At 40.0% G+C, this 144,179-nt stretch overlaps 4 protein-coding genes across 17 annotated transcripts in view; 1 reads left to right on the plus strand and 3 right to left on the minus strand.

The window, feature by feature from the left end:
- Positions 1-22,669, plus strand: part of gbf1 (golgi brefeldin A resistant guanine nucleotide exchange factor 1) — a 126,096-nt gene extending 103,427 nt beyond the window's left edge. For 6 of the 11 annotated variants that reach the window (XM_031906082.1, XM_031906080.1, XM_012966852.3 and 3 more), the window contains 9 exons: positions 2,022-2,274; positions 8,351-8,556; positions 14,079-14,229; positions 14,854-14,984; positions 15,770-15,871; positions 16,230-16,343; positions 16,849-17,026; positions 19,931-20,026; positions 21,096-22,669. In XM_031906082.1, the coding sequence (XP_031761942.1) occupies positions 2,022-2,274; positions 8,351-8,556; positions 14,079-14,229; positions 14,854-14,984; positions 15,770-15,871; positions 16,230-16,343; positions 16,849-17,026; positions 19,931-20,026; positions 21,096-21,373 (1,509 nt within the window). In that variant the 3' untranslated portion in view covers positions 21,374-22,669. The remainder of the gene's footprint in view (positions 1-2,021; positions 2,275-8,350; positions 8,557-14,078; positions 14,230-14,853; positions 14,985-15,769; positions 15,872-16,229; positions 16,344-16,848; positions 17,027-19,930; positions 20,027-21,095) is intronic. The other 5 variants (XM_031906083.1, XM_018095871.2, XM_031906085.1 and 2 more) reach the window with 3 other exon arrangements.
- A 27,970-nt stretch (positions 22,670-50,639) lies between these two features.
- elovl3 (ELOVL fatty acid elongase 3) lies at positions 50,640-64,197 on the minus strand. Its single transcript, XM_002935763.5, has 4 exons — positions 63,993-64,197; positions 59,621-59,752; positions 54,745-54,896; positions 50,640-51,262 (listed from the first exon to the last, which is right to left on the minus strand). The coding sequence occupies exons 1-4, from the start codon at positions 64,097-64,099 to the stop codon at positions 50,841-50,843; spliced, it is 813 nt and encodes a 270-aa protein (XP_002935809.1). The 5' UTR covers positions 64,100-64,197; the 3' UTR covers positions 50,640-50,840.
- Positions 64,198-75,186: 10,989 nt separating this feature from the next.
- On the minus strand, positions 75,187-99,877 carry nolc1 (nucleolar and coiled-body phosphoprotein 1). 3 transcript variants are annotated; one of them, NM_001039730.1, is given in 17 exon segments: positions 75,192-75,717; positions 76,872-76,961; positions 78,642-78,763; positions 79,769-80,500; positions 80,879-81,019; positions 81,552-81,716; positions 81,941-82,126; positions 82,889-83,029; positions 84,610-84,693; positions 86,400-86,531; positions 86,821-86,971; positions 88,034-88,119; positions 88,293-88,440; positions 88,738-88,862; positions 89,085-89,209; positions 92,616-92,671; positions 99,414-99,548. In NM_001039730.1, coding segments are annotated over 17 exon segments (2,754 nt in total). In that variant the 5' UTR covers positions 99,525-99,548; the 3' UTR covers positions 75,192-75,558.
- A 17,434-nt stretch (positions 99,878-117,311) lies between these two features.
- myoz1 (myozenin 1) lies at positions 117,312-138,506 on the minus strand. 2 transcript variants are annotated; one of them, XM_012966388.3, is made up of 6 exons: positions 138,312-138,506; positions 132,739-132,795; positions 128,246-128,436; positions 119,205-119,469; positions 118,653-118,830; positions 117,312-118,115 (listed from the first exon to the last, which is right to left on the minus strand). In XM_012966388.3, exons 2-6 carry the CDS (start codon positions 132,749-132,751, stop codon positions 117,884-117,886), a joined length of 879 nt encoding a protein of 292 aa, XP_012821842.1. In that variant the 5' UTR covers positions 132,752-132,795; positions 138,312-138,506; the 3' UTR covers positions 117,312-117,883.
- Positions 138,507-144,179: the final 5,673 nt, after the last annotated feature.

A 144,179-nucleotide genomic window follows, 5' to 3' on the forward strand; every position in this document is an offset into this window, starting at 1 on the left:
TACCAGAGGCAGTTCTCAGTTTTGTCTATGGCAGAGTATTTTCTGGTGTTTTGTAGCCATGACAAGTAGCTGCTACTAAGTAGCTCTGTGTGTCTGTTTTCACCATTAAAAGAATTAAAAATTCCACATTGTCCAGTGATTTGCAGTTGCTTGTCTGATGAGTCTTTTCTTAAGGTGGCCATACACGCACCGATATTATCGTACGAAACCTCGTTTCGTACAATAATCGGTGCGTGTATGGCATGTCGGCGAGTCGACCGATATCGCAGGAAGCTGCTGATATCGGACGACTCGCCAATCGGACCAGTTTGAAAATTTTGATCGGGCGCCATAGAAGGCGCCTGACCAAAATTCTCCCTTCAGAGCTGAATCGGCAGAAGGAGGTAGAAATCCTATTGTTTCTACCTCCTTACCTGCCGATTCAGCCCTGAATGGTGTGTGGCGGATCTTACGATGTTTCGTGCGACCGATGGTCGTACGAAACATCGTCAGATCGCCACGTGTATGGCCACCTTTAATCTCTTTTCAGCTATAACCATTCAGATTTTCACCATGTTAGGTCAATTAAGGGTGAGGTTTTTTTCCGTGCACAAGTGGGCTTCAGCTCTGCCTACCCCTAGCTCTGGCCAGCAATGCAATGTGCTCCCCACTTGTAACAATCACGTATTGCAACACCCCCGCCACTCTTCAGCCCCCATTCTTTCCGCTCCTCACCTCGCTGCAGGGGGGAAGCGGGGACGATCCAGGATGGGGCATGTGCCTTGGACACACATCGTGTTTGGCCCAGCCATGACCTCAATACATCCTAGAAGGCAGTACATAGGGAAAACCAAACCTCTACTTGCCCTGACATGCTGAAGAAATGAATGGGAGAGTTACTGGGAGAATGTGCCTTTAGTGGTCTTATTGAGATAAACTAAAAGAACAATTTTATGTAAGGACTTAAATGCATATGAGACAACGTCATATGAAACACACTTTATGCTTAAACTGCTTTAAACAGCTACTTGAAAATTATCTAGTTGTAGCTGATATTGAGTATGTAAATCAGTGGTTAGAGTGAAGCTAATTCTTTGTGTGACTTAGAAACTGATGCTTTTGACATCTTTTATGCATCTGATGACCTACAGAATAAAAGAATTTGCTTTGTCATAAATCTTGTGGTTTTTCCTTGACTTGTGTAAAGTTAGTAAAAGTGCAGTACTGAGAGATGCTTACTTACTGCTACACATTTTTATGAAACAAAGAAATGAGTACATTGTCTAAATTGCTTGCAAATTGGCTATTACAGAGAGATTTAATAGTATACATGTCAAGTCTTGCTTGATCCTCAAGTTTATAAATTATATAAATCCCATAACATCAAGCAGTCATTTCTTTCAATCTGTTAAACAGGTCAGAACTTGCCAAAGGGTTTTGTTGGCCCAGATATGGTTTTAGTGTTTTTCCCTTTATAACCCGTAACTTTTGATGTTTTATGATTATGAATAAGTGCAGAAAAACAAAATATGTCAAGCATTTAAATATTCCAATAAAGATTTTTCCTTTTTAATCAATAATAAGGGTTGATGGTCTGGCAAGACGCACACCTGCAAGCTTTTAAATGCTCTGTCTAACCCACGCTGTAGTGTTGACCAGCAGCTATTTTTTTCAGCACTCAGAGGAACCTATACTCAATAATGATAAACAATATACAGTCCTTATTGGACACACAACTGTTATTTGCACATACTTGTGAATGCCTTTAAATACATTTTTAAATGTATTTATAAACAAAATATTTTTGCTCCCACTCATTTTGGGATAAGTTTTGGTCCTCTCAAACCTATCATCCCTAGATAACTGCTTCTGGTATGGCAGTACATAGACCAATTACTGTACAATACATCAAACTTGAAAATGTGTAACAAGTGCTTCAGTGGATTTATAGTGCTGCTCGGTGTCTTGCTTGCGTAAGATCTTGAAGCAGCCATTCTAATTACCATATCCTTATTTTAAGTCTTGTTTTTTTTTCTACACAGGTTGGAAAGGAAGATGTTGACTCTTCTAAAGTTGCTACAGTTATTAACAAACCTGTTGCTAATGCCCCAGTGAATCAATACAGCCTAACCATTGGTTTGGATTTTGGCCCTCACGATACCAAATCTCTCATGAAGAGCGTGGAGTCCCTTTCTTTTATTGTTCGAGATGCTGCACATGTCACACCAGAAAACTTTGAACTCTGTGTTAAAACAATCCGTGTCTTTGTAGAGGCAAGTCTAAATGGAGGTGTGTGTAAGTGATTTTTGTATTTCTTTTTCTTTAACAGAAAGCAAAAATGTTTTGCATTGTTAGTCACACTTGCAAAAGATTTAAAATGTGCATCTTTAATATGGGCAAACAATATATAACCCCAAGGGGCACATTCATTAAAGTACGACAGGTCTGATTACAAAAAATTTGTATTTTTTCTAAAGTTTACAACTTTTCTGCAATATTTTCGTTAATTTGCGCGGCTTTTTCATACTCTGCGACAATTTGTGCAACAAAATCATATTTGTCGCAACGAGTACGAAAGTTTCGGATTCATTCAAGCTTCGGTATTGTGACTTTCCTTGGGCCAGGTTGGAGCTGCAGAGTGCCATTGAGCCCTATGGGAGACATTCCTTGGGCCAGGTTGGAGCTGCAGAGTGCCATTGAGCCCTATGGGAGACATTCCTTGGGCCAGGTTGGAGCTGCAGAGTGCCATTGAGCCCTATGGGAGACTTTCCTTGGGCCAGGTTGGAGCTGCAGAGTGCCATTGAGTCCTATGGGAGACATTCCTTGGGCCAGGTTGGAGCTGCAGAGTGCCATTGAGCCCTATGGGAGACTTTCCTTGGGCCAGGTTGGAGCTACAGAGTGCCATTGAGCCCTATGGGAGACTTTCCTTGGGCCGGGTTGGAGCTGCAGAGTGCCATTGAGCCCTATGGGAGACTTTCCTTGGGCCAGGTTGGAGCTGCAGAGTGCCATTGAGCCCTATGGGAGACTTTCCTTGGGCCGGGTTGGAGCTGCAGAGTGCCATTGAGCCCTATGGGAGACTTTCCTTGGGACAGGTTGGAGCTGCAGAGTGCCATTGAGCCCTATGGGAGACATTCCTTGGGCCGGGTTGGAGCTGCAGAGTGCCATTGAGCCCTATGGGAGACTTTCCTTGGACCGGGTTGGAGCTGCAGAGTGCCATTGAGCCCTATGGGAGACTTTCCTTGGGCCAGGTTGGAGCTGCAGAGTGCCATTGAGCCCTATGGGAGACTTTCCTTGGGCCGGGTTGGAGCTGCAGAGTGCCATTGAGCCCTATGGGAGACTTTCCTTGGGCCAGGTTGGAGCTGCAGAGTGCCATTGAGTCCTATGGGAGGCTTCCAAAATCAAGCACTGAAGGATCAAAGTTAGAAAGGTTTTTGCGCCATTTACGATAATTCGTATAGGAAAATTTCGTAACTTTTGGATCATACCATGATATTTTCGTTCAAGCACGACGAGACTTTTTGCAAAATTAACGCACACCAGAAATTTTCGTATTTAATGCAAATTTTCGCAAATCGTACTTGTAATCCATACTTTGATGAATCTGGCCCTAGGTCTTACTTTATAAAAGGATACTTATCCCAAAATGTAATTTTTAATATTACACTTGGTTTGGCAGATTTTCAAAGATTTTCTTTCTCCTGAAGTTTATTTTGAACCTTTTGTTAATATGTCTTGCATTGTTCTTAACAGTACATAGTAAATCTGATGACAGAACCTTTTCTGTGTGATGGAGAGAAATGTAATGACTCTTTTCTTCCCTTCAGCTTAACATTTTTTTATGGGCAATGTTTCTTACAACATAAAAATATTACAATGATTGATAAATGTATTAACTGCGTTAGATTCCAGAAAAATTTGATATAATGTCACAAAAATATTTAAACTTTGCCTGAACACCAGACTTGATGTCTCAGGCTATGTTAAGCAGCATTACCATAACTCCACTAAGGGGGGAATTCACAAAAGTAAGTGCACATTAAAGTGTCTGTTGCCAAATTGTAACATTGTTGTAATTCACAAAAGGTATGTTATAGTTTAATGGATTTGTTGTAATGGCGCAAAATTTTTAAAATTGGTAAACAATTGCCGTTATTGCACTGTGAAAACGTTGTTTTAAGCCAAATTAACCTATTGACCTTTTTTCCCCAACATTTTCCTTATGGCGGAGAAATTTTATCTGTAAAAATTATCGAAAAAATCATACATATGACACAAATAGCCACACCCACTTTTAACAACAGCTTTTCAAAATTGTTTGTAGAGGTGGAAAAGGTTGGAAGATTGGTCTGTTAATGAGTCAGTGCAAATACAGTGTTTTTATACAACATTTTTACATTTTCCTTTGTTGTGAATTCCCCTCTGTCATTTAAGAGGACAATTAAATAATAAAGGATTTTAAAAAGTTTTTAATAGGTACAGGTGCCACTTAATTTAACTTTAAATATTCAAGTTTTCCTTAAATTAGAAACAAGAAACCTGTAGGTAGGTAACCAAAGCAAGCATTTTCCAGGCTGACCTCCGATCTCAGTATACAAGCACACTTCTTTTTTAACAAACAAACAAAGATGAACACATTTATTATACACCCATGGATGGATAACCATAACCCTTTAATGCAGGGCAGTTTGGGGCCCTAACTGCCAATATCTAAAGAACAATCTCCACAATGTATTACAACACAAATGAGCACAGGTGCCCTCAGTGCATAGATATAAGTGGCCAATTGTTTACTACATACAGTCCCAGATTGAGAGTGACAGTTCAGCAGTGATGAAGACTGAAAGTTCCTTAAACCATTTACACAAGCAATTCTGTGCACCTGATATTTGCAGTATTGGCCAATTTGACATTTTTATTTCATTTACATTTGCTTCGAACGTTCAGCTTTTTAATGGGAGGTTTTAGAGCATTTTCTGTATGTTGCTTCTGCTTTGTGCCTCTGCAAGAAATACCTAGCAAAATGTTGCTCACTGCTTGTTATTCTTAGGGTATTCCATATTTTCAGATGTTTTAATACCTACTTATCTATTTGATGCCCCTTTCCTGGATAGTAAGCATATGCTAGCATTTTAAGTTAACAGTAGCCTATATTAAAAACAACTTGACTGCTGTTTTACTCCATTAGTAGTATACAAATAACTTTTAAATGAAGTCTAACATACCTTAAGCTGGTCGTACATACAGTGGTGTGAAAAACTATTTGCCTCTTCCTGATTTCTTATTCTTTTGCATGTTTGTCACACTTAAATGTTTCTGCTCATCAAAAACCGACTATTAGTCAAAGATAACATAATTGAACATAATTGAATGCAGTTTTTAAATGAAGGATTACGTTATTAAGGGAGAAAAAAAACTCCAAATCTACATGGCCCTGTGTGAAAAAGTGATTGCCCCCCTTGTTAAAAAATAACTTAACTGTGGTTTATCACACCTGAGTTCAATTTCTGTAGTCACCCCCAGGCCTGATTACTGCCACACCTGTTTCAATCAAGAAATCACTTAGATAGGAGCTACCTGACACAGAGAAGTAGACAAAAAGCACCTCAAAAGCTAGACATCATGCCAAGATCCAAAGAAATTGAGGAACAAATGAGAACAAAAGTAATTGAGATCTATCAGTCTGGTAAAGGTTATAAAGCCTTTTCTAAAGCTTTGGGACTCCAGCGAACCACAGTGAGAGCCATTATCCACAAATGGCAAAAACATGGAACAGTGGTGAACCTTCCCAGGAGTGGCCGGCCGACCAAAATTACCCCAAGAGCGCAGAGACAACTCATCCGAGAGGCCACAAAAGACCCCAGGACAACATCTAAAGAACTGCAGGCCTCACTTGCCTCAATTAAGGTCAGTGTTCACGACTCCACCATAAGAAAGAGACTGGGCAAAAACGGCCTGCATGGCAGATTTCCAAGGCGCAAACCACTTTTAAGCAAAAAGAACATTAAGGCTCGTCTCAATTTTGCTAAAAAACATCTCAATGATTGCCAAGACTTTTGGGAAAATACCTTGTGGACCGACGAGACAAAAGTTGAACTTTTTGGAAGGTGCGTGTCCCATTACATCTGGCGTAAAAGTAACACAGCATTTCAGAAAAAGAACATCATACCAACAGTAAAATATGGTGGTGGTAGTGTGATGGTCTGGGGTTGTTTTGCTGCTTCAGGACCTGGAAGGCTTGCTGTGATAGATGGAACCATGAATTCTACTGTCTACCAAAAAATCCTGAAGGAGAATGTCCGGCCATCTGTTCGTCAACTCAAGCTGAAGCGATCTTGGGTGCTGCAGCAGGACAATGACCCAAAACACACCAGCAAATCCACCTCTGAATGGCTGAAGAAAAACAAAATGAAGACTTTGAAGTGGCCTAGTCAAAGTCCTGACCTGAATCCTATTGAGATGTTGTGGCATGACCTTAAAAAGGCGGTTCATGCTAGAAAACCCTCAAATAAAGCTGAATTACAACAATTCTGCAAAGATGAGTGGGCCAAAATTCCTCCAGAGCGCTGTAAAAGACTCGTTGCAAGTTATCGCAAACGCTTGATTGCAGTTATTGCTGCTAAGGGTGGCCCAACCAGTTATTAGGTTCAGGGGGCAATTACTTTTTCACACAGGGCCATGTAGGTTTGGATTTTTTTTCTCCCTAAATAATAAAAACCCTCATTTAAAAACTGCATTTTGTGTTTACTTGTGTTATCTTTGACTAATAGTTAAATGTGTTTGATGATCAGAAACATTTTGTGTGACAAACATGCAAAAGAATAAGAAATCAGGAAGGGGGCAAATAGTTTTTCACACCACTGTAGCTTGTATAGCCTTCAGCCTCTCTTTAACAGCTTATTAACCCATGCATGGGGCCAAAACAACAGGTTGCCCAACTAATCTTTTTGTCTAAGACACTGAATTGGTCTCCCTGGAAAATTCTGTGGGGTGAGTTCTGCACAGGCAGTGGACAGTTTGGTGTCCATATGATCCAAATGAAGGCCCAAGGTGAAATGATCAAATTGGCTCATCACCTAAGGTGGCCATACATGGGCAGATTTAAGCTGCCAATTCAAGCCCTTTAAACCAATTCGCTACCTTATCTACCCCAACGGGCCTCCCTGAGCGATATCTGGACAACAATTGGCCAGGTCAATCAGGCAGGTTTTATTTTTACGTCCGATTGGGAACCGCATCAGCTTATTGAATCGGCCCTCACTCCAACAGCTCCAATACCAATTGTTGTAAGCAGATTATAACATGTATGGCGACCTTTAGACCTCTGCATGTATGGCTAGCTTTGGGATTGTAAATAGCACACCATTGTGATCTGATCCATTAATGCCATTAAAGTAGAAGGAAAGGCTAGTAAAGAGTTAATCTCAAGCTGCAGGCATACCTTCAGATGTCTCAATAGTGCCCTTAAGTCTCCCCATATTTCACCTGTTCAGAAGATCTGAAGCCAAACATGAAGAAAAAATGCTGAGCTGTGTAAAGAAAGTTCCCATAATGCCACACTCCTGCACAGACACGCAGACCAAGTGAACATGCTCAGTTAGTTAGACTATGGGGCTGATTTACTTACCCACGAACGGGTCGAATGGAGTCCGATTGCGTTTTTTTCGTAATGATCGGTATTTTGCGATTTTTTCGTATGTTTTGCGATTTTTTCGGATTCTTTACGAATTTTTCGTTACCAATACGATTTTTGCGTAAAAACGCGAGTTTTCGTATCCATTACGAAAGTTGCGTAAAAAGATGCGCATTTTTCGTAGCGTTAAAACTTACGTGAAAAATGCGCAACTTTTCGCGTAAGTTTTAACGCTACGAAAAATGCGCATCTTTTTACGCAACTTTCGTAATGGATACGAAAAACTCGCGTTTTTACGCAAAAATCGTATTGGTAACGAAAAATTCGTAAAGAATCCGAAAAAATCGCAAAACATACGAAAAAGTCGCAAAATGTTCGTTTTCAAGTCGGAACTTTTCAAATTCGGGTCGGATTCGTGGGTTAGTAAATCAGCCCCTATGAGTCAGCTTCCTGCTGATTGGCTCAGATCCATATTCCTAAGGGGGGGAGTGAGTTCTTAGCATTCTTGAGGGAGGGGGGAGCAGGAAAGAGCAGAGAACAGAAAGCTGTATGTCTGTGGCACAGGAATTACAGACACAAGAAATCTTTTTTTCAGAGAAGTCAGTGCAGCATTTTTGTGAGTGCTTATGGCTGTATTTACATAGACCTTTCTGATAAAACTTACTTAGTATTTACCTTTCCTTCTCCTTTAACAACATTAAAGGAGAAATCTACTAAAGCATTTATCTCATATTATGACAGGGTACAAATCTCAGGAGAAAAGGGTAAAGAACCACAAATATGACAGTAAATCCAACCGCTTCAAAAAGAAAACCAAGGAAAAAGAAAATTCTGTCCGCCGTACACGGGCTTCAAATCAGCGACAATACCGATCTCACAGTGATGATGAGGAAGATGAAAGTGTACCAGCCAGCTATCACACTGTGTCATTACAGGTTAGTCATGATGTAAGTATAGCAGGCCTTTCCTCCTCCTCCTTATTTTCTCATCTGTACTAAAACTCTGGTTTGTGCCAATGATTTCATTTAAGCTAATTGTGTTTCAGCTCTGGTGATTGGAAAGTGCTTTGCCATGGAGATTGCATTATTTTACATTATGTACCCTACATTTTGACTTTGCCAGTATTTTTGAGGCCTGTGGAAGTTTGCATAGGGATGCTAAATTCAACCCTGATAGTTCATTTTTTTAGAGCTTTCAGAGCTTTTTCAATTTCAAAGATACCAAACTATCAAAATTTGAAATTTAGTATGAAGGGCGTTAGTTCATTTTTTTTTTTGTTCCTACTTTACCTTTAAACCTAGCATATGTGTTCTTGGTTACTCAAATTGTTATAATCATGGAACAGTCTGAATAATTTGTGTCCATCCACTGAGTCATTGTGAGTAACTCACTAGTTATTTCCCAAACACTATATAACCATTTGTGATACACCTTCCATAGCTTACACATTTATATGAGTGAAACTCTAACCTCTTTTAACAATTAATTGTTTAATAATAATAAAAGCAGTGATGATCATTCTGTGTTAGGAAGACATAAATGCAATTGCTGCAAATGTGCATAAAGCAATCTAAATGGCAAATTGAGTTTTTATACCTAATAAAACCACCACACCTGTCTTGTGTCTGGCCTAAATATAGTACCACTTTATTCCTCTGGCCACTATTCTCTTAGGCTAATGCCACACTATGTGTATGGCGTATATTTTTAGCAAGCCGAAAAATTATTGCCGAAAATATGCGCCGTTCGCTCCTACCTGTGCCTGCACCCGAATGAATGGAATACGCCCGGGTGCAGGCACATTTAGCCGTTATCCGCATAAAAACGCAAGACTTTGCATTCTCTCTCGTGTTTTTATACGAATTTCGGCTACATGTGCCTGCGACTGAGCGTATCTTATTCATTCGGGTGCAGGCACTGGTAGGAGTATATGGCTGGTATTTTTTGGCAAGCGTTTTCGGCTTGCCAGAAATATACACATAGGGGCTGATTTACTAATCCACGAATCCGAATCCCGAATGGGAAAAAATTGGATTGGAAACGAACATTTTGCGACTTTTTCGTATTTTTTGCGGTTTTTTTCGTCGCCGTCGCAACTTTTTCGTAGCCGTTACGACTTGCGCGAATTGTTGCAACTTTTTCGTAGCCGTTACGACTTGCGCGAATTGTTGCAACTTTTTCGTAGCCGTTACGACTTGTGCGAATTGTCGCGACGTTTTCGTATTGAGCGCTAGTAAACAGCGATTTTTTCGCAAAGGCTACGAAAAAGTCGTGACAATTCGCGCAAGTCATAACGGCTACGAAACAGTTGCGACAATTTACGAAAAAGTCGCGACGGCGATGAAAAAATCGCAAAATACCAATCATTACGAAAAAAACGCATTTGGACGCTTTCGATCTGTTCGTGGATTAGTAAATCGGCCCCATAGTGTAGCATTAGCCTTAGTATTATCAGTATGGCAAAGCTGCCAGGTGAATTTCGGGGTGCACCCATATTGTGAGGTGGTGGCTCTTAAAAATGTTTTTTTCTGTTTTGTTTTTTGGCAACATTCTTGGCTTTTTTTTTAACTGATTGATGATGGTGGGGATTTATTTTTCTTCAAATTGTTTCTCATTTCTGTTTTCTGGGAATGAGTCCCTTTTTTCTGAACTTACCAATTCTGCTCTGTCATCCTTTAATGGAGGAGGTCATGGCCTGTGGTATAGATTTGGTTGCTAGGTATGGCTAGGTCTTGATTTTCAAGTTTTGAATCCCTACATACTGCAAATATTTTGATTCCGTAATAGGCGAGTTAATGCCTGCATTGCTGCCAACATAGTCACATTCAGTTAGTGCTGAATCTGATGTATTTCCTTTCCAGTACAGATATGGGACCTGTTATCCAGAATGCTTGAGGTCTGGGGTTCTTTCTGTAATTTTCTGTAATTTGGATCATTTTACCTTAAATCTACTAAAATCATCATTTAAACATTAAATAAACCCAATAGTAAAGTTTTGCCTCCAATAAGTATTAATTATATCTTAGATAAGATCAAATACCCGGTACTGTTTTATTACAGAGAAAAAGAAAAATTGAATTAGTTAATTAAAATGGACTCTACGGGAGATGGCCTTCCTGTAACTCTGAACTTTCTGGATAACGGGTTTCCAGATAACAGATCCCTAACCTGTACTTTATAACTTCTTTTTACAGTCATTGAGTTGTTAGTGAGGCAATTTATATCTTAATTTTATGTACGTATGTTTGGCAGTGATGCTGGCAGATACACTGAAAGATGGAACTCCATAGACAGTTATAGTTTTCAACCCAAATTAAGTGTATAACTATATTACACTAATTTTGTACAAAACTCTTTATAGTGCTAGTAGTACAGGCAGGTCCAGACATTGCAATGAATAAAAAACATATACAGAGCTCCCTACCCAATAAAATTTATAATCTTCTTTTGTAACCCCCGAGATGCCATTCAAACCTACTGACTACAAGATATTGCATTATCTGACCAACCATAAAACTATGTTACAAAGAACACAAATTCAGGGTAGGATTTATTATTCAGTAAAACAGAAGCTCAAGACTAGACAGACTGGGACACCCTGTTTTTGTTAAATTTCAGTTCTGTATTATTCATACAGCACAAAATCACAAATTCCCACCAGAAATACATTTGCTTTGACCAAATCATAGAAAAAGAGCTGCTCCTTTAAGCACTTTCTTACAGGGTTCCTTCAATCTCTGTATATAAAATTGGAAACAGGTTCCTTTTGAAGAGTCAGTCTTCCAAGACTCCCATGTATATACGTATACCTAACAGTTATGCAGTCTGTTATCTGCAATGGTGGGAATGTGAGGCTTTCCAGAAAAGGCTAGGCTGTGCATTATAGGTTTCCCTTTAAAGGGGAACTCCACTCAAACACAACTTAAGCCTTTTGAAAAGTAAACAGAATTAAAAGCAACTTTGCAGTACAAATCAATTAAAAATATGCCGCCTTTTAATTATTTTTTGAATGTAATACTATGGTTTGGAACAGTTACCTAAGACTAGTCCCCTGTTCTGCTGATCTTGCTGACTATTTTAAGGCTCAAACTGTAACAGTAGTCGACTGTCCTTAGCCTGCCTTCGGCCTGCATCCTCAAAATCCCACAATTTCCTGCATACATGATGTCAGTAAGCAAAGGAACATTGCAGTGCAATGCTTTGTAAGTTATGTAGTTCCTGAATGCTGTCTTTAAACATTTGATCATTGTTTTAGACCCTCCTCCACTTCCAGGATTTCTAATGATGCAAAAAAAAAAAAAAAAAAAGAACTGTTTTGCTGCTGGATTTCAGCATATAAAATGATAGGTGATAGGTATATTATCCATAAACCAGCACTTGCACTTTCTTTATAATCACTGGAGATGTTAATACATTGTTGTCAAGAGAAAATTATTCAATCAAGGCAAACACTATGGTAGTCTCCACTGATACATATTTTAATAAAGTTTTGCACAGCCATGGAGACAAAAAAATTTTAAGGCACAATTCACTTTGTACCACAGCATCAAAAGTCCAATTTGCAGTACTGTTTGTACTTGCCCCGGGGTTGTGTTTTTCTCCTGTAAAATGATGTTGTCAACAGAATTGCTATTTAAAATACCATAATTATGTCAACAGCATTTTACTTGTGATTGAAAGCTTAACGGACCACATACATGCAATCAACTGGCTCTGTTTACAATTCAGACCAGACCACAAGAGTAAAAGACAGCATACTAAACAGTGGTCTGACAGCACCATATCAAAGTCCCTCTTCTAAAACCTAATTATTACTTTACCAAATCCCACCAACAAAAATACCTTGGCATCATTGTGCTATGTGGTGAAAACACATCCCCTTTACCATATTATCCCTTTACAGAAGAGTAATTGTTGTCTGAAAGTTGTCTGTGAGTAACTATAACTAATTAATTTCACAATCCCCATCATTCAAATTTATCCACAATTCATTTAAAGTACGTACTTTACATTTAATGTTTCAAGAGTAAAAATTAATTGAATATACTCCATTCACTTATGTACTGTAATAATTCATTACTTGTTTTTGGTGTATGTATTGTAGATATATTTGAATATTAGGGGATTGTAAAAGGAACTGTTTATTTACTCTGTGTAGCCTGTTATGTATAGACCCATGTATTATTATTAACATTTATTTATAAAGCGCCAACATATTCCGCATTGATGTGCAACACATTGGACATACAGAGTAATATATAAAGCAATCAATAACCAATACAAGAGTTGAAGAGAGCCCTGCCCAAAAGAGCTTACAGATGCTTCTGTAAAGCGATAGCCCAGTTATTCTCAGTTGTTTTTATGGGTGGGATTTGGTTAATTAATTTAAATGTTTTTAAGACGATCCTAAATAACGTGCTACTGTACAACGTGCATTAGCATACTGTTATACCGACTAATACCTGGTATTGCCTCCACAAGCTACAGGCTTAAGGCTGGTGCTTCCAGACAAGATTTTGAATACAATGTGATTTGTTGAGCATACATTTAGTACATTTGGATGCAAAGGGCTCAGGGTACTGAGCACACAAACACCCCTATAGGTTTGGTCAAGCTTGACTTAAGTTGTTAAAAAAAAAAAAAATAATGTATTGGTATAGTTCACACAGTCGCATAAAACTACTAATTAATTGTGTCAGTGTTATTGATAACTTCTGTTTGTCGTGATTTGCAGGACCACTTAGTCAGGTTCAGGTACCTACACACTATTGTATATTGTATGTATATATAATATACGTGATATTTAATGCCTTTTCTGAAACACAGGGTAATGGTCTTATAGCTGAGGTTTGGGGTTATCACCTACCGAGGTATTGTCTTTAAGCTTTCATATGATGGACTCTTATTGTGGATATCCTTTTTATATTAGTTTTCATATTTTCACAGCAAGCCAATTTTGAATCAATGAGGGCTGATCAATCCAAGTTACAATTTGCCTTGTTATGCCATGTGTTGGTGACCCATCTAGAAATGTATTATCTTATGGCTTTTAAATTTCTACATGTTAAGTTACACAATGTTTTTAATGTAACCACATGATGGCAGTGGTGCAGCAAGTATATAAAAGAGCTGCTAGTATTGAACATATTGCACATATAATTAAGGGTGTTAGTACCTGTAACATGTTAGGTATTGAGGCTCTGATTTGTTGGTCTTATGTTTCTACACTCCCTGACCCTCCTAAAAGCATCTTTTTCATTGGTTCTGGTTAGTGCAGCAGTATAAATGGCGACTAACATCCTTGTTTAACAAGTTTCCAGTAGTGTCCATTCAGAATAAAATCATTGAAAAACTATTTTTATATGTGTTGTTGTGATATTATATTCCCAAAGATCTCTCATACTGATAGTATACATTTTTTGTCTGTTGCCTCAAAGTTCTGCAGCTCATGGGTGTCCTTTTCTTTTAGCTTTTGGACCTAATGCACACACTTCACACAAGAGCTGCCACCATATACAGTTCTTGGGCAGAGGAACAGCGCAACCTAGAGACAGCTGCTGAGAAAATTACAGCCGATTCTAAGACACTGTGGTCAAACTGTTGGTGTCCTTTACTGCAAGGTGAGGGAAACATTCCATTTTAGCAGTAATAGCAGTAGCGATAAAAATTCAGATTAAAATGTAAGAATTCCTAAAGGGTTATTTCTAACTCCCTCACATCAGATGTATTCAGCAAAGGCCTCAGAAGACTGTTGCAAGTCCTCTTCCTCTTTTCATAATTGTAACTCAAACCAAATACAAAGCAAAGCAGAGTTCCTGATACCCTGTCCTTAAGTGTGTCATCTTAGCTCGCAATCGTCACCCTGCAGAACCTCAGCCACACTAGGGTTAGTTATTGAATTATAACTAATTAATAAATGGTTAATAACAAATGTATAACAAGAATAGTGTATAAAGGGAGGTTAGAACTTCCAGATCGTATTAATTAATTACAGATTTATTTTCTCCAATAAACTACACTGTGTAGACGAAACTTGAACAATGGATCTGGCCCTTAACCTTGTCTATAATGCATAGCATGAACCTTTAAATGTATCTCTTATTTTCAATTATCCAGCAGTCTTTATATGGCACTTTGGCTAGTAACTCATAGGAACTGGCCATGGGCACCAGGAACTCAGGGAGTGATTTGAGTTCCTTATTTCTTCCTCCTAACTGTATGCATGTTTTCAACATTTTTCTCAGGTATTGCTTGGCTCTGCTGTGATGCTCGGCGCCAGGTCAGAATGCAGGCTCTCACCTACCTGCAAAGGGCACTTTTAGTCCATGACTTACAGGCTCTTGATGCACTTGAATGGGAATCATGCTTTAATAAGGTCAGGCAATATAAAATACAAATTTAAATATAGAGATTTTATGAATACTGCTTTTTTTTTTTATTCTGTCTTTCAAGTTTAGTAAATGGGGAAACATTATACGTTTGAAATTAATTCAGTCTTTAAAATTATTTGCTGTACTCACACTGAGCTGTATAAATGTTGGTTTACGTCTGACAGTTCAAAAGTAACAGGCATTATGAATCTTATAATACTAATATGCTTGGAGCATAATTACTTTCTTGGAAAATATAATGAAGTGTAGTGGAGCTCAGGCTGCATTGAGTAGCAGCAGAATGTCTCCTTTTTTTACCCCCCCCCTTTTTCTGCCATTTAATAATTTATTATCCTTCAGTGCCTGTTTTTCCCTGTGACTGTAGTGGGCACTGGCAGGCATGGAATTGGCCTGTCAGAGCGCACATGTAGCAAATTTCTGCACAGAAAGACTTTCTTTACAGAAATCCACTGTATGCCCAATTAGCATCAAGGTTACATGAAGCAGCTTTATTCACAATCCTGGTAAGATGCCATGGTTCCCGCCTTGCCCTGTGACTGAAATGGCACTGGGTTTCATTCATATTTTGCAAAATCCTGACAGTTTACAAATGTGTTTTTTTTTTTTGTTTTTTTTTTGCTTTTTCCATTCAATATATTGTACATAATCTGCAAGGATAAATATTTAATACCTTTATGAATTCTTCATGTATTCCTATACAAATTTAAATTTCAGTCTGTTCCATTAATTCATGTTATGTTGTAATATTACTTTGTATCTCTCTATACAGGTGCTATTTCCATTGCTGACCAAACTATTGGAAAATATTAGTCCAGCTGATGTTGGCGGGATGGAGGAGACCAGAATGAGAGGCTCCACTCTGCTCTCAAAGGTATCTTTGTTTAAAATTCTCAAAGGAGTTAGGGGTTTAATAAACCAAACAGGTTTCATGGATGGTTTTAGGGACAATGTTTATGGTCTTGTCAATGTTCTATGGATTAGGGCTCACCAACAGTGGGCAAATTATTCATATTGTGTGATGTATTTTTACCAGCTCACATGATTTGCAAAATTTAGTGAAAAGTTCTTCTTCAGGGATCATAAATCTATTTCTCTCCTTTCTGCAATTCTATATCCCAGTAAATGAGAAATAAGTGCAGCATTTTCAGCTGCCTTGTTGCATTTCTGTATAATGCAGTATTCTAACTATTTTATATTGCCATTATTATTATGTTTATTTCTTCCTATAGGTATTTCTACAGCATCTGTCTCCTCTTCTTTCTCTGTCGACATTTGCTGCCTTGTGGCTTACTATTCTTGATTTCATGGACAAGTACATGCATGCTGGCTCCAGTGACTTACTGGTATGGATTTCATGTGTATTTTTGTGTGTGTGTTTTTTCCACAAAAAAAAATTTAAGCATATCAAATACATCGGCCCAGTTTGGTTATAGCGTACCTTTCTGCTTTATTTAACCCTCAGTCTGGGAGTTTAAAAAGGGCAGCTTTAGCACAGTCCTGTTTCTTTAAGAGATGAGTTCAGTGGGGTTATGTATTTTATAGCTATTTGTAGACCTTGGAATCCTGGTAAATGATGCTGCATTGACAGTTACCTGCTGACAGCTAATCACAGCACTTCCTAGTCCCACACTGATCTTGGATTATGAAATAGGGAATGTTTTATAACCCCTAGGAAAAAAGTAATTGGAGTTTAGAAACAGATGGTGGGGGATCATGGTTATGGTACTTTGTATCATTACTATTGACTGTTGTTTTTTAAAAAAAAAATTCTTTGTGTACTTTAATATTTCTTAATAAAAGTAATATCCCGCTAATTATTTTTCTATACTTTTCTTGTCTCTGTTCTAGCCTGAGGCAATTCCAGAGTCACTGAAAAATATGCTTCTCGTAATGGACACTGCCGGAATATTCCACAGTGCAGACTCGCGGACGGGCTACTCTGATTTATGGGAGATCACGTGGGAAAGGATAGATTGCTTTTTACCTCGTCTAAGGGAAGAACTGTTTAAACAAACTGTGATACAAGGTAGGCCCAATCTATAATTTTGCTGAGATTGTATTACAGTATAATTATGTACCGACTGTGTCTTCCGTTATCTCTAATCTTAAAGGAAAATTCAATGAGGAGTCAATATGTTATCAGCATCAGGCTACCATCTAACTTATTTTTCCCAGGTGTCCCTATTCAGATTTAGACTCCCAGGTGTGCAGTCTCAGTGTGAGCCTGGGATGCCTGGGAAAGGTAAGTTAGATGGTAGCCTGATGCTGATAACATATTGACACCCCTCAGTGAACTGGGGTTTCCGGCAGTTCAATATGAGAGGTTACTGAATGTATTAAGGGACTTCATGATATCCTGCTTTTTAACGGCCAACCAAAGGCAATGTACCTAGATATCCCTCTATAAAGGAGAAGGAAAGCCATTTTAGTATTTTACTGCCAATAGATTTGCCACATTAGTGCCACCTAGAACAATATATTTATTCTGCAGAAAGCATTGCCATACCTGCCTTTTTAAGTTGCTTCCGGTTATAGCTGAGATCACACATTCCTAAGGGAGGGGGGAGGGAGTTCTTAGCATTCTGGTGGGAGGGGGGAGCAGGAGAGAGGAGAGAACTGCACAGACTCTGGCCCGTGGAATTAAGGATGTTTCTGAGAGAGGAAGTCAGACAGTGGAACATCATGTTTACAAAAAAGAGACAAGAAATCCTGTGTTTCTTTTGATAGAGTACTCAGGGCAGCATTACTCTAAGTGCTTATGGCTGTGTTTACATAGACCTTTTTGATAAAGCTTATTAGTTTTTACCTTCCCTTCTCCTTTAAGGAATATCTTACTAAGTAAGATTCCCTACTTTCAGACTAGTTAGCCCTCTTCTATGTATATGGTTTTATCTAGTAGAATTAAGTCTAAAACAACTGGACTTTTATGAGTTTTTCTTGAAAACGTTTCACCACTCATCCAAGTGGCTTCTTCAGTTCAAATGACTGGTAGGGAATTCCCCGGTATTTAAACTCTTGATGGTAGTAGAGATGGTACTACCATCAAGAGTTTAAATACCGGGGAATTCCCTACCAGTCATTTGAACTGAAGAAGCCACTTGGATGAGTGGTGAAACGTTTTCAAGAAAAACTCATAAAAGTCCAGTTGTTTTAGACTTAATTCTACTAGATACTGTATATCATGACCTGGATGAATGAGAATCTTCATAGATACAGTGGTGTGAAAAACTATTTGCCCCCTTCCTGATTTCTTATTCTTTTGCATGTTTGTCACACAAAATGTTTCTGATCATCAAACACATTTAACTATTAGTCAAAGATAACACAAGTAAACACAAAATGCAGTTTTTAAATGAGGGTTTTTATTATTTAGGGAGAAAAAAAATCCAAACCTACATGGCCCTGTGTGAAAAAGTAATTGCCCCCTGAACCTAATAACTGGTTGGGCCACCCTTAGCAGCAATAACTGCAATCAAGCGTTTGCGATAACTTGCAACGAGTCTTTTACAGCGCTCTGGAGGAATTTTGGCCCACTCATCTTTGCAGAATTGATGTAATTCAGCTTTATTTGAGGGTTTTCTAGCATGAACCGCCTTTTTAAGGTCATGCCACAACATCTCAATAGGATTCAGGTCAGGACTTTGACTAGGCCACTCCAAAGTCTTCATTTTGTTTTTCATCAGCCATTCAGAGGTGGATTTGCTGGTGTGTTTTGGGTCATTGTCCTGCTGCAGCACCCAAGATCGCTTAAGCTTGAGTTGACGAACAGATGGCCGGACAGTCTCCTTCAGGATTTTTTGGTAGACAGTAGAATTCATGGTTCCATCTATCACAGCAAGCCTTCCAGGTCCTGAAGCAGCAAAACAACCCCAGACCATCACACTACCACCACCATATTTTACTGTTGGTATGATGTTCTTTTTCTGAAATGCTGTGTTACTTTTACGCCAGATGTAATGGGACACGCACCTTCCAAAAAGTTCAACTTTTGTCTCGTCGGTCCACAAGGTATTTTCCCAAAAGTCTTGGCAATCATTGAGATGTTTTTTAGCAAAATTGAGAAGAGCCATAATGTTCTTTTTGCTTAAAAGTGGTTTGCACCTTGGAAATCTGCCATGCAGGCCGTTTTTGCCCAGTCTCTTTCTTATGGTGGAGTCGTGAACACTGACCTTAATTGAGGCAAGTGAGGCCTGCAGTTCTTTAGATGTTGTCCTGGGGTCTTTTGTGGCCTCTCGGATGAGTTGTCTCTGCGCTCTTGGGGTAATTTTGGTCGGCCGGCCACTCCTGGGAAGGTTCACCACTGTTCCATGTTTTTGCCATTTGTGGATAATGGCTCTCACTGTGGTTCGCTGGAGTCCCAAAGCTTTAGAAATGGCTTTATAACCTTTACCAGACTGATAGATCTCAATTACTTTTGTTCTCATTTGTTCCTGAATTTCTTTGGATCTTGGCATGATGTCTAGCTTTTGAGGTGCTTTTGGTCTACTTCTCTGTGTCAGGTATCTCCTATTTAAGTGATTTCTTGATTGAAACAGGTGTGGCAGTAATCAGGCCTGGGGGTGACTACAGAAATTGAACTCAATTGTGATAAACCACAGTTAAATTATTTTATAACAAGGGGGGCAATCACTTTTTCACACAGGGCCATGTAGATTTGGAGTTTTTTTTCTCCCTTAATAACGTAAACCTTCATTTAAAAACTGAATTTTGTGTTCAATTATGTTATCTTTGACTAATAGTTAATGGTTTTTGATGAGCAGAAACATTTAAGTGTGACAAACATGCAAAAGAATAAGAAATCAGGAAGGGGGCAAATAGTTTTTCACACCACTGTATATGGTTTTATCATCTTTCATTTCTACTTCTATAAACTTTGTTAAACATATAGCATTTAGCATGTTTGTAAGTAAAGATTTTGCTGTTTATCTAGATCCACCCAATATAGTTACAACAGAAACTCCTGTTGAGCCAAGACCTCCCCCTCAATCAACTCAGTCAGAGAGACCAGCGGAGCAGGGACCTTGTGGTAAGTTTTTCAGGTGCCATAATCCAGTGCTATTATGATTAGGACAGTGGCTCCCAAACTGTGGATGGGACTTTCCTAGATATTCTGAAAGCCCTTTTGCAGGGGTCAGTTAGAGCAATATTTGTGCTGAGGATTTATTATTGTCCTAGATATTCTTAAATCTATTACTGACCCATCAATGTTTTGGCTCTGCATATATTGGGCCTCCATTTGATGACTTGTTTAATTTTACAGAGTATTATTTATTTATGTGGACACAAAATGGAACAAAACTTATCAGGGGCCTTTTGGAAGTGGTTAATGGCAAAAAGTAGTCATCGGTCAACAACATCCATATATATATATATTTTTTTATTTTATATTATAAATATGTAACTTGAGCAATACAAAGTATCTCAGCTAGTAGTATTTATTTTACATTTACCTGTGCTTCAAGTAGCATACTTATAGTTTTGTTACAACCACTCTCAATCAGTGTCAATTAAATCACCCCCTCTTTACTCTTCGCAACTTTCCATAGACCGATGGGACACACTGTGTCTGAAACACAGGTAGTGGTGGTAGGCAGACCTGCACTAAGAAATGTACAATGAAAAAAGCACAAATCTACTTCCAATACAAAAAAGCCATGCATTTATTTCATGAGGTACAACATGACACCAATTGACACCCTGCACAATGTTTTGGGGAGGTGTGTAACCCAATGCCATTGGTGTCATGCTGAACCACATGAAATAAACACATGACTTTTTTTGTATTCACTCACACCCCACACTTCTTTTCCCTGCATTAAGAAATGGTCTGGCAAGCAAGTTACACAGTAGCCCACCAAGGGATTGATTGGGAACAGAGCATGGCAATGGAGCATTGAGGTTGGACTTTTAACCATACAAGCTTGTTTGATAATACAGTGGAGTGCCTTGTTTGATAGCAAGTTATTTCCAGGTCCAACCATAAAGCTCACAGTGTTGGCTTGACACAAATTGGCTTTACATTCTATTTTTCCTATATTTTCCTGTTTTTAACCATGCCAACCAAAAAGTCATCACTTTTATTTTTCTCCCTACAGACTCAGAGACTCAAAGTTTAGCAATCTCATCTGCTCCAGTAGTTGGATCAAGTTCTTCCTGCACCCCAGTTAGAGTCAGCCCTGTAACAGATATACCTCCACCTATAACTCAGTCTCCAGTCATCCTGCATCCTCTGACCTCCCCGCTGCAGGTGGGAGTGCCACCCATGTCGCTGCCAATCATCCTCAACCCTGCATTAATTGAAGCTACCTCTCCAGTTCCGCTCTTGTCCACTCCCCGACCTGCTGATGTATCATCTGTCTCAGAGGTCAACTAACATCTAATGTTGGACCTTGGTGAACTTGCAATGGTGCTGGTTAACTAGCTACCATTTTATTTAAATATTATAATTATATAAATATACAGCCGCAAACAGAAAAACAGATGCTGGGATAACGTCTGGAAGAAGCAAGACTGTTTTGCAGTCCTCTTTTCATTTGTATCTTGGTGAAATATGGAATTATATCATAACCCCAAGCTCTATTTTCATTTAATAAAATTTTAGTCTCTGGATTCAGCAAGTGAATTCTAGAGCCATTTGCTTTAGTTTTGATGTGACATTCCTTTGCTAAATCTGATCAGCATGCATGGAATAAGTGCTGCTGTAGATTTGCACATTTGGAGAGGAGCTGTTCTTATCGATGTCCTTAGTTTGACTGTCGCTTTTAATCATACCTGTACCCTTTGCATGTCTGCAGTATTTCACTCCTGTTCCTTCCTCCTACCTAGCCAATTAATTCAACATAAAGGGAATGAAGGTGCTAGTTTGGTTTTTTTTTTGTTTTTTTTTATGCCCAAGTCACCTTCACCAGGTAAAAAAAAAATTGCTTTTGTAAACGTGTATTACTGATAAGTTATATTACTACTGCATACAAAACCCAGGGTATGAAAATAGTCTAGACCCGTTTCTTGGACTCTACTTGTGAAATGAAGCAGCAGGTTCAGAGCAGCGGCAATGGTAATTCATGACTGCAAATTAACTTCACTTTATAACCAAGTGGTAGATGGCAAAAAGACAGCGATATTACTGTGTAAAGACAAAAACTGTCTATTTTTAAATCTCATATTTTATTTTTATGTAAATAAATGAAATGTGTTTTAGCCCCATGCAATAAGTTATAATGTTTTCCTTGCCCAGCCTCCATCGCATTTATGTTTCATGCACATTTGCCTGCAAAGGGACAAATGGTGTCCCCCTGGTACCGTACTATCCCATTATATTCTTATATTCAATTATAAAGTGGAATGTGCTGTTGATAACTCTCCCAGGTATATGGGTCAGTAAATAGGCAGTACGCTGGCCCATTTTACATCCAAGTTTAGCCCAATTTATGTTTCACTACAGCTGCTTTTTCTTCTTTCCCTTTAGCACAGTTTGTAACCCACCTGCCCATTTTTCCATTTCCATATTTCTGTCTGTTCTATGGCTGCTGAGATTTACAAAGAAACGCTATAATTGTACTGTTTGCACAAGCTCTGTAAAGCAGGACATTAGCAACTACAAATAATGTATATAGCAGATACCAGAGGAAAATGTTCTTTTTATGGTGTAATAAAGTTCGTGTAAATTCAATTTGTTCTTTCGCTGTCATACTCATTTACTAAGTTGTGATTGAAAGGGAGATTGAAGTGTGATTGAAAGTTGTGATTGAAGTGCATCCTATACCTTAATACACTGTAATATATTTATTACATATATAATGTATAATACATAGCATTTAATGAAATAATGTGGCCCTACTGTAAAGTAGGATATCAGAAGTTGGCCTGCAGCCATGTGACCATATCTTTATATATGTCATATCACCACTCTTACATAATAAAACATAAAAAGGTTATGTACATGTATAAAATATCTTTCCCATTTGGAAGATCCTTTCACCCAAATGCTTGGAATACTACATATTCCACCTGCTGGTGGTCCACACACAATACTACACACAAATACTACAAAACCTTGGCCATCCACTGCCCTTGGCAGGGCAGCCAGATGCCAAATGTAACCTTCCTATCCTAAGATTTGAAGCAGAATAATGATTGACATTTTTAAATATGTAGATCTATTAGTCAAGCAGAGATTTATTGCCCTTTGTACAACTGTATCAGTGTTTTTCGTTCCCACAGAATGTAAAATTCATGCTCTCTGAATAAAAACTTTGAAGTAATACAGAACATGGATTCTATGTATGATCTTGGTATAAGGGTTACACACACACACACTCTCTCTCTCCTCTCTCTCTCTCTCTCTCTCTCTCTCTCTCTCCCCCCCCCTCTCCCCCCCCTCCCCCACTGGGATTTTGACCAACAACCTAACTATATGCAAAAACTCGTGTATGGGATCTATGAACTAGAATGCTAGGGACTTGGGGTTTTCTGGATAAGGCATCTTTCCATAATTTGAATCTCCTACCTTAAGTCTGCTAAAGATAATTAAAACATTAAATAGGACCCATTAGGATTGTTTTTCACCCAATATGGATTCATGCAGTTTAGTTACCATCAAATACAAGCTACTGTTTTATTGTTAAAGAGAAAAGGGAAATCATTAAAAAGATTGTTTGCTAAAAGTGGTTTGTATGGGAGATGCACTTCCTGTAATTGGTTCCTAATGACACAGTGATAAGATGTAAAGCTGCAAATTGCAAGCTTTGAGGTGATTTTTCAGAAATTATGTTGAGCGGTTGCCACTGTATAAATCAAGATCTATATCAAAGTACAAAACTTTCCTCCTATATCCCATAAGAATCTTATACACCTTTATACAAGCACACCAGCTGTTTCTATGATCTATTTTCATCCTGCCATAGATGCCAATTTCTTTCTGTTTTCTGCGTAGATACATACAAAATGAACTAAGCAAATCAATCCATAAATATATCTGGCTATAATCACTTTAACAGTTACACAATAAATAAAATCCTCCTCAATCATCTGGAACAATCAGTTCATCAAATAGTCTGCAGAAACAATAACAATGGGGAAATTATCTTCAGATAAAGGTAAAAATTAATACTTCCTATATGTGAACTGAGAGGGAAAAATAAACGTCAAATTGATGGTGATGGCACAAAAGCAGATGAGGGAATAACTATACCCCCAGAATGAATACTTAACCAACAGATTATATTATGTTAAGGGATCTATATATATATATATATATAACTCTCAACCATATATATATATATATATATATATATATATATCGGTAAGTATTGCCCTTTTACATTCTTTCCTGATCCACCATTTAGTGATGGGCTGTGTGCTCCCTCAGAGATCACATGACCAGAAATAATGCAGCTCTACCTGTAACAGGAAGAAGTGTGGGAGTAAAAGGCAGAACTTTGTCCATTCATTGGCTGATGGGGCTTAGCATGTATGTGTGACTTGGCTTGTTTGTGTGCACTGTGAAAAGTATTATCGCAGGGGGTGTCCCTTAGTACTTGGCAATTTTCTATTTAGGATTACCCAATAGCATATTCTACTAAAAATAGTATATTTTTATGAAAATGGTTTATTATGACGAAGGGTTTTACATATGAGCTTGTTTATGCAAAATATTTTTATAGTGACCTACATTGTTTGGGGGTGTAGTTTTCCTTTAATTCAAATATGCTGTAAATGGTAAAGATACCAGAGTCTGTATAATAAAGGCCCCCATAATAGACTGTGGTGTCAGTATAAGTAAGTGAGAGCCCCCGAGGCATCTCAGGATGTCACTGCCAAGAAAACATTTTTGGAAGAAACTTGAATTAATTGCCGACAGATTTACAAAAAAAACTTATAATCAGAAAATCTCATGTTATCGATTTAAATAATGCAAAAGAAACTTAATCACATTCTACTATTAGTTTTCAAATTATTGAATGTTTTCTATAATTTCAAACCAGCTTCAGTTTTGACTCCTGCCACGGACTTCTACAGAATCGCGCCTGCTTTTAGCTGCCGTTTGAGTTTTTATTGACAAATGTTATTCAGAAAACGAATAATAGCAACTGAGTTTTTTCACTGCAAAAAGTTGGCTTGCAGCCCTGTGACCATATCTTATATATGTCATTTCACCACACTTACATAATAAAACATAAAAAGATTAGGTACATGTATAAAATATCTTTCCCATTTGGACGATCCTTTCACCCAAATGCTTGGTTGAGAGTTTGTACCAATTAAATAATCAAAGGGCTATTTGTAGATTATACCATTTTTTGTGGGGGGTTTCATTTGGGGTTCATTTTTGGTGGATTCAATATTCAACCAAAAGTTATGGATTTGATGCACAGCTACAAGAAACCCATATTCTATAACCTTTCCAACATATTAATGTGCCTCACAGCAAGTCACTCTGCCCAGCACTAGTGTGAGCCTGAAAGAGTTAAAGCAGTGATCCCCAACCAGTGGATGTTGCTCCCAGTGGCCTTAAAGCAGGTGTTTTTTTTTAATTCCTAACTTGGGGGCAAGTTTTGGAGACATATAAACCAGGTGTACTGCCAAACAGAACCTCTTGTAGCCTGCCAGTCCATATAGGGGCTACCAAATAGCCAATAACAGTCCTAATTTGGCACCCTCGGGAACATGTTTTATGCTTGTGTTGCTCCCCAAGTCTTTTTAAATTTGAATGTGGCTCATTAATAAAAAAGGTTGGGGATCCCTGAGTTAAAGCCTTTTACCCATGCAAGAAGCGGTTATGTGCCTCCTTTCTGCAGGCACCATTCCAGGCGCTTCCTTCTTCCAGCTACTTCTTCCATCATACGAGTCTGCTAGAATCTTCTAGAAGTTACATATAGAGGAAATACTGTACATTCAGCTCAACTACTTTTTGTCAGGGCTGATGAGTTGGTACATAAATCCTTCAACTCTGACTCCTCAGTTTATGGTACCTCTGACTCAGACTCTTAACTCCAGGTACCCAAAATGTCTTCCATCTGCACAAATCTAATTCCCTAGGGCCCTGGCGGGACTATGGAGTCTACATAAATCCTTCAACTCCGACTCCTCAGTTTATGATACCTCCAATTCCACAGCCCTGCTTTCTATGCTCAAAGCTGAGGCTGCATTCCTTTTTTCTAAAACTTGGCTACGAATATTTATATTAAATGGAACCTACAGTGCTTAGCAAGTTTTTTTCACAGGCTAATTATCCAGTATGCTACATGCTTGGGGGCCAGGTGATAATTAAAGGGATGGTTGTCTTGGTTAAACTGGCTTTGATTAAAAATAACTATCCATTTATTGCATGTTTGCAATATGCGTTAAAAATAAATGTAATTTGCTTTGGATTCACCCTTGAAGTTTCCGCACAGCTGAAACGGGTTTGACAGAGATATGTACTGTACTGGGCTCAACTTACCATACTTAAACCCACTTAATGTAAACTATCATTAATACAGGTATGGGACCCGTTATTCAGAATACTCGGGATAAGGGGTCTTTCCGTAATTTGGATCTCCTACCTTAACTCTGCTAATAAAATTATTTAAACAGTAATTAAACTCATTAGGATTGTTTGGGATCCAATAAGGATTCGTTATACCTTAGTTGGGATCAACTACAAGCTACTCTTTTATTAATAGAGAGAAAAAGGAAATCATTTTTAAAAATGTGAATTATTTAATTAAAATGGAGTCTGTGGGAGATGGCCTTTCAGTAATTCGGAACTTTCTGGATAATGGGTTTCCAGATAAGGGGTCTGATACCTGTTTTTAATTATGCTAACAGTCCCGTTCAGCTGGACAATCCCAATTTGTAGGGCTTTACCCACAGTCCTGGTTGAGACAGCAAATGTCCTAGGTCCCCCTGACCCTGCATGGCACAGATCTGGTCTCCACTTACTCTGCCCAAAACTCAAAGGGTGGCAGTAGGAAGAAAGGGGAAAATAGGGATAATGAGACACTGTGGAGTGTGTAGATATTGACATGGGCTGATAATAGTAATAGTTCTCTGGAAACCTGTTTTCCAGAAAGCTCCAAATTACTGGAATGCTGTGTCCCATAGATTCCATTTTAATGAAATAATTCTGTATTTTTTTGCTGTAATAATAAAACAGTGCATTGATCCCAGCTAACATATAATGAATCGGTATTGGAGGCCAAACAATCCTATTCCAGGGCTTACCCATGAAAATCTACATCCAGGAGAAGCCGGCACTCACATCTACTAAATCACAGGAGCCTGGGCGCAGGTCTAAATAAAGAACTAAATACAGCAATAAAGGGATCCGCACTCACAGGACTTATGAAGAAATATAGGTGTTTATTGTAAGAAGACTAATGTTTCACACTAGCCTTTTTCAGTGATTTATGCAACAAAATTAGTTTCTAAAAAACATGCAGTGGCGGGAAGAAAGTGAAGTGCAGATCCCTTTGTTGCAGTATATATATATATATATATATATATATATATACATAAGAGTTCCCGATAAACAGCACTCACGATATAATGAAATCTCAGGCGCCTGGGTGCAGTCCTCTTCAGCGTAGATAATAAACAAAAATATGAATCGCATCGCTCAGGACTTATAACAAAATTGTAGTTTATTAAGTGTAGAAACAGAGAACTGACGTTTCGGCCACAATTGCAGCCTTTCTCAAAGTTGCCAAAAAACAGTGCATCTAAACTTAAATACCCAGTGTGGCGGGAAACTCGAAAGTGACATGTCAGGATGACGTATACACTCAGTGAAATTGATTACATACAATGAAATGAAAAAATAAAATGAAATGAAATAAAATGGTATGGAATGGTAAAGGACATTTTTTATTTCATTTCATTTTATTCTGAGCGATGCGATTCATATTTTTGTTTATATATATATATATATAGATGATAGATAGATAACAACAAGAGATCCTCTGCACTCACCCATTATCAATATGTATAGGACATTAAGACACAACGCTGTGGCTGCTGCGTTACGTCGCAACCACCAAATTCCTCTATTATCACATGGCCCACCACTGCTAACCCGGCTTTGCATGACTTAATTTTACACATTGGGGGTGGGGATGGTACAACAGCACCATGGTCTTTTCTGTGCAGGGCAACATCAAGTAGAACCATTTATTGGGCATTGGGTAAATGTAAGGTTAAAAATTGCATCCTTTAGTGCCCATGGACTTAGCAGTTGGTCTTTGTAGGCTGTGCTCTGTACCTTGTGTCAGATTCAAAATCTGCTGCAAGATGCAGAACGCAGCACTGACAAGCAAGGGGTATTTAATGCCTGGCACAGGCTTATAGTAAGTAAAGCCCCTCCTCTCTCTACCTGGTGTAACAATGTATCCTGTCCTGTAAAAGCAGCTACGCCAGCATCACATTTAGGTGCACAAACTGGTGCCTTGTGCACAGTGCCAAACACAAACGCAAATCCCCTTGCCCCATACATAGTAAACAAGCCCTCCTATGTTTCTGCCAAAAAATGTTTTTTAGTGCCCTTTATTTTATTTTTGATTTATTAAAACCTTATATAGAATAAGCAGTGCCCAAACATCTGTTCACAGCAATGTATTATGGGGCGACTGTTTCAGCTTAATGAATAAGTGCATTTATAGTTGAAATACAATGGAATAGTAAAATGTTTTATTAAAATGGATTTTTTTCCAGAGAGCACTTTCTTCTGGGCTATCGTGTTGACCATGGATACAAGGAAGACAACATCCACAATTATCTGGTGATGATCAGTTTCCTGGTAAGGAATCCAAGACAAATGTTTACATATATAGGGAAGAAATTATATTTGATTGCCCCAACATATTTTATCTCGATCTTTGCTCCACATGATGAAATGGCACAAGGCTCAGGCGATAACACTGGATAAGTGAATCCAGCATTGCACTGACTCCAACTAAAACCTGCTGCTTTGATAACTTTTATCCTATTTAAATTATAATGGACTTATACAGAGCCCTGTGTCAGTGTGCATAAAGCTAATATGTGAGGAGTCAGTCTTCCTAAAGTCTCTGTGACTATAAAAGTAACTGGAAATAGTATAATCCTTGTACCTAAAGTACATTTGAATTAGCAAAGTGCCCTACAGTGAAACTGCAGCTGAATGGTAATTGCACAGTGGCGCTGCCTCATATTTCTGCTTCACAGCTGCCACTGAGATGATGTTGTTGTTGTGCTTTTATTGTAAATGAGCCCCAAGGAATCAGGGAGTCACACAAACTACTTGGGGCTTGGAGAACTTACTCTGGGATCCAGCCTGTTTTCTTATAAATCAGATTATAGGAGAAATAGCACTGATTAATAGATTCCTTTCTCACACTGCTACTTTCATTTGTTACAGGAACATCTGGATCATCCAGAGGACACTTATTATGTCCTCTACATTAATTCATCTTTGACTTCTGTAAGTATCATTATTATTTTTTTATTGAAGAGGTTATTATTCACTGTGTATATTCACTGCATAACTTGCTGGGGGGCTTCTTAAATCACTCACCAAAATGACATTTTCACCAGTAACATAATGCTTAAAAATGTTGCAATGCAGTATGGGGTTATACACAGACACTGCACAGACTTTTGTTACACGGGGCCACATGGCCACAATAATGGCATTGGTACAAAGCAGTACTTAACATTGAGTCTTTTCTCCCACAGATGAAACGTAAAGGTTGGCAGTATGTGAAGTGTCTGCAACTTCAGATTGTAAGTTCTCTGATCACTGTCTCTGATGCTTTTTGGGGTGCTTATTGCCAAATTCTGCACAATACACTCAGTGCTTTTTAGACTGTAGTATGAGCTTATGCCAAAATGTGGCTGTTGAAAAAGAAATATACTGTACATCAGTTTAGATACAAATATTTTTATATATTTAATATATAGTGCTATGCAGTAACCAATAGTAATCACTTAATTACTAGCTTTGATCAGTCTATTGCAAACAGGGCAATTGTATACAAGGTTAATTTTTTGCCTCCTGATTTCAGAATATGCTGATCATAAGGTGTGTCAGGTTGGCTATTAAGGTATTTGGTTTACTGACAATCTTGGGTGCAGAGGTGATGAAGATATTATGTGCAAGTACTACTTTCTCCAATAAAGAGAATAGTTACACAGTTTGTTTGAAAATAGATAGTCCATCAATTTGAACTCTTCCAAAAATCCCCTTGTGCATAGATTTAATACACACACACAGTCACATACACACCTATACTAAACTAACTTGTAGATGCTGAATACTTTATACTAATTTACTAAAATTTTACTTTTATTTTTTAGGGTTCCACCAGAAGAATCTTTTGTTGCTGCAAACACTCCCTTGTTTCCTGAATCTCTTTTCTGTAATCCCACCTGTAAGTAGTGGGTCAGTGCTTGTGTGAGCGTGTACAGGATGGGGGGAAGAGTACGTGCATGTGTAGGGGGAATGAATGTGAACGTGTAGTGGGTAAGTTGGTGTATAGGGGATGGGTGCATGCATGTGTAGGGGGATGCTTGTGCATTTATTTGTGTGGGTGGGCTTGTGTGTAGGTGGGTGGGTGCAGTGAGGTGCGCATGTGCAGGGGGTGTGTGCTTGAATGTGTAAGAGGCTAGGTGGGTGCATGAGTAGGGTGGCGGATGCATGTGTAGTTGGGTGGGAGTTTGAGTATGTAGCGGGTTGGATGTGTGGGACGAATGGGTGTGTATTTAGACAGGGGTGGGTGCTTCTGTAAGTTAGTGGGTGTATGTGCAGGGGTGGGTGGGCGGTTGGGTGAATGTGTAGAGGGTCGGTGTGCATGCATGCGTGCCTGTGTATGGAAGTAAACGTCGGGTGCGGATGTGTAGGAGGTGAGTGGTTGTGTGTTTGTGTAGGGTGGGTGGATGTGTGCCAAAGTGGTGGATTTGTAGAGCAGTATGGGTTGTAGGGTGCATCTGTATGTAGGATTTGGGTGGGTGAGTTTGTACAGGGGTTAACATTAATAAATGCTGTGACCACCAACAGGTTTTTCTATTAACATGTCGTTTTTTTTTGTTTTTTTTTTTTATCCTAATGGTAATTATTGAGGGGAGGGAGCAGGCTCCTGTATTCCACTAAAGGTGGCTTGTATGATGTGTGCCCAATTGTGTGCAATTTATAATGTTTGGTGATGCTCATAATGGGCAAGTGGCAAGCAGGGTGGGTAAAACTGGTTATCACTAACACTTTAAATTTGTAGAAGTAGAACTCCTTGTAGACTGCTAGGAGTGCTGGGACTTGAAGCCTGTGGGTTACAGTGTCCCTCCTGGTGCTGCTTTGTGCTGTCTCCCACTAGAGCAAATTTATTGCAGTCTGGATTTAAAGAGATTGGAGGGTGCCATATTAGACTCCAGGAATAATAGAACTGGGATTGTCAGTGGGGGATTGTCAGTTAGTAACACAGGTTTCAGGCTGGTTGGCCTTAATATACTGGAACCTTAACATATTTATAGAAATTAATATATTTCTCCAGAAAAAAATGCTCAGGGCACTAATTATGCTTACAGGTTATTGGAATCAATGCCTCTCGTGTGACAAAAGCATCCAACAGGGGTTGTGTTTCAGTTAGAGATTTGGGAAAAAGCAGGCTCATTTAGGCTGAAACATAGTTCCATTATAGTTAGGAACTACCAGTACTGGCTCTAATTCTTTTTAGTTCTTAATTAGCTGCTCTCTTTCCCATGGTTAGAGAGAAGACAGAGTTCAGGGCCAGTGGGAGTTGTAAAAAGCAGTTGAACAAGGCAAGAGTTATGTCCAGGGGCCTTAAAGCTTAACTAATTTAAAAAATCCTGGCATCTTAGTCATGGCCAAGTTGTGTCCATGGGAAAGAGAGCAGCCCAGTACAGAGAATCAGGGATCTTTACCTATATTATCAGTATGGGGCCTGAATAGGTTTTGTGAGTCTTACACATAACATGTATGTATGCATGCCCAAAATGCAAAGGCATTCCTCCTAAAAATGCATCATTTATCCCCCAGTGATTCTGTGTAAAAAAACAAAACAAAAAATAAAACACATGCTATAGTCCACAGTGATCCTAAAAGTGCCAGGGCTACAAATAGGAGTAGGCCAAAGAAGCCCATGCCTAGGTTGCAACAGAAGGGGGGCTCTAAGCACATACTAATGCTGGCTGCCTTCTAGTTCAGCTTTCTGTACCTCCGGCTGCCGGCTAAAGGAGCAGCAGGATTTGCATTTGATGGAGATAAACCTGGGGGCATTGATGAGCCCCCTGCTCCTCACTCCCCACTTTGTGTGCCTGTACCAATGGGGGATCAATGAAGGGGTCAACGTGACGCTGTCCTGCATATACAGGTATAAATAGATGTAGCCCACTTATTAAACGTTTGTGGCACTACCTGCTGAATTAATCTGGTTGGCGCTTCCAGGAGTCCTGAGCCCCGCTGACTATGGGGGAAGCAGGGATTTCTTGGGTAATTGGCGTGCCTCCACCCAGGGCTCTGTTATGGGAGAACTACAACTCCCTCCCTGGGACTTGATACTTGAAGTAGTGCTGCCTGAGACCTCACACAACCCCCAAAGGGAATCCCCTCCCTGGGGTATCCACTTACTGGTATGTAGGTGCTCCTTGAGGCAAACACGATGAACGCACAGTTGTGATGAACCAGTTGATAGTTTATTAGGCAGGACCTCTCCAGGAGTGGCAATACAAATACAGTGCAGGGGACACTCTCCTTCCTTACTCCTTCAGAGTACCTACCCCTGTTGGGTAACTTATCGGTACTCCCGCCAGGATGATCCCTTATAGATGTCCTCCCCGGTACTCTATGCCAAGAGACCCTCTCTAAGGGCTCTCCCCGGTACTCTCGCCAAGACGGACCACCTCCAGGACTCATCCCCGGTACTCACGACTAAGTACCCTCAGAGCAGTACCCCATCTAGCGGCAGCCTAACCACCTACCTAGACTCTTGAGTCCCTGCACTCCAGCTGATGTACTGCTGGGGGAGCCTACTCCCTCTACCACTCCTGGAGGGGCTATTTCTGCCCATTCTACCTGTGCCCTAACTACATCTCACTCCTAGAGTGATCTGACACATGGAAACTACTAACTACTCACAGGGGAGCTCCTCTCTCTAGAGGCTCCCAAACTAAGATGGCTCCCAGCACATGGCTGTTTCCCTTATATGGGCCTATGCACCACCCTGTGGCCATAACCCGAACTGCGGGGATACTCCCCATTAACTATAGATATACCAGGCTATACCCATTGTACCTTAACCATTACCCTCCCGGGGCCTATCCTAGGGGTATACATCCTGTGGGGCCCATTTTAGCAAACCCCTACATAGAGACAGCAGAAGTGGGGCATAACAAGGTTGTAAGCAGTGTCTGAGAGCAAAGTTCAGCCTGCACCCATCATCATTAATGCAAAGTAGTGTGAACTTTGCAACAATGTTTGTGGATGTATGCAGTGTATAATACTAGATATTACAGTTGATAGAGATATAGTGAGTTTTGAGAGCATATAACATCTCAGAGACCATGAACGACTTCTCACTTTTTTTAATATGATTTTACTAATGCCCACCCGTCCTAAAAATGTGGCAGTTGAAGGGTTTATAGGACACAGTCTGTAACTTGCTAAAATACACTTATTGAAATTAATGGCAGTGATGTTTTTCCTCTGCACCATATACTGTATATTTGGAGCTATATCGCCTATAGGATAAGTAAACCTTAAAAAAATGATATACATTTGCTCAAGGTGTTTTTTTAAGCGCTTTTGCTATTTGCATTCACTATTTATTTTTTGTTAGTTTCAGAGCCATTTAAGTTTTTAATTAACTGCCAATATAATATATTTGGTAAAAACAGCTCTACCTGATGGTGAGTTCCTGTAACTCTATGGTCAGATAGGAGACACATTCAGAAGGAAAACAGAGAACTCTTCTAATGTTGCTTCTCAGGTAAGAGATTAGAAGCATCAGCATTTCCCATCTATTTACTCTTGACACATTTGCCTGTATCTTTGATATTCAGCTTTTCAGGGAGCTGTGGTGCTCTTTTTTCAGGATTAAGTATCGCCCACTGGTAGTATTAAACACAATTGGGGGTCATTTATCAACACTAGGCAACTTTGACAGTGGGCAGTAAACCATGGAAAGCAGTCAAATTGTTCTTTCTACCTGCTGCTGCCTGAATAAAGCCCCTTACTGATTAGTTGCGATGGGTTACTGCCAAGGGTCAAATTTAGGTAGTAAAACCGGGACAGATGTTGTGGCAGGGCCCATGGCTGAGGATTTGAAAAAAGACCGAAGAGGTTAACTAGGTGGGGATGATGGGAGTTGTAGTTGGAAGGAACAGGGAGGAGGGAAGTAAGGGCTGGGGATATAGGCAGGAAACAGTAAGAGGTTGGTCATTACCTTGTGAACAGCAGGAGTGAAGACACCGAAGAGCTCTCCATGATGGCAGACCTGATTGCAAGGGATCAGATGGCTCTTAATAGACAGGACAATGGCCTCTTGGCAATCCTGGCCCCACAGCAGAGTGCAGATGCAGAGAATCTGGCTGGGGGAGACATGGCAGGATGACCCAGGCGGGGAGCCAGGCCCCTGGCGGCAGAGGGAGGAGGAGGCGTTTTCCTTCACCAGTGAACGGTGCGGACAGTGGGGAGCAGTTCACAGAGCCTCCATCAGGTGGGAGAGGGGGGACAGTTGTGCGGTGAAATCCTCCTCCATAAGCGGCCAGGCCACATCGCAAAGTTCCTTATAAAAACATCAAACAAAACTAACAGCAAACTGCACTGACCACCAATGAATTCAAAAACTTCAAGTAAATTCCGCTGCCCCCAATGAACAGACTGACTTATTAGAACATTAATGATTCACTTTAACTATTTATATGAACTGCTTATTATAGTGTAAAATCAGCTGTTTTTATTGGAACTATTTTACTGAATTATGTAAGTATCTCCTACATTAACTTTCTTGCAGGGGAACGACTGGTTATTGGGCCCCACAACAACATCACTGGGCCCCTACTCTTATGCAATTTATGTAACATACAAAAACTTACACTACTTTCAAAGAAACTTATTATAAACTCCACTGACTCCCAATTAACATAGTGACTTATTAGCACATGATTTTCAAGCAATAACAGCGCAGAGCAGGGACAGAAAGCAGTGTAGGGTGTAAACTTTCGGCAAACGCCACTGAGCCCCAATGAACTGACTGTTAATTGTTAATTATTGGAACTCTTTATATGAACGGCTTATTATAGAGTAACATCAGCTGTTTATATTACATGGTCAAATTTTTCTGTGCGCTTGTGTTCATGGGGAGTGCCATATAAATGATTTGTACCTCTTTGTCGGTGCTGGGACTGAATCCTGAGACTTCTGAAGAAAATGGACACTATTAGTGGGAATGGTTTATGGCAGTCCGATGATACCCATCAGTGACTGTTTTATAGCTAGTGAACATGTTTTTATTTTATACCTCCGAACTGTACCAATTTTCGTGGGACAGTCCCGATTTTAACAGTTCAGCCCACAGTCCCGGATTCTCATTGAAAAGTCCCTCATTTCCCTTTGATCTCCTGCACTGAATGCCAAAAATGATAAAAAGTTTCTCAGACTTAATTAGATAAGTAGGCTTTTGGCACAGAGCCCAGAATACTCAGCACCTGCACTTAGATACAATTGTAACTAATAAGATAAACAGGTCTCTTGGGGGAACTAAAACTTGCATCTTAAAGGGCAATTTCACTTTCATTAGCAAAATTTTAATAACACATAAAACAAGACCCAAAAATCCCCAGAAATTTGTCCCAATTTTACATAAAGTGCCAAATTTTGTAAAATTGTATATAATGTGCTGGTTTTGTAAATACAGGCTGCATCTCACTGTATATCATGTGCCTGGGGTGTCAGTACCCACTGCCTTTCTTGCTATAAAACTAACGTGAACACATCTAAAAGGGTGGTTCACTTTTAAGTGAACTTTTAGCATGTTATAAAATGGCCTATTCCTAGCAACTTTGCAATTGGTCTTCCTAATTAATTTTTTTTATAGTTCTTGAATAATTTGTCTTTCTCTTCTGCCTCTTTCTAGATTTCAAATGGGGGCCAAAAATTATTGCTCTGTGAGGCTACAATTTTTTTATTATCATAATTTTTTATAACTTATTTTTCCAAGTAGGCCTCTTAATTATTCATATTCCCATCTCTTGTTTAAACCACTACCTGGTTGCTAGGGTAAATAAGACCCTAGCAACCAGATAGCTGCTAAATTACCAAATGGAGAGCTGCTGAACAAAAAGCTAAATAACGGAAAAACCATTCAAAATAAAAGTGAATTTAAAGGTGAACTACCCCTTTAAGCTAACTGATCACAAACACAAATGTTTGCAGAACCCCTCACAGAAGTGCAGGTATGAATACTTTTCCATCCTAAGCATTTTAGGGTAAAAAAAAAAAAGCACTCCCACCCGCACTTTTGTACAGAATCCTTGGAAGTCAGTGGGAACCGCAAGAGGTAGTTTGGAGCGAATCCACTAGGTCTCACATTAGCTGTAGGTCAGTCTGTGTATGGGCCATCTTTAGCCTCCCCAAACAAAAAAGTCACCCTCCGCCTATGGTTTTGTTGTTTTAATAATGTCCAGTTGTGTCAATCTTAGACTTGCAGTGTCCTATGTGAACCATTATACCAACATTATTTCCATAATCCAATTCTCTGAACTGAATGGTTTCATGTTTGTGGCACAGCAATGATATTTAAGGCCTATATGGCTCTGTAGGGTTCTTGTAACCACTCAGTCGGAGAATCCCTGCATGTATCACAGACATGAACTCCACCATTTTATTACACCTGTTGAATAAGTTACATCCTCTGTATCACTACTTGTATGTGAAATTGTCTTAAAATAAATATATGATCACTATTAATAGTATTTGGGCTCTTCAAAAATAAATATAGCTAACAGGTGCCTTAAAAGATAAGGAATATAACAGATGCCAATGCCACTGCATTAAGGGGAATTTTTTTAAAGCCCTGTTTAAAGCAGCACAGAAATATTATATTTCCTAAACCCATTGCTGTGCAAAACCAGCATATGCTTAACAATGAGAATTGGTGTTAAAACCTGTATAAAGTAGGGATGCACAGTTTTTTAAGGATTCAGTTTTCGCCGGATCTGCGGTCCCGGCCCAACCGAATCCCAATTAGCATAAATTAGCATATGGTAATTCGAATTCAGAAAGGGTTAAATGGGCAGTGTAAAAAAATGTTGGCCACACGAAAGTTTAACACTTTCCGATCCTATTCAGCATATGCTAATTATGATTCAGTTCGGGATTCGGCCGAATCCTGCTGGGTGGGTTCAGAGGTTCGGCCGAACCAAAAAAAGTGGCTTTGGTGCATCCCTAGTATAAAATTGTAGAAATGAATATAGCTAGTAGAATCTAGTAATATAACTACTGAAGCATGGGTCACTCAGGAGGAAATTCAAAAGAGATTTGAACATGTAACAAAAGATAAACAAAAGTCCAGGACCAGATGGGATTCATCCCAGGGTATTAAATGCTTAGTGCTGTGATTGCCAAACCCCTTCTCTTAATTTATTGAGGTCTGGCATGGTCCCGAGAGACTGGTAAATTGTTATTGTGGTGCTAATACTAATTTAATTGCCTTGTATACAGGGGCGCTTCTGCCATTAGGCAAGTTGAGAAACTCGCCTCAGGCGGCAGAAGTGCCCCAGTTACCAGGGGCGACAAAAAGCCGCTCCTGGTAACTTTAAGAGCCGAATTTCTGTTTTTTAAACCGGAAATTCGGCTCTTCTAGTGCAGAGAGCGCAATTGCGCTCTCTGCACTAGTGATCTCACCGCCCCCGCACCGCTCAGAAGGTAAGCGCTGGGGAGCGGGGGGCGGCATCCAGGAGCCGCCTCAGGCGGCGATATGTCCAGAATCGCCCCTGCTTGTATAAGGAAGTGAGCAGGAACCTCGATGCTGGAATGGCAGTTGATGTCATCTACTTGGACTTTGCTGAAGTGTTTGATACAGTACCTCACAGAAGGTTAATGATAAAATTAAGAAATATTGGCCTAGAACATAAAATTTGTAATTGAGAGCTGGCTGAAGGATAGAGTACAAAGAGTGGTGGGAAATGGAACATTTTCTAATTGGGCCAGTGTGGTTAGTGGAGTACCGCAGGGGTCAGTCCTTGGTCCTTTGCTTTTTGACTTGTTTATTAATGACCTGGAGGTGGGCATAGAGAGTACTATTTCTATTTTTGCTGATGACACAAAATTGTGCAAAATTGGAAAACTGGGCAGCAAACTGGAAAATGAGGCTCAATGTTGATAAGTGCAAAGTTATGAACTTTGGTAGAAATAATATAATGCAAGTTATACACTAAATGGTAGTTTGTTGGGGGGATCCTTAATTGACCTTAACGGAGCTTCCATTTGAAGCAGCGTAGGTGGTTTTTCACGGTGAGGGCAGTGAGGTTGGGGAATGCCCTTCCTAGAGATGTGGTAATGGCAGATTCTGTTAATGCCTTTAAGAGGGGCCTGGATGAGTTCTTGCACAAGCATAGTATCCAAGGCTATTGTGATACACACAGGTTGTGTAAGCAAATGAGTTCCAAACAAACATCTCAATTCACTCCTCACTCCAGTCCACACTTTCTTGCTTGGTTACCAGTTACTACTTTTCTATCCTGCATATATGGCTTATATTCTTCTGTCTACCCAATCTTAGGGTTGATTCACTAAAGTGCGTTAAAATGTGCACTAATTAATGCACGCTGTGACATAACAAACTGTATAAGTTGGATGAAACTATTATATATTTCTGTTTATGCTGAAATGTACCCCCTGCCCCCCTCCTACCTGTTGTAGCAAATGCATTGTGTAGGTTAATCTCATCTAGGTGTGTATTGTGTGTAGCCAGCCGGCTCTGTCTGGCCCTCCCCATGTAATTGCCCCTATTGTGAGGGCACACAGAGCCAGACCCCATAGTGACACAATACACATAGTTACCCCTTGTGAGAGCAGTGCTCTGTCTAGTAAATGCAAAAGACTGAACTGGGCATGCTCACTAGGGGGCTTCCCATAGGCCCAGTGGGATTAGCTGTGATTGGCCCCTCTGGAAGCTGCCTTTGGGTTGGCAGAAGGAGTCAAATCCTGTTTTGGTTTTACGACAGGGGCTGTTCCCTTTCTGGCTACAAAGGTGGCTGCCAAGAGTTCCAAGGAGCCTTTTGTCTGGGGTGTAACCTTAGCTACGGCAGGACCCCCTCCCCTGTGTTCCCCTGGAATCTACCTTAGCTGCGGCAAGAAGATTCCCCCCAACTGTGTGTATTTCCCTATTCCCTAAGGAACAAGAGTGCAGGCTGGCTACCACCTACTGGCTTATGGGAACCTGCTGATGGCTACTTGCCATTTCTCCAATAAACGCCTCATCCTGTGATACCAACTGTTTGCTCTTTGGGTCCTGCCCTATGTCTGGGAACTCACGGCCCTGAGGTTGTGACACACGCGATATGCGACTTAATGCATGCGATAATGCTATAGCAAATCACACATTTTTTTCACGTCTATTTTAACGCAAAAAAGCATGCGAATCAACCCTCTTGTCTCTTACTGTCTTTTCACTGTCCTTAATGAATTATGTATATTTGTTAAAACTCAATAAAAATTCCATGTATATAAAAATATAATAGGTTACTGGTATATATGACTATATTATATAAAATGTTTTCTTTACTTCTCAGTCATCCCTATATCTTGTTACAAGAGTTGCATTACACAAAAAGCTTAGGCTGACCTGGAAAAAACTATAGTATTAATAGGTAATTAAAAAGCAAATGGTACTAATCTGAGCAGCTGTTTTTGTTCAATTTTGCATTTATGTTTACAGATAGGCTCTTCTTTGTAGAAGGGCCCAGCCCCCCTCAAGGTACTACCTAGTGACACAAATACTGTATTTATTAAAATATGCTATAAATAGTTTATGGTAAAGATATTAGAGTCTGTATAAAGAAGTCACTCATAATGTAGTGTGGCTGTCAGTATGGGAGCATGTGAGAGCCGCTGATGCATTTTAGGACATTATATAGTAACATAGTAGTCAGACCAGTCCCTGGATCAACTTCTACTATAAACTATCTCCCATACCCCTGTATTCCCTCACTTGTACTGAGAGCTATCTCCCCTACCCCTGTATTCCCTCACTTGTACTGAGAGCTATCTCCCATACCCCTGTATTCCCTCACTTGTACTGAGAGCTATCTCCCCTACCCCTGTATTCCCTCACTTGTACTGAGAGCTATCTCCCATACCCCTGTATTCCCTCACTTGTACTAAGAGCTATCTCCCATACCCCTGTATTCCCTCACTTGTTCTGAGAGCTATCTCCCATACCCCTGTATTCCCTCACTTGTACTGAGAGCTATCTCCCATACCCCTGTATTCCCTCACTTGTACTGAGAGCTATCTCCCATACCCCTGTATTCCCTCACTTGTACTGAGAGCTATCTCCCTTACCCCTGTATTCCCTCACTTGTACTGAGAGCTATCTCCCCTACCCCTGTATTCCCTCACTTGTACTGAGAGCTATCTCCCCTACCCCTGTATTCCCTCACTTGTACTGAGAGCTATCTCCCATACCCCTGTATTCCCTCACTTGTACTGAGAGCTATCTCCCATACCCCTGTATTCCCTCACTTGTACTGAGAGCTATCTCCCTTACCCCTGTATTCCCTCACTTGTACTGAGAGCTATCTCCCCTACCCCTGTATTCCCTCACTTGTACTGAGAGCTATCTCCCCTACCCCTGTATTCCCTCACTTGTACTGAGAGCTATCTCCCATAACCCTGTATTCCCTCACTTGTACTGAGAGCTATCTCCCTACCCCTGTATTCCCTCACTTGTACTGAGAGCTATCTCCCTACCCCTGTATTCCCTCACTTGTACTGAGAGCTATCTCCCATACCCCTGTATTCCCTCACTTGTACTGAGAGCTATCTCCCATACCCCTGTATTCCCTCACTTGTACTGAGAGCTATCTCCCATACCCCTGTATTCCCTCACTTGTACTGAGAGCTATCTCCCTACCCCTGTATTCCCTCACTTGTACTGAGAGCTATCTCCCTACCCCTGTATTCCCTCACTTGTACTGAGAGCTATCTCCCATACCCCTGTATTCCCTCACTTGTACTGAGAGCTATCTCCCATACCCCTGTATTCCCTCACTTGTACTGAGAGCTATCTCCCATACCCCTGTATTCCCTCACTTGTACTGAGAGCTATCTCCCATACCCCTGTATTCCCTCACTTGTACTGAGAGCTATCTCCCCTACCCCTGTATTCCCTCACTTGTACTGAGAGCTATCTCCCATACCCCTGTATTCCCTCACTTGTACTGAGAGCTATCCCCCCTACCCCTGTATTCCCTCACTTGTACTGAGAGCTATCTCCCATACCCCTGTATTCCCTCACTTGTTCTGAGAGCTATCTCCCATACCCCTGTATTCCCTCACTTGTACTGAGAGCTATCTCCCATACCCCTGTATTCCCTCACTTGTACTGAGAGCTATCTCCCATACCCCTGTATTCCCTCACTTGTACTGAGAGCTATCTCCCTTACCCCTGTATTCCCTCACTTGTACTGAGAGCTATCTCCCCTACCCCTGTATTCCCTCACTTGTACTGAGAGCTATCTCCCCTACCCCTGTATTCCCTCACTTGTACTGAGAGCTATCTCCCATAACCCTGTATTCCCTCACTTGTACTGAGAGCTATCTCCCTACCCCTGTATTCCCTCACTTGTACTGAGAGCTATCTCCCTACCCCTGTATTCCCTCACTTGTACTGAGAGCTATCTCCCATAACCCTGTATTCCCTCACTTGTACTGAGAGCTATCTCCCATACCCCTGTATTCCCTCACTTGTACTGAGAGATATCTTCCATACCCCTGTATTCCCTCACTTGTATTGAGAGACCAGTAGCTCCCCATCTTCTTTTCTGCTGATTCACTGCACATGCTCTGTGTTGCTGTCAGTTACTGAGCTTAGGGGCTGAAATACATAGGATATAGAACATAATTGTCCCAATATCAGGCGTATTAGTAATTAATACAGATAATTATTACATGGCAGCTTCTGAAACCAGTCCAGCTTGCAACATGATTTAATAAACAGCCCTGTAGCATCAGCTTATATGACAGGCCAGCATATATGACGACCTCTAAGCTCAGCTTTACAACAGTTGCCCTGAGCACACTGAGCATGTCAATGTCGCAGACAATTTCCAAGAAGGGGAGCTCCTGTGACAACTGTAAGACATGGATCATTGCTGCTACTGAGATGCTGAACATTGCCGGTGCAGTAAGTTCAGTATATAAAATATGGCATTCTTGCCATGTTCATTTTTAAGGTTTAGTTCTCTTTTATGTGGGGGCCTGCAGTACAACACTTACCTGCATTAGCTGGGCCCCCCTGCTGTCAGTGAGCTGCAGACTTTAGAAGGGAGGGTGGGAGCTTGGGTGCCTGCATGTTCTTTCTCCTACAAACCTTTCTGGATGCTCATTTGTCAGACAAATTTAAGTCTAGTTAAAGCCTCATAGGGATTGGATGAATTAAAGGAAAGTCACCCTCCAGCCTATCCAATACCTGTGCAGCTTTACTGGGACTTAAACTGTAGTGAGTACAGCACTGAAGGGCCTCCCTTAAGACCCAAAACCCACAGGGCCTGGGATGACCGCCCACCTCCAATGGCGGCCCTGGTTATATGGTAACTTTCCTCCAATCCATAGGTACCATACCAGATGTTGGGGTTAGTCTTAGTCTCTACTGCAGTGCGCTCCTCATTTTCTAACTTTGCCTTCTGGATTGCTGATTTACATTTGTTAAAGTGTTTATATTCGTTTAATGCAGCTTCTATCCCCTCTGACTTGTAGTTCTTTACTTCTGAATTAAGCCACATGGGGTATTTCTACATGTCTACATTTATTTCTTAAGGGAACAAATAAGGAACGGTAATGATTTAATATCATTTTAAATGACAACCATTTCTGCTCTGTGTTTTTAGCAGAAAACCTAATGCCCCAATCTATGCTCAGAAGGACAGCCCTTAAGGAGTTAAAATGTACTTTTCTTAAACTCAGGGACTTTGTTGCCCCAGTGTATATTATTTTTTGCGCCAAACATTAAATGAAATAACATAATGGTCACTATTACCCAGGGGTTTAACCACTTGCACATTTGCTATGTGTTCTGGGTTGTTAGAGATCACTAGATCCAGTACAGCATCATTACTACCAAGGAAACAAGTTGTAAGAAAATCAAAGAAACTTGAATGAATTCGAACTAACTTTGTTTTCACTTGCCAGCAGCATGTGAGGATGTGAAATGTTAATAGTAATACAAATTAGTTTAGCCACTAGGTGGCAGTGTGTTTTAAGGTTAAATAAAGTTGCGTGAGAAAGAAAAGTAAATAAAAGAAAGAGGAACAGGAAATGGAGTAGCCATTTTGGCAGTGAGAAGGTGAGGGAAAGAAGTGCTTGTCAGTGAAAGTTTAGGAAGGAGAAGAGTGCTAAAACTGTGTGCTGTACTGAAGCCACACAAATAAAGTTTGACTGATTTCAACCAGGTGTCAATCCTCGCAAAAATTTTGGTAGTGTCACAATTTCTCTTCCATCCCCAACGCGACTTAAACTTCCCCAGTCGCACAGTGCGCATGTGCATTTAACGTTAGTGACGTCATTCAGACCATTGTGTATGTTTCCGTGCAAAAAATAACTTAAGTAGTAACTTTAGCAGTCCAATGATCTACAGATTTACAAAAAACTTGAACATCTTAAATTGTGCAAAAGAAATTTTTTCGCATTCTGATATTTATTTCCAAATTCTTTATTTTTTTTTTTTTTTTTTTGAAACTTGAAATTGAAACTAGCTTGAATTTTGAAAGGACTCCTCCCATGGACTTCTGCAGAATCTCACCTGCTTTTAGCTGCTGAGCTTTTTTCGTTTGAGTTTTCTTTGCTAAATCTCATTCAGAAAACTTTGAAAATGACAGTGATTGCATTTTTCACTGCAAAAAAAGATCAAAGCGCACTAAAACCGTGATCTTGAATTTTAATATATCGGCCGTAATATCATGTGACTTTGAAGAGCTGTACCAAGACAAGGTTTTTTTTGCAGATTGTACCATTAATGGTATGTTTCTTAAATCCTATTATGCAATGGTTCATTTTTAGTATTTGTTCACATTTTTGGTGATTCAGTATTTAAATAAATACAAAAGTTGTGGATTCAGTGCACAACTGGAAGAAACCCATATTCTATAACATACTAATGTACCTCATAGCAAGTCACTTTGCTTAGCATTAGTATGGGCCAGAAAGAGTTAAAGCCTTCTACTCATGCAGAATTAAGTTATGTGGACTTTAACCCGCCTTTCTGTGGGCAACGTTCCAGGAGCCACACCTCATCTCACAGCCTACACCTGCCTTTCATTCATACTTTATCTCAGCCATCTTCTTCTGTCACTCATTCGAGTCTGCCAGAAGCTTCTAGAAGTTACACATAAAGGAATTACTCACTGCATTTAGCTAATCTGCTTTCTGTGTTCAAAGTTGAGGCTACATTCTATTTTTTTACCAAAGTATTATCATCCAAAACTTATAGTCCCTTAATTTTTTAACATGAGATTGGTCTGTCCTAACTACATTATGATGTATCTAATTCAGTCTTAAAGAGCATTACCTTTGTAGCTGAACATCTAGCCATGCGCTGATTTATGTATGGCCACTTAAGTCCTTTGAGATGTATAATGCCAATGTAATGTAGGCCTACAGCCTAATGTCACAGATCTTCTCAGTGACAAACATCCTTAACGTTTTCAATACGGTACATTATATTTCATCCTTATCGAGTGCCATACAGGTTTATATATCTCAGTATTGTGGCTTTATATTTGTTTATATGGTCACATAACTTCCAAACATAACATGAAACTATGCCTGGGACTGGTGGACAGTGGCTAGGTTGTAGACTAACAAGGCTGGATACGAGGTTAATAGTACATAATTCTTTGCTTGCTAAGTGCCTTATGAAATGAACACAGAGATATATTTATAAAATGTGTGCACAGATTCTACGTTCTACAGTTACTCAACAATACACCAAAGACACAAATCTAATGAAAAAACAAAATGTTTATTTAAAATAACTGCTACAAATATAAATATGTCAAATGTACACAGAGTAATATGAATCACATTTACGCTTGTAGCCAGTTTCATTTGCAAAAATAAAATATTCTCCATATATATGTACAGCATACATTGTAAACTTGATTTTTGTTAGCCACAGTATTTTGGGTGTGTCTCCTTTATCAGAAAGTGGGAAATTTCTCATAGTGATCACTAGAACTAAATAATTTACTCCCATTTCTTCATTAAAGGAGGTATAATGAGAGCAGCATAAGGGCTGCTGTCACTGTACATTGAGAGATGGCCAAGTAAGACTGGCAGTATTTGATTTTAGTTTATAATTACTGAATGAATCAGTTTTTTAATTGTTGAGATCTAGGAGATGCATCTCCAGTCATTTCTCATTGGAAGCTTTAAAAACCTAATTAATTCAGTAGCACGCAGACCACTCCATCATATTATGATAAACTGAATGGCATTACTGTACATTACTGCACTGCACAGGGCAAACATGGGAAACCAGCAGCCCCCCGGATATTGCTGGAAGCTATAATCCCCAGTATCCTCTTACATACAAGGATTTTTGGGTTGAAGCTGCAATCATAAGTCACCTGGAGGACTACATGTTGCCTGTGCATTCAACTAAAGTTATATTTTACAGACAATTATAAGAGATTATAAGAGAGAGACTTCAATTAATACTCATCTTGCAGATGCTGCCATGCATATGCCTACACTGTTGACTACATTCAGTGTAATGTCCCATGATCCTACACTAGTGACTTTATTCCCTGACAACAATGGTTCCCAAACCATCATGAAGGGCATTTAGGGTGGATGTTGCTTAAATGCTTGGATATGGCCACATGACTTCATATATCTATACCTTGTCTGGAGGCCAACTAAATGTTTGGCTCTAAAAGAGGGACAGAATTTAGCCAGGACAGAAAGATTCCAAAAGAACAAGTCAAGTATTCCCTTGTGTACCAAGCGCAAAGCTGTATGAAAAATGGGGCAAGTGAGCAGATCCACCTCTCTCTGCCTGCCTACAAAATGCAGGTGGAGAGAAGCAGAAAAAATGTTTAATGTGGCCTTAAACCCAATTGTTTCTGATACATTTATCAAAGATCTACAGATCTAAACTCAAAAACATTCAGAGAGCAAAGCAAAGAGAAAAACATTTATCAGACAGATCAGATGGACCTTATTTTTTTCTGGTCATTGATACAACAGTGCAATGTCTCTTAAAGGGGTTGTACACCTTTGACTTAACTTCATTATTCTGATACAATTTGCAATTGGTCTTCATTTTTTTTTTTGTAGTTTTTTTCAATTATTGGTTTGCAGCTCTCTAGTTTGGAGTTTTAGTGGCTATCTGGTTGCTAGGCTCCAAATTATATTAGCAACCATGAAATGGTTTGAATGAGGGACTGGTATATGAATAGGAGAGGGCCTGAATAGTAAAATAAGTAATATACAGTAACAAGAAAACTGTAGCCTCAAAATAGTTTTTTGGCTGCTGGGGTCAGTGACCCCCCATTAGAAAGCTGCAAAGAGTTAGGAGGAGAGAAAGGCAGCAAATAATTAAAAAACTATACAAAATGAAGACCAGTTGAAAAGTTGCTAAGAACTGCACATTATATAATTACATTAAAGATGAACCACCTCTTTAAACTGATAATATTTAACATGTACTAAAACAAATTGCTTGGACTTAAAAATAGGGAGTAACCTCAAACAAATAGGTTCTGGCAGAGGTAAAGACTTATTCATACGTAGAAATGAGTATGTCAATCACAGTCTTAATAAATATAAACCATAAATACATTTAGGAAGATATTTCAATAACATATTTGGCTTTGCTAAATAATGCAGCTTCATTTAAACAAATTCATACACTTTTTCTATTAAAAAATTATGTTTGTTTTTTGGCTTCTGACTTTTCCCAGACTAGGGGGGATTTGCTGCTCTCAGGGAGCTGTTTAGGAAGGAAGGCACACAGAGAGAGAGAGGGGCAGTCATACTGTAAGGTGCCCGAGATTAAGCCATGTGCAAAGTAAATAGGGAACCCCTGTGGCACTAAAACATGCTCTTTGCAGGGCATACAAATTAAAGGCAGTTCTTATCTGACTCAGAAGAAACTGCCACTTCAGCAGGCCCCTCAGCTCTCATGGATTTTTCAGGCGTTGACCTAATTTTCTCCATTCCCCTCACCCAGTCACCTACAGTAACAGCCCAGCCACCTACTGTCAGGAACTTCCATACCGACAGATACCTTTATATTTGTGTTAATATGCGATTATTAATTGACGTCAGTATTCATTTTTGTGCATTTCCCACAGTCATCCCTGACCCGGGAGTAAGTGCATGATTAAAGTATAATAAACGCATTATAAACACAAACACCTTGAATGTTGTCCATGTACCTCCATTTCCAGAAAACAAAAGTCTGAACATAAAACTGGTTTGTACTTTTGTGAGTGCAGCACAGTAAATACAGATATGTGCATTCCTCTTTCTTTCTCTATTTGTTTATCTTACCTTATTTATTGTGCACTCGCTGAACTTACAGAAAACAAGCCAGTGTGTAGAAGCCCAGACCAATGATGGCATACACATGGACACATTGGGCATGACATGGCAGATTAGAAAAGGTTTTAACTATTTACCCACTACAATCAATTATACATTTTCTGTCAGTGTTCTACCAAACCTGGGCAGATTACATTCACATGTCCATGTGCATTGATGGCCTTTTTACATCTATCAAAAAATATTCATATAAAAGTCTAATAAAAATGGGTATTTAAGATTGTAAAACAGGGGTATCACAGACTAGGCCTCAGGGCACTGAACAGGTTGGGTATTAGATGCTCTCAATAAAGTTGTCACTAAGCATCAGCTGTTGCTAGTATATAACCTAGTTATAATATGGCATATTTTTCAATGTCTATGGATATAATATAATAGTTATAAAAACATGCTTTATAATATATGACCAGGCATAATTATCCCTGTAATATTCAACAAACTCCAAAATAATTGTTAGTGCAAAATGCCCCCTGACTTTAGCCCCCCTGCCCGGACTTATTATATTGAAAAGGTGGCAACCCTATTCTGAACACTTCCACCCAATACGGTGCTAACTGGCAAAATATAACTAACCAGACAAAAACAATGTATTGGAGAAATGCTGTTAAACAACATTCTGGGCCTTATCTATAACATCACATAGTTTAGCAAGAGTTGTGGTTGCACCAGTTGAATAAACAATGACTAACATGGGTTTTGACATTTTAGGGTTACCATGATATAACAATGAAACAGTGGCGTGCCTACAGACCCACCACAAAAAAATCTCTGAAGGAGCCCGGCGTGTACTGCAACCCCTACCAACCCCACACATGCTCGCTTTCCTGCGCACATAGCCTGCTTGCTTTTAGGTTAGAGAGTGGCCAGGGAGGGGGGATTTCACTACAGCTATGTTGCTTTCTGGTTGCCATGCAGGGCCGCCATCAGGGGGGCACAGGGGGTACGATCGTCCCGGGCCCGGGTGTTTTTAGCTTTAAAGGGGGCCCAACCGCGCTAGAGTTTCCTTTAGTTGCGTCTTCCTCTATGCGCTGCGGCTCTCTGCTACATCCTCGCTTTTATAAGGTTGCGCCCTTGCGTACTGAAGTCACACGCATGGGGCGCAACCTTATAAAAGCACAGAAGCAGCTGGGAGCCGCGGCACATAGAGGAGGACATCACAGGAGCTGGAGGCCATGGATTTTAGCACTGGGACTTATCTTTGCATAACCATTTGTATATTAATGGAAAACATCTTCTGAACATCAGACAGGAAAGCATATGAGAAGAAGTCATACATTAGTATAACAATTCCAGACCAAGTTATGGAAACAGCACTTAGAACAGTCACAAAGTCTATGGGGAAATTGGGGTATAGTATTAATGTACTAGTGTGTCTCGCTCCTGCAATTGCATCTGCAGGATCTAGCCTCCAATACAGTATGCTTGTGTGACTTCAGTGTTGGCCAGTTACCCTGTGCTGTCTGAAATGGGCCTTATAATGCTGCCTTCCCTGTGTTTGGGGCATGATTTGAAATGGTGACTTCTTGGTTCAATTACATGACAGGAAATTCTTTTGTTTTCAGAAATACATTTACAAAAACACATAAATCAGTTGCTAAAATCCTGTCCTGGCTATACAATTTCTGTCCTGCACTTTACAGAACAAATCCATTTTCACTTTGCTTTTGTGAACTTTATCTGCGCCCATTTTTGATGGAGCAATAACATAAATGAGGTATTTTGCATCAGTCGAAAATGTTACTGAAATTGTTAAATTCACAGAAAAAGTTCCCTTTATATAAAAATATAGACGGTTTCAGTATTTTTTTCGCTTGCATTGTTAGCACCTCATTCTCTATTTTACAATGAAATAAATAACACATTAACACATACATCATACTTTTCCATCAACACAGTAATCTTAATATAGATGGTACTGTTGGCACCCCGTCATTATTCAGTCTAGGGAGCACATTTACTCCATGAACGTCCGAAAAGTGTCCGAATGCGTTTTTTTCGTAATGATCGGTATTTTGTGATTTTTTCGGAAATTGACGCAACTTTTTCGTAGCCGTTACAACTTTTTCGCAAAATGTTGCGACTTTCTCGTAGCGTTACGATTTGCGAGAATTGTTGCGAATTTTTCGTAGCCTTCGTGCCGAGTACGAAAGTTTCGGATTCATTCAAGCTTCAGTATCGTGACTTTCCTTGGGCCAGGTTGGAGCTACAGAGTGCCATTGAGTCCTATGGGAGGCTTTCCTTGGGCCAGGTTGGAGCTGCAGAGTGCCATTGAGCCCTATGGGAGACTTTCCTTGGGCCAGGTTGGAGCTGCAGAGTGCCATTGAGCCCTATGGGAGACTTTCCTTGGGCCAGGTTGGAGCTGCAGAGTGCCATTGAGTCCTATGGGAGACTTTCCTTGGGCCAGGTTGGAGCTGCAGAGTGCCATTGAGCCCTGTGGGAGACTTTCCTTGGGCCAGGTTGGAGCTGCAGAGAGCCATTGAGCCCTATGGGAGACTTTCCTTGGGCTGGGTTGGAGCTGCAGAGTGCCATTGAGCCCTATGGGAGACTTTCCTTGGGCCAGGTTGGAGCTGCAGAGAGCCATTGAGCCCTATGGGAGACTTTCCTTGGGCTGGGTTGGAGCTGCAGAGTGCCATTGAGCCCTATGGGAGACTTTCCTTGGGCCAGGTTGGAGCTGCAGAGTGCCATTGAGCCCTATGGGAGGCTTCCAAAATCATGCTAAGTCTGAAAGTTTTGCCCGCAGTTTACGAGCGCTCAATACGAAAAAGTGACGACAAGATACAAGCAAATCGTAATGGTTACGAAAAAGTCGCGACAATTTACGAAAAAGTCGTAGCGGCGACGAAAAAGTTGCAAAATGTTCGTTTTCCAATCGGAATGTTTCCCATTGGGATTCGTGGGTTAGTAAATCAGCCCCTAGGTGTTTTCTTTGCTTTCTAAACTAATATGCAATATGCGTATGTAGATACAGTCCTTGGTCACATTGTAGTTGGAAATGTACTATTATTGGCAATACTGCTCCAAAGAACAGGCCATGGATCTCACCAAATTAATCATTTTTGTTTTTTATGGGGTATTTCAGGTATGCTTTATAGAAGAAACTGCAGAAAAGTATGAAGTAACTGAAGTACATCAGACAGGACCAGAATATATTCTCTGTGGTACTCAAACAGCTTCCATCCTGCCTCCAGCTATATACGAGAGCATTTACCACGATTCCCATTACCATCTGTAAGATCTGGGTAAATGTGATGAACATGGCACAGGGTCGTGGAACACGAATCCCAGCTGCACGCAAAGTGTAGTAAGAGTACATGAAGGCATGCACTGTGTAATTCATTGTCATGAACCATCCACCTCCGGCAACTGTGTCCTTGTAGGTATACCAGGTATAAAGCAGCACTGTGATGTGGTGGTACCAATGGAGGAAGATGAGCTTTTGCTTCCGCAGGACAATAAACAAGGTGTCACCTAAAAAAGTCAATAAAGCAGTTAGTGAAGAGATTTTAAAGAAAGACTAATTGAAGTTCTGTTGAATAGTGTCATTATTATAACACAAATACACATTTGTAATATATTTTTCAGCAGGTAGTAGTAGGTTAGTAAATACAAGGATTATATATGATAAAATAAATTGTAAACTTTATCAAAGAAAACATAAATTAGCATTTAAGGATAAATGAATCTTTAATAAACTTGTTGTAACTGGTGACCCTAAATGGGGTTCACTGAGCTTAGAAATAACTAATCACATGGAGAACAGCAAAAAGGGAAACTGGTTTAAACTATTGTACAAACCCTTCAATGTAATAAAATATATGTAAATTATGCAACGGGATGTTGTGTGCTGAGTGTGCAACTATTACAACTTGATAGAAGTCTTTTGAAGAACCCAATGAACCCCTTCCCCTTCATTTTATCAATATTACAGCACCATTAGATATATATTCTATTGACATGATATGCTCGCAGGTGGCAGAACTGCTTACATCAGGTGCGTGACTGCGAGGGGGCAAAGGACAACATTAGCAGCCAGATACTATAGGTCCCATTACACAATAGTTCCAGAGTACCATTATGTAACATAGTCACCTGAATCATTTTACAACCAGTAGGCAATTTAATTTTCTTTTTCAGATATGAGATCAGTGTTAAATGTACTTTTACAGCCTATGCCTACTTGTCTATGGATAAATTAATGCCTAGCTAACATGTTTAATTCAGTTTCACATTTAAGTACAGCACATTCAGGGTTCTGTACTGGGTCCACTTTTGTTTAATTTGTTCATAAATGACTTAGGGGAGGGTATTATGAGTAATGTATCAGTGTTTGCAGATGACACAAAACTCTGCAGACCAGTCAATTCTATCCAGGATGTGACATCCCTGCAGCAGGATCTTGACCAACTGGCAATCTGGGCGGCTAAGTGGCAGATGAGATTTAATGTGGATAAATGTAAGGTCATGCACCTGGGATGTAAAAACATGCAAGCCCCGTATACCCTTAATGGGACTGCACTAGGCAAATCCATAATGGAGAAGGACCTTGGAGTCCTTGTAGATAATAAACTTGGCTGTAGCAAGCAATGCCAGGCAGCAGCTGCAAGGGCAAACAAGGTTTTGAGCTGTATTAAAAGGGGTATAGATTCACGGGAGGAGGGGGTTATTCTTCCCCTTTACAGAGCGCTGGTAAGGCCCCATCTAGAATATGCTGTTCAGTTTTGGTCTCCAGTGCTCAAACGGGACATTACTGAGTTAGAGAGGGTCCAGAGAAGGGCAACTAAGCTGGTAAAGGGTATGGAAAGTCTCAGTTATGAAGAAAGACTGGCCAAGTTGGGGCTGTTTACACTGGAGAAGAGGCGCTTAAGAGGTGACATGATAACTATGTATAAATATATAAAGGGATCATATAATAACCTTTCTAATGTTTTATTTACCAGTAGGTCCTTCCAACGGACACGAGGGCACCCACTCCGTTTAGAAGAAGGGAGGTTCCATTTAAACATTCGGAAAGGATTTTTTACAGTGAGAGCTGTGAAGTTCTGGAATTCCCTCCCCGAATCAGTAGTGCTGGCTGATACATTATATAGCTTTAAGAAGGGGCTGGATGGATTCTTAGCAAGTGAGGGAATACAGGGTTATGGGAGATAGCTCTTAGTACTAGTTGATCCAGGGACTGGTCCGATTGCCATCTTGGAGTCAGGAAGGAATTTTTTCCCCTCTGCGGCAAATTAGAGAGGCTTCAGATGGGGGTTTTTTGCCTTCCTCTGGATCAACTAGTAGTTAGGCAGGTTATATATAGGCATTATGGTTGAACTTGATGGACGTATGTCTTTTTTCAACCCAACTTACTATGTTACTACTATGTTACTATGTTACATTTCACATTTAGTAGCATGTAATATAGAAAACATACAATATGTTGCTACATTAAGGGAGGGGCAAACTGTGGAACCAAAAAAAAAAAGAAAAGAGGATAAAAGAGGGAAACAGGGTTTGATTTTAGTTGGTGTAAATAAGCAGTTATCCAAAACTATATATATACTTTATGAAATAATATTTTAATTCCGTTAGATTGCATTTTCCAAATTGAAGGCTGGGGATAAATTCACTAAAAGCAGATGCCATATTGCTGGGCACACCTATCTTATGCTATTCCTGTTCACCAGAAACCTTACTTGTTAAACTGGACTGATGACTCTTTTAACAAACAAACAAAAATGAACAGTGATAAAGGGGGGCAGAGAAACAGGACACAGGTTACCACCCACAGTGATGGATGGCGGATAAAAAGCACCCCTTTTGAAATTAGGCATAGTTACGCCCTGGAAAAACAGACAGGAATGCCAACTCTGAGAAACTGATTAAAGTGCATTGGTGGTCTAGAAGAACTGGTTGTTCTGCATTCCAAACCTCTCACCTCTTTTATGATTATTTCCTCCCTCGTGTTGATAACAAAATTATATAAAATATCTAACCAATTCTAACTTGGATCCAGAATGGCTTTACCCAGCTGCGCAGCATATACCAATATTCTTTTTATTGCTTTGTAGAGCCACAATGAGCAGAACTATTAAGATAAAAAAGCCATCCTACTACATGTAGTATATAATGTTTCTATCGACAGGAAGCAATGCTGACAAACATCAATCAAGCCCCAAGGTACCACCACCTCATCACTGCAAAAGATATACTTTATTTTATAAAGAATGTTTTAAAAACATTTTTACAGTCTAAACATAACCATTCAGTAATACTTGGCTTATTTTAACTTTCCAGACACTGGAAAAAACTCAGCTGTGTGATGATATAGATGGAACACCGGGATGCACTGTCAGTGTCAATCATTGTTTCCTGCTATGCTATTGGTTAGTTACAGAAGAACTCTTCTTATAGATTTAAATATGTTACTGTTACTAAGTTTTCTTGACTGTGGAGTCATGTAGCTATCCAAGCATCTTTTGCTATGCATGCCATTCATTGCTCTCCACCCACCTTTCTTTTGCAGAACAGGACTGTTGCTGTTAAGAATTTTTTTATTTGCACAAGCTGGAAAGACTGGTGGCATAATAATAAAGGTAAACAGATCCCATTGTTGGGGTAGTGGGGGAGCCAGTCAGGCCCAGACAGGGCTGCTGTTAGATGCCATAGACAGTGACTATTTTTTGGGCCTGCGGGAGAGGCCTGTTTTTATCTCTGTATACCTGAAAAGTTAGGGCTGTTATTGAACTGTAAAAATGTTGTATTGATTCCCCCAGCCCACACATTTAATCACGTGTATACAGTTGAGGGGGGGGGGAGTTGGGAGAATAGTTGCCATTTGAATCCTGGTGGTAAGGAAAATGACTCCCCTCGGGTAGACAGATACAATTCTCATGCTTCGAGTTTAGCGGTCCTGGCCCTTTAATATTTGTTAAACAAATAAAAAGAAATCTATAAAGTAATTTACTCACCGAGTTCTGGAACTTTACTTAGTACAAAGGCATAAGCCCAAAATTTGCTAACCGGCCCACTGTAAAAAGCTCGGTCACACACCGACTGCTTGAATCCGTTGGTAATAAGTATATTTCCCATGAACCAACCAGTTCGAACTGCACCAATGATACTGTAAAGATAAAAAAAGCATTAAGTATAGTGCAATGTGTAATGAAATGCAAAAACACTTTTGGAACTGTTGCAGACTTAAAGGCTACAATTGCAGTACCTTCCACTCAAATTGTACAGCATATTATCAAGGCATTACAGCATAATGAGAGCTGTAGCACAGCAACAATCAAGATGGATTCTTAAAGTAATACTGTACAAAATACATTTTTACAGTCCTACAGAGCAAGCAATCTAACATGTGTTCCTGCAATAGGAATCCTGCCAGCCCTGTTTTCACATCAGTTTCTTCTTGGTTTCCTACAGTCATTCTGAATACTAAAATGGCCTAAAAACACAATTCCATTTCTTTTGCAGTTTAGTTACAATGTAATATTGGCAAGCAAGCACAATGTTAGATAGCAATGGGGCTCATTTCTAAACACTGGACAAAATTGCATGGGGCCAGAACTCATAACAACCTCTCAGTGATGAGCTTTTCTTAACCAGCTGCAAATAGAGCAATGATACCAAGCATTTAATTGGTTGCCATGGGTAACTGCCCAGGTGCAATATTTGCCCAGTGTTTACAAATGACCCCCATGGAGGCTATTAGTGAAGGTAGGGAAGATTCACATTGGTGAATCCATTTGCATCGTTTATGCATCTGTAAAAATGTTTGGCATGCTTGCTTTGGAAAGCTATGGGGTCCACCCCAGAAAGAATTCTGTATCCTCAGTGTACACCCAGCTTCCTGTTCTTAGTTCAAGTGAATGGTACCAAAAGCTTTTAAAACAATACCCAGCACCAAACAGCCAAGCTTTACAATATCTGATGTCTGACACATGAGTAATACCCTCTCTATTTTTAATAGCAAGTGCAAGCATACTAGGGCCAATTGACAGTGGAGGATTGTTTTGCATGTGTTAGATGTTGGTGTATGTCAATGGCCAAATAGCTCAGCTGCATTTATATACAGTATGTGTGTCATGTGAATGACATCTTTATTTAAACACATTTACCCTGCTTTCCAAAGAATACTAAGGTTTAGCATGCTGTTGGGTAATGCTGTTAAATACTTGCATATTAATTCACTTGTACCACTTGCAGCCATCATGGGGTACATTTGGTACAACTGTATGGGGTTTTCTAAAGGCAGCTCTGGCAACCTGTTTTCTGCTTAGTGATTACCATTTCATTATTTTTGTGTTTGGCCGAACCAAAAATCCTTTGTGAAACACCAGCTCTGTGCATAATGCTAGCCTAAATACTAAATAAATCATAATTGATAACATTTATCAATATTTTGCTCTAAACAGCATTGTATTTATTCTCCAGTAAATTCTTGCTGTCTAAGAAGATTAATAAGCAATTAACCCCTAAGGCAATAGCTAACTGCACATTTTGCAGATATAGCCCATATGGTCTATATTGAAGAGATCTATAGTTAAATGGCAATTTTTTTTCTCGGTTGGCAAAATGCATTTAGTATTTATAGGGAAAGTAAGCTTACATAACTTTGCATTGTGGCTAAAGCTTCTCTTGTATTGTGATACTACCTCCAGACCAAGCCAAGAAGGCAAGGACTGTTTTTTACCCTTAGGTAACAATGTTCTGGGATACAGTCACTATCTAACACCTGTGCTATTGTTCTGGCAACATATATGGCACTGCAGGGCAAGACACATCAACTAAATTATTTACTTGAAATTCTACTCCTGGAAACTGCAAATAAGAACAAACAAACAGAAGGTTTCTGGAAACAGAAAAGTCTAGATTCTCCATGGATACAGCAAACTGCAGAATGCCTATTCCTCTAAGCACAAGTCACTTCTCAGATAACACATGGTCTTAGGGCTGGCATGCCATACAACTGTCTAAAACAAACTATGCATTTGTTTGTATCTATGTGAACCTTTTGCTTTATGTTGGTTTCTATACAGCTTATGCAAGACCATTTTGTCTTGCAACCTATTACACAAAATAGCCTTGTGTGTACAGTATAGCTAATGCCCCAATGTGTATTCCTAGCTGGTGCTGCCCAAGGCCTTTACAGAGGATAATGCCATGGCTTTTGCAAAATAAGCCATCAAAATATTTTTCTGTAACCATTTTAGAAACCTAGATGACTCCCATTTAGACTAGTGGAAGTCATTTAGCCACAGAATGCATTGTGCAAAGGGCTCATTGTGTTTTTCTCGTTTGTACCCTGTATCCTACCTTCATGAACTGCCACCATGCTGAGGTCATCCCGATGAATACAGTGCTTTCTGCTATTAGCAGTACTAAATTCACCCCTGTACTTCACCCCTGTTCCCATTCCCTAACTTGCATGTCATTCAGAGGTTGCACTCTACATCTCATACTGGATTTTTAGCCCTCCATGAGGTGTAAAGTGCTGCCATTTTCCCAGATATAAGTTTTCCATGCCTGAGCACTAAGGGTCTCTCACTCCTGCCCAGGAGTAGATGGCAATATAACAATAGAGTAGTTCCTGTCAACCTCTGGGATTTATTTCTATGAAAATATAACTTGGGGGATATTCCTAGAATATGCAAATTCAGAGTGTCACTTAGTTAATTGATTTGTTTGTTTATATTTTAGTATGTCTGAACATAGGCACATTGTTCTTTAAAACAAAATGGTGCTGCAAATGGCTGCAATTGAGATATCACTGCAAGCTGTTCATGGCAGTACAAGATAAATTAAATGGCCCAGGGTATATATATAGTATAAGTATATATCTGGTGTGAGGAATAGACCATAGATCTCCATTCCTAGCACCAAGGTCATGATGTAATACCCCATGATGTAACTATAGAAAAAAATAATACATCAATATTGTCTTCTGAATATTTAAGTTAAAACATTAGATAATTATAACAAAAACCATATGATGTCTCATAATGCATGATGCAACTTTATCTCATCAGTGGGGTGAAATCAATAAGGATGTGAAATAGCTTGATCATGCTGCTAATGAATATCACTAGTACTAACTGAAAATGTATTTGCAATAGGCTAACTTAAAGGAACAGTAACACCAAAAAAGGAAAGAGCTTTAAAGTAATAAAAATATAATGCACTGTTGCCCTGCACTGGTAAAACTGGTGTGTTTGCTACAGTAACACTACTATAATTTATATAATAAGCTGCTGTGTAGCCACGGGGGCAGCCATTCAAGCTGGAAAAAAGGAGAAAAGGCACAGGTTACATAGATGATAACAGATAAATTCTGTAGAATACAATAGTGTGTTACTGTAGCAAACACACCAGTTTTACCAGTGCAGGGCAACAGTGCATTATATTGTTATTACTTTAAAGCTCTTTCCTTTTTTGGTGTTACTGTTCCTTTAAGTTAGCCTATTGCAAATACATTTTCAGTTAGTACTAGTGATATAGAGAAAAGGCACAGGTTACATAGCAGATAACTAGTAGATAAGCCCCGTATAATGGGGGTTTATCTGTTATCTGCTAAGTAACCTGTGCCTTTTCTCCTTTGAATGGCTGCCCCCATGGCTACACAGCAGCTTACTTATATAAACTATAGTAGTCTTTCTGAGGCAAACACACCAGTTGTAGCAATGCAGGGCAGCAGTACATTATATTGTAATTATTTTTATACACTTTCATTTTTTGGTGTTACTGTTCCTTTAACATTAAGCATGGGCCACATGCATACAAAACAGTGCTGTTATTTCTGACCCATGTTCGCCCCAGCCACACATGTGGGGAAGGAATCCAGGAATAGGGATTGTGGAACATTAGCAGGGGAGCAGAGGTTCACGGGTCCATACCAGATCTCCCACAGTTATGCTCCCACATAGTTACACCACTACTCACAAATATACATGAAAGAGAAGACATATACTTATGCACGTTTTTTCCAAACTAACCCTGTTCACAGTTATCTGAATGTGATTCATATGTGAACTGTACACTAATCTTTATGGTACTGATATAGGAGGATTGTGTCATTCAATATATGGCTTGCTAAATATACTGAAGCGCAAGCAGATAATGCACCTGGAGCTGCACTCTCCTCCACCCTTGAAACAAGCCTGCCTTTCTCCCTGTGAATCAAGTAGTGGGTACATGGTGGAAAAATACAGGACAATGGGCCTAGGTCACAAAGCATGCCCAAGTTGGGCACAGGGCTGCCAGACCAGACCCTTACAGGTCTCTACACTAGATAACTGCCTTACATTTTGTCACTTTGGCTTTTTTTTTTTTGGAAATAGTGAAGAATCACTGCAATTTCAAAACAACTAGGCAGTGATATAAGCATTTTATACATTAAAGAATCTTGCCTGGCAGGTGCAAAGTGTTACAGTACCCTATGTTACTCAGAGCTGCAGAATGTTTAGCCTCATCTTAAAATGACTTGGACCATCACCCATCCCCCTAACCTACAACTGACTGTTCCAATTAACTTGCAAAATACTGTGCACACCACTCCCAAACATCTCAAACTCTCTCATAAACAGCGGATTGGCCTTTTCTCTGCATTTCTATGCAAAGGGAATCCTTTGTATGCCATTGGTACAGAGAGCAGAGTGAACTCTTACATTGCATTGCATTTAAGCTTAAAATAGATGTGAAATAAACTGAAAAATTAGGTTACAATTTCCCTCCGAGCTACAATAATTGTTTTAATTTCTGTTCCTTTTTTGCTTGTTTTCAAGTACAGATTGTGGCTGAATGGAATTGTGCAGACTTTAGTGGAGAGGCTTAGGAAAGACTTACCTGAATACAGCTAGTGTAAAGGACCAGAGAACTAAAGGTCTACGCAATTCAAACCTCCTTCTTTCTTTCATCATACGCTGACCTCCAAATATTAATGCAGCATACAGCAATGAGAAGAAGAAAGACTTGCTCCTGAGGAAGAAAATTTTTTGACTATTATTACTTGCACACAATCTATGTTGAGCTATAATAAGAAGGCACCTATCGCCATAAACCCATTAGCTAACAGAGCCTGCAATTCATATGGAAAAGTAAAATGGTATTTTTGCCAAAAAAAACCCTCGGCAGCCCATTGCCCCCAGACAGAACATACAGGCTCCTTGCAGATAGTGCTGCAAGTGGCTGAAAATGAGCCTAGGATGCCTTTATAATGATAAGGAAAACTAAAACCAGTGGTGGCACTGGCTCCCAGCTATGAAATTACTACTTGATTTTATTAGGTTTAACTCTCTCTCTCTGCACCTCTCTTTTTTGCTTCCCTTTGTGCTCTTGCACTAGCACCCATATCTTTAGCAAATGAACCCATTTAAGTAAAATGAAATGAGGAGAGGGTTGAGGAGCATATTACCCTTGTCTTCATATTTAATGTATATTTCTGTACATTACTCAATAGTATAGGATAGGAAGAACCCTTACTTAGCAGAGCGCACTTACACTACTACACATGTGGCAGATCACGAGTGGCAAACACATACAAAAATTACAATTGCAGAAATAAAGGAAATTTTAACTATCAAGCAATTCAAAAAGAGAACAGAGGAAAATTATCATTATCTCAGAAGTAAAAGTTAGACATCATTTCATAAAACAGAAAATAAACATTTGACCTTTATATCAGGAAATGGTTTAGCTTTATGATCATTGCTTTAGCTGTTTTTGGGTGTGTAAAGCACATTCAAGCGCCACAGGAATTCCAAGAATACATTTTTATTACCTTTGTTCCATAGCCTAAAGTCATTTTCTGCTTGTAAGTTCTCTAAGTTGCTTATATAAGCTTTCTTGGGCATTGCACTAATAGAATCATATTGGAATCTGCCACAGACATTAGTAACTATAAAGGAGGCCAAGCCCTGATTTTACTGAATCTCTGAGGGTTGATTTAACAATAGAGCACCATGTTCCTTCCACATTTTCGGTGGCTATGCACATAACAACTGTGTATGGTATCCAACCGATTGGTCCATGGCCAAAAGGACAGATACCACATAGGGACTATACACGGTATTGCCACCTTTTTATTGTTTCTTCATTCTATAATGCTAAAGTCTAAAGGTGGCCATACACGTAGCAATTCTGATCTTTCCTGCGAAAGATTGTTCTTTTCCCCTACTGACGTTCAGGGCTGAATCAGCAGATAAGGAGGTAGAAACAATAGGAATTCTACCTCCACCTGCAGATTCAGCCCTGAACACAGATTTTGTTCGGGCGCCATCAAAATCTTTTAACCCGGCCGATCGACGAGACAACCAATATCCACAGCCTTTGCAATATCGGTCATCTTGTCGATCCACCATACACGCACCGAATATCGTATGAAACAAGATTTTGTACAATATCATTGGTACATGTACGGCCAGCTTAATATACTATGATACTTTTTCTGGCCTCTGTGATTCTTGCTAGTACTGGGACTCATTTGTTTTACACTTGCACCTAGGTCTGGCATCTGGTCAGTATTGCACTGGCCTGGCCAGTAAAAATTATGCTTAATGCCAATATTATTAAATGGTGAAGAACTATAGGAAGGCAAGTTTTTTTTTCCAAAAAAAGGTGTCAACCCTATCTGTGCTTTGGAGGTTACCCTTGGCAACCATTCAAATATTTGTTTTCATTGTTTTACTTGAAGCTGACTAAAAATGCTAATTACTGATTGGTTGCTCTGGGTTACTGCCTATATACAAATTTGCCCAGTGTTGACTGTATGGTAGCAGTATTTGTTTCTTCGAGGGTGGAGGAGCTTCCGAAGGAATGCCTACAGAGAGAGAGTGACAGGGAGAAACAGGCAGATAGAGGAGTGGTCCTGTAAGGTGCCTGAGATTAAGGCATGTGGAAAGCAAATAGGGAACCTCTGTGGCAGGAAAGCGCGCTATTTTTATGTTGCAGAAGAAAAGATCAATGCATGCTATTTTCAAGGCATAGAAAACTCAAGAGAGTTCTTATTAGGGATACATAGTAGCCCCCAGTTCCCAGCATCAGCTGACAGTCTTTGGCTGCTGGCACAAACAAGATGGTCTAAACAGAAAAATGGGTCAGCTGTGCCCTCTCTCACTTTCAAATTGGCATTGTCAGATATATTTTCAATCTGGACAGACTAGCGTTACTTGCTCCTCTGCAGACAAAGCCATAACCATATGTACAGGGTAGCTTTGTTTGTTTTTTGTTATAAAACAGACAAACCTATTTTTAAATACAGTATATTCTACTTTTCCCCTCCATTCACACTTAATAATGTTACACAAAACTGACACAGACAGTGCCACTGCCATAATCACCCAGCACAGCTAATATCTTGAAAAATAAAATAGGAAGTACTTTAAAAGGTACTATATCACAATGCTTGGGTTTTATTGTCATGATAATTAGCTGGCAAATCAAAATTGGCTGTCATGAAGTTGGAGATTTGTTTGTAACAGGGTAAAGAGCAAGTAAATGCAAAGGTGCCTCCACCCACTGAAATACCTCGCACACCTTAGTATACACCTTAGTGCACACACCCAGGTCAGCTTTATTTAGCACAATGAAAACTGTAAAATAAAGTCAAAAAGACTGCAGCGCTATGGTACAGCTAATGTGCTCTCACTTAGCAACTCTATACAGCATGGTATGTTCTGTCTGAAATCCAACTGCCAACATTATTGTCAGACAACATCAACGGTGCATGCCATTGAACATGGGATGGTATTTGAAACAATGCTTTTAATTTGATACCCTATATATTAACTAAGTAATTCTGGTCTCATTAAATTGTGTATTTAAGTTTGTATTTCTGGCTTGGCTACTCTCTGCAAATCTACAGTTGTATGCCCTCCTTCATTTGTTATTTCAGTATTACAGACCCTATCAGTATACTACTGTGTCACAGACTATGAGTACTCTGAGAAAAGGGAAATAGCACCTTTTTATCAGTGTCCATAAAACAACTACACAGTGCAGCGTGACATATTATGGTTATTTGGCACAGAAAATGACTTGATATCTTATCCATATGATGATAATGTGAAATAGTGATTTGCAAGCCATATTAGTTGTGTTTATTACACAATAAAAGCCTTTAATTCAGCTAAAAAGATCTGGTTAATGCATTATTGGGGCTGACAAATATACTTCACTGCATAAATACATTTATTTTAAGCAATTGCATACAGGATAAATCATATTCTGTTGCTATAATATTTATGACACTGAGAAGGAAGTGATTTTTCCATTAATTATGTCAAAGGAGGAAACCTAGGTGTGGGAAATGAAATGGAAACAGGTGTGTGCTACATGTACTTCCATAATCTGGAAAATAACAAATCTACACATGCTCAATGGGCTGGAACTATACATGTGAATGTAAGAGTCCTAACAAAGGAATTCTATGATCTATGGAATCAGGCCAATAAATATGGACACTGACAAGCCCTGTGTTCACCTGTATTTTTGTTCATTTGTAATGAGAAATTGTGTCTGTTGAGCTGTGCTGAGCTTTGGAGGGTATATACAGCCAACTTGGTTGTCCCTTATATACTGCATGATGTCAGAGTGTTTGTAATCTCTTACATCTCTGTATAGTAGTTAAGGTTGAAAAAAGTCATATGTACATCAAGTTCAGCCTTTTTCCGAAGTAATTACTTGCTAACTTGTAACTGACCTATTACACCTTTGTAGTATCACTTATATAGTATTAGTCATGTTTTATCAGTATGCACAATAGAAAGCTACTGTAAAATGTCCATTTTTGAAGCTGTGTTTTTTTTTAAAAAAAAGCCTGAGAAAAGTTTTTTTTCTGTGAACATTTTAACGCTAGCATGTTTAAGAGAAAACTTGAAGGAGTCAAAAAAGAAAAACTTGGGAATGAAAATTGCAGGTTTTTAAACTTGAACTTAGATATATCTACAGTCTTGAATACTGAAATATGAGTATAGTGATGTCTGTAGCAGGCTTTAGTCAGGGGCCAAGAGCAATTCACCTAATTGAGGTAGTTCTAGGCAGATGCTAAAGCACAGATAAAGACACCCATGTATATTAAAAATATAATAATTCATAGAAATGTAATTTGTCATTTGTGTCAGGAAAGAGCAACTGGCAGACAAGAAACAATAAAACAGGCAGCACATAATGTGAACATGGAATATTCTATTCTGTTTATAGGCACATGTAAAGCACTCACCAGTTTTCTTGCATCCATTGGATGGCACCCTGATCATCAAAGCGTCGCTCAAAGTCATATTCCTGCAGGAGAACAACTGAAAGATTGTGCCCATCTAGTTCACCCATTGCAGCTCCAGGCAGAACAGAATCTCACAGCAGAGCCCACGTGCACCTTCCTAGTCCCTTCCCTGCTACCGGCTGAATGGCAGAGAAGTGGCAAAGAGAAGCTAGATCAACCTGTTTGACAGTTCTTGCCTCTAGACATCCCGCCCCCATACTTGCCCCACCTGTCTCGCCTGCACTGTTAGCATTTAAAGGCACAGGCAAATGTAATCTCTTCATGGGATACTAAATTACCAGTGATATAAATATGTTTGCTACAAGATCAATGGGAAATACAATGAAGAGAAAACAGAATGCCGTGTAATTATATCTGTTGCTGTTCTCTGTTTTGTCTGCGTTGGCTGGAGGAAAACTGACTTCTGCTACATCTACACTCTTTAAAGTAGAAGGAAAGATAAAATCACTAGGAAGGAAAGTTGTTGGCACCCCTCTGTGATTGTAACTGCTAATCTGCTAACCAAGCTGACCCTCCTCTTCTACAAAAAGTGCACCAGCCTTTACTTTTTGAGGAGCACCATGCCAGCAGGGTTCTATTGTACCAGGCATTGCCTGTTCCTATTAAAGCTGGGGGCACTGATAGTACAGAAATCACTGAAGAAGTTCTGTACAGTGCATATGCTTGACCAGGCCTACAACAAGATGATAACATGGTGCTCCTTAAAAAGTACCCCAGGCTGGTGCACTTTTTAAAAAGAGGAGCCGCAGCCTGGGTAGCATGTAAGCAACTTGAATCATCAAGGGTTTCATTACAACTTCATTACAAACTTTACCATACCTTCTACTTTAAAAAAGTAAAAGAAAAAGTAGGGTACAAATTAATGTAATAGAATCACTGGTGAGTGAATATCAGCTTGGCACCTCCAGTGATTTTGCCTTCCCTTCTCTTTTAAAATTCAATACAAGTATATAAAAACTGACAAACCTACTGGTCTGTACTGGTTTCATATAAATATACTATCCAATATACTGACATTTTCTTTTATTAGGAAATTTTTGGGGGGTGGGTTTCAACCCCTATAACATCTCTTTGAGAAATATGATACAGTACAGACTACACATGTGACCATTACATACAGTATTGCAGACAATAAAATTGCAGACAATAAATGGTTTCAAAGAATAATTCTCAGATATTGCACCATGTATTGTAATCAGAGAAACTTGACAACAAAATTTGTACATAGGAAATGAACTGAAATCATTCACACACCCAGGGTGTGTATTGAATCTCCTCACTTTATCCTGTGTATAAATCAGAGAGAAGTCAAGCTTTGGGCTGGTCCCCTAATAAGGCCCAAAGTAGCATGGGAGGCCCAGCCTAAAGCTCAGTTAGGTTGCTTATATTATGTCTTAAAAAGGCCTGAATCATGTGTAAGGTTTTTAAAAAATAGAAAATGCTAGCCTGCAACTTGAACCCCATTGCCCATTGCTATCCAGACAACACCAGCACTGCTGCATTTATTTGAAATAAAAGTGAGTGAAGACTTCCTCCCTGAGAGCACTGCAGTGTGTACATGCCCATATTGGTGATGGGGCCAAAGGGGTTTTTAGAGGTCAAATGCTACTTATGGCTCTCTGCTTATAAATTGTAGAATAAAAACATGGGGCAGGAGCAGAGGAAATCCAAGTAGCACAAGTAACCGAGTCCCAGACAGAATCCTATATATTACAGATCCTTGTGCTACTAATCGGATGGCTTTTAAGACAGCTCACGCAGCTTTGGAACACACTAGGATAAAAACAACTCACAAAATGATTTATACCTTCTCTAAATGTTAGCAGCATATACAGTATACTTTTCCAGATCCAAATTACCCCAACTTCCTCGGGCTACACTGGCCGGCATGTACTCCATACCGCACAAAGCATTGCAGTACTAGTGTGCTGCTGGTACATCTCCCCCTCTGGGGAAATTCCTACCTCCCTCAACATTTGGGGACAGCATCTCAGAAGGCCAGCTAAAAACTACAGAGCAATTGGTAAGGAATAATCAAGATATACAAATTAATCAAATCTTTATTTATAATTTACACGTGCCTTTCTAGACAATTCCATAACCCAACCATATCACTCTCACCACCTTTTAAAATAACACTGATATCACTAGCTCCCCAAAAGCTACTCTAACTTGGTAGCAGTACAGTTCTATCACCCTTCTGGGGTCTGGCATACCAAACCTGGCTATGTGGGGCTTTCCAAAGAATAATGGGATGAGTGTATACCGAAAGCTTTCCAATACATATATGCAATATCAACAGATTAATTCAATTTTAAGAAGCTTTACTGTTTGTATTTTACCCTACTATGCTTCAGATGAATGGGTGATACTGACAAGGCAAAACTGCCCAAAATGTGGGGAACACAGAGCTAATTTTAAAGACATGATATGGTTGTGTCTAAAATAGGTAGATACTGGGATAGAGTGATGGTGTTTATACCAGGTAAACCTTTTTGAAAAATTGAAGTTTTTCAGGATCTTTCCTATTCTATACTAGGTAGCATTCATTATGAAATACATGTGTGCAGGCCCGCCCTCTGTGAAGCACTGGCTAGACCTTTCCCTTATACAGCTTAGTTACCTAACTAGGAGGTTGCCCTAACAAGTATGATAAGATTTATTTACCAGATTACAGCAATCTCCTAAGCTAATCAAAATATTGATTGACTCTCATGTGGTAACTAAGTGCTCATAACATGTATGTTACATATTGTATCTCTGAAAACCCATAGGAAAAATCATCTGTGTACAATAACTGCTATTTGCTATTACATTTGTGCATTGTGCCTTCTATATCCCCAACCCCTTTCCACAACCTTCTTTCTGTACCCCCAAACCTATTTGAAAATTAAAAAAAAAAAAAAACCCTCAATATAGGATATTTATTGCCAGAAATTGTTTTATTTGTCGCTGCTATATAAACAGATACAACCTTTAAATATAAAAATGCCATTTTATGGCACTACTATTTCTTTCATTCTTTTGCTGCTTTTGATTGCCCAAATATAATGTTTTTAGGGTTGCGCCGAGCCCTTCAGTATGGATTTGGCTGAATACTGAACCAAATCCAAACCCTTGTGCTGGGCAGAAATTGCCAAATCCAAATCCTGCTTAAAATGATTTGGCCAGATCCATATCGACTACAGGATTTGGTGATGCCTAAATGTTTTATACTGTTATTTGGAATTTGTGCATTTTTCCCCTGCATTTAAATGGTTCTGTAGAATGTGTTTCTCTGCTGGATTCTGTACTATTATTTGACTGAAACTTTGTACCTCAGCAAATGATATCCCATTGTACTAACAAGTGCTAATGTTCACATTAGATGATACAGGTGTTGAGACTGGGCCCCCATGAATAACAGGACCATGGCATGGATGGTGCCTCTATATCCAAATGATCTTATTATTTTGTATAGTGAATCACAATGTTATTATTTACACACATTAATTAAACAGCAGAGCAAACTGGGCTTTGCCAAGAAGCTACAAAGTGTCTCTCAGACCTGCCATGCCCTTACTATTTAGATGTTATAAACAGTCAAGCCAGGAAAATAGCATTGCATTGGGGTAATTCATTGGGCTGAATTCTTTGCCACCCCCCCCCCATTTAATGTACTGCAGATGCCCACATTACAGTGGTCAAACTGCTTTTTGTGCAAATAGACCATAGACTACACTTGACTCACTTACTATTATTTTTTTGTTTACTAACTACCTTTACTGATACATATTTTTATTGATATCTAGCTTGATTTTTCATAGAATACAAAGAAATGAGACAAAATGGTTGTTTTATTTAACAAAAAGTTAACTACCCCTTTAAAAGGGACTGTTGTGCTGTCAAAACCTGTTACTGATCCTGTCTGCCAGGTAGATCAGGACTGGCAACTGAAGAAAAGGATTCAGTTTCAGTTAAATACTATACGTATAGGTCCTTGCAAAATTATATGACCATGCAAGAGATATTATTTGTATGCACATAAAAGAGAAAATGCATCTCTGTTAACAAAAGCAGAACAGGTGTCACTAGAGTTGCCAACATTTCTAGGGAAAAAAACTGCTTTCTATGTTTTTAGGACCTACTAATAACAGTCTTGTTATTCTTCCATTCATGATCTCTATTGCTGGGAGGAGATGTTTTTGTGCATATGTGATCTGGATCCATATTTCTGGATTATTCACTGGAGCACAGGGGCATAGATAGGTCATAAAAAAAACCCAGGACACAGACCCACATCAGTCAAAAATGACTATTATGCTAGCCTTACTAGATAATTCTATATATGTTCCCTGTCCTGTCTGCACCAGAAAATGATAAGATGATCCTGAAACGCATAATTGTGTTTTTCACATAACTAGGTTAACTCAAGGAATGGATATATATTAGGAGTCAGATTTTACGCCAATTTATAAACTGTGTACATTGGAAAATGTGTATAAAATCAAACAGAATAAGTTTTGAAAGGGTTGTCATTATCATTTTAACCTCATGCATACTGCCCAATTGGTCACTTTTTTAAAGGCCTGCAGATGATGTTGTAATGGGTTTCCATGGCAACACTGATCTCATAAAACCACCCAGGTGGTCAACTCAAATTGCATAACCTCTATAACATCTGTAAACAGAGGACCAGAGGCCAAACCTTTAGAGTTACAATGTTGGTATATATAGTTATGCATACAAGTGTATAGATAGATCAGTATAGGTTTGTGTGTGTTGGGTTTACTTGGAAGGGTTGAACTTAGGTCTTTTTTCAGTCCAACTTAACTATGTAACTATATTGGTTTTGAAGCCAGAAGAGGTAAGTACCCCTGTTATGGTCTCTTCCATGTTGCAATTCTAAGCTCCACTCACACGAGTTGCTCCAATAATTTTCGATGAGTCTGAAAATCTCACATTTTTCAATAAACTAGAAGAAAAAAGTTGCTTGAGACAATTCCCATTGACTTCAATCGAAACCTGTCGTTTTTACTTGGCTTTTTTATGCAAATTTTCTTTTCTTTAGTGTATTTGTATGTTTTTCACAAGAAAAATTGCAATCTTGAATTTTGATAAATCTGTCCCAATAAACAGTTAATGGCAATTAACAAGCAAATCAGTAGTTCAATTAATGGGAATAATAGGATTTACACATTAAAATGCTTAGAAAGTTATCTGTAAATGTAATTGCTATTAAAAGAAGTATTTGTTTATCCCTTTTTTTTCTTGCTTCTTGTAACAGAAAAACAGATGTCACTTCTCAAGTCTGTTAATTAGCTGCTTTTGTTATATTATTTCAGGAGTCTGGACCAGGAGTGCAGACAACATAAACAGATAGACATATACTGCTTTCAATAGCAGTCACATTTACAAATAACTAAAACAAACAAAACAATGTTAATTAGTGCAGTGTTTTTCAACCTTTTTTGGGCAAAGGCACACTTGTTTCATGAAAAAAATCACGAGGCACACCACCATTAGAAAATGTTAAAAAATTTAACTCTGTGCCCAGCAGCAGTGCCCCCCTAGTACACTGGTGCCCAGCAGCAGTGCCCCCTAGTACATTGGTGCCAAGAGCAGTGCCCCCCTAGTACACTGGTGCCCAGCAGAAGTGCCCCCCTAGTACATTGGTGCCAAGAGCAGTGCCCCCCTAGTACATTGGTGCCCAGCAGAAGTGCCCCCCTAGTACATTGGTGCCAAGAGCAGTGCCCCCCTAGTACACTGGTGCCCAGCAGCAGTGCCCCCCTAGTACATTGGTGCCAAGAGCAGTGCCCCCCTAGTATATTGGTGCCCAGCAGCAGTGCCCCCCTAGTACATTGGTGCCAAGAGCAGTGCCCCCCTAGTACATTGGTGCCCAGCAGCAGTGCCCCCCTAGTACATTGGTGCCAAGAGCAGTGCCCCCCTAGTACACTGGTGCCCAGCAGCAGTGCCCCCCTAGTACATTGGTGCCAAGAGCAGTGCCCCCCTAGTACATTGGTGCCCAGCAGCAGTGCCCCCATAAGTCAGTGTGCCCCGTGGCCCCCCCTAATACATTGGTGCCCAGCAGCATTTTACTCTTCGGCGGCTTCAGCAGCATCTTCCCCTCACGCGCGCCGCCTCTGCACTTCTGCCTACACGCGACCGCACACAGGCCCTTTTATAACGTTGCGCCCTGTGCGTACTGACGTCACCCGTACACACGGGGCGCAACCAATGACAGGGCCCGGATTTTTTTTTTAAAAGTAAAAATTGCGGCCCTGCCTACGGCACACCAGGCAACATCGGAACAGCGGTTGAAAAACCCTGAATTAGTGTATAATTGAAAACTACATAGGCTTGCATTTCCTTTTATAGGTGAGGAGCCACATTAACAATAACAATAGTTGTGCAAATTAAATGAAGGAAATGTGAAACTCAGGATGGAAGCTTTAAAGATAAACTAAAGTAAATTTAATAATATTTTTTAGCATGTGAATTATGAATTTTTCAAATTAAGGGTTTTTCTAAAAGTAATTTTTTTTTATTGCTTGAAAGTTTAAAATACACCCCCATTGACTTCTATAAAAGCGTGACAGGTTATATTGCACAAAAAAACATGTTTTGCATTTATATGCGTCTTGTCAGTTTTTAAACACAGATGCATGGGGCATCTAAGAATCGAGATAAAATGCAAATGCCATCAAATGCAACTCTGAACGCTCATCTGTACTACCAGATAGAATATAAAGGAATCAAGTAGCCGATGCATTTAAGAGTGCTCAAACCTGCATCAAATGCATAACAAACCGCCCTTGAGTAAGAGCCTTGGAGGAGATTCAGGGGAAGAGTTTAGTCTGGTTTAAATAAAGCGCCAGCACATTGCACTCTCTAAACAACCAACAACTTCTGCTCCAGAAAGTGAATGGGATTTCATAGGATGAGCTCATTAACTCATTAGTACACTACTTTAATATGTACTGTGTTCAGCAGACAACAGTATCAGGGCTGGCAGAATAGCAAGTGTTGGAAGGACTACTACTGTATGAAACAGCAGACCCGCTACAGCACCCTAACCTTCCAGCCCTGCATCCCAGTGCAACTCATGGCAACTAATTTGATGTTTGTTTTTAAACAGACCAGTAAATTCTACCTGTTGATTGATTGCTATGGGTTACTGCACCCAGCCAAACTTAAGGCTCACTGCAGAGGTTGCCAAACATGCTTTCTGATTGCCCAATTTGGACACTCTCACAGACAGTTTTGTAACTACCAAGAAAGCAGACCTTAAGGCTGTGGGGGGCCTGGAGGTAGAGGGGAGTCTGGTTCCTCAGTAGTCTTATAAAGAACGCATGAAGGTACACGGGAGCACTTACCGCTGAAAAAAGTGTGCTACACGCGGGTCCTCTCCCCCAAGGATCCAAAAAATCGTATAATAAAGCAAAAAAAAATGCGGAGCACCACTAAAAATAAAACCAGTCTTTTATTGCATATTTCTTAAGAGGTACACGTACATTCCTTAACAGGACTTTGGTGCTTGACGCGTTTCGTGGCGTCCAGCCACTTCCTCAGTAGTCTCCCATGTTTTGGTGCAAGGGAGTGGGGGTCGCAGGTTTGACTCCCATTATGGGTCACCTGCAATATTGGTCTGGAGAGAGCCTGGAAATTTTTTACTGCGGCCCTCAGAGTTACAATTCTGCCCACAAACAGTCCATTTTGTAATATTTTGGGTCCAAATAATCTCTTTCTATGGTACAAGACCACCATAGGCGGAAAAGAGTGCCTGGTTCTCTGCAGGTACTTCAGCATATCTTTGAACTTGGGGAACTCCACCCAAACACAACTTAAGCTTTTTGAAAAGTAAGCATACTTTTAAGCAATTTTGCAATATACATCAATTAAATAATATGCAGCCTTTGCATGCTTTTTGACATAATAATATGGCTTGAAACAGTTACATTAGTGTTTTAGTCCCACATCCCCTGCCAGGATTTCAAATGATGCAGAAAGAGAAGAACTATTTTGCAGCTGGATTTCAGCATAAAAATAGTATTTATTCATAATTTTGGGTTCTATCGTTATAGAACCAAGAGGTGATATAATAAATAATGTACACCATATTGTAAAGCATGTTATACTTTATATTTGTGTATAATAATATATTACTATAAAACACAAACTACAAAAAAGTATTGGTGATTCTTGTGTCAAGAATTACATCACCAGGAACCATTTATTATTGTGTATTATATATTGTTAAAGAAGTTAAATGACTCAACTTGGTCCCCACTGGTGCAACTTCTGAATTTGGTGTGACTAATGTTATTGTTGTATATATCGTATTGGTGGATTTGTCTTGTGATTAGCTTATAATCAAATGGTGAAAGGCAAGGATTCCTTTTTGGAATAAAATTTCACTTAGTTCACTTTGGCCTGTGTAAGAGTTCTTTGGCAAGCCTGCCTTCTCTTCATATACACAGAAAGCTGTGAGTGACATTTGAACCCTGTTTATCTCCACAAAGTACTAAAACTACTGTATTCTAATCAACTTACCTGTTATCTGCTAACTGAATGTGAGCCCTGCAGCCTTATTGGAACCTGAATAGCAGCCCCATGGCTACAGAGTAGCATAATTACATGAACTATAATGGAGGTCCTAAAGCATGCATTTTCAGGTACTGCTGTATAAACAGAAACTAACCCCCACCCCCCAATATGACATCCCACCGGCGAGAATGTAAATCGCCGGTGGGATAGCACCGCACCGTGTATGTCATGCCACCGGCGATTTACATTTTCGCTGGTGGGATGTCATATCGGGGAAGGGGGGGGTTAGTCGCCTGCGACAAGGGCGACTAATCTCCCCATGTGCCACAGCCCTTATGTGTTTCATTGCAATAAAAGTATTGGCTGATTTACCGCAACAAATCTCCCCGTGTGTCACAGCCCTAAAACTGCAAAGCACAAGCCTGGACTGGGGGGTTGTTTGGGCCTCAGTGTCCTAGAAATGCCAGTGCCTCTTCTGAATCTTAGCCCTGGCAAAATACAGTGCATGATGTGTTTTGTATTTGTATGGACTCCAAAAGAACTTGATTGTAATTTATACAGGATGAACTGCAGTTAGGTTTTGAAGCTGTTTGCCGGCTACTAACTAATTCCTTCCCCCTTGATTTTTTATGTGCCATATACCTTAAAGAGATACTGAAACCAGAATTTTCACTTTTTTGAAATCTAGAATAACATTGTCATTGTATAAGCTTTATAATTTTGCTATGCTTTTACATTACCTATCCCCCATGTTCCTCAATAAGGTGGCTGCCATATTTGTGCAGCAGTGGTCCGTTAGAATTAGAAGCTATAACTGACAGGCTGAGAAAAACCTGGTAAAAGTCAGGTTTTGGAACTTCAAGTAACAATTACTTACTAAAGCAGCCCTATCAGTGAAAAAACATGACCTATAAAGGAACTTTTAATGTGCATTCAGATTTTATTGAGTAGCTTTTTAGTGTCAGTATCACTTTAAGTATAGAAGCTCCAGATAAACCTGAATAGCTGGTTTGCTGACTATTTCTTCCATGCTATATCTCTAGGCTCAGGAGATATTGTCCTCTTTGCTTGTGAAGAAAACCAGTATCAACCAGTTCAGTATTCATTTTGTTGCTACACTTTTGCAACACAAAGACTTTCTAGAAGCATCAAACGCAGTTTGAAAGAACTGTCTTTACCTCCAATTAACCTTGATCTAGCAACCAACTGCTATTCAGACAAATATTGTCAGTACATCATACACGGTAAGATGGGTGATTCACCTACGATTAGGCTATATTTAAAGGCAAAATCTGGCAATACCATAGCTGCAACTACTGTATATTTACAAACCTTTCATATAACAGAAGACTTAGCTCTAGGCTTTCAAACAAAGTTATTGAGCCGTGATCCCCAACCAGTGGCTTGTGGGATGTTGCTCCCAGTGGCCTTAAAGCACATGCTCATTTTTGAATTCCTGGCTTGGGCGCAAATTTTGGCTGTATAAAACCCAGGTGTACTGCCGCCAAACAGAGTCTCCTGTAGGCTGCCAGTCCACAGGGACTATTAAATAACCAATTATAGCTCTTATTGGAACCTTTTTCATGCTTGTGTTTCTCACCAAAACTTTTCCATTTGAATGTGGTTTATGGGTATAAAAAGTTAGGGATACCTGGCCGAAATGGGGCACTGTGAATGAGCTCTGATGTCACTAGAGATGGTTGGGCATGAAAGTGATGTGAGCAGGTAGAAACCTTAATAAAAGTGAGCTACCCGAGATCCCTTCATAGTCACTGTTGGTATCAACCTGTCTGTCCTGAACACCTGTCCTGTTTAACTCAAGAAATAACAAAAGCCATAGATTTTTCATGATTAAAGCAATAATCTAATCATAAGTATGTTCAGCACAGGTCCTATTCATTGCACTCTTGCTGAACAATATACAGCCCCTTGGAATACAAATATCGCTGACTTCAAAAGGCTGTTCCTTTAGTAAGGCAATATTCCTTCTAACATGAAAACGTTTTTACAAACTCAAGTCAATGTCCACAGTGGCCCAAAAAATGTTCATTTTTGATAGTTATTGCTTCCTCTTTAGTGTGATGGAAACAGTGGGATAACTGTTTAACTATATGCATTAAATACCCACTACTGGCTACATCCATTGAGCTTGAAACACTGACTTATTAATTTGTAAAAAGGTTAGTCAGCTAAAAATTTTAACCCATAAGTAAGATGCATTTTAGCTTTGAACACACCCATTATTTTGGTCACAAATTAAAAAAGCAACATAAAAAAAACAGATAGTAAAAGTGTAAAATGTATAACAACAATGTTCCAGATAGTCTTTGGAGCTGAATGGTTTTAGAAGCAATTGCTTTTTACTTCTACACCTAAGAAATTATTGTAAAATGTTCATCTCTGTTTGGTCACCAATTGTCACTTTTCACTTGTATTTAGAGAGAAGATTTAAATGTTTGTGCTGAGCAATAGAATCCACTTGTGTGTGCGATCAGACACTCTGTAAAGATTAACCTATGGCAATACTTTCTCTAAATTCCTCCATTTCAATGCAGAAAGTTGATGCAATGTTTAGTGCTTTTGTGTAAGAAATAAACATAGACTAAGCTTTAGTATTTTAAGGGGAAGATGCCCCATTATGCCAACTGGAAAATTTTATTTCAAGATTCCAGAAAATCAGACAAATAAAACTTTTAAAACAAAAGCTTTCATTTTGGAATTGAAATTAGTACATAAAAACAATCAACTGAAACAAACTGTACATAGGATAAGCCTGTTATGCTCAAAACTTCTGAATCCATAGGTTGGTCACAAATTGACCTACATGTCTTTCGTCCATTGTTGAACTGCAAAAATGCTGCTGGAAACTGCTAATAAACGTATCGACTCGTCGGAATTCGCTCAGACTTAAATGATGCCACCGTTCCCTAGCTCGTGTGCTTGTGGTTGAACCAGGAAAAAGTTCTTCCTTACAATCCTTTTAATCACTGTCAAACTTGATTGAATTGACAGATGTGGAAATTGCACCTCCGCAGTAACTGCCACGTTTCTTCTTGGTCTTCTCGTGTCTGAATGATTTTCCCTTTGTGAATTTAAGGACATTATTGGCCTTTTCACCCCAGTCTCCTTGTGCTCCTTTCTGGAAACAAAAACGCGACACTTGGGATTTAGAGGCACATTCTTCATCATTAATGGAATAACAAGGTACAATAAAAACAGTTACCTAGAACTAGTTAATTAGAACACTTAAAAGAAAAAAAACCAGAGCCACTCAAAAGGACAGTCTTGGACAAAAGGAAGGTACTGGACTTGAGTCCCTAGTACTTGATCCTAACCAAGATATATTAAATCCTTATTGAAGACAAAACAATTATTGTTTAAATGACTAATGTATGTTTAAACAACGTCTTATCAGACAAAACACGATAACCCAAATTATGTAGAGACCCTTTATCTGGAAAAACCCCAGCTCCTGAGCATTCTGGATTTCAGGTCCCATACGCGTACCAGTGCCCAGTTTCAACATGTTATCATATTTAACTAATTGTTCACTGAGGTGCTAGTACCTGCAACAGTGTGGTGCAATTTTCTGGTATTGTGTGCAAATAATGGCTGCATAAGATGCAGCTGGTCAACTTCAGAACAGAGGTTATACTGAGCATTGGCATATTGCAGTTAGTTGGGGCTACAGAGAGGGTTAGCCCATGCAAGTGAACAAATTGCAGATTTTATGAACAAATTGTAGACTAATACTGCTTGTAGCAGCCACCACTGAGAATAAAAGCATAAAAGTGAGAATGTAGGACATACTGACTGCTGCTATATAGCTGATGATCTGTGCTACAGTGTGGGTTAGAAGTCAGTATTATATCTATGCAGCCACGGTTTTAATGTAAATAATGAGCTGCATACTATTGGACCTTAGAAATTGATCCCATGATCACTTAATCTTGCCATAGGGTGTGCAAAACAGGTATGAACTGTAGCTAACACCTCCAGGGTCAGACTGGGGGGTGCAGGGCCCACCAGGGCTCCCGCCCCAGGGGTCCTGCAGGAGCCCCAGCCGCGTCTCCTAACCCCCCCCCCCCAGGGGCCCCCCTAACCCCCCCGCAGGGCCCCCGCCTGACGTCCTCCCCGAGCGCGTATAAATTGAACATGTCAGGGAGGAACAGTCAGTAGGGGGAGCGCCGGGCAAATGTTGGACTGGATTTTTCCCGGTGTCCCGGCGGCCCAGTCCGACCCTGAACACCTCTAAACAGAATCAGAACAGGTACCAAAATGGACAACCTTTACCTTTGCTTCAAATGCATTATCAGTCATCAGAGGATTGATTTCTACTTCTTCTTCTCTCACCCTCCGAAATGGAGTATTTTTGTTGTGTTCCTGCATTGTATCCAAAAGCAAATATTTAACAGACCAACATAGAGCATACTACATAATCTATTGTTTGATATAAAAAAAACTCAAAGAGCCTGTTATCACAAAGCACGTGGGTGCTAGAGTCTCACACTCCTAATGTAAAGACAATGCCCATATTCAGTGTACAAAATGTCAAGGATGCTTATTCTTGTTAAAATACACCAGCATAGCAACCCATAGCAATCATTTTTGATCTTTACTAACATGTCGATGATTCAGATTAGAACAAAGAAGATTCAGGCTAAATATTCGTGTATTTCATTTTTCTTTTTTTGCAGTAAACTGAAAAGTTGTGGAATTCTCTCTCTGAATCAGTCATACTGGCTGATACATTAGATAGCTTCAAGAAGGGGTTGGATGTCTTTTTAGCAAGAGAGGGAATACAGGGTTATGGGCGATTGCCATCTTTGAGTCAGGAAGGAATTTTCCCCCCTTTGCTGCAAATTAGACAGGATTCAGAAGGGAGTTTTTTTTTTGCCTTTCTTTGGATGAACTAGCAGTTAAGCTGGTTATATATAGGCATAAACTTGATGGACATATGTCTTTTTCAACCTAACTTACTCTGTTACTATTTTATAACACAACTGCTAAACTGCACAGTATAGCAACCCACAGCAACTGATGAGATAATTAGATTGGATGAACCATGGCCATGAACCATTTAAATCTCCACTGGTGCAAATTAGCAGTACGCAGACAAGTCACACTGAAAAGAATGCATTACTTTTACAGACTAATCCATTTTGGTTGACAGGTTACAGGTGAATGCTATGAGACTTGTGCTCTTACTGTTAACCACCATCTAACAAATGAACAACAATGTGCAGCCTGGTAACTAGTGTATAGTCATTAAATGACGTATGTGCTGATCATAATGGTAATCTTGTCATCTTGTGCTGCAAATATAAAAGAGGATATATGCCAAGTAATACAGAAAAAGTTAGCTTTGGTTCCATTTGGTTTTCATTACAAACAAGATCTAATTAAAATATTATCTGGTATATCAATATCTCCTTATAATAATATTTTAAACAAGGAACTTGAAATGATGACAGTAACTTTAAAAAAAAAAAAAAAAAAATTTCGGAGCTTTATTTAACGAATTTCAATTCAATTCAGCATACTTACAAGGCATTTATACTGCTGATTACAAGTGTCACCGACATAAGCTACCATGTATTTATTTGAATGACAAACTAAAACATTTACAAGAGAAAGACCTGAACAGAAATGAACAGAACCAAACAAAAATATACTTTTGCGATAAGTTTGCCTCCTGGTTGACAAAAAAATCAATTTACATTTCTGGACCGAGTGTGGTAGGGAGAGAAATGCAAAATATTATAAATACATATATCTGCTTAATTTAGATCTGTTTTCAAGACAAAAACGTTAAGGTAAACTTCCATATCATATCATAACTTCTATATCTACCATCCATGAAAATCTGAGATACAATAAACACAGACTCCTATTAAATTCAGGATCAGTTTTATTCCTATATTGTACGCAAACAGAATGAGTATAAAACACCTTTATATAAAGGCATAGATGTATAATGTTGCACACGGTGACCCTGTAAGGCACCATCCACCATTCATGCCATCATTTAAGTCTTTTGTAGATGTATGCTTAGTTTCTCACCTTCTTGTTAACCTTGGGAAATGTGTTTGGAGTTTTAGCTTTCAATTTCTTGTTTTCTGGTGTCATAGTTTCACATTCTGCATTGCCTGTACTTTCCCCTCTTTTCCGTTTTCCAGAGGTCCCTGAAAGAAGGCGCAATATTCATTTCTATCCAAGATAACCCATTCACCGACATAAAAATAAATGGAAAAACCTCTGGATCTAACTCACTGCTGGTGTGTTAGCAAAAAATGTAGTAACACATCCATATTATTTATTTATAGTTATTTGATTAACTGCAAAGGAAAACACTGAGTGCCATTTATGTATATAATGAGTCATGCCAAATTGCTGAGTTCAATATATATATATATATATATATATATATATATATATATATATATATCATATTGTCAATAAGAGAAAACATACACTTCCAGGACACAGCTATCTGTCGTCCACTGGGAGCTGGTATAGACGAACTTGGAAGCGGCGACATCAGAATGAACATTATAAACATGGCTCAATGAATATCACTGGGTATTAGTTAATGAACACAAGATAAATTAATTTTTCCAGCCGATATGGCATTAATTAATAACAGTAGGAATGGCAATACATGTACCTGATTATCCAAACTAATGGGCTAAATTCACTGGGATAAAGGTTCCTTGAAGCAGCTAGCACATATAATCTTGTCAACCAGTTAAAGCACCATTATTAAATGTCAGATTTCATGGCTTACTAAATTAGGATAATGACAAATGGAATGTATTTGGCAAATATCCCCAAGGTTTCCTTTTACGTTAGGCTAGGGTCACCCAGTGCAGCCCTATCTCATGTTCTGGGTTAGGAGCTACCTAGCAGCACCAGATATGGGTGGGTGGCAGTGAACCCTATCAGTTTAGTAAGGGATCAGCTGATGTGCTGAACTGACACATACCATACTCCTGTCGAGAGCCAGTATATTTGATAACCTGTCATATCGGTGAACCTTTTATAAGTGATAACTGGTGTTACTTTGGACATGTCTCCAGTGTTCCCCTGACAGCATTTCAGATGGAACTTCTCCATTTGGCAAAGAACAACTGCATGTGCAAATGAACACAATTTCTAAAGAATTTAATGCTGCAAAATATAAACCATACCGTTAGCTTTTTCTTCATCCTCACTGGAAGAACTTTCCTCAGAACTCTCAGCAGCTGCTTTAGGAGTGGAATTTGCTGTTTTGGGAGTAGAGATATTCTTTCCTTTTTGCTTTTCATCTTCAGAATCAGAACTCTCACTGCTGCTTTCTTTTTTAGGAGCAGGTTTTGCTTTGGGAGTAACTGGGGATTTAGAAATAGCAGTATTTGTTTTTGTAGCCTTTAAGTCATCATCTTCTGAGCTACTGTCTTCAGAACTGCTATCTGCAGCTTTCTTTGGAGCTGGCTTTGTGGCCTTTGCTCCTTGCTTCACATCCTTTGCTGCTGGTGGTTGTTTAGGTTTTTGTTTTTCGTCATCGCTGGAACTGTCTGATGAGGAGCTGCTGCTGGCCTTTGCCTTATTAACAGCCACTGGGCTCTTCTTTGGAGGAACAGTAGCCTTAGCAGCTGGGGATTTCCCAGTAGTTTGCTTGCTTTTCCCCTCCTCTTCGCTGCTTGAATCAGTGCTGTTAGCCTTAGAAGGTTTTTTGTTTTGAACTTGGACCTTGGGGGTAACTGGTGTTGTAGCTTTGGCTGGTGGCTTTGCGGGTTTTGTTTTCTTCTTAGAATCTGAATCACTGGAACTGCTGTCAGAGCTGCTTTCTGCTTTCTTGGAAGGCAGAGACTTTACTGCTGGGGACGGCTTATTAAGTGGCTTAGTAGTTTTCGTGGTCTCCTCTTCTGAGCTATCAGAGTCTAAAAGACATTATAGAACAACATGTTAAACTGATAAACAGATGCTGCTGCTGCACAAAACAAGGTAAATAATTCCTAGCATAGTACATGTATACGAGTGCAAGATTGTTTTACTTAAATGAAAAGCAAATTATTAAATAAGAATCGTTTATTTAAACAACATACCACTATTTTGGCTCTGAATAACAGATACCTGTATTACTTAGAATTAATTTTCCTTTAAGAACCTTACCTATAATCTGCCTATAGAGCACACTTGGACTTATATATTCCCACTGCCTATAGAGCACACTTGGACTTATACATCTGCCTATAGAGCACACTTGGACTTATACATTCCCACTGCAAACAACCCACTCAGACAAAACCAAGCCATACCAGAGTCTGAAGAGCTGGAAGCCTTCTTTGCAGGAACAGACTTTGCAGCAGCAGAAGCATCTGTCTTGGAAGCAGCTTTCCCATGTGTAGTCTTAACTCCTGGCTTTGCAGAGGATTTCTTTTCATCTTCACTGCTGGAATCTACACAAAATAAGATCCCATAAGGGTAAGATCAGGCTAAAATGGTCACTGCAGCAAAGTTAAAGAAATCTATTAGGACATAGTAAGATTGCAAATACCAATCATTCCAGACGTGTGTCTTTTTAAAGACTACTGTAAATCGCAAACACAACTGATGGGTTACCATCCTTAAAAAATTGCCTTAAAATAGTTATGGATACATATTTCATGGTCATTCTCAAAAATGCTAAGTTCCAAGCAGGCAATACTGAACTATATGGAAAGAATAAGGCAGTTATACAGAGTAGTTTATGCAGATGAATTATCTTGATTAACTACTCAAATTTAACTCCTCAACAGCTGGAAGGTCTATGAAACACTGGCTGCTTTACTAAACATGTCATAACAGAATGCTTTATTCTGAATAAAATATCCCTGTTATATAAAAATACTAATAAGAGGTCAGGAACACTGGGCTCCTTAACTGTAAAAATAACCATTTCAGAACCTATATAATTTAAACATTCTCAATTTTAACTGAGAGTGCAGATACCTGAGCTATCTGAAGAACTGGATTCTTTCTTAGTTGGAGCTTTCTTGCCTGGGGTGGTTTTAGCAGCAGGCTTGGCAGGAGTGGTTTTAGCAGCAGGCTTGGCAGGAGTGGTTTTAGCAGCAGGTTTGGCAGGGGTTTTCTTCTCATCTTCATCACTGCTTGAGTCTTAAGTTAATTACATAGTTAAAGTTTAGCATGCCTGTTACTGTACATTTGGTACAATGCTGACAAAATACCTCCTATATGCCACCTACCACACAAAGCTTGGCCTTAAGGTTTTATTAAATAAACCCCAGCATGACTACAATTTGAAAGGTTTCCTTTTAACTCCCCTGTTTTCATTCTATAAAGTATGCAAGCTTCTATTATATACCTGTTTTTCCACTTACCACTGCTGTCTGAGGAGCTTGAATCCTTTTTGGAAGTTTTGGGGGTTCCTTGTTTTGCAGGCAAGGTCTTTGATGTTGGTGTTGCTTTGCTAGTTGTGGGTGTTTTGGAAGTTGGTGTAGCAGCACTCTTTGCAGGAGTAATTTTTGTGGAAGGTTTAGGTGTAGTCTCTTCATCACTGCTAGAGTCTACATCGTGTGGAAGATAACATGTCAAACAATGAAGCAAACAACGTTTAAAAGAACTACATGTGATAGAAGTCAGATTTGGGACCTAATTTATGCATTAAATATTCAAGAAAGATTAAAAGGGAAGTTCACCTTTAGAGAATACTTGCAATATAGCTGTAATTGCCTTAATCATTATTTTTGCAACTGGGCCTTCGCATTTACACCAGTTTACTACAATATTGATGCAGAAATATTAAGGGTCAGGCATAATGCCTTAGTGCATTACTGAGCTTGCCCTGTATCTTACTAAATTATTTACACAAAATTAACAATTTTAGCATTTAAAAATAAGGATTTTTGTATGGGAGATGGAACTGCATTATTTCAGGGTCTCTCAATAATAGATAACATATTTACAAAAGATACGGTTTTAAAAAAGTGCTAGGTGTAGCCACCATTATCTAAAGCAAACAGTTTTTCTGGCTTCCATGCTCTAGGTTTGAAGAAGTACATAGTTGTTGACACAACATAGTTGACACACTGGTGATTTAAGCTGCATTAAGTAAGATGTGACTAGATTTTCATGCAACTGAAAGTAACTTTTTTGTTTTTTTACTTAATACTTAACATAACTAGAGCACGGACAAGTCCCATTTGTTTTTTTGCATTTCTTAACGTTTCTCACATTTTATTTTTGGCCCTGAAAATCCTCCTATAGATCCCACCAAGAAGAATACGTCCCTCTTGCCACCAACCCTCTTCAAGAATTCTGAATCATACCAGAGTCTGAAGAGCTGGAAGCCTTCTTTGCTGGGGCAGACTTTTTAGCAGCAGCTGCTGGAGTGCTTTTAGCATCTGGCTTTGCAGCAGCCTTTTTAGGGGCAACCTTTACACTTGGCTTTTCATCTTCACTGCTGGAATCTACACAAAATAAAAACAAGAGCAGGCTATTAAAATGACCCCAGCTACAAAACTAAAAGAAAACTATGTCTTGCCAGCTTGGGTATTCCATCTATTTACAGACTACAGCAAGCAATCTTACGAAACACAGTACCTTCCTTTTACCACTCCTAACACTACTACAGTAAAGCACTCCATCTGGTACATACTGAGCAGCAGCAGGCTCTGGCAAGCTTTCAGTGTGTATCTAATAGAGCATTTTTCATTCAGTATTTATTTATTTATCCATCCATTTAGTGTTTAGGACAGACAGGCATTATGACCACCAGTGTTGGTCAGGCAGATGGCATTGCTGTCAAAATGCCATGTGTGTCATTACCCTAAACAACCCTATTATGAATTCATCCTGACAAATCATTTTGGTGCCATTGCTAGGATAAAGCTTTATGAACTGGCAACAAAACAAAGTTTTCTAGCACAAATAGACTGCAAAAGATCTTTATTCATTTAGAGCACCAAATCTGAATTGAAACAGCTGACTGCAAAACCTATTTCTTAAACAGGTAACGATATTGCAGATCCCATACAAAGCAATCAATTCAGAAGCAATAACAATGCATAATGTGTACTGATCAAATAGTTACATAGTTACATAGTTACATAGTTACATAGGGTTGAAAAAAGACCTGTGTCCATCAAGTTCAACCCATCCAAGTAAACCCAGCACACCTAACCCACACCTACCAATCTATACTCACATACATAAACTATAAATACAACCACTAGTACTAACTGTAGATATTAGTATCACAATAGCCTTGGATATTCTGATTGATCAAGAACTCATCCAGGCCCCTCTTAAAGGCATTAACAGAATCTGCCATTACCACATCACTAGGAAGGGCATTCCATAACCTCACTGCCCTCACCGTGAAAAACCACCTACGCTGCTTCAAATGGAAGCTCCGTTCCTCTAATCTAAAGGGGTGACCTCTGGTGCGTTGATTGTTTTTATGGGAAAAAAGAACATCCCCCAACTGCCTATAATCCCCTCTAATGTACTTGTACAGAGTAATCATGTCCCCTCGCAAGCGCCTCTTTTCCAGAGAAAACAACCCCAACCTCGACAGTCTAACCTCATAGTTTAAATCTTCCATCCCCTTAACCAGTTTAGTTGCACGTCTCTGCACTCTCTCCAGCTCATTAATATCCTTCTTAAGGACTGGAGCCCAAAACTGCACTGCATACTCAAGGTGAGGCCTTACCAGGGACCTATAAAGGGGCAAAATTATGTTCTCATCCCTTGAGTCAATGCCCTTTTTTATACAAGACAGCACTTTATTTGCTTTAGTAGCCACAGAATGACACTGCCTGGAATTAGACAACTTGTTATCAACAAAAACCCCTAGATCCTTCTCCATTAAGGAAACCCCCAACACACTACCATTCAGTAGATAGTTTGCGTTTATATTATTTCTACCAAAGTGCATAACTTTGCACTTATCAACATCAACAAATGGCCTACAGTTTAAGAAGTAAGCTTGTAAATACCTGTCCCAGGCTAGTGAGCATATAAAATCAGGGTTAGAAGAAACACTCACCAGATTCACTGTCTGAGCTGGTCTCTGCTTTCTTGGCCAAGGGTTTTGGGACAGATGCAGTAATCTTTGCTGGAACAATTTTAGCTTCAATGAAAAAGAATTAAAATAAGACAAATGTTATTTATATATCAAAGTAAGTGCATTTATTACTATATACAGGATTGACAGGTTCTGACAGAAAAAAAAAAAGATCTGGCTTCTCAAAATAGAAGGCATAGAACCTTACTGAATCTTTTTCTGAAGGAATATCGTTTTAAAAAGAGTAAGGTTATATATGCACACTTAGGTACATAGGATAAAATACATATCCATCAAGTTTCAACCTTTTGTCAAAGTGAACAATACCTAACTTCTAGCTGAGAGGAAGCTGAGGTACTCTCAGTTTAGCACAGATGGAAAACAATTCATCCTGACAAAAGATTAACTGGACCAGCCTGGGATCAACTTTATATAAGAGTGTTTATTTTCATTTGATAAAAAGAAATAACCCTTTCTTGAAACTATTGTATCTGCCAGTACAACTACCAATGCTGAAGGAATACCACAACTTCACTGTAAATAGGAATTCCTTTTCACAACTTAAAGGAGAATTCCAACCAAATTTCTTTGCAAAATTGAAAAAAAAATGTTATTTTAATTAAGTTTTTCAATATACACTGTAACATTGTTAATTAACTCTGATTGAGATATTTGTAAAGTGGCTTCTGAAAATATCTGTCCCTATTATCTGCGCTGCTGTTTCAAACTCAAGACACAATACAGCAGAGGACAGCTGAACCTGGAAAAAATATGCATAGCGATTGCTGAATGTTGGAGCCGTGACAAACTTAAACAGATTATTAAAGCTTGTGCAAAATGGTATTACAATAAAAAGGTTAATCATATAAAGAAAGCATCCATTTAAAGAATTGGTTACTGGACGTTTTCAGTTCAAGTACCTTTTGTAGGTCCAACCTTTGCTAACAGCACACCTTAGCTCATAAAGCCATTGTCTTTCCAAACAAGTAGTCTACAACACTGCCTATTTTTAATGTAATATATAAGCTTGGCCAAAATTTTAATGTATATAGACATTTTTATTATATACTTTTCTTGTTGGCAAATAAAATGCCCTAAGCTTTCGGCAGCTGAAAAAGCCTGTGAGATGTTGCTTACAATAGTTGGAAGGCCATATATGTTTAGCAGCATATAAGTTTTAGAAGCATATATTTAAGTCATTATGACCACAGATATGCAGAAACAGCCATTGAGTTTGGTTAGATGGATTAGGCTGCATGTTAGATGAAAGGTATAATCACTCCTTAAAATGTCTTCCTTATTTTTTACAGCATATTGAATGGTCACAGACATCACAGAATGTGTACAGAAATGTCACTAATACAATTACTTTGTATGACAGATCTGCTACTATGGCTTTGCAGTACTTTTCCCTTAACCCTATATGTAGAGGATGACTTCCACGCAAATGTAATAGTAGATGTTTGCACATGAACTTCCAGAATGAAAGACGGAGGTTAGTAGTTGTAATAACACTGTACAATAAGCACAGCAAGTTGCAAAAAACCATTGACACTTCCCAAATATTAAAATGCATGGCAATTCATGTTATGCATGCTCTTTAAATATTTAAACAGTTCTGACCAACAGGCCATGGGCTTCTAGCTGCAAGGTCAAAGGGCAAATTCTTTTAAGAGGAACATTAAACTTGTAGGAAGCACATATATTAAATGGATATGAGCACTTAAGGATAAAAATAGCATGTAAAACTAAATTTGAAAGACATGAGAAACCTTTTTTTGGTGGCTGTTCATCATCACTGCTGTCTGAAGAGTCACTGCTTTCCGCCTTAGTTTTGGTGCCAGGCTGTGAAGAAGCCTTTTTCTTAGAATTCATAGTAGGTGGTGGTACAGCACTATAGACACCTTAAAAACAATTAATAAATGGTTTAGCATGTAGCTTAACATAAAAAGGAAAGCTTTTTTCATTATGCATGTAGGATTTTTTCCCTAATACATGGAATGGACAGGCAGGGAGATATTTCATAATTTATCATAGGAGGCTTTGCTGCCTCACACCAGGTTTAAACTAAAGCAGCAGTATCATGATTGCAAGATATCAGATTTTGCAAAATACGGACACTTGCATAATAATTTTACTTCTTAAAAGGTTTGTGCATATTTGATGGTGTTGACTTCTTAATAAGGTTCAGACCTGGCTTTGGTTTGCTTTTTGCAGGCTTTGCCTCTTCATCTGAGCTGTCTGAAGAGTCCTCACTACTGGACTTCTTCCCTGCTGTCTTCTTTGCTTGTGGCTTAGCTGCTGTGGCGGGTTTGGCTGGAGGTGTCTTTGGAGCAGCAGACTTCTACATGAAAAGACAAATGTTGGTTCAACACAATAAAAACATCAAATAACTTGCAGGACTGAGCCATTTTGCAGTGGCAGCTTATTGGAAGAAGTCAACTTGAGGGTCAGCTAATATGAGTTTTAGAGAGCATGTTAGCGCTCTTGGATGACATTTAAGAAAACACTTCACCATTTACACAGATCTGGCCTTTCCACAAAATAAGACTGCCTAATTGCTCATTTGCAACAAGCGTTACTGGTTCACTAACTTCAGTAGAACAGTTACAAGACAGGTGAATACATCTGTTGTGAAAACAGATTTCACCATTTATTCACAGTGGAACTCCACAGCATTTTTTATTAGCATTTTTATGGACATGAAATGTTTTGTAAATATATATTTACATATATAAAAGTAAATCGAGACACTGTTGAATCGCCATCTGGCAAACTACATTTAAAAAGAGACAGCATACACACCATTGCAACATAAGCTGAATAAATAGGGCTTTGCTAAACATAATTAAAATGATAGGCAGAAAGTAAGAAAGAGCCATGACTTGTTATTTCTGGCACTAAAGTTTCACATTAGTAGATCCTGACACTTTCAAGTTCTGACAAGTATATGAGAAGCCGATAAAACAAATTTATAATGGCAATGCGCCCTTTAACTCTATATTCAACCTGTTATATATATGCTGCACAGTCTTAAAGGTGCGAGCAGTTTATTTCTTACAGGAATGCAATGTTTTAAATAACAGCGGCCTTACGTTTAGTACCATCACTTAACTGAATATAGTGGGGGTAAACCAATTGTTTTTCTATAACCATAGCACCGAGGGATCAGCACGCTCTCCATCCCTAAATGGGGTATCTCCCCTAATAGCATTACATACCTGCTCCTAGAAACTCAAAATGTTTGAGCCTAGCTATCTATTTTCCTATAAACACACAAACGAAATGTAAAAATTGTGGAAATTTGGAAAAGGGAAGAACTCCTATTTATAATACTCCCCCTGTTGCCATTAAAATGCCATTTAAAAAGCCATGGCTGCTGGGGAAAAGAAAGCGGGCATATTACCTTTTCTGGGGGGCTGTCAGAGTCCTCACTGCTACTTGAGTCTGCTGCTTTTTGATTGTCGTTTGCTAAACCAGCCTTTACTACTGCTGTTGTAAGATATAAAAAAGGCAAACACTAAAATTTCTGATAAAATAACCCCAAGTCAGAATAAATAGAAGACGACCAAGCTGTTCAGTTACTGTTAACCAGCAATGTTATACAATTAGATATTTACAACTAAGTGACATCACAATGTTTTACATTAAGAAAATGTTCTTACTCTGCTTTGGAGGGACTTTAGTCACAGATTGCTTCTTCTTCTTAGAGGCTTCATCTTCTGAGCTGCTGGATTCAGAACTGGAGCTCTCAGCCTTCTTTTGAGTTGGTGTTTTTAAAGCTGCTCCCTTTGGTGTTTGTGCGGGTTTTTTCTATGGGAAAGAGTCAATATTTTGTGGATTTGGCTATAGCTATAGGCATTACTGAGATCTGGAGCTTGTCATTTCTACCAATGTAACAAAAGGGATCTATATAAGAAATTATAGGGTGGTCACAAAGAAGATTCCCACTCTTATTTTGTCTGTATGTGAAGAAATGTGACACCAGTGGTATTATAAAATGATAAAATATTATCATATTACAGTTCTCAGACAGATAACTGATCACACAGGCACAGTATGATGATTTGTTCATGTCAACCACCCATACAGATATTAAAGATGTCTTACAACAGGAGGTTTCTTTGTTTCTTTTTCAGAATCAGATTCATCACTGGAGTCCTCGCTGCTGCTCTTTGCTTTTTTTGCTTGGACGCCTTTCACAACAGGCTTCTTCCCTTCAGCAGACTGAGTTGCTGTAAGAAAGAATGCTTACTAAGAAAAGTTTTTCAACGCACACACAATCGTTTTTAGAAAATACCTAAATGTCTATTTACAGTTATTTATAAAAGCATGAATGATGACATGTCAGAATCTTATAGCTTATGCTTCTTGCATATAACATGAATATGTAAATGCAAAATTTACATGAGCTACTTTCATAAATGCTACAAAAAAAAAACAAAAAAAAACCTCACCTATTTTTTTTGCAGGAGGTTCATCCTCCTCACTGGAGCTGTCTTCGCTGCTGGAAGACTCGTTTGTAGGCTTTTTCTTAGGCAAACCATTAGCTGATGGCTTTCTCTTCTTTGCATCTGGTGACCTAATGAACACACAGTAAGTTTTTTAAAGCCAACTAAAGCCAAAAGCAAAAGTACAGGTTGGTGAGATGTGGTCACGTTTTGTAGCCAGGGGCTACCTGATTAAGATATTTAGTCAAGCTCTTAAAACGGCCTGGGAACTTTGTGGTAGAATTCTAAGCAGTACCAGGGCACAGCTGGGGGTAGTTTTCAGTGTAACAATAAGTCAGGCCATATTAGCAAGGTAATTAGGGACCACTCCGAAAGTCACCACTGATCTGTCATAAGAGGGGCACTTGTTTAAGTGACCTTCTTGCAAAGAGTGATCCCACTATTATACACCATAGCTGCTAAAACCAGGTTTTAGATGCCCTAACTGAACTTCTTGCAGATGTATGACTTTTTTTATACCCATCTTTTAGCAATCAGTACAGGTATGGGACCTGTTATCCAGCATGCTCAGGACCTGGGGTTTTCCGGATAAGGGATCTTTCCCTAATTTGGATCTCCATAACTTAGGCCTGCTAAAAATCATTTAAATATTAAATAAACCCAATAGGATTGTTTTGCCTCCAATAAGGCTTAATTATATCTTGGTTGGGATAAAGTACAAGGTTCTGTTATTATTATTACAGAGAAAAAGGAAATCATTTTTAAAAATTAGAATTATTTGCTCAGAACGTATAGCAAATGTGCAAGTGGTTGAACCCCTGGGTAATAGTGACCATAATGTTATTTCATTTGATGTTTGGTGCAGGAAACAAATTTACACGGGGGCAACAAAGACACTGAATTTTAGGAAGGCAAATTTTAGCTCCTTAAGGGCAGCGCTTCAGGGCATAGATTGGGGCATTATGTTTTCTGATAAAAATACAGAGCAGAAATGGTTGTCATTTAAAATGATATTAAATCATTACTGTTCTCAATTCATTCCATTAATAAGAAAAAGTAGAAGTGTTAAGAATCACCCCATGTGGCTTAACTCTGAGGTAAAGAAGTTAATAGGGAAAAAAAGGAAAGCTTTTAAGAAATATAAGTCAGAGGGGACAGTAGCTGCGTTTAATGAATATAAACACTATAACAAGTGTTGTAAAACAGCAATCCGGAAGGCAAAGATAGAAAATGAGGAGCGCATCGCGGCCGAGGCCAAGACTAACCCCAAAAAGTTTTTTAAGTATATTAATAGTAAAAAGATGCAGGTTGAGGGTGTGGCCCCATTGAGTTATAATAACAATATGGTTACAGCGGATACAGAAAAGGCAGATGTGCTTAACAAGTTCTTTTCTTCTGTGTATACAGTAGAGGAGCCAGTGGGCCAAGTCTCACCCAATAGCTTCACTGTTGCCTCAGCTCCAACTACACAGTGGTTGGCACAGGATATGGTGCTTAAAGGGTTACACACGATAAATGTAAACAAGGCACCTGGGCCAGATGGAATACACCCTCGGGTACTGAGAGAGCTAGGGGCAGAATTGCAGTGGCCCTTGTTTCTGATATTCTCAGACTCTCTTTCATCAGGTATGGTACCTAGTGATTGGAAGAAGGCGAATGTCACTCCCATATTTAAAAAGGGAATAAGATCTCAGCCTGGCAATTATAGGCCTGTAAGTTTGACATCCGTGGTGGGCAAGTTATTTGAAGGCTTGTTAAGGGATCACATTCAAAATTATGTAGTGGAGAATGGCATTATGAGCAGTAATCAGCATGGCTTTATGAAGGACAGGTCATGTCAGACCAATTTAATTGCTTTTTATGATGAGGTAAGTAAGAAGCTGGACAGTGGGGATGCAGTAGATATAATCTATTTGGATTTTGCCAAAGCATTTGATACCGTTCCCCACAAACGACTGCTTTCTAAGCTAAGGTCTATTGGTCTTAGTGAAGTCGTTTGCACATGGATAGAAAACTGGCTACAGGATCGGGTACAGAGGGTGGTTGTTAATGGCACATTCTCTACTTGGAGTAAGGTTCTCAGTGGGGTCCCTCAGGGTTCTGTACTGGGTCCACTTTTGTTTAATTTGTTCATAAATGACTTAGGGGAGGGTATTATGAGTAATGTATCAGTGTTTGCAGATGACACAAAACTCTGCAGACCAGTCAATTCTATCCAGGATGTGACATCCCTGCAGCAGGATCTTGACCAACTGGCAATCTGGGCAGCTAAGTGGCAGATGAGATTTAATGTGGATAAATGTAAGGTCATGCACCTGGGATGTAAAAATATGCAAGCCCCGTATAACCTTAATGGGACTGCACTAGGCAAATCCATAATGGAGAAGGATCTTGGAGTCCTTGTAGATAATAAACTTGGCTGTAGCAAGCAATGCCAGGCAGCAGCTGCAAGGGCAAACAAGGTTCTGAGCTGTATTAAAAGGGGTATAGATTCACGGGAGGAGGGGGTTATTCTTCCCCTTTACAGAGCACTGGTAAGGCCCCATCTAGAATATGCTGTTCAGTTTTGGTCTCCAGTGCTCAAACGGGACATTATTGAGCTAGAGAGGGTCCAGAGAAGGGCAACTAAGCTGGTAAAGGGTATGGAAAGTCTCGGTTATGAAGAAAGACTGGCCAAGTTGGGTCTGTTTACACTGGAGAAGAGGCGCTTAAGAGGTGACATGATAACTATGTATAAATATATAAGGGGATCATATAATAACCTCTCTAATGTTTTATTTACCAGTAGGTCCTTCCAACGGACACGAGGGCACCCACTCCGTTTAGAAGAAGGGAGGTTCCATTTAAATATTCGGAAAGGATTTTTTACAGTGAGAGCTGTGAAGTTGTGGAATTCCCTCCCCGAATCAGTCGTACTGGCTGATACATTATATAGCTTTAAGAAGGGGCTGGATGGATTCTTAGCAAGTGAGGGAATACAGGGTTATGGGAGATAGCTCTTAGTACAAGTTGATACAGGGACTGGTCCGATTGCCATCTTGGAGTCAGGAAGGAATTTTTTCCCCTCTGAGGCAAATTAGAGAGGCTTCAGATGGGGTTTTTTGCCTTCCTCTGGATCAACTTGTAGTTAGGCAGGTTAGGTATAGGCATTATGGTTGAACTTGATGGACGTATGTCTTTTTTCAACCCAACTTACTATGTTACTATGTAATGGAGTCCATGGGAGAAGGCCTTTCCGTAATTCAGAACTTTCTGGATATTGGGTTTCTGGATAAGGGATCCTATACCTGTACTGTATTTAGGGATGGCGTGACCAATAAACTAGTGGCCAAGCATTTTAGGGAATGTGGGCACAGGTTGCCCACTTTCTGCCATATAATAATTTACTATATCCATATTTACAATGGTGTAAGATGCAGGAAAACTTAAAATCAGGGGATGTAAAATTGAGGTTTCACTGTATTTTATTGCTATAAAGCTGCTTAGTTGCTTACTACATACACACTTAAAAGGTTTCTTAACAAAATGAATACTTACTTCATCCAGTCGCTAAATATATTCAGAAGAGATGTTGGACAGGAATCATTGTCTTTCTGTAAAAATTGAAAAGGCAATGAATTATTGACTTTTACATAGAAATTATTTTAAGAAAATAACATGGCCTTATTAGTGTGTTGAACCTTGCACTACTTTTTGTCACCCCCTTTGGTGGCTACAATGCTAAACTCGTACATTATCCCCCCCATATATTAGCAGTAAAAATGTGGGCACTCCCTGCTGTAGCATACAGCATCCCTGCTGGGTGGCATCAATACCTATTTTGGGGCACTTTACTCCAGTTTGCAGTAAATAAAAAGAGAAATGAGTGAGGATTTCATATCTGAACCATGTCCAAAATAAAAAATATGAGGGGGAGTGTTGAAAAAAACATATATGCTTTCATACCAGTGGCATGACATATTGGTAGGATGAACACATTATTTAAGTAGTCATCTATAAAGGGTGTAAATAAATAAGCACTTAAAGTATAGGTTTTTTTTTTTTGCTTTTCTGTGACTCAGTCATTGCTGCTGATCTTGAGTTACAAAAATCTGCTAGGGCCCAATTTAACCTAGCAACCAGGAAGTGGATTGAATGAAAGACAGGAATTTGCACAGAGGAGGGCCTTAATAAAAAGATAAGCAATACCAAATAACAATAGTTGTTTGGCTGCTCGGGTCAGTGACCCCCATTTGAAAACTGGAAGGAATCAGAAGAGGAAGGTAAAAAATTAAAACCAATTGATAACTTGCTAAGAATAGGACATTCTATAACATACTAAAAGTTAACCTGAAGGTAAACCACCCCTTTAACCCTTTCCCTGCCAACGACGTACGCCGTACGTATTTTGGCAGATAAAGATTCTCTCTGGTGAAGCGGCTTCCTGTTTCCGCCCCCCTCACTCACCGGGACTGCAGCAGGAGGGCCAGCCATGCGATCTGGATCTTCTGGACAGGTGTGTTTTTAATTGTATTTACACACATTTATACCTACATACAGCACACAATTTAGCACTTTTTTTGTTTTTTGTTTTCATTTTGCACACTAATATACACTTATATACTGTCATACTACTTTTACATATGTACACACGTGCATACACACTTTTTTTTGTATTTTTTTTTTCCATTTTACTGCTTGTTTTTAGTTTATTTTCCTTGAAAACTGTTTAGTTTGACAGCGTGACTATTGGATCAGATATTCTGACCACTAATTACACTGTCGTGTGACTTATTTTGTTGTTTCGCTGATTTGCACGATTTTTGTGGTTTTATTTCATTTTTATCCCTGTATAAGTGTTCCTGATCTGTTTTTAGCATAGCTTTTCCATGTGTAACTTTGGTGTACAAAAATACCTTTACCTATTTTGAATTCATCAGAATGTGTACTTTACAAAAATATATGGTTTTCTGGGGGTCTCTGTATAGTTAGGGGGTGTTACTGCACGTAATACACTGACAGGGGGCTCTGTGTGCAAAAGCTGAGCTGGCAGGCGAGAAATCCATATGCACTATTTTCATTTTGGGGTCAGTACATACCACAGACTTTGGTATATCTATGCATATTGGGCATCAAACTGTTCAGTAGACCTTAGGTGTCCCTATTTGGGGCGATTTGCCTTTGTACGCAAGAAATTGTGTGAGATAAATGCGGCAAACTTCAACATTTTTAGGCGATTTTCTGAAATATCATAAAAATCGTCAAACTTAGGAAAGCTTTGCGGCTTGGTACTTTGGAGTAGAAAGACATGGGTACCCATTTTAGATTCAGGGGAAGTGTACTTTGCAAAAATATATGGCTTTCTGGAGTGAGTGTACTTTTTTGTAGCATTATGTCACATAAAGGATGTAAATGTGTTGATTTTTTGAAATGACATCATATGGGGGTATGTTCCCATTGGGGCCCCTACATGCCACATATTTGGGTAAACCTATACATATTGGGAATCAAACTGTTCAGTGGACCCCTGGCATTCAAATTCAGGGTGTTTTATCTTGGTACCTAATGCTATGTGGGAGATAAGATGCTGCAAACTGGAAGCTTTGAGCGGATTTTTGGAAATGTCATCAAAATTGCCAGATTTAGGAAAGCTTTGCAGCTTGGTACTTTGGAGTAGATAGACATGGGTACCCATTTTGAATTCAGGGGAATATGTACTTTCCAAAAATATATGACTTTCTGGGGTGAATGTACTTTTTACTAGGTTTATCCCACATATAATGATGTAAATGTGTTGATTTTGCAGGAGCTGAAATGACAGACATGATAGATCATATGGGGGTATGTTCACATTGGGGCCCCTACATGCCACATACTTAGGTAAACCTATACATATTGAGCATCAAGCTGTTCAGTGGACCCCTGGCATTCATATTTAGGGTGTTTTATTTGGCTACTTTATGACCTGTAGGAGATAAGATACTATAGACATGAAGCTTTGAAGTGATTTTTTAAAAACATCATACATTTTGATAAAAACCTATAATTTTAGGAAAGCATTGTGACTTGATAATTTGGAGTACACAGACAGTTCTACCTATTCTGGATTCCCCAGAACCTGTTCTTTCCAGAAATGTGTTATTTTCTGGGATAAACCTTCTGTTAGTGGAAGTTTTGTCCTTGAAATCTTAAGTATGCAGCTTTCTGGAGCAGTGCTTGGAAATTTGGTAGTGTACTGCTGGTTTTTGACCTATACAAGTGAGAAATCTTCATAAAACTATATATATTTGGTATTGGCACGATCAGGAGACATGGGACTTTCCAAATCGGTTGTATTTTTGGGCATAAAATAATTTTTGTTTCTGGTATATTATTTTTTTTTTTAATTTTTTTTAGACATTTAGAAGTCTATATCTTGTTACAAAATTGGAATTACCATATATACTCGAGTATAAGCCGATCCGAATATAAGCCGAGGTACCTAATTTTACCTAAGAAAACTGGAAAAACGTATTGACTTGAGTATAAGCCCCTCAATGGTGCAGCATGAAAAGCATCCATATACCAGTATACAAAATCTTTAACCCCATAACTAAACATGGCATTTCTGTATTCTTTAAATACAGTAAATTGCTGTTCTGGATGTCACTTCAATGAATACAAAATGATTCTATATAAATTTGATAAAACAACTACTGTGCCACTAGCCATAAAGCTTAGCAAGTTACCGTATATACTCGAGTATAAGCCGATCCGAATATAAGCCGAGGTACCTAATTTTACCTAAGAAAACTGGAAAAACTTATTGACTCGAGTATAAGCCTAGGGTGGCAAATGCAGCAGCTACTGCTAAGTTTTAACAATCAAAATAAATACCCATAAAATTACATTAATTGAGGCATCAGTGGGGTATATGTTTTTCAATATTTATTTCAAAGAAAAACAGTAAACTAGCTCTGTAAGCGGAGAAGAGGGTCAAAAAAAACAATATGAGTACTACCCCACACTCATTGCACATTGGCAAACTGGCAGCAGACCCGGTCCCGGAGGAGATGTAAGGGGAAATAAGTATTGCTAGTGGGAGCCTAGGCCAGGGCACTGGAGGGTCTGGTTGCGGGTGGCCTAATTTGCACACAAAGGAGAGAGGGTGCTAGTCTAGAGGGACCCATGGCACCTGGCTCGAGTATAAGCCGAGGGTGACTTTTTTCAGCACATTTTGGGTGCTGAAAAACTAGGCTTATACTCGAGTATATACAGTATGTAAACCTCTCATAATATAGAGACCAGTACGTCTCTCTTTTATTTTTTTATTCGTGACTGTACATAAGCCTGAGAAGAACTGCATGTGCATAAAGAGCTTCAGATACAATACATATAAAAACAATAATTCAGCTGAGACCTAAAAGTGAAACAGCCGAGCAGTGAGCACAATTGGGGGTGCAGGCCATGGCGAAACAGGGCAGTGGTCAGTGCCCAGACCAGTTCCTATCCAGGTCAGCATCACTGATTTGCTCTCCTAGATACCATGAGAGCCAGCAAGTATGAGGGGCAATTACGGTGACCACTTAACTGTCCTAGGGTATGGCTGAATAACGGATACATGGATATTTTCCATATCTGAAGCATTAAGCTAAGGACACAAACTAAAGCTGATCCTCCAATCACTGCTCTAGAGGAACATTTTAGGGTGACCCTGTTACCAGCTTGCCTATAAAAGCTTAACTGAGGGGTGAGAAACATGGGGGTTCCTTATAAATCAATAAATGAGGAGACATGTTAGATTTATTTAAACTTATTTCAGCAGGAAGCTCTGGGATCACCTTTCAAGGATGTCCTAGCGGTTTAATAAAACAAGTCAGCGCTTGGTCACAACTAAAGGGATATTTCCCGTGCCAGAACAGAGAGGTGATAGATAGAAATTTTGAAACACTGGCTCAATGACTAAAGTTCCCGCGCAACTCACCGTGTCCCATAATGCCCATATGCTGCTTAATCCTGACGAACGGTGCCACATACTCCTCATGGCCGCGATATGTAAAGCGGCGCGATGCGCGGTGCCACGGTCGTCCAGGGAGGGGGGTACTCCGTGGTGCTCCTCATGGCCGCGCCACTCCCTATGTGACGCTTACGGCCACCCACGGGGGGGGGGTTATGGTCTGCCCGCACACAGACCGTATAGCCTGTAGTTTGAGCGCAAGTACCGTATATAACAGAGTATATATTAAGCACATTTTTAAGGCTGAAAAACTCAGCTTATACTCGAGTATATACGGTACACAAAAATTCTACCATATTTTGAAAGCTTAGTTTGTCCTGAAAAAAACAATATATGTTTTCCTGGGTAAACTAAAAGTCCCCCCAAGGAAATGCCCCTAAAGTGAAACAGTGCAAAATGTTCAAAAACTGTCTGGCAGTAGAAGTTCCACTTCAAAACAGCTGGCAGTGAAAGGGTTAAGAGAATGAATCCTTATTTTTTCAATTTCACCACCACTTCCTTGCAGCACTTAATTAACTCTGCCCACTCTGGAGCCACGTCATAGTGGAGTGCTCCAATATTACTCCTGATTTTGTACTGAGTTGTTTGTAAGGATTATATAAATGCTATGGGTTGGCATTATATCAGGGATCGCCAACCTTTTATACCCGTGAGCCACATTCAAATGGAAAAAGTGTTGGGGAGCAACACAAGCATGAAAAAGGTTCACGGGGGTGCAAATAAGAGCTATAATTGTCTACTTAATAGCCCCTATGTGGACTGGCAGCCTATAGAAGGATCTGTTTGGCATTATACTTGGTTTTTATGGCACCAAAACTTGCCTCCTTACCAAAAATTCAAAAATAAGCAGCTGCTTTGAGGCCACTGGGAGCAACATCCAAGGGGTTGGGGAGCAACATGTTGCTCATGAGCCACTGGTTGGGGATCACTGCATTATATGTTCTTATGGACTGTATGTTTACATAGGGTTGCATGGGGTTTTGCCACTTGTTCCAGTTGATAGGGATCTGCTAGCCTGCCTTTATTCCTGTGACTGTAAAAATAACTGAACGTGATGGGGTTATCATGCATTTCCAAAGTGGGTTAGCTTTCCACTACCCTAAAGGTGGCCACACACGTGGCGATCTGAACATCGTCAGATCCGCCACACACCGTCAGGGCTGAAACAGCAGATAAGGAGGTAGAAACAATAGGATTTCTACCTCCTTCTGCCGATTCAGCCCTGATGGCAGATTTTGGTCAGGTGCCTTCTATGGCGCCCGCTCAAAATTTTCTAACCGGTCCGATTGGCGAGTTGACCGATATCAGCAGCTTCCTGCGATATCGGTCGACTTGCCGACACGCCATACACGCACCGAATATCGTACGAAACGAGGTTTTGTAAAGCGATTACATTACACAGTGAGTTTTTAAGGGGTGTGAAACTCATCCCTGCAAACAGACAATTATGGCTTAATTTTAAAGGAGAAGGAAAGGCTAAGTCACTTGGTGGTGCCAAAATGTTAGGCACCCCCAAGTGACTTTAATCGCTTACCTTTTACCCCGGGCTGGTGCCCCTGTTAGGAGAGAACAGCACCAAAAAACCTGTGCACCACCTACTATGAAAAGCAGAGGGACTTCAAGTGACAGAATCCCTCACTTCACAGCAGGATAATATTAAGGTGAGGATGCGTTACACTGTGAACCTAAGGGATGCTAGAAAATGGTTTGCCAGAGTATCATGGCTTTGTCTGAGGAATCAGGTATGTAGAAATACATTTATACTGATTTTAGGAAGTTTGGATACCATTTAATATACCTTTTCTACGTAAGCCCAACTGAATGAGCTCATGTCAAAAAAGGGCAATAATTCCCCTTTAAGCACTATTGTGTAACCATATTGATACAAACAATATATTATCTACACTGAACAACTAGAAAACATTTAAAAGTTAAAAAAAAAATCCCCAACATACACACTTTTAATGTGATATGTGCAGTTGAACTCAGCACGCCTAATTTTATTGAATAGCAAATAAACAATAAGGCCTATATATTATATTACTGCATAGGTTTCACACACGAACCCTATATTTTAGTGGATCACTGGGTTTTCTAGCTTTAAAATTCGTATTGCGAGTTAGAACGTGTAGATTTTCTGTATGAGCCGTACCAGCCGGTATTCTCAGCCCGGGCTGCTATTCACACTGCTCTCAGTACTCAGAAGGAAGGGGCAGGAAAGCTTTTATGTTTGCACCTCAAACAGGAAAGGTATAACAGAAGAATTACGCGGGATTTCTGTCACAAAATGATCTAAAAGCGGGTATAACCCCAGTTTGTAACACAGAAGCCCCGGTGCCTGCTGCTCAGAGGCTACTCACCACCCCAGTAGCTTTGCTGAACTCGTTGGCAGCGTTAGTAAACTTGTTCTCCCGCAAAAAGCGCAGAACGTGCGGGAAGAGATCGCTGGGCACCACGCTAGAGCCGTCCATACTCTCACAGTACCAGCCACGCCGCAGCTACAGCAATCACGTGTGAGACCGGTGCACAGTGCGACAGTCGCACTTGCATGACGTCAACACGCGACGGCCAATCCCTAGTTCGTTCGACCAGGGAATGACACGCCTTCGTGTGACATCGGCATCTCTGACGCCTTTTGCGTCAACAGGCAAGAAAAGGATAATTAGCAACTACAAAATATAGCCTGCTTAATATCGTACATCCTAGTTTCTGGGGATAATGTAGGGCCAGCTCTGAACTAGTATTGCGCACAGTATTTCTATAAGTTCCCAGTCCTGCACGACATTGTCTTCAGTGCCTAACTTTCTCTCACAATAGCTTGGGGGACACAGGGACAATGGGTATAGCGCCACCTGCAGGAGGCAGGACACTAGGAAGCAAAAAAAAAAAAAAAGAATGCTCCTCCCTCTCCAGCAATACCCCACAGCGCAGCCAGATTAACTCAGTTTTTTCTCTTAGGGGCTGATTTACTAAGACACGAATTCGAATCCGAATTGGAAAAATTCCGATTGGAAAACGAACATTTTGCGACTTTTTTGTATTTTTTGCGATTTTTTCGGTGCCTTTACGACTTTTCGGAAATTGTCGCGACTTTTTCGTTACCAATACGATTTTCGCAAAAAAACGCGAGTTTTTCGTAGCCATTACGATTCGCTCGTATCTTGTCGCGACTTTTTCGTATTGAGCGCTCGTAAGCGGCGGCCGAAACTTTCAGACTTAGCATGATTTTGGAAGCCTCCCATAGGACTCAATGGCACCCTGCAGCTCCAACCTGGCCCAAGAAAAGTCACCATACTGAAGCTTGAATGAATCCGAACACTCCGAAAAAATCGCAACATTTTGCGCAACTTTCGGAATGGCTACGAAAAAGGCGCGACTTTTGGCGCAAGTTTTAACGCTACGAAAAAATCGCCAGATTTTGCGCAACATTCGGATGGCAACGAAAAAGTCGCGATAATTTTCCAAAAAAATCGCCAAATACCGATCATTACGAAAAAAATGCAATCGGACGCATTCGGCCGGTTCGTGAGTAAGTAAATGGGCCCCCTAGTGTTAGGAGGTAGGACCAGGTTTAGTATGCCTGCATCTAGGATTAAAGAAGTCCAGGATTAGCCTAGGACACTTGGGGGCCGATCTGAGACCTCAGTAGTAGGTCTCCTACAGATCCCCTCCCCATCGCTGGATTCCCCTTGGGGCCACTAAGTTGCCTTTGGCGCGGGCCATCTAGCAGGCTTCCTGTCCTCACGGAGGAACAGATGGCTAGCCAAGGGAGCGCTCAGCCCTGACTCCAGGCTGCCCGGTAAGTAATGGCGCCCAGCCCTCCCCTCCTCCTCCCTGGGATCGGAGCGATGCTGGCGGCACTTCCAGGCTTCACCTCCAGACTTCTCACTAACCCGAAGCGCCGGGGGCCCCGCTTCCGCATTCAAAATGGGCTTCTCTGCCGCCCGCCCTCAGCCCTGCCTCTCTTCGCGCCTTCCTGTTGAGTTAAGCGCCGACTGTGGCGCATCTCCCCGGGACTCCTCGCATCGCCAGCCTGGTGTAACACCAACGGAAGTGGGCTATTGCTCTACCTGCAGGTAGGCACGCTCTTTCACTCTCCTCTCTGGGCTACCTCTGCGGCGCAACTTCTCTTGGGGCACCTATTCAGGCAACATGGCAGAGGGCAGCAAACAGCTATTCCCCCGGGGCCCAGCCTCTTTGGCCAATATTAAGTTCCTGGCCTGTGCCAGATGCAAAAAGCGTCTCCCTGCTGGGCACAAGGATTCTACCTTTGATGCAAGTAGACCCTCTGAGACTGCTTCAGCAGCTCCTCAGCCCAAGGCCTCGGATTCTGTAGAGCCCTCAGGTTCTGGAGTCCCCTTATTACCCCAGCCACCAGCCCAGGCCCCACAGGGCCCCCCTGCCACTAGTCAGCTTGCCCCTGATGGTGTCCTCAATCGAGGCCGTGCCGTTTGCCCAATTCCACCTCCGACTCCTACAGTGGAACATTCTCTCGGTATGGCACAGGAACTCGAACTCGTGATTTGATAAATCTGCCCCTTAGTGTAGAAATCCAGACAGCATGCTTGGCAGCAGGGTTTGGCAGCCCAAACATTCTTTAGGCAATTTGCAGCTGAATAATATGCAAATAATAATGATATTTTGGATACACCAGTTACACACCAAATTATTGATTACCCTAATAATAAATCTGAAGCATGTTACCATGGCATTGTAGAAATGTTTAAAGAAACCCCAGTGGTGTATATACCAACTGAGAGCAAAATATGCATCAAGAAATGTACCTAGAATATTGTACTTACTACAGACCACACTATGTAAGATACCCTAAACATTTTTCAATGTAACACAAAATTGGCAATACTGGAGGCAAGAAGGAAAGGCAAGATAAATGTTGGGCAATATGAACACTGTATTCAGAATCAGACACACAAGCAAACAGTGCTACAACCATAGAGGGAGAATGCAATGAATATGCCTTCATAATTACTCACACTCATTAATATATTGAGGAACCTTCCCTTGACAAAAGGAATTAAATCATAATTGTGTCACAGGGCCACCCAGCTGCCCCAGCATTATTACCCCTGCTGTTGTGTTGTTATAAGATGCTGGATAGTGAAAGCTTTAAGGCGGTTTTAAGGTATTTCAGCAAAACTGCAAATTTTGTTAAAGCCTTTTGGCTTAGTAGTTAGGAGTAGAAAGACATGGCTACCTATTTTGGTTTAGTCAGAATGTGTACTTTCCAAAACTATGTTTTTTTGGGGTGGTAAACTTTTTTCTATGTGGCTTTACACCATATAAAATGTGTTGATTTTTCAGTAGCTAAAGTGACCGTCAGAACAAACTGTATGCACTAACATCATTTTGGGGCCCCTAAATGCCAGATGCTTTGGTACCTAATGAAATGTGGGCCATACAAGTTGCAAAGTGAAAGTTTCACAGTGATTTTTCATAATGTTTTATAGAAAAGCTTTGATGTTTGGTAATTAGGAGTAGAAAGGCTACTCACAAACATATGTTAAAATGGAGCATATCAGGTTCCAGTTCCAACAATATGACTATATTGGATCAAGATTGTTGGAACTGGAACCTGATATGCTCCATTTTTAACATATGTTTGTGAGCAGGATTTTATCTTTTTAATAAATTGTGTTACAGTATATACATTTTTTTTCTTTATCGTATCGTTGGAGAGGAGAATTATATTCACCCTTCACAGTTAGATCTTCTGTTGAGTTATCTTTTTGGCCTGAGAATGGTTAAAGTCTGGTGAGTGCGCATAATTACCTAACCATCCGGGTGGAGGTTTTACAGTTGCACTAAGCATGCCAAATAATTTTTGTTGTGTTATATATACATTTAAGGTATCATATTTTGTATTTAACACATTGCACTATTAGTCCTTTTTTTATTTTATTTTTCATGCACTTCCTATATATTTATTTTGGATACGTCTTGAGGTCTTATTGAAGTAGCCTTTTTAAGGAAGCTGCAAGCAATTTTCAGCACATCACAAAGAAGTGTTCATCAAGAGACCCATTTAGCTCTGAGTATGATTGTCCCAATTGGTTTTTCTTCTACGCCTGTTTTCTGAACTGTATATGAATTGCAAATTCAAGCTTTTTATTTCATTACATACTGTATATACTCGAGTATAAGCCTAGTTTTTCAGCACCCAAAATGTGCTGAAAAAAGTCACCCTCGGCTTATACTCGAGCCAGGTGCCATGGGTCCCTCTAGACTAGCACCCTCTCTCCTTTGTGTGCAAATTAGGCCACCCGCAACCAGACCCTCCAGTGCCCTGGCCTAGGCTCCCACTAGCAATACTTATTTCCCCTTACATCTCCTCCGGGACCGGGTCTGCTGCCAGTTTGCCAATGTGCAATGAGTGTGGGGTAGTACTCATATTGTTTTTGTTGACCCTCTTCTCCGCTTACAGAGCTAGTTTACTGTTTTTCTTTGAAATAAATATTGAAAAACATATACCCCACTGATGCCTCAATTAATGTAATTTTATGGGTATTTATTTTGATTGTTAAAACTTAGCAGTAGCTGCTGCATTTGCCACCCTAGGCTTATACTCGAGTCAATAAGTTTTTCCAGTTTTCTTAGGTAAAATTAGGTACCTCGGCTTATATTCGGATCGGCTTATACTCGAGTATATACGGTATATTCATTGTGTGTTCCGGGTTAAGGGTCACCCTCATCATCAGCTATGATTCTTTTTTGTGATTATTCATTTCATGATAGTTCCCCCTCAATAATCTTCAGTTTCTCTACTTTAACCATTTCCACACCATTCTTATTCTGTTTCACCTAACAGAAAATTAGTTTGCTTTGTATTAGCTGTGCTCCTCTTAAAATATTCTCTATTTCCTACAGGGACTTGCCTCAGAGCACCCCTAGAATACCAACAATCAGCTCATTAGAGACACCAGAATTAGTTACCAGGCACATTTTTAACACCTGTTGTGGCCTTGGTCTTAGACTACTGCCAAATGGGGTCATTTCTCTCCCTGTGTATAAGCACCAGAGAAGTCATTTCCATGTGTCGGCATCTAGAGTGATGCAGTGATTCTGGGTGCAGACACAGGAAAGTCAAGAATCAGCCCTGTGTGGCATTAGCCTTAGCTAATTGCTGGTAATATCCAATGTACATGATTAGGAGATTATAAAACAAGAATCTTTGAGATTATAAGACAAATAATGCGATAAAAATCAAGAAGCCAGTTTGACAAGGCAACGGTATTAACCAGTGCACCATGTAAACTTGAGCATAGGCAAGATTTTAGGAACCTGCAGTATTTATCTTGAAATGTTCACAAGTGAATGCCTCTCCTGAGTAATTAGTGGGTTAGCATCTTTTTCTCTAATTTCATAGTAGAGTTTGTTATACCATACTTAATATGAGAATAATGAAAAGATTAATGTTTAGAACGAATTTTATAATTCTAGCAGCCTATGACTGCTCAGCCCTATAAAGCAGTAAATGTGGATGCACTGTTGTGTAACCCAGCAAATTTCGTAGAGCTCCTGCCCTCAGCCCCAGTACAAATTGCAGTCTCCAAGGTTGACATTGGCTACAGAGGACAGGATTTCACATCTTCAGCTTTTTTCAATGTTCAGCTTTTAGAAACAATAAAGGCAGGTTGTACTGCCCATCAGCAGCCTCAGGGTGGCAGCAGCAGCAAACTGTTCCACACTAGATAATCCAGCCCAAGTACAAGAAAGTATGCACAGTCCCAAATTCAAAGGGTATGGAGCACAATCCTCAAAGTAATGTCAGATTGGCCAATAGGAAAAGTGATAAAACAGTCCCTAATAGACAATGGGATATTCTAAACTCTCAGTGTAGTTTTTACTCCAGGGAGAAGGCAAGGTTAATCTCTTTAGCTCAACTCCAGAATTAAATTTAGAGTGACACCTCTTTGTGATAAACAAGGTCATGTTGATTTCCCATGTTAATTACATTATGTTTTGGTAAAAAAGGTAGACTTGCATATAAAGTTTAAGTGCATCCGCAGTAGTGATGAGGGGTTAACAAAGAGCTGACACACACCCAACCCTAACGCGCCCACTTCTAAACCATACCTGACCCTAACCCACTGAGTCTTGGAATTTACCCTCAGCTGACCTGCTCATCTTTAATATCACCAAAAGAATGGAACACTCACATGTGAATATACATATATTGACAACTGAAAATGAAAGTGGGGCATGGTAAGTTTGCAGGCAGGGTGGGCAAATGGTAAAGTTTGGCCCATAACCTGCAAAAGTTGTGTGGATGCCAGTCCACAGTGATTACAGCACATGACTGTTAGAGATGTAGGGAACCTTCGCAAAAAAAGTTCGCGAACCCGTTCGCGAACTTCTGCCAAAAAGTGCGAACGTTTGCGAACTTTGCGAACCCCATGGACTTCAATGGGAAGGCGAACTTTAAAACCTAGAAAAGCCATTTCTGCCCAGAAAACTGATTTTAAAGTTGTTTAAAGGGTGCCACGACCTGGACAGTGACATGCCGGAGGGGGATCAAGGGCAAAAATGTCTCTGAAAAATACGTTGTTGACACAGCGTTGCGTTTTGTGCTGTAAAGGGCACAAATCACACTACATTCCTAAACTTGTGTAATAAACTGCTTTAAAACGTCCGGCGTCTACATGCCAATCAAGTCGTGTAAAGGTTACGGCCGGTTCACATGCAAAGACAAAACGCCGCGTTTACTGCAACGAAAAAAAACGCAAAAAGCATTAATGATACCGTCAAGTGAGCGAATAATAGTTTTTACTAGTTGCTTGTCACCTCCAGGACGTTCTTCCTGTCGGTGGGAATATTTCTGTAGTGGTGTGTTTAGCAGTCACCGTGCTTGTGCGCACGTGCACGGTCAGGCAGAGGTAATTCAATGTCAGTGAAGTGAACCAAAAAACACTGATTCTGCAGTGTGGGCCCAGTTTTGGACTACTTTATTGATCACCTGCGGTGACCATAAAAAATACAATTTTGCCGCATGTGTACATTCCTGAAAAATTATGTTTTTTTTGTCGCAGCCACTGAAGCACAGAGGCCAGAAAAAATATGGCATATAAATGCTGAAAATAATTGTTTTTTTGTCGCAGGCACTGAAGCACAGAGGACAGAAAAAATATGTTAGATACATGGTATCACAACCATACCGCAGGCAGAACCTTTAAAATAAACTAAGATAGCGTACCAAGCACTGATCAACCATGTTTTAACAGCGACTCGAATTTTGATAGCTGCACATTGGAAAACTCCAACGCCAGCCTGACTGTCCCTTCTCAGCCTGTCAGTTACAGCTTCTAATGCTAACAGACATCTACTGCACAAATATGGCCACCCCCTCATAGAGGGACATGGGGGATCAGATAGGGAATGTAAAAGCTTGGACAAATATATGTTAGATAAATGTTGAAAATATTTGTTTTTTTGTTGTCGCAGCCACTGAAGCACAGAGGCCAGAAAAACTCAGGATTTACCTGTTCAAAAAGGAGGACGCTAAAGGACAGCTGTGTGTGGAGTCATGCGGTGTGCAGAGAAGGTCAGCTGCATGGGGAGTCAGAACAAGTCTTCCGGCGTGCAGTAACCCTGTGAGATCCATGCCTCAAACCAGTAGGATTTGCACCCTAGTTTGTACGGTGGCGGAGGAGGACGCTAAAAGACAGCTGTGAGTGGTGTCAAGCGACTTGCAGAGAAGGACAGCTGCATGGGCAGTCAGAACAAGTCTTCCAGCGTGCAGTAACCCTCCGAGATCCATGCCTCATTCATTTTAATAAAGGTCAGGTAATCCACACTTTTGTGACCTAGGCGAGTTCTCTTCTCAGTTACAATCCCTCCTGCTGCACTGAAGGTCCTTTCTGAGAGGACACTTGAGGCGGGGCAAGACAAGAGGTTTATGGCAAATTGTGACAGCTCTGGCCACAGATCAAGCCTGCGCACCCAGTAGTCCAGGGGTTCATCGCTCCTCAGAGTGTCGATATCTGCAGTTAATGCCAGGTAGCCTGCTACCTGCCGGTCGAGGCGTTCTCTGAGGGTGGATCCAGAAGGGTTCTGGCGCTGCCTTGGACTGAAAAAACTTTGCATGTCTGATGTTACAGAGTGGCCAAAGTGCATTGTCCTTGCAGGTGTGCTCGTGGGAGGATTACCGGCAGCTCTGCCCCTGGAATGTGGAGTGACATCACCCTTAAAAGCATTGTACAACATGTTTTGCAGGCTGGTTTGGAAATGCAGCATCCTTTCGGACTTGTGGTACGTTGGTAACATTTCTGCCACTTTATGCTTGTAACGAGGGTCTAGTAGCGTTGCGACCCAGTACAGGTCCTTCTCCTTAAGCCTCTTGATACGGGGGTCCTCCAACAGGCATGACAGCAAGACCCCATTCTCACAAGGTTGGATGCAGAGGTATCCATCTCCCCTTCCTCATTATCAAGGACTACGTCCTCATCCACCACCGTCTCCTCCCCCCAGCCATGTACAAGCCCCCTGGGAAGCCTGCTCCTGTTGGTCTTCCTCCTCCACAAAGCCACCTTCCTCCTATGACTCCACTTCTGACACATCATTGCAGCAGGTGCCTGGGCTCGTTCTGGTGATTCCGCCCACAAATCGTACTCTTCTTGCTCCTGGTCACGCTGGTCTACAGCCTCATCTGTCACTCGTCGCACGGCACGCTCCAGGAAGAACACAAAGGGTACTAGGTCGCTGATGGTGCCTTCAGTGCGACTAACCATATTTGTGACCTCGTCAAAAGGGCGCATGAGCCTGCAGGCATCACGCATAAGCACCCAGTAATGGGGGAAAAAAATCCCCAGCTCTGCAGATCCAGTCCTACCACCCAGTTCAAATAGATATTCGTTAATGGCTCTTTGTTATTGCAGCAGACGTTCAAACATGAGGAGCGTTGAATTCCAGCGAGTCTGGCTGTCACAAATTAAACGCCTGACTGTCAGCAAGGCGTGCCATGGCTGTGTAGGAATGTCTGAAATGGCCAGACACCTTCCTGGACTGCCTGAGAATGTCCTGCAATCCTGGGTACTTTGAGACAAACCGTTGGACTATTAAATTTAGAACATGTGCCATGCAGGGCACATGTGTTAAATTGCCCAGTCTAAGTGCTGCCAACAGATTGCTTCCGTTGTCACACACCACTTTTCCAATTTTCAGTTGGTGTGGGGTCAGCCACCGATCGGCCTGTGAGTGCAGAGATGACAGGAGTGCAGATCCAGTATGGTTTTTGCTTTCCAGGCACGTCATGCCCAAGACAGCATGACAACGGCGTACCTGGCACGTCGAATAGCCTATGGGAAGCTGGGGGTGCACAGGTGTGGAGGAGGACACAGCAGCAGAGGAGGAAGAAGCCGAGGAAGAAGCCAAGTTAGAAGACGAGTTAGAAGATGACTTAGAAGACGAGTTAGAGAGCAAAGGAGGAGTAGAGGTGGTGGCAGACCCGCATGCAACCCGTGGCGGTGACACCAACTCCACTGTTGTTGAACCACGCATTCCCTGCTTCCCAGCCATAACCAGATTCACCCAGTGGGCAGTGTAGGTGACATACCTGCCCTGACCATGCTTGGAGGACCATGTGTCAGTAGTCATATGGACCTTTGCCCCAACACTAAATGACAGAGATTCGGTGACTTGGCTCTGCACATGCTGGTACAGGTGTGGTATTCCCTTCTGGGAAAAAAAATTGCGGCTGGGTACCTTCCACTGCGGTGTCCCAATTGCTACAAATTTGTGGAAGGCCTCAGAGTCCACCAGCTGGTATGGTAAAAGCTGGCGGGCTAAGAGCACAGACAAGCCAGCTGTCAGACGCCGGGCAAGGGGGTGACTCGGAGGCATTGGCTTTTTACGCTCAAACATGGCCCTCAAAGAAACTTGGCTGGGGGCAGATGAGCAAGAACTTGTGGTCAACGTGGAAGGCGGAGTGGAGGGTGGTTGAGACGGGTCAAGGACAGCAGAGGTAGAGCAGTAAGATGCTGGACCAGAAGGAGGGTGGCTTTGAGTTTGGCTGCTGCCTTTGAGGTGTTGCTCCCATAGTGCTTTGTGTTTGGCGTTCATGTGCCTTCGCATAGCAGTTGTACCTATGTGGGTGTTGGGCTTCCCAAGACTCAGTTTCTGACTGCACTCATTGCAAATTACAGTGCTTTTGTCAGAGGCACAAACATTAAAAAAATGCCACACTGCTGAGCCTTTTGATGCAGGCTTTCTAGCGGTAACAGTAGAAGCTGGCGGGTGCGTTGGCTGGCTGACCACAGGTGCCGATTCATGTTGTTGCCCTACTGTTCCCTGTGAGCTGTCCCTGCTTCTTCTAAGTCTTATTCTCCTCCTGCCTCTCTGACTCTCCGTCTCTCCGTCTCTCCATCTGAACTATCCTCCTCTTGCTCTCTTCTTGTGGGCACCCACAAAACATCAATCTCCTCATCATCATTCTCCTCAGATGCATCAATTTCTTCTGACAGCTCACAGAAGGCAGCAGCAGCTGGGACCTCATCACACCTTATGTCCATCTCTGTTGTGTTGCCTGCCTGAGTTATATCTGGTGTAACGTCCTCATCTCCTTCATCTTCTTCTGGCAATAATGGTTGCGCATCACTCATTTCAACAAACTCATGAGTAAATAACTCCTCTGACTCCAGTGAAGAAGGGGCGGCGGTGGTGGAGGAAGTGGTAGGTGGGGTGTCCATAGCAGAGGAGGATGAGGATGTTGTGGCAAAGTTAGAAACGGTAGAGGTTGGGGTGTGCTGTGTAAGCCAGTCAACTACCTCTTCAGCATTTTGGGAGTTCAGGGTAAGTGCCTTCGGAACACTGGGCAATTTCCTAGGGCCACAGGATATCATAGCAGCACGGCCCCTAGTGCCTCTGCGTGGCGGCCTGCCTTTGCCTGGCATTTTTTTTATTTTTACAAAACAACAACAACTTGGGTGATGTTTCTGGACACGGAATTATTATTGTTATTTAGACAAATTGTGAAAAAGCTCACACAGCTAGGTGGCACTTGGTTGCAGACACCGGGCAACAAGGCCTGCAAGGGCAACGTATACAGTAGTGGATATGGAATATATTATTGCTGGTGGAAAACCGTCACTCAGGTGATGTTTCTGGACACGGAATTATTATTGTTATTTAGACAAATTGTGAAAAAGCTCACACAGCTAGATGGCACTTGGTTGCAGACACCGGGCAACAAGGCCTGCAAGGGCAACGTATACAGTAGTGGATACGGAATATATTATTGCTGGTGGAAAACCGTCACTCAGGTGATGTTTCTGGACACGGAATTATTATTGTTATTTAGACAAATTGTGAAAAAGCTCACACAGCTAGATGGCACTTGGTTGCAGACACCGGGCAACAAGGCCTGCAAGGGCAACGTATACAGTAGTGGATACGGAATATATTATTGCTGGTGGAAAACCGTCACTCAGGTGATGTTTCTGGACACGGAATTATTATTGTTATTTAGACAAATTGTGAAAAAGCTCACACAGGTAGATGGCACTTGGTTGCAGACACCAGGCAACAAGGCCTGCAAGGGCAACGTATACAGTAGTGGATACGGAATATATTATTGCTGGTGGAAAAACGTCACTCAGGTGATGTTTCTGGACACGGAATTATTATTGTTATTTAGACAAATTGTGAAAAAGCTCACACAGCTAGGTGGCACTTGGTTGCAGACACCGGGCAACAAGGCCTGCAAGGGCAACGTATACAGTAGTGGATACGGAATATATTATTGCTGGTGGAAAAACGTCACTCAGGTGATTTTATTGCAATGCAATGTCACTACTATGTGTAACGTGTTTGGTGCACTACTATGAGCAGCACGCCTGTCTCCAACACACACAGACGGAGCTGCAGCAGTCAGCAGATGAGATCAGCAGAACAGCTGCCCACAGCAGCTACATACAGAGCAGTAGAAAGTAGATTACTAGCCAGAAAACCTACTTAAACTCTCCCTCAAATCAATACACAGCTCCTCTCCCCACACAAATACAGATCAGTAGAAAGTAGATTACTAGCCAGAAAACCTACTTAAACTCTCCCTCAAATCAATACACAGCTCTCTCCCCACACAAATACAGAGCAGTAGAAAGTAGATTACTAGCCAGAAAACCTACTTAAACTCTCCCTCAAATCAATACACAGCTCTGTCCCCACACAAATACAGAGCAGTAGAAAGTAGATTACTAGCCAGAAAACCTACTTAAACTCTCCCTCAAATCAATACACAGCTCCTCTCCCCACACAAATACAGAGCATTAGAAAGTAGATTACTAGCCAGAAAACCTACTTAAACTCTCCCTCAAATCAATACACAGCTCTCTCCCCACACAAATACAGAGCAGTAGAAAGTAGATTACTAGCCAGAAAACCTACTTAAACTCTCCCTCAAATCAATTCACAGCTCCTCTCCCCACACAAATACAGAGCAGTAGAAAGTAGATTACTAGCCAGAAAACCTACTTAAACTCTCCCTCAAATCAATACACATCTCCTCTCCCCACACAAATACAGAGCAGTAGAAAGTAGATTACTAGCCAGAAAACCTACTTAAACTCTCCCTCAAATCAATACACAGCTCTCTCCCCACACAAATACAGAGCAGTAGAAAGTAGATTACTAGCCAGAAAACCTACTTAAACTCTCCCTCAAATCAATACACAGCTCTCTCCCCACACAAATACAGAGCAGTAGAAAGTAGATTACTAGCCAGAAAACCTACTTAAACTCTCCCTCAAATCAATACACAGCTCTCTCCCTACACTATCTCTTCAAGCACACACAGGCAGAATGTAAAATGGCTGCTGGGCTTCGGTTTATATATGGAAGGGAGTGGTCCAAGGGGGGGGGTGGCCCAGGAGGGAGAGCTGCCTGATTGGCTGCCATGTATCTGCTGGTCTGGGGTGAGAGGTCAAAATTTGGCGCCAGCTAAGGCGAACCCAAATGGCGAACATCGCCAAAAGTTCGCGAATTTGCGGACTTGCGAACACCCGATGTTCGCGCGAATTAGTTCGCCGGCGAACAGTTCGCTACATCCCTAATGACTGTGTCTGAATTAGGCTTAGGCCTTTACCAATCAGCCCAACTAGACATGTGCACAGATATGCACAGACCTGCTACAGAAATGAGTAAATGGAATACCATATTGTTTCTATGAGATGGAAAAATGTTAATAGACTGTGTCATTTAATATACTGGTTTAAGAAGGACATTGACTGATATGAACTGATATGCAGTTATGTAAATGCTTAATGGAATCAGCAACGAGGATGTCACTAGAGCATACCTCCCAACATTTGAAAAATGGAAAGAGGGAGAAAAAGAAATGTCGCACGTAGCAAGGCAAATTATTTGACCATGCCCATTTTTTGCAACCCTAAATACCACTTCTTATTTTACTAAATTTGGCAGTTTGAACACATTTTTGGGGGTTTTGGGGTTGTTTTATGTGGAATTACAGTTTTGCTAATGCAGGTGAAAGTGCACTTTGAGCTACAAGTGCCCGCACCCAAATGCCGATATACACATGAAAACCCAAGACTTCGCATTATCTCGCGTTTCCATGCATATATCGGCTACATGTGCCTGCACTCGAGCGTATCTCATTCATTCGGGTGCAGGCACATGTAGGAGGCGTAGGGCGGAATTTTCAGCAAGTGCTTTTATGCTTGCCAAAAATATCCGCCCTACGCCACGTGTGGCATTAGCCTTAGTTCCCCCAGGAGACCTGTTTAGCTTATTAGCTACAATTATTGTATCTAAGTGCAGGTGTGGCTTGTTAACTTTCTGGGCTCTCTGCCAAAAGCCCACTTATTTAATTAAGTCGGAGAAACAATGTTTCTAAGTGCAGGTGAAGCTTGTTAAGATTTCTGGGCTCTGCCAATTTACTTTTTAATTAAATTATTTGTTGGGTCCGCTATAGAACTTCAACTTATTAAATTAATAAAGCAATTTTTTTTTATTTTTCATGTCCACATAGAAAAACAGTGCAATGTGCTCTTACCTGGTAAAGTTTTAAACCCAGATAAATTGGAGCATGGCTTACTGTGTATGTGAAATTTAATGTGCACAGTAAGAAGTGAATTGAAAAGAAAATACAAGTCCTACTTATGTAGAAAATGAATTCCCTAAAAGTGTATGCAATGCTATGTCATTTCTTAAAGAGAATACAAATATAGGTATGAGATATATTATCCAGAATGCTCTGGACCTGAAGTTTTCAGGATAAGGGATCTTTCTGTAGTTTGGATCCCCATACCTTAAAGGAAAATGCAAGTCAAAATTTAAAAAGCATACTGCCCAATAGTCCTCCTATTGTTAAGTAAAAACGCCACACTTTTGGCTCACCTAATCAAATATTTACTCAGTCACACTTACTTCACATTTTCTAGAACAGGCAGCCATCTCTAAAAAAGGTATTCTCCCTTCCTTTCCCTCCTTGCTTCATACTGCACATGTGTTTCATTCCCTCCCCCCCCCTCCCCTCTGCCAGAGCCGCTTCTGATTGGCTGGTGGGCATGTGTAGCTCAGAACAGGAGACAGGATCAAGTTACACACATGCTCAGAGAATAGGAAGGCTGCCGCTGGCAGCCTACAGGAAGGGAAGAGAGATTTCAGTGATGTCACTGTAGTCTTCACACTGCTGTAGGCTGCCAGCACCATATCTCAGAGAAGCAAGCAGGGATCTGGGAATTGAGATATGCAGTAAGTACTTAAAAAGAATACCTTTAGACTTACTTTTAATTTATATTAACCTTTCATTGTCCTTTAAGTCTATTAAAAAATAATTTAAACATTAATAAAACCCATACTGGCAGTACTATCATAATTAGGGTTACCGACATTACATAGTTACATAGTTACATAGTTACATAGGGTTGAAAAAAGACCAGTGTCCATCAAGTTCAACCCATCCAAGTAAACCCAGCACACTTAACCCACACCTACCAATCTATACACTCACATACATAAACTATATATACAACCACTAGTACTAACTGTAGATATTAGTATCACAATAGCCTTGGATATTCTGATTGATCAAGAACTCATCTAGGCCCCTCTTAAAGGCATTAACAGAATCTGCCATTACCACATCACTAGGAAGGGCATTCCATAACCTCACTGCCCTCACCGTGAAAAACCACCTACGCTGCTTCAAATGGAAGCTCCTTTCCTCTAATCTAAAGGGGTGACCTCTGGTGCGCTGATTGTTTTTATTTCACGTGAAAACCTTTTCAGGCCTAACTGCTTGATTTTGTTTTAAACTGCTTTGTAGAAGTAAGTCAGAAACTATCAGTATTACAGTTATTACATGCATGACAGGCATTGGGAAACCATTCTCCATGTCTCCTGTGGGATAAACTCTTCTACAATGATTGTAGAAGAGTTTGTTTTAACATCAGGGAATAGAAACTGAAATGGCCTGAAAATGCTCGAAAAGCTGTGTAGAAATCCAGACATCATGCTTGGCAGCCCAAACTTTCTATAGGCAATTAGCAACTGAATGATTTGCAAATAATAATTATATTTTGGATACACCAGCTACACACCAAATTTTACATAATACTGAGGAATTACCTAATAATAAATCAGGAGCATGTTACTATTGCACAGAGTGGCCACAAAGTAAGGAGATCTTGGCATTGTAGAAATGTTTAAAGGAACCCCAGTGGGGTATATACCAGCTGAGAGTAAAACATGCATCAGGAAATATACCTAGAATATTGTACTTACTACAGACCACACTATGTAAGATACCCTAAAAATTGCACAATTGGCAATATTAGAGGCAAGAAGTTGATCAGAACCATATGGTTGATATAAAAGGCAAGGCAAGATATAAAACTGTCATGTCACTCATAATGGATTGTATGTACTACTATGGCAACAAGGACAGGGGTCATATGGGAAGGTGACATTCTTGACCCACCCCCGCCCAGAAAAAAAATGCCAGTAATACTCTAATGGGCAACCTTCATTTCAAACCCAGAATAGGTGGGGGAACCTTCATAAATAGGAACACAAGAATGAATAAATTCTATACAAGATAACTGAGTGAAAAGGAATTGACCATTAAACTATAAGAGATAAACAAGAGAAATGAGGGAGAACACTGTATTCAGAATCAGACAAACAAACAGTGCTACAACCATAAAGGGAGTATGCAATAAATATGCCTTCATAATTACTCACACTTATTAATATTTTGAGGAACCTTGACAAAATTAATGAAATGATAATTGTGGGTGCAGCAAACTTACAGTGTATGTGTACTGAGATCATATGTAAAAATTAAGAAAAGATCCTTCCACAGTGGGAAAATTTATAAACATAAATGAACAGGTCTTGTGGCCCTTTGCTTAGGTCTGTTTACTAGCTTTTACTGAAGGGTAAAACCCAGTGCAACCAGTACATTTATCATTAATAACTACGGAAGACTGACTCATTTGTTGGAGACTGACACCGATAAATATCCTCTAGTGAGAAACACAGCAATCTCAAGGTGTATCAGTTGATAGAATATCTTGGATAGTAGAGGCATAAAACAAAATGGTTCTTGTATATTGATTGAACCACGTTCCCCTTTCATCTACTATATACACACAGTAATTAACTATCATACTGTCACGTGTATCAGGGATGCACCATTTACAGGAATAATTTGCAGTATTTGGCCAAATCCTGAGTGCCTAGCTGAACTGAATCCAACCAATTAATGTCATGCGACTTTTAGGGCTCTGGCACACGGGGAGATTAGTCGCCCGCGGCAAAACTCCCTGTTCGCAGGCGACTAATCTCCCCGAGTTGCCTACCCCTGCCATCCCACCGGCGAACATGTAAGTTGCCGGTGGGATGGCACACGCGGCGGGGCGATTTGCGGTAGGCAACTCGGGGAGATTAGTCGCCCGCGAACAGGGAGTTTTGCCACGGGCGACTAATCTCCCCATGTGCCAAAGCCCTAAGGGTGAAGATAAGTAGAGCTCCTACTTGTCGTGGCTACTAAAATAGACAATGCATTTAATTTACTGATAACCTCTACGTTTGTTTTAGCAGAAGCAATTCTCAGTATTGTCTATGGCAGTGATCCCCAACCAGTGGCTCGTGGGCAACATGTTCCTCACCAACTCCTTGGATGTTGCTCTCAGTGCCCCAAAACCAGGTAGTTATATTTGAATTCCTGACGTGGCGGCAAGTTTTGGTTCAATAAAAACAAGATTTACTAGCAAATAAAGCCTCCTGTAAGCAGATAGTGATGCTTACGTTGCTCTCCAAGTCTTTTTACATTTGACTGTGGTGCATGAGTAAGAAAGTTTGGGGACCCCTGGTCTATGACAAGGTATTTTCTGGAGTAGCTTTGAAAAAGTAGCTGCTACTAGCAGCTAAGTTAATTTTCACCCTTCAGCACTGGTCCACTGAAAGCTGTAATTGTTTTCAGATAATGCAGTTTATCTGAAATGGACTGTTTGGAGAAAAAGGGAGCAGCATCAGATTCAATAAACAAGGGGGTGGATTCATTATTCACACTTTGGGGTGTGTCATTGGCACAAGAAATATTGAAAGGGCAGTGGACAGAGTTACGGTGGCCATGCACGGGCCGATTCAAGCTGCTGATAACGGTCCCTTAGACTGATTCGGCAGCTAATCGGCCCATGTAGGGGCACCAACGACGCGCCTGCCCGACTGATATCTGGTCTGAAAATGGCCAGATATTGAACGGGCAGGTTAAAAAATTAAGTCGGATCGGGGACTGCATCCGACTTCTCCTATACCCGTCGTTCTAATTCGATCGTTTGGCCCCAGGGCCAAACGTCCGAATTAGCCTGGATTCACACAATATCGCCCACCCGTAGGTGGGGGATATTGGGAGAAGATCCGCTTGCTTGGCGACATCTCCAAGTGAGCGGATCTGAAGGTGTATGGCCACCTTTACTCTGAGCTTTACTCCATTTTGTAAACTGTCTTTCTTTCACCAAAAACGGAAAAGTGGTGTTTGAGTCAGAATTTAGGTTGATTTCTGTGAATCTGGAGAAAGTGTTTTCCACCAGTTTTTCTACTACTTTTACTCCAAAAAAGGGCTATCTCTACTTTTGTGAATAGTTCCCCTTTGAGTTGGGTCTTTTTTCAATCATGTGTTTTTATTCACGACCAGCCACAAATACAGCAAAATCACAACTAAAAAGTTAATACATTTGGCCTGAACTGTTGTTTTCCCATTGTCAGAAAGCTTTGATGCCTTTGTTTTTAATGTTGTAAATGTTTATTCAGTTTAACATTGCACAAATGAAAAATATCAACCATACAGCATGACTGAGGAGCCAACAGTAAACTTATTTGGAGACTGTCCTTTTATCGCTGCCACAGTGCACAAAACATTAAGCTTTTTTCCTTCCACTATCCTACCTTGTCTATTCCATTTACCTCTGCCCAGTTCCAACTCTGACTAACTTCCAGCTGAAAAAATACCACCATAACAAAAAACATTTCATAAACATACATAAAGGAGCTTTGCTGCATTTTGAACAAGGCACATTAGAGTGTGGCATAGTTGGGTCTAATGTGATCTGCCCCATTTTTTAAAAAAGGCATATAAAGATTTGGCTTAGGTGGTTTAGATATGACCTGTGCCATTGGCTGCTATGGCATCACAGCATACTGCAATGCATTGCTTGTACCACAGATATTTCAGGGATCAACCGCCAATGTGTTTGCAATATGTTATGATGCAGAGGCCAGTGGAACTTTTTACATATGTCAGTTTTCATACACCAACAGACTGCTAACATGGTTCCTTGGATGTATGATGAGTTTAGAGTTCTTCTGTTTCTCCATCCACTGGCACAGCAATATCAATGCTGTAGTTTGTGTTATCACCAGATCCAAGCCATCCAATTGGGGTCCTGTTGAAAGAAGGTCTGTTGGTGATATCTTGATTGATGACAACCACAGGCTCAGGCTCTGGAGGGGGGGCATCAAAATCTGGCATCTGGAAAGTCATAAGCTTCGATGCTTTCTCATATCCACCAAAAGGCATAGCACTCCTAAAATGAAATAATGTTGTTATTGCTATTTTCAGTTTTCTCTTTGTCGTTTATATTCTGTAACCATCATAATCAATTAAGAAATGTTAATTGTTATATGGTTTTGATTAAAATGTATATAAATAAATAAAGGTAACTGCATAAAGATAATCTGTAAAAAAACAAACGTGTATGTATAACTGAAATTAAATTGAATACAATTTTTCTTGTACTCTAGGTCCAACAAGTAAATGGTCCTTAAGGGATCACCTAGTAATTAAAAAATGCCTTTTTATGGGATCAGCAGAGATAATTCAAAATTTAATAAAACACTTAAAGCCTTTACCGGACACCTGCTCATAGGTAAGGTTTGCCACCCTTCTGGTTTTAATCTAAACAGCTTACTTTTATTTGGTGCTGATTAGTTTCAAAACTGTCTGTCTGGGTTTTTCAGCATTGTGGAACCTGAACAAAAATCTGGCCAATACCAAATCTCTGATGTCACAACACAAACACCCCCTATGTCAAAAACTTACAATACTTAATTTTTTTCCTTACCTGTTAAATGACTTATATTTGCAAAGCTCTGCCTTTTTGCCATACTCTAGTAAATTGACAGTAAAATGTGTTGGTTGCTTAGGGTCAATGCCCATAGCTTTGTCCCAGGGTGAGAGGTATGTCTTAAAGACAGTGATCTGCTTCCCACTTCCTCCATCCTGTTGACCTGACTGTCCCTCTGAAATGATAAAGAAAACACACTGTTAAAATCAAGTAAGTATTATCATTACAAACTTTCTGCTCAATTTCTTTGAGGGACATGGGTTTAGATCTGGGATTATCAATGAGATTTTCTCATTACATCTCTAATTATGCTGTACAAGGATGTTTTAGCAAAATATATGCAGAAGAACAATGATTTGGTGATAACTAGTACTAACTTTTTAGGCACTTAAGGGAACTTATGCGAATGACTTTACAATTAGAAAACGAAACGACTATTTCACAGTTGTGTTTCCATAAAAACAATTTCTGTGGCTATAAATGACTTCTGTTGATACCACTGTCAGAAATTACATTAAAACAGTATACTGTATATATAATGCTGATTACCTTTTCCTTGACTACCATCAACAACACCAGAATCCTTTCCACCACTTCCTCCAGTTCCAGACTGGCCTCCAGGAGCGCTCTTACTGCCAGGTTTTGGTGGAGGTACAGGAGGTTGCTGACCACCAGATCCATGCCGTCCCCCTGAAATACTGGATAGCATCTGACCACTGCCATATAGCAATCCATAGCCACCTACTCCAACACCTGACTGTCCTTTAGCCCCTAATTGGCCACCGACAGTTGGTATAAATTTCTGGAAGTGGTCCTATGGAGAAGTAGAATGAAAAATAAAGAAGAAGCAATGTAGCTTATTATATTATTTTTTTAGTACAGGTATCGGACCCCTTATCCGGAAACCCATTATCCAAAAAGTTCCGAATTACGGAAAGTCCATCTCCCATAGACTCCATTTTAATCAAATAATTCACATTTTTAAAAATGCTTTCCTTTTTTTCTGTAATAATAACACAGTACCTTGTACTCGATCCCAACTAAGATATAATTAATCCTTATTGGAGCCAAAACAATCCTATTGGGTTTAATTACTGTTTAAATAATTTTATTAGCAGACTTAAGGTAGGAGATCCAAATTACGGAAAGACACCTTATCCAGAAAACCCCAGGTCCCGAGTATTCTATATACAAAAATGTCAGTATAAATTACACTCTCTTTCCCTGTGGTCAAGAGCTTCTTGAGTACCTTCATTATTTTTAGTAATTGCATTGTTCTAGGGCAGTGCTGTCCAACGTATTACATGTAGTGGGCTAATTATTTCTCATATAGCATTATAATGGGCCAGATTAAATTAAAATAATTATGTTATACAGTAAAGTCTGTGGAAACTTTGTGTAGACTGAGAGCCATTAAAATCTTTTTGAGGCACTGGATTCTAAATCCATTATTGGGTTCCAAGGCTGACCTATAATGAGGCAGTAATTTCATATAGAGTTTATTCTATATTTCATATGGTTTTATCAGCTTAATCTATCAAAACAAGCATGCATAAAACATAAAAAAACACAAATACACCCTTAAAAATTGCACTGAAAAATTATAATGTATAGTCTGCTAGATGTAAAATTATCCTGTATTAAACATATATATATATATATACACAAATTACATACTACCATGGGGTGTATATATGATTATGTGAAATCTGCAGATTATACCCGAAGAGAGTAATTTTTAGCAATGTTTTTGGGCTTTTATTTTAGCTTTATTCTTGCACACAACCTACCTATATTAGATTTAAACAGAGCTGCTTTTATTTAGTGGTATATGCCATATTGATATTAGGCTCAGGTATCATTCTGTTCATGAGCAAAGTTAATCTGCAGTTGGAATGACTGCTAATGCTACTGAAGGGGCTTGTGAATTTTAACCCCCCAAACAACTAGTATTTTGCTATTGACAGTTTAAACGTAGGCTTTGCAAGCACAGACAATCTGTAAACTGGCTCCTAGACCATCTGTCCAACAGCTAAATATAGACAGAAATATAAGAAGTAAAAGCCATCAGACTCACTGGGATTATATAACCCTGACTGATGGAAGGCTGGAACAGCACAGCAGAACATGCTAATAGGAGGGGAGTGAAAAGTGTAGGGAAAACATATGTACAGATCAGCAAACTGAAATTATTTACCCTGCTAAAATGGAACTAATAAAGAGTTGTTTTTCTGTATTCTTGTGTGTAGTTGTCTGACTGGATGGTTTGTTGTCATCAGTGGGCTGTAACACTAAAAGGTGCTAATTGATCAGCACAAAATTGTCATCACTAGAGATTGTTGCTGGACATACTGAAACACCACAGGAACCCTATAATTTATATAGTTAGGGATTTCAGTCTTTTTGGGTATAAAGTGCCCAACTTGTATGCAGGAGTCCTGTAGACATTAACTGAAAAAATTTTAACCTGAAAAAATGTTATCCCTATTTTTCTGTAAATGCATAGCCCTAGTACCAGGGATCATGGGGCTCCATACTACTTAGTTAGTAGGACTCTCCTCTCTAGGGGTCCTCAGTCCTCTCTTCACCTGGGCCCTCAGAGTGGTGGGGCCTACTAAGGAGAACAGGGCTTTAATAAAGGAAATAGCCAACTAAATTACACTAAATTACACTTGCCATGTCGCCAATCTGCCTCAGCACACTCCATTATGCCCAGAACATGCACACCATCCACTCAAACCTTACCCACTCCTCAGCAAGTCCTGTCCCTTCTCAACCTGTGAATTAGACCTTTGCATCTTTCTGCATCCCCAATTGTCATGGAGTCCCTGACTGGAATGTTACTGGAGTGGCCCTACTTTTTTGCAATCACCTATTATGAAATCTGTTTTGTATGTTCCCCTGTAATCCGTTATCACCTTCATTTTGTATTGTAAATTGGCTTTTTTAATGCAATATTTATCCCTATTATTATGATGAGTGGTTAAATTAATGATATTTATGGGGACATGAAGGCAAACCCTGCAATTTCTGTAGCTACACCCCTGCCCTCTATGTAGAAAAGATAAATAAAGCAACATTTAGTAAAATGCAAACCAATTTTCAATACTGACCAATAATGTATCTATAAAATTATGATTCCACCAAGTATGAGAGATGCCAAATACAGGTTTTCGTAAAGTAAAGACAAAGACTACATCACTCATCACTCTGTGAATGGCATTTCATATGTACAGAGCAGAGAGCTGGCCATCACCATCAAACATGACAGCTCACTTACCTCTGAGGGTGTTGTACATAGGATGTTTTGTCCAAAGATACCTTTTCATTGATGTCAGTGTGAATCACTGCCAATAAAACATTTGTATTGTAGGAGAATGCAATTTCCAGAGGCATCTCCAAGGTGTTCAGTTACCCGATCTATAGGAGATTTAGCTTGGGCAAAACGTCCTGTGGTCCATTCCCTAAAACAGTGATCCCCAACCAGTGGCTTGTGAGCAACATGTTGCTTGCCAACCCTTTGGATGTTGGTCCCAGTGGCCTCAAAGCAGGTGCTTATTTTTGAATTTCTGGTTAAGAGGCAAGCTTTGATTGCATAAAAACCAGTGTAATTGCCAAACAGAGCCTTCTGTAGGCTTCCAGTCAACATAGGGACCATCAAATAGCCAATTATAGCTCTCATTGGCACCTCCAGGAACTTTTGTCATGCTTGTGTTGCTCTACAAAGCTTTTTCCATTTGAATGTTGTTCACGGGTTTAAAATTTGGGGGATTCCTGCACTAAAAGGACAACTAAGGACCCAAAAAAATTTCTGTATTGTGTGATGTTTATATACATCAGGCTGCTGTTTCCATGTAAAGCTATAATATACAGTAAAGTTGTACTTCTATGTCACCCACAATGTCTACTATCAAGAATCACTTGCCTTACTAATTGTTTACCCCTGCATTTGGAGCAAGGGGGCCTTTCCTTTAAGTACAGGACTCCCCTTCACTCAAAAGTGGTGAACACGGATAAGTTGACACAATTCATAGGCGGATTTTCCATAAGGCTAGGGTAGGCTAAGCCTCCCCAAACCTGCTTGGCACATTAAAAAAAAACAAAACAAAAAAAAAAAACCTTACTCCGTTTCTGCACTGTCCTGGAAATCTGTTCTTGCAAGCCCGTTTTGCTGTGCTCCGATTGGATCTTTCTTCTTGTGGATTGTCCAATCAGAGCACAGCTTTCTTGACAGACAGTAAAATTAACCAATCAGAGCACAGATGCACACAGGGATCGGGAGATTTTGCACACTGGAAGCAGTACAGAACTGAAGACTGAAAAGAAGAATCTGCAGGCTGTAACTTTACCTAAGAACCAGCTTTTGCTGCAGTTTTCATCCCACAGGTACTATACACAGGTACTATACAGTTCTAAAGAATCACTAGCTGACATTAAATTGTTTTTTGCCTGACCTGACATCTATAATAATTTATAATCTATCACCTACCCTAACAGATGGAGGGTAAAAAAAAGTTAACTCTTTCCCCTGCAAAAGCTCATTGTGTGTTTATATATTTGTTGTTGTTTTTTGCACTTACTATTTTTTTTTGTCATTGTTTTTTTTATTTCTAGTTAGTTACAGTGGGGACAGTGCTGTGTATCAGTGCCAGTGTTATAGTGCCAGGGCCTGAATATCTGCCATTTGTACCCACTGTGTCTCACTGTATATAATGTGCTGGTTTTGTATATAAAGACTGCGTCTCACTGTATATAATGGGGAGTCAGTACTCAGTACCCTTTCTTGCTATAAAACTAACATAAACACATCTAAAGGGGTGGTTTACTTTTAAGTTAACCTTTAGTATGTTATAGAATTACCTATTCCTAGCAACTTTGCAATTGGTCTTCCTAATGAATTTTTTTGAATAATTTGCCTCTCTTCTGCCTCTTTCCAGATTTCAAATGGGGGCCAAACAATATTGCTCTGTGAGGCTACAATTTTATTATTATTATTATTATTATAATTTTGTATTACTTATTTTTCCAAGTAGGCCCCTTAACTATTCATATTCCCATCTCTTGTTTAAACCACTACCTGGTTGCTAGGGTAAATAAGACCCTAGCAACCAGATAGCTGCTGAAATACCAAATGGAGAGCTGCTGAACAAAAAGCTAAATAACTGAAAAACCATTAAAAATAAAAGTGAATTTGAATGCGAACTACCCCTTTAAGCTAACTGATCACAAACACAAATGTTTGCAGATCCCCTCACAGAACTGCACGTATGAATACTTTTACATCCTAAACATTTTAGGGTAAAAAAAAAGCACCCCCCGCACTTTTGTACAGTATCCCTGGGAGTCAGTGGGAACGGCAAGAGGTAGTTGGGAGGTTAATTTTTTACACCAGCAGTGAATCCACTAAGTGTCACATTAGCTGTAGGTCAGCCTGTGTATGGGCCATCTTTAGCCTCCCCAAACAAAAAAGTCACCCTCCACCTATGACACAATTGAAAAGGTAGGGTTTCTTAAGGTGTGTACAGTAGAGATGACTGAACAGCAGAGCCTCCAGGAGATGCTACTCAGGGACGTTTTTACAATGCATTGGGTATTATAACCCCCACCAGCAAAGAATTATTTGTGCAGACTGGGCAGATGTCAGTGTAATCCTACATTGAAAGATTATTTCATTCTGTCTGTTTTACTCACTAGATCATATCACTAAATATGTTTCCACTGACTTCTGAGATATCTTTTGAGGTCTAAACAGAGATCTGATTGCTTTGCCCCAGGTAGGCAAGTCCTACTGTTCTAGTAACCCATAGCAACCAATCAGCAGGTAGTATTTACTGGTCAGCTATTTAAAAACAAATATCTTAGTGGTTGCTATGAGCTTTTTAATTACCCCCAGAGGCAGGCCAAGCCAACCAGGCGCCCTAGGCAACCCAGGCGGCACTTCACTCCCACCACTGCTTCCCCCGCAGCCCTGCCCGCGCAGGAACATGCACATGCTTGTCATTCGGGGAAGGGGGGAGTGGAGGAAATCAGCAGTGGGGGTAAGAGATCCTGGCACCACAGAGTCATTTTTTGCACATGCTCAGTAGAGTGAAAAAGTAAACTTGAAGAAAAAGCCCTGCTTTATTACTCTACTGCACATTTTCTGGCCAGGGCCCGTGTTGCCCATCCAGAAGTACCCCGTGCTGGTGCAGTTTTCTGCTAACAGGAGACTGGTCTGGGGTATCAGGTAAGTGATTAATCCCTTGCAGACAGCTTATCTTCTCTAGTTTGTGTGGCCCCATGCTTTTTCTCCTGTTTTCTAAACCTCATGTCAGCATTTTGACATGTATGCTGCTATCTTGTTGCTATGCTTACTGACCGCTGCAACCAGACATTTGCTTGAATGAAGAATGAACAGGAGAGTGTTCAAACAATAAGCAATAAAAATAACAAATAAAACCCATCACCATGATAATTCTGCTGCCTGTTTTTCACAGTCACTGATACTGACATCCATGTAGCATAATCAGTTACAGGATGGAGATTGAAAGAACAAATGCAAATAATAAAAAAAATACAAAAATTAAAATAAAGACCTACAGCGATTCCATCTATCTGCAACATGCAAGTTAATTCTCCCTAATATTATCTCAGTGAATGTATATTTAGACCAGCCCATATCATTCTCATCGGCTTATTATATTTTCACCAGTAAATTGCAAGAAATCATAATTTCTGTTCCCAGCAAATTCATTTAGTCATAATGATATCATAGATCTCACTAAAGTTAATATGTTAGTACTTTGATGGCATGGAAAGAAAAGGCTGAATATCTTCCGGCCCCCGGGTTATCTAAAGCAAGTGATTGAGGCCAGCACATGTGTTTCTATTTCCAATATCCTGAAAGGGAGCTCCCTGACTTGCAGCCTCTAGTTATGTTGCTTTATTCTTAGACAACTTCCAAACTCAGCTCTCTGTTCATGTCCATGTCCCTGCCTCCTGGGAATATAGTAGACGCAATTAGTCAACTTAAAGGGGCAGTATACCCGCTTCTTCAACATTCGTTCCCAAAGGGAAGTGGTCTAGTCCTGTTGTCCTTCCCCTTTCAGTCACTTCTGTCTATAATGAATGTATTTTTATGCAGTAGGACAGTGGGAAGCCCATTATCCCAATTCATACTGGAATATTGCTCAGTAGCCGGTAACAAGAATGATTTTCATTAAGAACTATCTCTGACATCATCATTTACCTTTGAGCAGCAAATTTTGCCACAGATCTCCAAAAACAAAGCGACTCAAAAGCTCAGGAGAAAAACAAACAAAGAAATCATGTACTGCAGTATTTTTTCAGTTATACAGTATAGGGTTGATTCACTAAAGTGCGATAACGCATATCGCATTTTTTTTGCGTTAAAATCGACGCGAAAAAAACGTGCAATTCACTAAAGTATTATTGCATGCGTTAAGTTGCAAATCATGTGCGTTAAATAGCGTGCAACTGCATGCGTTAATTGTACCGCATTGTGTTAATTAGCGCGCAGAAATAATACTAACACATGATTCACAAACACTTAGGCGCGCTAAATATCGCATTAGTCTGTGTGAAAACACCTACTTGGGGCAGGCGGTAATTATAGAAAAGTACAGTTAATGAGCTTTTGGCAATAAAATATGGACTTTGCAGTGGGATTTATTCAAGTATGTGTTGGCCCTAGAGTGATGTAGCCTCCAGTTTGCAGGGAAATGGTCATTTTCAAAAAAAGTAGTTTTACGAACGTAATGCTGTGTATGGCTAATATGGCGTGCACACGAAAAGTAGCGCACGTGCATTAATTAGCGCACGTGACAAGTAGCGCATGTTGTGTCAAATAACGTACGAAAATAGTCTTCACAACTTAAATAACGCAAACAGCATTGCATCTAAATTAACGCAATATCCTTTTAGTGAATCGTGGGTTAAGACGTGAAAAATTAGACGCGATAAAATTTTTAACACATGCTATAAATAGCGCTCATTTTAACGCACTTTAGTGAATCAGCCCTTAAGTGTCTTGTGTGTCTAGGGTTGCCCCCTGCCCAGCTTTGACCCGGACAGTCTAGTTTTTGGTAGTGCTGTCCAGGTCAAAACTTCATGCCCGGTGTTTAAAACTATGGAAACTGGGAAGGGCTCTCTTAGACTGACCTGGCGATTGGTCAATTGACAATCGCCACATCATAACCGCCGACCCTGATGTAATCAACCACGCCTCTATAATAACCTGTCCCACCTACATGATGCCCTGCCCCACCTCCCACCTTGTTTTTCTACACTCCGAAGGTGGAAACCCTATGTGTGACAAGCAAGAGAAACTTAGAATACACCCTTAGGGCATTTCAGGTTCAGCTTCCCACTTCACAAGATAGTACAACACTATCTTGTGCAGTGATCCCCAACCAGTGGCCTCAAAGCAGGTGTTCATTTTTACATTTCCATTTGGAGGCAAGTTTTAGAAGCACAGAGACACAGTTTTACTCCAAGCAGAGGCATCTGTAGACTAGTAGTCCATGTGGGCCTACTAAATAGCCAATCACAGCCCTTATTTTGCATCCTTAAGGAACTTTTGTCATGCTTTTGTGGCTCACCAACACTTTTTACATCTGGGTGTGGCTCATGAGTAAAAAGGTTTAGGGATCTCTGCCCAGAGTATAAGGGGTCTCACCATGCTACAATTTGATAAAAGATGGGTAGTTCCAAAACACTTGATAAAATCAAGCCTTAATAATATAACCCCTGTCTCCCACATGTCCAGACTATAGGACAGTAAGAGCATTTATTGTGAAAATTTGTATTTATTTATTTATTTATAACAGAATTCTAAATAAAGTTGCACTCACATTTGTATGAATGTTTAAAAAGCTTTTCCTATGCCTGTCATGTTCAATGTCACCACCACACGTGGCAGTGGATTCTGTAATGCCACAACGGGTTGATGTCCCAACCTGATGTGTTTTGCCTGACAACTTTCTCAGAGGTTTACATTCTTGTTGTGCATGTTCTGAATATTTATAGTGTGGATCTGCTCTATCTTTTGCCATGGGAACACCTTGCATAACTGCTATGAAAACCTGCCTAACATTTGATTTCACTCTGTATTCTAAGATATCATACAAATAGTATCCAAATAATACTATAATAACAGTTATCCTTAATTAAAACCTTTTTTTCTAGATTTCCATTTTAAATAAATACCATTTAAGTAACTCATTCAGAAAGCAACATCTGGCACTTCACTGCTCAGTTCTATCACTCTTCTTGGAGCAATAAAAATAAGCAAATGAAGCATAGGGAGATGCCTCCTACATTAGTAACTTAACTATTGGGAGCCAGCTGGCCAGCTGGACTATGCATCAGGGGGTATTTGTGGCGAAAATTCATGATATTAGCAGTATAAAATCATTAATTTCACGAAAGCCCAAAGAAAAAAATAATGTAAATTGCAAAAGTGCATTCTTTGGGGGTGGTTAGCTCCCTTTAAAACATAGCTAGTTTGAAGGAATCATTTAGTACAGCTAAAAATGTTGAATAAACCAAAATCAGATGAACAAATCTTACAGAATATTTATTCTTCTTACCAAGGAATTGTCGGAAAATACGTCAGGGTTGTTTTCATAGATAAATTTTTCTACCCTCTTTTGACGAAGCTTAAACATCTTCGATCCTTTGTTACTGAGCAAGGATAGTTCCTCCAGCATGATATCTCTGGGAACACTGATCTTTTTCCCTAAATTGAGTTTGGAGATTTCTATCTCTCCTTCTCTTGATGCTACAAAAAAGAACATGATCAACATTTTGATAGTTTATACTACAATATTTTGAATCTGTAATAAATAAACAATACAGGTATGGCATCCCTTATTCAGTAACCTGTTATCCAGAAAGCTTTGAATTACGGGAAGGCCATCTCTCATAGAGTGCATTTTAAAGGAGAAGGAAAGGCTAATAAAGAGTTAATCTCAAGCTGCAGGCATACCTTCAGTTGTCTCAATAGTGCCCTTAGGTCTCCCCATATTTTTCCCGTTCAGATGATCAGAAGCCAAACAGGAAGAAAAAACGCTGAGCTGTGTAAAGAAAGTTCCCATAATGCCTCGCTCCTGCACCAAGAGCAAGACTGGTGTACATGCTCAGTGTGTAAGACTATGGGGCTGATTTACTAATCCACGAACGCTCCGAAGGCGTCCGAATGCGTTTTTTTCGTAATGATCGGTATTTTGCGATTTTTTTCGTAAATTGTCGCAACTTAGTGTGTAAGACTATGGGGCTGATTTACTAATCCACGAACGGTCCGAAGGCGTCCGAATGCGTTTTTTTCGTAATGATCGGTATTTTGCGATTTTTTTCCATAAATTGTTGCAACTTTTTCGTAGCCGTTACGACTGTTTCGCAAAAAGTTGCGACTTTTTCGTAGCGTTACGACTTGCGCGAATTGTCACGACTTTTTCGTAGCCTTCGCGCCGAGTATGAAAGTTTCGGATTCATTCAAGCTTCAGTATCGTGACTTTTCTTGGGCCAGGTTGGAGCTGCAGAGTGCCATTGAGTCCTATGGGAGGCTTTTACGAGCGCTCAATACGAAAAAGTCGCTTCAAGATACAAGCAAATCGTAACGGCTATGAAAAAGTCACGACAATTCGCGCAAGTCGTAATGGTTACGAAAAAGTCGCAACAATTTACGAAAAAGTCGTAACGGCGACGAAAAATTCGCAAAATGTTAGTTTTCCAATCGGAATTTTTCCCATTCGGATTCGGATTCGTGGGTTAGTAAATCAGCCCCTATGACTCAGCTTCCTGCTGATTGGCTCAGATCCACATTCCTAAGGGGAGGGAGTGAGTTCTTAGCATTCTTGTGGGAGAGGGAGCAGGAGAGGGGAGAGAGCTGCATGTCTCTAGCAGAGGAAAACAGACACAAGAAATCTTTTGACAGAGAAGTCAGTGCAGCGTTTCTGTGTGTGCTTATGGCTGCATTTACATAGACCTTTCTGATAAAACTTACTTAGTTTTTACCTTGATGATCCCCTTTTTCCTTGTAATAATAAAACAGTACCTTGTATTTGTTTCCAACTAAGCTGCATAAATAAATGCATATTGGTGGCAAATCAATCCTGCTGGGGTTTAATTTAATATTTAGATGCTTTTTGTAGACTTAAGGTTGTATCTATAGGAGATGCAAATTACAGAATAAACCTGTATCCGGAACACCCCAAGTCCAAATTATTCCATATAATAGATCCTATACCCTTGCCATGTGCCAGACATACTTGATTCCTCAGATTGAAACCATTATGGTCTGCCTCTGATCTGAAGTGACCTTTTCCCCACCCCTTAGGATGCCACAGTCATTCAACCCCTCCCTTACTTGGGTGTCCTTCTGCTTTCTAAAAATGTCCAAATAATAGTGAACAGAAGGAGTGTTTTCAGCAAGTTACGCTAAGGAGCCATGAGTGGGCAGGATTATTACATTCCATGGGGAAGGGTTAAGTGGAAGGGGTATTAGAGAGGGCAGAAGACGTGGTCCCAACCTGCTTAGAGAAATGTAAGCTAGAGGAGTCAAGGTTGGTGGTACAACCAGATTCTCTGCAAAGCAAAGGGCTGGACATGATCACTTTAAAATTGAACAAATTGAGGGATAATGTTGGGAGGGAAATTGTCCACCCAAGTCAGAGGCAGACCATCATGATTTCCTTTCAGTCTCAGAAATTATTTATGTTTGTATTAAAACGACAATTTAAATCCATGTTTCACATTAAAAAACACATGATCTTTTTCATTTTTATTTTGGAAAGAGGTTTATTTTTTAATGCAGCACATGGATTTCCATATTTCCCCCTTAAAAAAATGTATGTTCTTTTTGTCAATTCAGGTAGTTAGAGATGGGAGATGCTCATGGGGGGGAACTGCAACCCGTGACTCCGGAAATTTTTCGCTGAAATCCAGAAGTGATGTCACCGTGCATGTACACGCACTCTTCTGACGCAACTGACCAATTCCTGCGCATGTGCACAGGCCCCAATGATGTCACTGTATGCTTATTGTGCATGCATCGGCTGAATTCACAGGAGAGACTAAAAAACCTGGGGGTAAAATGAGGTACGGTGACAGGAGGTTGGGGGAGGGCTTACAAATGTAATGTAAATTTGTGATGTGTCTGGATAATGTCTCTGCCACTATTTTGTGTAAGCTTAGTGCATTAGAGGGGTATTTTATCACTTTAAGCTATGGTCGTACAAGTTATGGAAAGACCCAGGTCCATACATGTATATTGTTGTTAAAAGTTTCAATACAGACTATTAGGAAACCTAAGAAGTTTCATTTTCTTTGGAGGGATTCATTTACAGCCATGCCCAACTGGCCTCAGGTGTGAATCCTGTCACACTGACCCATGCACTCTTCTGGCATCTTGTTGTTCCTTATAACACAATAGGAGGACTGTGGGTCCACAGAAATACTAGGGTGGAAGGAAAAGGTAAAGAATATGCTGCTTAACCTGCAAAGATGTACATGACCCATTAATACACACAGTGCTGTATAGCAGAATGCAAAGCATGCCATGGGATTCTAGTCAGTTTCCTGAAATCTTTGTTTATTATAATTTTTTGGAATATTTTTTTAATTCATTATTTATATTACCATTTAAAAGAAGGGTGAACTTACAGAAGCAGATCTACGGGTAAAATTAAGCAACAAAAACAATGTTACTGCACAAAAGCAACCATGCATAAAACAGTTCATATGTAAAACCCTGCTTCATCTAAATAAACCATTTTGCATACAAATATTGGTTAATGCTAAATAAAAAATGCCATTTTAAATATTAAAATGGCCACCCTCAGGGATCATCCGATTCACGGTGCATACAAACAAATCAAGGGCACACATACATTTAAGGTCGCATAAACCAATTCATGGACAGTTCTGTCTTTTACTTCCCACACTTCCTCCTGTTACAGTTAGAGCTGCACTATTTCCTGTCAGGTGATCTCTAAAGGAAGCACACAGACACAAAATGGTGGCTCAAGGTAAAAGATGTAAAAGGGCAATATTTAATATTTATATTCCAATTTGGTATGATTCTTTAATAGGCCGCTTGATATGATATAAAATATCTGTTGGTTTAGTATTCATTCTGGGGATATAGCTTTCCTTTAAGTCTCTTTGAGAGCAGGAAAGCACAGGAACAGCAAAACTTGCTGTTCGTGTGCTTTCCTGCTCTCAAAGAGACTTTTTGTTTTGGTTTTGTAATGCTTCAGGTAAACAGGTGATTTGCAAAGAGACAGCCTTGCCTACATTCAAGAATCAATGCAACATGGATAAAGGTTCATCTTCTAACGCAGACAAGCATGTTGTATTGAGTATCAATCCCCTTTGTTAGCACATGCAATTTATTTATGCCAGCTGTTGTCATTAAAGGGAATATACATGTTATTTATAATGTTAATTTCTTTTTCCTCAGTTCTCTATATATGTGTGCTATCTTGTCTTTTCACAGTTTCCTTTTGCTCACATTCTGTGAGATGCCTGGGTGGCACATTAATAATGCACACCACAGAATAATTAGATTTTGCAGTAAATGTAGAATAAACATAGGCACACAGAAATAGTTCTTGATGGGCCTACTCTTTTGTATAGGACAGGAACTAGGGGTAGACAGAAGAGGCATGTGCCTAGGGTGCCACAGTAGATGGGTGCCAGGCATGTACCTCTGCTGCCTCCCTATCCCTCTTTCCGGCCTGTCTTTAATTCTGGAGTAGTATCCATGGTGGGTATTTTTTGTGTGCATTGCGAGTGCAGTGGGGGTCGGGGGCAGATGAACCCAGGTGGCTTTCCTAGGTCACCTTTCCCTGTTGGCCCAGCAAATATATATTGAGCATACTAACGAAAACTAAAAGGAAAATAAACATTCTTATAAATAAGCATATATTCCCTTTGCTATAATTTCCCCAGATTCCACTCTTTTGGCTACAAAAGTGCTTGTAGAATACCATACAAGAATACTACAATCAGACCAATAAGAATGAAACATGCTTTTCCACTTCTGACTCTTAGGTATCCCAGTCTGAGATGAAGTACTCACGATTTATCTCCATGATGATTTTGGTTGACTTTTTCCTCTTGTTTGGAGCTGGTGTTCCTGACAGTGGCATTACAACAAATTCTTAATTCCTTAAATCAAAGAAGGCATGAATAACACTCATACTAATAATTCCTGCCAGAAACATATGCGCTTTATCGAGTAAATATAATTGCTAATATTCAGTATATAATGTATGATTTCTGTATCCAACAGTACTAATGACAGTTAGAGATAGATTGTATATATATTATTAACGATGTGCATCATCTATAAATCCAAACTTCCATATTCAAATTTGAACAAGTCCCAAATATTGTACAGGTATAGGACCCATTATCCAGAATGCTCGGGACCAAGAGTATTCCGGATAAGTGGTCTTTCCGTAATTTGGATCTCAACACCTTAAGTGTACTAAAAAATCAATAAAACATTAATTAAACCCAATAGGATTGTTTTGCATCCAATAAGGATTATTTATACCTTAGTTGGGATCAATTCCAAGGTACCGTTTTATTTCTACATAGAAAAAGGAAATCAGTTTTACAATTCTGAATTATTTGATTATAATGGAGTCTATGGGAGACGGGCTTTCCGTAATTCGGAGCTTTCTGGATAATGGGTTTCCTGATAAGGGGTCCGATACCTGTATCAATTGCAACGGTTACAAGAGTTTGGATTTGGTTCAGTTAAGCAATAAGCTGAACTTAAACCCTTTAAAAAAGTGCATTTTCTTGTGTTTCCTTACTAATGAAAATTTTATTTTTTCACCAGACATGATTTGGGGGAGTTAAAAAGTGATCATATGCTCTACCATTTATTACTGCTAATAAACATACAATTATACCTACATTAATTACGAATGTGTAATGATATGTGTATAGTATAGTAAAAAAAAAATTGAAATGTTACTGTACTGCACAAGTGCACGGTCCTGGAAAGCCACAAGGGATCACTGAGAAGTGGCTGAACATGGCTGTGTTGTTTTTCAGTAAAAGAAAGAAGATAGGCAACCAACCCCCAATGATTTTTACTTCCCTTTAAAAATATTTGGGTTTGGCAAAACTTCAATAAAATGTTTTTTTTAAAAAAATATTTGGGTTTGAATTCAGTTTGGCTGAACACCTGGTATGTGGATGAATCTAGATTCTGAGATTTGGCTGAATACTGCACTGTATCCTGGATTTGGTGCCATTTCTTTTCCTGTACTTTAAGCATTGGCAAATTTACAGTACAAAACAGTTTCTGAATTTTAAAAAGTTTGGGTTTGCCAGAACTGGTTTGATTGTTTTAAGTGTTCACCTTTAACTTTTACTATCAAACTTTTTTTTTGTGATCTTTGAATTATTCAAATTTTTGTTCAGCAGAATCAAATTTACCCTAACAGCCAGGCAGTGGTTTGAGTGACAGGCTGGGAGTATATAGGGGAGGCCTGAATAGAAAGATGGTTAATAAAAAGATATTGATAACTGGTATTACTGTCCTGTTCCTTATATCAGCTGTGGATGTATAAAACATGAGTTACCTGTACATAGGTTGTTTCCCCAGGACCCTTCAGAGCCCTCTAGGGCCCCCCAGTCCATAAGACATTTGAAGCTTGCATGGTATGTTTGTCACTGCAGTGTATGAGAGAATCCAGGCAGTTTATATACCCTTTCACACTTGTTAAGTCATTTCCAGCTTTCACAGTGTCTGGTGCAAAACCCTTTGGATCAAGGTTTTGGTGATGAAATGTATTACAGGCAATGATATAAAGCTGTGAGCTGAGTAAATCTTCATGAAATGTTTGTATCTGGCCAATTATAGTGATGAAACATAATGATAACTGGGCAACAGACAGCAACAGCATGACACACACAGGCAGCATAGGGCAGTCAGAGTATGACACACACAGGGGGCATAAGGCAGGCAGAGTATGGCACACACAGGCAGCATAGGGCAGGCAGAGTATGGCACACAGGCAGCATAGGGCAGGCGGACTATGGCACACACAGGCAGGGTAGAGCAGGGCAGACAGAGTATGGCACACACAGGCAGCATAGGGCAGGCAGAGTTTGGAACACACTGACAGCATAGGGCAGGCAGAGTATGGCACACACAGGCGGCATAAAGCAGGCAAGGTATGCCACGTATAGGTAGGGTAGGGCAGGCAGAGTACGGCACACACCGGTAGCATAGGGCAGGCAGACTATGGCACACACAGGTGGCATAAAGTAGGCAGGGTATGCCATGCACAGACAGGGTAGAGCAGGCAGAGTATGGCACACACTATTAGCATAGGGCAGGCAGAGTATGGCACACACAGGTAGGATAAAGCAGGCATTGTATGCCACACACAGGCAGGGTAGGGCAGGCAGAGTATGGCACACACAGGCAGCATAGGGCAGGTAGGGTATGGCACATACAGGCAGCAAAGGGCAGTCAGATTATTTCACACAAAGGCAACATAGGGCAAGAAGAATATGGAACACACAGGCAGCACAGGGCAGGCAGAGTATGGCACATATAGGCATCATAGATCTGAGGTGTGAACAACAGAGGGGCTTACATGTGTGAACAATACAGGGGCTTATCTGAGGAGTGAACAATGCAGGGGGGCCAGTTAATTTCAGTACTGATACCATTTAAAGCTTAAACAGCAGCCAGACAAATAGGGGGCCACACAAACCAATCCTTTAGACCAATTTGGCAGCTTATCTGCCTGTGCATGGGCACTACTGAAGGGCACCCCTGACAGGTTTATTTTTTTATGCAGTCCCTAATCCAACAGTGCCTCTGCGCGCCTTAATTTGATTGCTTGGCTCTAGGGAAAATTGTTGAATTAGCCCGATATCGACCACCTGTACTCCTGCTTGTTGCCAAGCGATTAAGTGGATTGCTTGGCAACCTCGCAATAAGTGGATCTTACAGTGTATAGCCACCTTTAGGGTCATTAGGTCTGTATGTGACAGATTCTCTGTATCAACCCTCTTGATTCTTCCTAAACTAAATCAAACATTTGATTTTGTGTCATTTTTAAGAGACCTAATTTACCAGAATTTATCTTTTCTGCTTTTCATCTTCCTCTGCAAATTTTTATTCCTGGAGATGTTAAAAAAGTGAAAATATGCAGAATGATTTGTGTTTATTTGCTTTAATTAACAAGATACAGAAACCGGATAAGTAACTGGATAAGTTGGATAAGTAATTCTTCTCAAATTCCTTGTGTTGTCTGTCTGGCCCTTATCAGACCATATTTTACAAAAAGATGTAGAATCTGTTCCTCTTGTTCTGATGATCTGTGTGTGACATATTATTGGCCAATAGGAAATGATAGGGGGGCACTTCCCTTTAAATTCCTTTGGGCTTAACAATCAGTTAAGCCACCTGATCATATGAGCAAATATGAACTTACTGAATTGCAATCTTTTCATATTTATAACTGTTAATATATTACATGGCAACTCACAACCTGGTGGTAGTTGACTGCTGGGTTGTACTTTGGACCAAAAACAGTTAAAATATGACCCTGGGCCATTTTATTATACCAACCACCTAAGTCTATCCATATTAAATCCTGCACATAGCACAGTGGAAGAATTGTCTGTTCCCAAGGATCTCTATGAGGTAACAGGGCACAGGAGCAGTTTTTACCTCCACACCCCCTGTAGGTTCAGTACATACTGCAACAAACTGCAAAGGCAATTGCCCAAGTCATCTTCATGGCATAGGTTGCTATTAAGAACATAGCAATGATAACCGTAGTAGTACTTATGCTTTAATGCAGGCTCATACCTAAATTTTGAATATACATTCTAATTGCGTTATGCCTGTAGAGCAGTCAGTGATATCTTGGCTAAATGTACTGGAGTCTGGAACTGGAGAAGGTTTTATTATCAGAGACACTTCTTTTGCATTATTACACATTCCCTTTTTGGGATCTCCTATGCCTATTAGCTCAGCTAGTGCAAATAGGACAAACCTAGATACTATTTTTAATCCAAAGTGGTCAATAAAAACGTCATTACTGACACAGGAGTGGTTTAAAATGTCACCAAAAGACTCTGATGGGCTTGCCCTGATGGGTTTTAAATTTACTGGCAAAAAAGTTCTGGATGCCTTCCAAGGGACATAGTAGGTTGCAATCTGACAAACACAAGTTTAATCAAGACCAAAACAGAAAATAAAATACCAGAAATGCTTGAAGAGCACCACTAAAGGGAGATGCAATATGTTCAGCAGTAATTGCAATTCTGTTTAATATTTCAAATTGCAAATATATTTGCAGGTTTCGAAAGTAGGAAATAGAAATGTTTTTTTTAAGGACTATACTCTGTTTCCATAACATATACTGCATATGGGAGTTTTACACCCAGTTTTATTTTTTAATCTGTGCTCTACAGAAAGTGCCAAATGGGTTTGCCCAAGCATGCATACACAATGTACAATAATCACTCTGCCAAGTCTCCAAGGGAGCAGGAAATGTGACACTGGAAGTGTTTGGCCAACACAGCTACCTTAAAAATTAGACTAGATTAGCTGTGATAGTTATGTTAACAGACAAGCTAATCATGATTTTATTCCTAATTCATTTATATTTATCAGACATACAATCAGGTGCCTACAGCGCTGTTCCATTTCTGGAGTCTTTCTAACATTCCAGAAGCAAACAAGACTCAAGTAAGGGGTTTCAAATATTCACAATATACAGTTACATTATATTGGATTTTCTTTTTAAGAGAATCAGCAAGAGTTAAAATAACGATTGTGCTAATTAAATATGAATAGAACAAAAATACCTCTTATCATTTAAGCAAAAGTTAAAAAATGTGCAACATTGTAATGCACTTTTTAAAGACTGAATCTCTGATTTTGACCAACAACCTTGTGCATTCTTTATTTATCTGGGAAAATGTTTCCTGCAAAAAGACTACCAGCAGTGTTAGGGTTAGAATTACAGCAAGGTTACCAGTTTTGCCAGGAATAGTTACACTCCTACTGCTTCTTTGCTCTTTTTTGCCCATGGAGGAATGTAGTCCTTAGAGTAATTGCCTGATATTTTTGAAACTGCTTACTTACTGGAAAAAACTTCACAAACCCCTAGTTTGTATCAGGACATATATATATATATAAGTTTAATCATTTCGGAAATCTCAGATAGTAATAACAAGGAGGAAAAAGAAAAAAAAGGTGGGTCTAAGTAGTCCTTTATCAGTTTACCCTACAAACTTAAAATGTTTTACAAATGTATATATTGCTATTTCCACAAAAAAATAACCAGAACTTCAGCAGGTCGTTAAAAGTTCTAGGTAGTCAGCAGAGAGAAAGCCTATTAAAACAGTCTAAGCAGATCTCACGTTACCCAGAAAGCATTTGGCTGCAGTCTACACACATCTCATACCCAAGAATATGACTTTGCAGTGTCAGCAGTATTCACTGCCCGCATCTTCAGTTTCAGCTTGTGAACTTTAGTGCCCAAAAGAATTTTTCTAATTATTTGTTTAAAATTGTATTTTTTTAAAGTTCCAATACCTTTAAAGATAATTGGCTATTCTCTAGTTACTCATAAGACCCGAATTGATTATTGATGTGCTTACTTTTTCGCAGGAACTGGAGATCAGCTAAAGGAGGAGAGATGGGAGCTTCTTTGATGTTATAATTGTAAACGTCCTCTTGCGGATTCTTTCCTTTTTATTAATTTGGCTCCCTTGTGTCTTGTCTCTCAGAGGGCAGCAACAAGAAGGACGTGTATCCGGGGTATCTGCACAGCTCAAAGTGCTGATGCAGAGTGCAGTACATTTGACTCTTGGATGTTGCTGTGGCATCCTGAAGTTTATTAATAGTAAAAGGAGTAAGGGGGATCTCAGATAGCAATAGCACGGAGGAAAGAGAAAAAAAGGTGGGTCTCAGCAGTCCTGATGTCCATCTCAGCACAGAGTGAAAAAGAAATACAGTCAGCGAGGAATATTTCACTATTATATGCAATTAAAAAGACTGAGGGTGATTTTATCTTCATCCTTTTCATCCTGACATGTTGCACATTGAATACTAATGTAAATATTAGATTTGGTTTATTGAGGCAAGGCTTGTTCTCAGCCCCATTTGGAAAAAAGGGTTACATTTACAGTCACAAGGTACAGTGCTAAAATGGTCTCAGAACTACGCCCATATAATTGCCAAATGTAATTCTATTCTAGTGCCACACACCACTTTGGTAGTTGCTCCACTGGTGTATAAAGCACAAGATGTGGGCACACAACGGGCATGTTCAGCTTTAACTAAAGCCACACAAGCACGCACAAAGTTCTTTGGGAAAGGACAGTGATTGGCTATTTGGCAGCCCCATGTGGACTGCTGGTCTGCAGGAGGCTCTGCTTGGAGTAAAAGTTTGTCTCTATATTTCTAAAACTTGTTTCCAAGCCAGAAATGTAAAAATGGGCACCTACTTTGAGGCAACTGGGAGCAACATCAAAAGGGTGGTGAACCACTGATTGTGGATCACTGGTCTAGTCATTTATTAAAAGATCCGGATATAAAAAGCACAATTAAATTAAAATGTGGAACAAAAATGAAAAGAACAAGACAACCTAAAATGTTTCATTTTTGGAAGAATTTTTGTGCGCTTGAAAATAATAAAGCCCCATAAACCTCTAAAACCACGAATAAATACATATTGTTACTTGTAATTTGCCCATTGACTTCTACTTGGCCTCAGCTGCTAGTAGTTGGCATAGTTTTGAATTTTTTACTGGTTTTTTTTCATTAGTTATTACTAAAATATCACGGAAAACCACAATTTGTCAAATGCAAAATATATGAATGTTATTAAATATGCACAGTGTATATGTATACACACCTCCTATATATATACATATACTGTATGTGTGTGTGTGTGTGTGTTTGTGTGTGTGTAGTTCTCTGTACAGCTAAAATATTTAAAAACATCAGAAGCTGCTTCTGTATCTGTGTTATTTAACATGCGTCACCTCATTCTGAAAATGAGTGTTACCAACACTGCTGCTATACGGACCCAGTCATTATTAAGAACCTGAAAATAAATGTTTAGTATTTTTAGTTCATTAAATAGGGCCCAAGATGTCCAGAACTTTGCTACTATTAAGATACATCTTTGATAACACATTTGGAAATGGACGTGCCACTGTTTTCAACAGATGTAAGAAACCACACAAGCCTAGTTATAGATCTGAGGGATAATTTACTACCATCAGGACAGTGCAGAATTGTTCTCTGCATGGCTTCCCCCAAGGATCATCAGCGATTTGTTCAAGGGGCACCTAATTTCTGACACCCCCCAATGATTGTTGACATCTTCTGTTATACTTTCTTCTTTAGCCTCTTTTTAACTGGCAAGTGTGTTTTTTGGAAGAAGAAAAAAAAGCTATTGTTTTCTACATTTACTAGTAAAGTTTAAATGACACTCTTATGTGCCTTATACAGCAGCAGGTCACATTAATCACTCTTGTGGCAACACATTACAGAAATTAAATTGCAGCTAGCCACCAGTGTAACTCTATAGGGCACATTTACTAATCCACGAACGTCCGAAAAGCGTCCGAATGTGTTTTTTTTGTCGTAATGATCGATATTTTGCGATTTTTTCATAAATTGTCGCTACTTTTTCATAGCCGTTCCGACTTGTTCGTAAATTGTTGCAACTTTTTCGTAGCGTTACGACTTGCGCGAATTGTCGCAACTTTTTCGTAGCCGGCGTGCCAGGTTGGAGCTGCAGAGTGCCATTGAGCCCTATGGGAGACTTTCCTTGGGCCAGGTTGGAGCTGCAGAGTGCCATTGAGTCCTATGGGAGACTTTCCTTGGGCCAGGTTGGAGCTGCAGAGTGCCATTGAGCCCTATGGGAGACTTTCCTTGGGCCAGGTTGGAGCTGCAGAGTGCCATTGAGCCCTATGGGAGACTTTCCTTGGGCCAGGTTGGAGCTGCAGAGTGCCATTGAGCCCTATGGGAGACTTTCCTTGGGCCGGGTTGGAGCTGCAGAGTGCCATTGAGTCCTATGGGAGACTTTCCTTGGGCCGGGTTGGAGCTGCAGAGTGCCATTGAGCCCTATGGGAGACTTTCCTTGGGCCGGGTTGGAGCTGCAGAGTGCCATTGAGCCCTATGGGAGACTTTCCTTGGGCCGGGTTGGAGCTGCAGAGTGCCATTGAGCCCTATGGGAGACTTTCCTTGGGCCGGGTTGGAGCTGCAGAGTGCCATTGAGCCCTATGGGAGACTTTCCTTGGGCCGGGTTGGAGCTGCAGAGTGCCATTGAGCCCTATGGGAGACTTTCCTTGGGCCAGGTTGGAGCTGCAGAGTGCCATTGAGCCCTATGGGAGACTTTCCTTGGGCCGGGTTGGAGCTGCAGAGTGCCATTGAGCCCTATGGGAGACTTTCCTTGGGCCGGGTTGGAGCTGCAGAGTGCCATTGAGTTCTATGGGAGACTTTCCTTGGGCCAGGTTGGAGCTGCAGAGTGCCATTGAGCCCTATGGGAGACTTTCCTTGGGCCAGGTTGGAGCTGCAGAGTGCCATTGAGCCCTATGGGAGACTTTCCTTGGGCCAGGTTGGAGCTGCAGAGTGCCATTGAGTTCTATGGGAGACTTTCCTTGGGCCGGGTTGGAGCTGCAGAGTGCCATTGAGTCATATGGGAGACTTTCCTTGGGCCAGGTTGGAGCTGCAGAGTGCCATTGAGCCCTATGGGAGACTTTCCTTGGGCCGGGTTGGAGCTGCAGAGTGCCATTGAGCCCTATGGGAGACTTTCCTTGGGCCGGGTTGGAGCTGCAGAGTGCCATTGAGCCCTATGGGAGACTTTCCTTGGGCCGGGTTGGAGCTGCAGAGTGCCATTGAGCCCTATGGGAGACTTTCCTTGGGCCGGGTTGGAGCTGCAGAGTGCCATTGAGCCCTATGGGAGACTTTCCTTGGGCCAGGTTGGAGCTGCAGTGTGCCATTGAGTCCTATGGGAGGCTTCCAAAATCATGCAAAGTCTGAAAGTTTTGCCCGCCGTTTTACGAGTGCTCAATACGAAAAAGTCGCGACAATATACGAGCAAATCGTAACGGCTACGAAAAAGTCGCAACAATTTACAAAAAAGTCGGAACGGCGACGAAAAAATACGAAAAAGACGCAAAATGTTCTTTTCCAATCCGAATTTTTCCCATTCGGATTCGGATTCGTGGATTAGTAAATGTGCCCCTATATGTTCACTAACAACTAACTTCATTCCCCACTGAATTAAGTCACAGTACATTACATTTGGTTTGTGTTCTCTAGGATTGTATTGTAATGCACTAAATCCAGGATTCACACAGGAAGCACACAATAGAATATATCATAGCACAAAGTGAGGTGCTAAGATAGAGAACCCAATATTATCTCTGACCCTGTGTTAATTTTTTGATAAATGTGGCACCAATTATTTTTACATTTTTCTTGCATGGCTCCTGAGGAGGTGGGTCTGTATTCCCATGATCACCATACATTGATGAGCTTATTTATACATTTTCAAGTTTGTGAATTCGAGTTTGTTTTTCTAAATCAAATAAACTTGTATATCAAATGCTTGCTTATTTATTTTACAAGTTCAAATAAAAAACTCAAATTCCTCAATTTCCTAAAAGTTTTTGAGCCATAACTTGAATTCAAGTTTTTTTAGAGCAAAAAAACTCAAATCATGAAAAAAATCAAACTTGAATGTTGATAAATCTCCCCCGATTTTCTGGATCACACCCCAACTTTTTCGGGGTTTGTGACTTTTTTGGCTTTAAAAACCCCAACCGAAGAAGTCGTGGGTAAGTAAATACCCCTAAATGAACGCTCAACTAAGTTGAGCCTGAGTTCATTTCTCAAGGTACAAATTAGTTAGTGAATGAATAAATAAATCTAATAATGTATTACTGGCTTTAGGGACACTGAATTAATACTAACACGTACCAAATAACAGCACTCCGGTTGTTTTGAAAAATGTGAATCTTTACTAAGTGCCAAAGGCAACGTTTCGGGCTTCACTCCAGCCCTTTATCAAGCCTATTAGTACAAATACAAACAAGTGTTTAAATACCCACAGGAAGAGGAGGATCAGTCCATATTCACCTCCATTTAACCCATAATATTCTGTGAATATATTTAGTGCACACAATGAAATGCAAACTAAGTGCCTATGTATACAATATAAGAAGTGCCCTGTGGCATGTATCACATATAACATATATAACAAATTAAACAAATCTTGAAATGGACAGCATCCCACTGCAGTGTATTTCATCCCTCAAATATCTTTCTGGCTCCAATGCCGAATTAAGGGGACAATTAACCCCATATTCACTTCCATTTAACCCATAAAATTTAGTGAATATATTTGGTAAATACAATAAATCACAAGATAAATGCCTGTGCATGCAATATACTAAGTGCCCTGTGACATGTATCACATATAGCAAATTGAACAGCTCGTGAAATGGACAGTATCTTACTGCAGTTTATTTCATCCATCAAATATCTCTCTGGCTCCAATGCCACATTCAGGGGACAATTAACCCCAGAACTAATATGGATCAGGAGCTCCCACATCTTTAAATCTTACTGTCTCATATAAACATCATAAAGATTTGTTTAATTTGTTATATATGTTATATGTGATACATGCCACAGGGCACTTCTTATATTGTATACATAGGCACTTAGTTTGCATTTCATTGTGTGCACTAAATATATTCACAGAATATTATGGGTTAAATGGAGGTGAATATGGACTGATCCTCCTCTTCCTGTGGGTATTTAAACACTTGTTTGTATTTGTACTAATAGGCTTGATAAAGGGCTGGAGTGAAGCCCGAAACGTTGCCTTTGGCACTTAGTAAAGATTCACATTTTTCAAAACAACCGGAGTGCTGCTGTTTTCTTCATTCTTGAATTTATCTGCCCGGGCAGTGGGTACAGCGTGCACCTGGGGCTGCAAGAAGCTATTTTCACTGTGTAAGCACATGTTAACCGATTCAACACGTACCAAATAATTACCAGAGGTCCGGGTGTATAAACCCCGAACCTATCGCTCAATATCAGGTCCCACACTCCCAAACAGTCAAAAATCCAACCTAAAGAAATGTATGTGCTCACCGTTGTCCAAGAGTGGCCCGGGTGCTCAATGCCCCGAACCCGTAGCTGGAGGGAGAAAACACCAATTTTGAAAGAAGCATCAAACACACCGGACGAAGAGAGTCTGCTAAAACCGGTCTTTATTTCTTCATTTTAAAAAAGCAAGGTGCCTGACGCGTTTCGTGCGTTAGAGCACTTAATCATAGGCCAAGTGATTAAGTGCTCTAACGCACAAAAACGCGTCAGGCACCTTGCTTTTTTAAAATGAAGAAATAAAGACCGGGTTTTAGCAGACTCTCTTCGTCCGGTGTGTTTGATGCTTCTTTCAAAATAAGTAAATACCCCCTAAATCTCCTGAAAATGAATCT

The sequence above is a fragment of the Xenopus tropicalis genome, chromosome 7 (genome assembly GCF_000004195.4).
Source record: "Xenopus tropicalis strain Nigerian chromosome 7, UCB_Xtro_10.0, whole genome shotgun sequence".
Lineage (NCBI taxonomy): Eukaryota > Metazoa > Chordata > Amphibia > Anura > Pipidae > Xenopus > Xenopus tropicalis.

What these genes read in the sequence shown, in the direction of transcription:
- elovl3 (XM_002935763.5), bottom strand. Translation starts at nt 64,099, where the DNA reads ATGGGTGAACTAGATGGGCACAATCTTTCAGTTGTTCTCCTGCAGGAA. An exon ending in TTTACACTAGCTGTATTCAG is followed by an intron (nt 54,897 to 59,620) that starts GTAAGTCTTTCC and finishes TTATCTTTACAG; the next exon opens with TATCATTGGTGCAGTTCGAA. An exon ending in AAGTAAAGTTCCAGAACTCG is followed by an intron (nt 51,263 to 54,744) that starts GTGAGTAAATTA and finishes TGACTTTTTTAG; the next exon opens with GTGACACCTTGTTTATTGTC.
- nolc1 (XM_031904952.1), bottom strand. Translation starts at nt 99,524, where the DNA reads ATGGACGGCTCTAGCGTGGTGCCCAGCGATCTCTTCCCGCACGTTCTG. An exon ending in TTCCAGCTCTTCAGACTCTG is followed by an intron (nt 80,501 to 80,878) that starts GTATGGCTTGGT and finishes AATGTCTTTTAG; the next exon opens with ACTCTGATAGCTCAGAAGAG. An exon ending in TTCCCAAGGTTAACAAGAAG is followed by an intron (nt 76,962 to 78,641) that starts GTGAGAAACTAA and finishes GATACAATGCAG; the next exon opens with GAACACAACAAAAATACTCC.
- myoz1 (XM_012966388.3), bottom strand. An exon ending in TGATGGTAGTCAAGGAAAAG is followed by an intron (nt 118,831 to 119,204) that starts GTAATCAGCATT and finishes TTATCATTTCAG; the next exon opens with AGGGACAGTCAGGTCAACAG. An exon ending in AAATATAAGTCATTTAACAG is followed by an intron (nt 118,116 to 118,652) that starts GTAAGGAAAAAA and finishes ATTTCATTTTAG; the next exon opens with GAGTGCTATGCCTTTTGGTG.